General features: G+C 40.9%; 3 protein-coding genes across 4 annotated transcripts; 2 read left to right on the top strand and 1 right to left on the bottom strand.

The window, feature by feature from the left end:
- Nucleotides 1-6,252: 6,252 nt before the first annotated feature.
- TMCO3 (transmembrane and coiled-coil domains 3) lies at nucleotides 6,253-37,718 on the bottom strand. Its single transcript, XM_059817254.1, has 12 exons — nucleotides 37,204-37,718; nucleotides 32,632-32,811; nucleotides 28,709-28,900; nucleotides 27,731-27,859; nucleotides 25,725-25,817; nucleotides 24,389-24,575; nucleotides 23,314-23,431; nucleotides 22,552-22,747; nucleotides 16,146-16,296; nucleotides 9,826-9,905; nucleotides 9,148-9,297; nucleotides 6,253-7,546 (listed from the first exon to the last, which is right to left on the bottom strand). The coding sequence occupies exons 1-12, from the start codon at nucleotides 37,648-37,650 to the stop codon at nucleotides 7,433-7,435; spliced, it is 2,037 nt and encodes a 678-aa protein (XP_059673237.1). The 5' UTR covers nucleotides 37,651-37,718; the 3' UTR covers nucleotides 6,253-7,432.
- Nucleotides 37,719-41,026: 3,308 nt separating this feature from the next.
- DCUN1D2 (defective in cullin neddylation 1 domain containing 2) lies at nucleotides 41,027-66,440 on the top strand. Its single transcript, XM_059836174.1, has 7 exons — nucleotides 41,027-41,054; nucleotides 43,690-43,906; nucleotides 47,014-47,182; nucleotides 49,845-49,975; nucleotides 62,555-62,637; nucleotides 65,040-65,136; nucleotides 65,894-66,440. Exons 1-7 carry the CDS (start codon nucleotides 41,052-41,054, stop codon nucleotides 65,971-65,973), a joined length of 780 nt encoding a protein of 259 aa, XP_059692157.1. The 5' UTR covers nucleotides 41,027-41,051; the 3' UTR covers nucleotides 65,974-66,440.
- Nucleotides 66,441-73,778: 7,338 nt separating this feature from the next.
- On the top strand, nucleotides 73,779-108,796 carry ADPRHL1 (ADP-ribosylhydrolase like 1). 2 transcript variants are annotated; one of them, XM_059825330.1, is made up of 8 exons: nucleotides 73,779-74,056; nucleotides 77,866-78,030; nucleotides 83,366-83,491; nucleotides 86,119-86,259; nucleotides 89,361-89,488; nucleotides 92,990-93,122; nucleotides 94,179-94,332; nucleotides 100,571-108,796. In XM_059825330.1, exons 1-8 carry the CDS (start codon nucleotides 73,843-73,845, stop codon nucleotides 105,342-105,344), a joined length of 5,835 nt encoding a protein of 1,944 aa, XP_059681313.1. In that variant the 5' UTR covers nucleotides 73,779-73,842; the 3' UTR covers nucleotides 105,345-108,796. The 2 variants fall into 2 exon arrangements, with proteins under 2 accessions (XP_059681313.1, XP_059681323.1); XM_059825340.1 differs by lacking the exon at nucleotides 100,571-108,796 and having other exon boundaries at nucleotides 94,179-94,615.
- The last annotated feature ends 19,087 nt before the right edge of the window (nucleotides 108,797-127,883 follow it).

Raw genomic sequence — 127,883 nt, 5'->3', positions numbered from 1 at the left:
GGGGGGCGGGCGGGCGCGAGCGCAGCGGCCCCTCCCCGGGCCCCGCACGCGCGACCCCGCCGCTCTCGCCTCTGTCCCCCCCACCCCCCCCCGCTGGCAGGGGAAAAAAAAAATTGAAACTTACACTTTTGTGCGTCCCACCGGCGTGACGCTGCGCGCTGACGTCACGGGGGTGTAGCGTGCTTTGCACGGGCACACGCGGAGCGGCTAAGCCAACCGCCCGCCGCTCCATGGGCGGAGGGAGCATGCGCGGGGATTTTCGCGCCTTCCGACTCCCCGCCCTGCGGCGCTCGCAGCAGCGCGCGGGAAGCATCGGCGCGAGATTGCTCTTCGGTCCCGGCCGCCGCCGCCGCCGCCAAGCACGTGGTCGCCGGCGCGCGCGCGCGGGCGGCGGGCGGGCGCGAGTCGCCTCCCGCGCCGCGCCGTGAAGGGGCGGGAAGTGCGCCGGGCTCCGCCGTGTCCTTGCCGCCGCGGGAGACGGCCCGCGCCTTGGCCCCGCCGCCGCGGGGAGGGCCGGGCCGGGCCGGGCCGGGCCGCCTGGCTCAGCCTCCGTTGGCCAGCCCGCGTCAGGGCCCGGCAGCGGGCCCGGGCCGCCCTTGCCGCTGAGCGGGCTTCTGGGGGCGCGGGTGGTGGTAGTGAGAGGCGGGAGGCGGCGGGGCCGGCAGTGCGGTTAGCTGCCGCAACATCCTGCTGCTGCTTCCTCATCATGTTTTGTCCGGCCGCTACTTGAGCAAGTTCGCTTAGACTGATCGTTGCTAAAATTAGGATTTTACAGTAATTCAAGTGAAAGTTCTCCGTTAGACGGCTGCTGCTTTCCACCTTGAAGAATGAGGCCAGACCGATGCCAAAGATGTCAGTGCTCAGGCTTTCTGACACCTCCAGGCTGTGAAGCCTTGCGTACCCCACGTGCTAGCCGTGTGCAGGGACAGCCACAGGAACGGTGCATCTTAGCTGGGGTCGTGGGGTGTAATTACACGAGAATTATGTAATTCTTGGCAAAAAACTTCCAGCGTGTGTAGTGGGGGCTATAAAGGCAGAGCTGTAATGGTGGAAACTGCACCGAAGTCAGAAAGCTGAAAAGCTGTGTCGCTTATAGGAGCGGATACAAGACAATTTGATGGGGAGGGGAAGCTGCACACACTTCTGCACGCGATACCCAGCCTGTGCGTGCAAGGCTGTTCATAGCGGATCAAGAGGGGAGCAGCAAGTAAAAGGTCCTGTCTTTCTCTAAAACCACACCGCTTCCTGATCATGCCTGGGAAAGGCGACTAGTCGGGAACAGAAGACAGGACCAGCAGTGCCACTACACAGAAACAGCGGAACAAATCTAGCACACATGCGGGAGAAGATGCAGTTCATCAGTTGACTAGAATCACCTTTAATTACTTTTATACCTTACTCGATCTTTTTATTCTTTTTTTTAAGATGTTGGGGAGTTGTGTTTTACAATAATGAGGAAACACTAGCTACCTTCATTTTCTTGATAAATAGCAATCTTTGCAGTTTTTCATTCACAGTAACCCCCCCCGTGCTGCTCTGGGGTTGCATGGCTGCTCATGCAGTAGCCTCCTCTGATGACCATTATTACTCCATTTTTTCATTCTTCTTGACTAAGCTTGATGGCAGTGGACATCGAAGAAAGAAGATGATAATGAAAATATGTTTATAACTGTCTATAACTTTTCAGAAAGAGGCAAGAACTTTCACACACAAAACACGCGAAGCACCCCAAGCCAGCTGCAGAACTAAAAGACATCTCCTCCAGTTGATGGTGCTGCTCTCCACCCTCCAGGTGATATACACTGTGCCTGTGGATTTAAACTGTCTATATATCACAAGTCCCTGCCTACACCCCCCTTTTTACATTAAGTCTTGTAGAAAAAAATGTTGTACTAGCCCACCTACTACGAGTTCCTGCAGTCTCCAGGGATGCACCCTCAGCAGGGTATGTCTGTCCCAGGGTGTAGAAGGGACTACTAAAAAAGCAAACACACTTTTAAAGTAGAATTGAATGACTGCACTAAGATACAACGCATTTCCTCTGCTGTTTTAAGTTTTACCTAAGAGACTAGTGCCATTTTGAAAAAGTCTCGCGTTGAAGAGAAACCACCTACCTTCTCTAGTACAAAGCAAAATTGACAGAAACTTGCGGATAAAAAAGTAGAAAATAATTCATTAGCAACTGTGATTCGTATGGACAAAGATAACTATATTAGCTTTCAGAACGGAGGAGCAGTGGCAACCAAGGGACAGAATATGGACCTCACGCCATGACCTGCTTTTGCAAACCACACGGCTTCTCTGCAAACATCAGAATTGACGCTTTCTTGACCCTAGTCAGTAAAGAAGCAGTGACTAAAGACCACCTTTTTTAGTTACATAAATTCTTCTCTTTACACTTGTCACGTAATCTTGCTCTGCTGCTCACGCTTCCCGGTAAGCCTCCCTTTGCCCCAAGCTTCTTGCGAGAGAGCTGAACAAGCAGGAACAAGAGGGGGTGCCCTGCTTTCCTAGCATGTGTTTTGACACTACTAACTGCCCAAGCATACTCACTCCCAGGTGTTTTCTTCTCTGCAGCAGAGGGTTGTTCACAGCTAATTTGAAGTATTTGTACCAGTGGAAAAGCCTTCAGCATTTCTCTAATCTCTGAGCACGCCTTCCTCGGGCGTTTTGGAGCTTTAGGACTTTGTAGTGGTGAAGGTTATTCCAGTTCCCAACTGTTTTCTGTGGCCTGCATCTCCCTTTTAAGCGTGCTTGGAAAGGAAAACGGATCGCAACTTTAAACGGCATCAGCGTGGCAGAACTGCGTGACAGACAAAAGGAAACTGTTTCAAGAGGTCATCTAGTCTATAGACAGAAACGTACGACAGATGCCAGAGGACATGCACGTGGACATATTTTGACCTACATGCTTCAGAACTGGAAGCCATGCCATCTTAAGAGAGCGACTCCTGGCTTAAATAAAGAGCTAATACCAGCTGACAAGCTTGTCAGCATCTGGCCTCATGGGGAGGTAGAATCTCACAATTCTCAAATTTCTGCTCTATTTTAGGAAATAAAAAATACTTTGAAAGTGTTACCATTCCCTGATCTAGATTTTGTGCCCCAAGGCAGGATCAGTTGTCCCTAAGCCACTCTGGTCACGCCCTTATCCAGTTCTTTGTCTCCAGCAATCAGGAGATCTTCCTAGTCTCCACTGTCCTTACTGGCAATAAGCTTTTCCCACCCGGCAGTGATAATTACTGAAGAGAGGCAGTGGGAGAACCAAAGAAGCACACCTCCAGGGCTACCTGGTGAAGCTGGTAGAGGCATGCCTGTCCCTTCTGCCTTTTGTTTCCTTTAGGGTGGGGCAGGCCACGCATCTCCCAGCCCTTGGGACATCTTGCTGCTCTTCCTTCTCATTTCACTACTTTTCTTGGCTCCCTCATCAGGTCATCTTTATAGTGGATGTCTGGTACTTGCTGCTCCTTATAAGCTATTGCTGTTTCCCACAAAGATGTTAATGCTGTTAGCCTGGCTTGCCTCCTGTCACTCAGGGGTCCAGTTTCCTCCACCTTTGACACTGCCCACACGCTGGAGTACTGCCAGGATTGTTTACAGAGCAGAACTACAGATTTCTTCCCTAGACAAACCCCAGGAGTGCTTTTGTGGTTAGATTGTTCCTGGGTTCACTCCAACAGGCAGCAAGGTTTCTCACACCCTCCATCAAGCATCATCATACATACATACACACAGCACTACTCTACCATACTAGGCACCCCCCCACACCTCTCTGCCTGCAAAGCAGAGGATGTCCAAGTATAAAACAAGTAAAATACCAGGTATCATGAGGTTGCTTTCTCCTCATCTTTGAGGATTACAGGAAATACGAATTGTTAAAGCTTTTAAAAAGCTATGAAGCCCCATGGACTAGGCCACAATGACAGCATTCCCTGAGCTGTCCTAGACCCACGTCAGTCACAGTTGCAAGAACCTACCTCACAGCTCCCACGAGATACCTTCCTACTGAGGAACTGAAGCACAGCCTGCTCTATATGGGAAAAGCCCTAAGTCAAGTGGTTGTGGGTCCGTATCTACCAGTCTGACCCTGGGAACAGGGAAATGACTCGCAAAGTGTAAGCGTAGCCTACACTACCAGCTTTTAAACTGTTTTGGTTCCTTCGCCCTCATAGGGAACAATGACCAAAGGTAGCAATTAAGGGGTAACATGCAAGAACTCCAATTTTCAGAAAGCCACACAAAACACCCACCTCTGAAACAAACCAACCAAAAAAAAAAAACCCAATACAGGTTATGCTGAATGAGTTGCTACTCAAGCACAGAGAGACCCTTCCTTTCCACTCCCTTAAGCTCAGCTTCACCACGGAAATATCCTCTCATCACTTAAGAAGCTTCTGCCCTGTATCAGCTTTTCTGTACTCAAATGATGCTGATCATTAGATAAATGAATGGGATAGAACCACTATCCAACAACCTGAAACAAAAATTTCCAGAAAAGCCCACCTGTTCTTCCACAAATCAGTAGATTTCCCTTTCAGGGCTTCCGGATCTCTGCTTTAATTTTATCTACTTGACACAGAAAGAGAATATTCTGGACTACAAGCATAAGGTTCTTGAAAAGCTGCAATAATGTCTAAGTGGGCCAATTGTGAAATATTCTCCCCATTTTCCATACAGGCATGACTGATCGTTCAGGAATAAGATCTGTTGTTTCTATCCTAAGATTGTATCATGAGACTACCCCATTTTAACATGGAATTATGCAGGCAGCCATTATTTGCATTTCAGGGAACATTTACAATATCTCAGTATACCTCCAGATTTCTATGAGACAATCTCAAACATGTAATTGTGAACAAACTTATCATATGTCCAATAAGATTAGTAATTTGAACTTGCATCTAATATTCCATCAGGCAATCCAAGTCTATGTCAACAAAGAGGCACAGAACATTGGTAGTCAGATGAGGCTCCTGTTTCTCTTTCCCCAGTTCTCCAAAAGCCTAGCCAAATCATGACTGAATCAAAAATTATTTGGGAAAGAAGTGACAGAGATGAGGCAACCAGTAAGGTATCTAGATACTTGCTTTGCATTTTGGACATGGTACCAAAAGGACTCTTCACCCAACTCCTTTAAAAGGTCATCAGAAAAATATTTTCTTTCTTTTAAGAGATACAAACCATCAATATTTCCTACTCTCCTCACTGGAATTTTCCAGAGAAATACAACTAGCCACAGCAATTTATTTACACAAAAGGTTTACTCATCGCAGCTGTAATACTTCGTCTAGTAGTTTCAAGGGCTAACCAAGAGACATAATGGAAGCCACACAGAAGTCTCTACCATGGTCTTTCATAGATGCTTTTTTTTTTCTCCCCTGAAACATAGGTGGTATACTACATGTGAAATAAGCCTCTTTCAAAACCAAAAATGAGGTATTCAGCAGAGAAGCTTGTATTTCAAGCAAAAACTATGAGCTAGGTCAGTGAATAGAGTAAGATTTCTCTCCCTAATACAGTTAAGAAACAAATTATTTTAGTGAGGCACCTGAAAAAGAATAGAAGGTTTGAGCCAGTAGATTGTTAAACAGTACCATAAAACTTTGGAATTACTTCTGTATTTTGAATACAAAATACTGAAGTACACCAACAAATCAGTTACAAATTTCTTTTATGTTACAGACTCATTTTACAATCGAACTATTTTATTTATAGGGCAACTTTTTCCTCTGTATTTGTCACTGTTCCTTGATAAGTTTTGAAACCATTCAAGGAGAAGTGGAATTGCCATGCATTCCTGCAACTTTTATGAAGCATCAGTGCCTGGAGAGAAAGCCCTGAATCCAGTGAGCAAGAACTCAAATATGACAAACCCTACCCTGTCCTAACAGTATATACACACTCCAGACTAGTCCAAGTTGCCTTTTGACAAGCCCAGCAGATGTCAGAGAAAACACAGGAAAAAACTGAGGCTACTATGGTAGAAGAGGGAGGTATAAAGCACACAAATCCATCCAAAGCTTTGTTTTGCTACTTGGAGGACAGCTTTCATTTTAATTGGCAATTTAAACCTACGTAACATGCATTTTTCTAACCATTTTGTGGGTATCAAAGTTATTTCAGATGACAGTATTATACTAACCTGAAGCGTTAATATATCTTTAATAGTATTGTTTTTAGCAAATAAACCTCAAGATTATTTTTAAATTTTTTGTCAGAGTAGACAACAGTATGAGTGAGTAAGCTTTCTCTATGACGCTTAAAGAATGGGCTTTTACAAGGCTTTCCTGCTACATACAACATTTTCAAGAACAAAACAGTTACATTTAAGATCACATTCAAATCACTGTTTTTTTGAAATGTCATGATATTTTAAAGAGCTAACAATTTATTCAATGTAAATGCAAAGTATAACATCATGGAATTCCAAATATACATCCAGTCTGCCACTTCTAGTTTTGTCCAAATTAATTTACTTAAAATAACTTCAAATCTAGCATAGCGTCAATAACATCCAACCTCCAAAGTTACAGAACTCTTGTTTTTCACATCTGCTTGAAATTAGACTTTTCAGTTTTACTAAATTTATTTTTGATTTAAAACAAAGAAAAAAAACTGTAAACAATTACTGTAACAGCAGTTAGCAACAAGAATGGGTGACAACTGTCAGTCTTCAAATATAACTTAAGTTACACCCTTTCTTACCATCAACTTTCAGTCAAATATGTAAATAAATACAAGAACTAACAAATAAAAGTTACCACTATAAGAAAATACATTATATGCTGTAATTTGGAATAAAATATCATACAGTATTGGCTGCATCATTTGGAATATGTATTTGACTGCTTAAAACAGTTTGATGCTAAACAGTTAAACCTTTCTGTAGAGGACTACACTTTTACTCACCATTAGAAATTTGTTTTGTGATTAATTTTATACTAGTATATTAAACTCCTAAATGCGAAAATGACTCAAGTCATTTAGTGAAAGAAGATACCATAGGCACCATAATATATTTTTTTTTTTTTCTTTTTAAACAAAATCTGGTGATGAACCAGCAGTAACAAAATAGGATGAAAATTAAAAGGCACATTCAGGCAAAAAGTAATCAACACAGTTTGCATGACGCTGTATTTTAAAAAAAAACAATTTATGCAGAGAATAATTGATTGGATCAGGAACAAATATTCTGGCAGATTCCAATCTGTCTGAAAGTAAATTTTGTAAAAGGCGTGCAATTCAAATTACGTAATTATTTTATAATGTTGAATTTTGTTTTGTTTTAAGGTCAGTATAAGGCTTATAACCAAGTGCATGTTAAGAGGACTGACTACTCAAAACCTCTTGTTTTCTGAGTGCATAGAAATACAACGAGCAATGAAGATATTCCTTGCAAGAAGATGCATTCTTGTACATGTGCAAGTCTTAATCAAGTACTTGAGCGTCTTTCAGGTCTCGGAACACATTTCATAATCGCAGCTCTCCACAGGGCAGGGGCAAGTAAGAGGCTTAGAGTAGTCACACTCAGAATAAGTAGATAGACCTGAAAATTGGAAATAAAAGCCATTACTTCTCTTAGTTATATGGTAAACTAAGAAGTGACTGGAAGTTTGAGGAGATAAGACTTTTCTGGACAATATTTTCAGGAGAATGCACCTGTCTTCCTAACCAAATATGCATATTGTTACAAAAGCAAACAAGTGCATGCACAAACCATCTAATTATCTGCTTACCTGGTTTGAAGATACAAGTACAAAAACAACATTATGAGCTTATAAAAAACCAATTATTTACATGTATAGTTAAGAGGTCAATTTTAAAACCTTAAGGTTTGCTAAAAGGTCAAAGGCCAAATACCATCGTAAAAAAACCCGGAAATATTCTGGCTTAGTGATATAGTGGCAAAGTGCACTACTATTTTATACGCTAAAAAAGGAAACTAAAATCCTTTTAAGTTGTACTGCACATCTTCTGAAATAAGATCTTAACCTCATATTCTGAAAAAAGATCTTAACTACATATTCTGAAAGAGTCTTATAAAACAGCAGCAGGAAGTAGTTTTGAGGTCTCAAACAGAAGACTGACTTTCGGAAATTTCAGAGCTGTATAAACCTACACAGTAGATAATAATGTGAGAGCTGCCGCAGAGAAAAATGAAAGTCTAAAGGCCTCCAAGCGCAGTGGGTGGGCCCCAAAACTGGTTCTGTGATCCCGTATGGGTATCTTGAAACTCTACACAAACATACAATATTTATAACTCCTAATTATATGCAGGAGTGAACATGAAAATGAATCACCTTAACCTATACAAGTGAACAGCATTGTGTAAGTTTTTCACACGTGCTTTATTTGGAATTGGTTCCAGCATTATACACCCCACTCGCTCACACAATGAAAAGCTCGGAGCGCCAGCAGAGTATTTTTGTGAGCAGAGATACAGAGGAGAAAGCAGCTAGCACCAGAAAGTGAGGTCAGTTGTTGTATCTCTGTAGCCATAATTTACTTAATTTCACAAAGCAGACTTCATTGTGAAAAAATAGCATTCTCACAGCTTCAATATAAAACTAAGTTTAAGGTTTCTTTCCTAGGGGATTTTTTCTATGACTACTGAAAAAGCTGGTTGTTTCTTCTGCAGAAGATTTAAAATTAACAAGCTTTGCAGGTAAAGATTACAAGTTTGTTGGCTTGTTTAAATATTAAGGCAATTTCCACTTCACCATATCTGCTCTCTGGTTCTTATTTACTGGTATTTCCTTAGTCAAATCCTATATTCTCAATTACCTCTTTTCAAAAGCAAAGGCTTCTCAGCCTTAGTAACTTGGGTGCTATCTACAACTCACTGCGCAGTTAATAAAGCAGTTGTAAGTGAGAGCAGTTAAGGCAAAGTATTTATAATTAAGCTATTTAAAAGTAAAACCTGCTATTTAAAATATTAAAAGTACAGTACGAAATAAGTAAAAAACGGAATTAAGAGCCCTGTCAGGGACATACATGTCTGCATTTGCATGGGTTGATTCTAGTTGTTAACAGTTGAGAGATGCCACAAAATTGGAATGTATTGGTATTTCAAATACACTGTAATACAAAACCCTGGTAAGTTATTCAGGTGTAAAAAATGAAGTTAATAACTATAGAGCAGCTTACCTCCCGAGATATGATCCCTGCTCTGCGTGCTCTACTTCCCAGAACAAAAGAGAATTCACTGACTTGTGCCAGTCCTGCTGAGACAATCCACTTGATATACTGGCTGGTCTTTGGAAGAATCAGAGAAAGCACAAGCACTGCCAAGACAAACTTTAAAAACATTTTGGGTTTTTTGTGGGGTTGTCGTGCATTTGTTTTGGTTTTTTTGTTTGTTTGTTTCTTTAAGTAAAAAAAGTGCAATAGATGAAATAGTACAATATTTCTAAGATACATAGCATCGAATGCAATAATTCTGGACATAAAATAAACTAGTGGACTTCCAAATGTGTATTCTGTAGTAATGTCAAAAGAGACAAATGTACACTGCACAGTAAAAAGTAGTATCTTGGTTACTAATAAAAACACTTGATAACTTCGTCACAAATCTCAAGCTAGACAAATAGACATTTCTCCATGTGTAACTTACTTTTAACATTAAATCTTTTCTTTTAATATTCTAAGAATGTTGTATCAAACTGTATTCGAGTTAGTAAGATTCCTCCAAATACAGATTTAGAGTAAAGACGTAATATTCTCTGTTATATCCGATGTTCAGTTCTTGCACAGAATTTTCATTAGGGCATGCAGCACAAAGATTATTTAGACTATTAAAAGATAAACAAGAGAAAAAGAAAATACCTTCATTATGACCACGGACAATGTAAGGAATAGTAAGACTGTGAGTTCATATATTACAAATGTGGGGAAAACATGAAGTCCTAGGAGGAAAGAAAACAATATTTCAAAGTTTAAGGCCAGTATCTCACTATGATAATTTTCTGACTTAATAATAGATTTAATTGCAAGACTGTATCCTCAAAAGCAAACAAACAAAAAGCCCTGACATACCTACCAATACTACCTACTTAATCACTAAAGCACTTCCTGCATTATCCATCCATTTTTCCTTTGGAGGGGTTTAGCATAAACAATATTCCCAATTGAGTTAAATTGTGTATGACTGAGGCATGAGCACTTTCATTTATAAAGTTTTCTTTCTTCCATACCAGTCAACAATCCAGAATCTGAACTGAAACACACCTCTGATGAAAGCTATAAAAATACTGCAGGAAGACAATTCCATTGTTCTGCACAATGATTGTAACATACACTTTGCTAGACGTTTAATTTTTGTATGACATGGTAATGGACTATCACTGTGGGAGGAATGTAGTATTCAGTATTTGCACAGACTATAGCTACAACAGAAAATGTAACTGTTTTCATCCCATGACCCTCACATGCAAACACTGAAAGTCACCTGAACTGGAAAAATCACTTAGACTGGAATCAGGTAAAGTCATAAACCCCTGAGCATGGTCTAACAACTAAGGAATGCTATAAAATGCCATTGCTATGATGTTTTTTTGAGATTTTGGGGTGGGTGGTTGTTTTCTTTTCTGGTTGTTGGTGGTGGTGTCTGTCTTTTTTTTTTTTTTTTTTTTTGCAATTTTTTTTGTCATTTTTATTCAATAATTATATGAAGCAAGATAACAAGAAGCATAAAAAGCACAGAAATTTGAAACTAAATCCTGCTAATATTAAACATAAGGAAAAGAAGTATTTGTTGGAGAAGTCCTGGAGTCACTGAGGAAGAATCTTACAGCTGACTAAGTCTCGTTTTTCCTCCTAGTGTATGAGGAACTTACTCAGGCAAATGTAACTGTGTATCTTTGGAAGCTCATTCCTTTTTCATAAAAGCTCGTAAAAAGAGGAACCAAAATAGTAGTGGTGTTCCTGAGAAATCCATAATAGTTGGCCATCTTCTAGCCCAATTATTTCTGGTGAAGGACAAGAGTTTAGCTTTCTAAAGCATGAGGCATGTAAATCGATGCTGTAACTTCTATTTTAATGCCAGATAAGTTTTTACTAATTTTCCCTGCCCCATAGCGCTGCAGAGCCAAAAGAACTGAAGAGAACTACGAGTCATCTTCTCTTCCTGAGTGCGCAAAGGAAGTTACAGTAACTTCATGATGTTTTGTCCATATGCATATTCCATTGTGGATGGAAATGTACTTCAAGTACATCAGATTTTTATACAAGTACTACCCAGTCAGCATGCACACACCCTGTTTTGTTTCTTAATTTCCTTCCAACTACTGAAGCTCAAATGCAAAAGACTATCAGAATGCAGGGAGAGATGGCAAAACAAGAGAGATGAACACCACACCAAAAAAAGAAATCCAAATGTCTGCACATGTGCACATGGAGGGGCAAGTAGCTTCGGTTTTTCTACTTCGTATCTTGTGCACATTGCTGTTTCACCTTCAGGCTGGTCTCAAACGTACATGAAAAGCAACTAGAGAAATACAGTCTGTAACAATGTCATGTTTGACAAGAGCGACAACTCTGCCACATCTGGAATTGAAGATTTCAGAGGGAGGCTATAAATACAGCCTAGTGCTCTCGTCACTACTGGTGAAGCTACCTTTCAGTTCTGGAGCAGACAGGCGGTCTGAAGTTCATCTGAACTGCTGCCTGACGTGGAGATTATTACTATATTCCAAAGAGCAGAGGCACAAACTACCGCAGATTTCTATACTAATCCCGTGGAGGTTAAGTGTCTGCAAGGTGAAGCAAGCCTAAACCTGTTACATACACTATTCTGAGCAAACAAATAAACATTCCAGCACACAAAACACGTTTTGGGAGAAATAAATCCCACCATAGTGGATTTCATGGTCATTACAGACCTTTGTCCCTGCCCTAGATGAAAACTTAGGATAAGGCCACAAGTCATATCAGGCTGCTATATAAGCACATGAAGCCTTCCTGACAACATGAATGCCATCAGAAAGATTAACTTCATAGACAGAAGGTGCATGAATACGGGCATTTTTTTCAATGGTTTTAATCCGACTTTGTGACTAAACTCAGGAGTCACTACGGACTTGTCTAAAATGGAAGAAACACTTCAGTCAAATAATTCAAGAACTTCAGCACCATCATCAGGTAGCGTGTGGCATGTTGGCCTGTCACCAACAGCTAGGATATCACTTGGGTACATTTTCACAGAGCTGAGCATAAGCTGGCAGACTTCAATTCTAAGCAGTGTTCTGGAATAGCTGGAGTGGAGGCCTTGGGGTGAAGGTGACCTTGCATCAATGTCAAGCCAAAAAGCACAGTTCACTTGTAGAAGTTGGTATGTGTTCTTCTGTGGACAATTACAGGCAAGATTTTGCACATTCTTTTTAGAGGTACTTTTTTCCTAACAGGTAAACTTCCTCTCCCCTGCCCCGATTAGACAGATTCCACCAATCTGCTGGATGGCCACTAAAGAGCACGTGAAGATCCAAACGTCATGACCACATCGTAGAAGATCCAGCATCAAGAAGAAGAATCTCTGAGATCCTTGATAGCAAACAAGACTAGAGAAAACAGAACTCTGTTGGTCAAATTGGAGTCAGTAGAATTAATTCTGAGACATCACCAAGACAGGACATCATTCAGAAAAAAATCACGTTAGCGATGCTGTATCTACTAACAGTCTTAATGAACCTAAGATCATAGCTAGCAAATGCAATAAATGTTACAGCCCTAGCTAGATTAAGTAGCAGAGGACAAAACCAACATTCATCTCCATTTTTCTGCAAAGCGGAAAGTCCTCTTGATTTTAATGTCAGTTCTGAGAGCTTGAAACCTCCAAGTTTCATTTTGTTCCATGCAGGACAACAAAGCAGTAGAGCTGGATGGATAAGGAGAAGGCAATGTATGTCACCTAGTGAATTCCAGTTGGGATCTTTGATTTCTCTCAAATTCAACAGAAGTGTTAAGAGGCTCATCAGAGAAACACTGTGTGTGTGTTCTGGACAATAGTAGTGCTGACAATGTCAGCATCACCCATCTTCTGAAGAAACAACGCACACTGTTAAAGGGTTTTCAGCATCTTGCACTCAGTGTCCAATGCTGACCACAAGATTTACCCAGAAAGGAAACATGGAGCCTGGCAAGTGAGTACATCTGTACAGCACATTGAGGACATACAATTTTGTCAGTCAGTGGAAGTAATCTGCCTCCTCACCAGTGGCAGATAGGGTCCTGATGCCCAATTTCAAACTCCATACACCCTGTAGACTGACAAAAAATGGGATATTGGAGCCTTTAAAAAAAAAAAAGCCAGTCTATGCAAAGATGCTTTCCACCTTTCTAAAAAGCAATCAAAACAAAAATCAAAGGATGCAGAGCTGGAAAGGGAAGGATCTGAGTACTAGGTACCAAAACAGAAATGAGCCCAAAATGTGGCTCTATGGGATTGGTCCAGATGTGGTCTCAAAAATATTAGCGAGGACAGAGACTAAGAGGAATTTTCTAACCTCAGCACATACCATAGAGAGCCAGAACACGTGAAGAACACACACAGGCCTACATGAATGTGCAGATGGAGAGTAATTCAAAGTGCAGCTGTTAATGCCTAACTGCAAAGGTGTATTATTCCCACAAATGCACCCATGCGCAAATTTGAAAGCAGTAGCATTACACAGGTCAAGCTAAGGGCAGGACCACTGTTACACATATTACATGAACAAGTACTATTCAGCTCAGCTTTTAGGCACCAGAAGGATTTCTGTAGTGAGAACAGAAAAGCAGGCATTTAAGACAAGCAAAATAGGAACTAACTTTTCCAAATAACATATTTACAGTTACTTTTCAATTAAGTCAAATTTTTCTATTTATTCCTTTATCCTAAAAGGAACAGAAATTATATCACTGTAGTGGCGTACCACCCCACCGGAGGATCTCAAGTGTTTCTGCACTCTATAATAGGGTCCTTGCTGCATATAGCAACAAGCCTTCTCTTTAAGCAGAGGAGGAGAGTCCTTCCCTGTGGCCTTTACATAATTTCACATAGTATATCTATATATATTTATAGATATATATGTACACATGCGGATTATATGTAAATAGAGAGCAAGCAAGAGGTCTTTTCTTATTAGATTTCTTTTTTAAAAGTTTAAGGAATATTTTTTATCCTACTCAGGTTCTCTTTGCAAGATCAGATCTCTCCTTTTTAAAACCTATCTCCTTGCCACCCCACACAACTTCTGTTAACCACAAAATTTGAAAGTAATTGAAAGTAAAGGGGGAAGAGTGGGATAATATTTATTTGGGAGAGGGTGTTTTGTAGGTTTTTTTTGTTTTGTTGTGGTTTTTTGCTTGTGTGTGGGGTTTTTGGGGGTTTTTTGGGGGTTTTTTTTGTTTGTTTTTTACAAGCAAGCATTGTCACATTTTGTCAGAGGCCTATAACGTAGCTCATTTTTCTGATTTTCAGCTAACAATCTTCTGAGGCAGGAATAACACCATTTTCTGTAAAACCATACAAACTTGTTAGGCAATTTTCTTTCCCTTCTTGCAATTATAATGGTAACAACAGTTAAAAAGATTTTTCTTTAATTCTGTAACAGAACTACCAAAATAATTTCCTTATAGTATAACATAGGCTATATGGAGTGCTGCCAGCACGCCAACTGAGGTCTTGCTGATTTCTTGTACTGTACCAAAGTCTTATCTGTAGTCTTAATTTATGCAGTCACAAGGATGTAGGACACTATATTGTTCAGTCCCTTGTAAAATTAACTTTGGGCTTACAATTACTTGTCATGCTTTGTAACCCTGATAACACTATCCATTCCATCACTGTCTTTACTAAAACACATAAACAACTTATCTGAGAGCATTTAGCAATTACTCATCCAACCTTGTCAGTTATATGGGCCCAAGAGTTTTACCATAGCTCACCACTTTCCTCCCTTTATTAAAAAATAAGTTATTTGAATAAACATACTTATTACTAAGCAATCTGACTGATCAGCACAGATTATCAACATAACCTGGGTAAAACAAAAAATCAAGACTGGCAAGCATAACTATTTCCTTTTTATTTTGACAACCACCAGAAACAGTTTTAGTGTCTGTTATGAAACAATGGGTATCAAACAGGTATGTAAGGAAAGGGATTAAAATTATGCTGGTGATGGGACTTGACTATTACCTGACTAAATATATGGAGATAAAAAGAACAATAGAAAACTTAAACCGGAAGAAAAAAGAAGGGTGGTCTTGAGGAAAAAGAAAAACCAAAAACCAACAAACAACCAACCCAAACCCCAAGAATTTCTGAGTAAGCATGGGTTGAAGGAGGTTGGATTTGTGCAACGGGCCACACTGAAACCCCCTATTTTAGACCTTGCAATGCCTCCAAAATAGGACATGAGTCTCCTATACAATCCACAGGGAGAGGCAAGCGCTTTCACAGGGCCTGTCTCCTCATTCACTGTACCTAAGCACTTCAGTAACGTGTTTCCATTTCCTTTAGAGAAAGCGTATTGGGGCATGCATCGACAGCTAGAGAATGCAGAAGTTCAAAATGAAACTACCGATTGACTGAGAGTTCTCAGAGTTAACTTGTACTGGGTAACAAGCATGATGAGTTACCCTCCTGGTCTTAGGCATCAATGCTGCATTTCAGTTGACATTCAGGTAGTCTCTGAGATACATCTTGTTCAATTATTTTCTCCCTGTGTTAAGAACGCACAGATCATATTTTCCTAACTACAGAAACAAGATGCTATTAAAAAAAAAAAAAAAATCTGTTTCCATTATCATATTCTGTTTCTAGAGAAAACCAAGCCATAAAGACCTTAACTCTACTCTACCAACTGACTCAAAATAGTAATACAATTTTAGTATAAAATACAAATATATCCACTGTGAAGGCAGAAGAATATTTAAAAAAAAAAAAGGCAAAAAACCCAGACCAAAAACATCTTTTTACCTTAAAAATTTTAGCTACATGTTTTAAATACCCAGACAAATTCAGAATTAACAATGAAAAACTGACATTAAAAAAAGAATTGAGAGTACGACATGGAAATTGCTTATGAAAGACCATTTTTTTTTTTTCTCCTCCCCCACATTTGTAGGTTAACACTATTTTTTAAGCAAGTTTTCTTAGAAGTTACCTATGGATGCAAAGAAAATGATGGCAAGAAAGTCACGTATTGGTTCAATACAGGACATAATCTCCTCAGTAACCATGTGACCCTGAGAAGAGATCAGAGCTCCAGCTAAGAAGCATCCCAGCTCCATTGAAACATCCAGCAGCTCTGTGATCTGTCAAGGAATAACAGAAAAATCTATTGCTGTTCTCCAGCCCTGAGTGACTTTATATACCATTTCACAGTGAAATTATAAAACTATACATTATACTGAATGCAGTAAATTACCAAGTCTTTATGCAAGTTCAACAACAAATAGAATTCAGTGTATTTATTTCAGTGTTAGGCAGTATTGTATTTACACAAAAGATTCACAAAACCAGTTTCCCCTCCATATTACCTCCCTCCCCACAAAAACAAAAATAAATTTCTTAATCTACGTTGTAATGCTTTGTGTCACTTTTGAGGATAGCATCTGATTTCACAAAAACGAGAAAGACTGTAACAGCTTCGGAGTCAGGACTGCGTAATACATTGAGGCTGTGAAACAAAGCAGTAAGAACAGCATATTTTCCAGCTGTCAAACAAGGGGGAAAAATAAAAATCAAAGCTTATAATTTGGGAGAATAGTCTCAATTTAGCAGAAGTCCCAGGCATAAATTACGTTTTATTATTGTAAATTGGACTTAAATGTGCCTGTGTGCTTTACTGAATAGGGATGCATTTAAGCATGTGAAGTAAACTGCTGAAATGAAGCACTATATCTGTTTGAAAGAATTCAGACTGCTCTTCATTTTTTTTTATTATTTGAATACAGTACTAGAAGGAAGAGATGAAACACATGTAAAGAGATTGAACTAAAACCAAAGAAACTGCTTAAGGCAATGCTTGGAACATTAAAAAAAGCAAGAAGCACTTATAGTCAGTATAAAGTATATTTTAAAATAATTACTTTAAAACCATGTTGCTGCAGACAATCATCTCACTGAGAAGGGCAATGCTTTTAATATTAATAGAACATTTAAAACTGAAGACTTATTTCCATACTAATTTAGATTAAGCAACAATACACCATAGTACATTTATGGAAAACATTCATCATACCTTGCATGGTGTTACACTGTAAGGTATGAAGCTAAAACTCAAGTGACTTGAAATTAATGCAGAAGAGCGAAAGACACAATAAACAAGTCTCCAAGCTATGCATAAAATGCCACCTAAAAATAAGCCCCAGACTTTTCTGTATTGAAGTATTAATGTCTGAATGCTTGTCACATAACTCCATTGGTGCTAACAGTCCATAATTTATTGCAAGACATTTAAGAAAACTAATTGGTTCTGTCAACTAATGCAAATAGTTGCTGATCAGGCAACACCAACAAAATAACATTATAATGTTACTCTCATCTTAAAACAAAAGGAATTTCAGTGCTTTTCACCACAATTTGAAATTATAAGAGGGAAGAAGGAAATATACATAGAAGGCTTTAAAATCACCAAAAGATGAAGACGATGAGGGAAACAGTTATGAATAGGAAACAGTTAAGTTGTTCTCAGTCATACATTAGTTGTTTTAAAAGTCACAACCTCTTGAGTACATAGCCTCTTCAAATAAAGTTGGAATTATTTTTACTATTCAGCTGTAATCCCCTCACACTTAAGTGTTATCAGCTGTAACAGAGCTCCAGATCAAAACTTTTACAGCTGACATTTTAAGTATTCCCATGTACGTGGTTAGGTTACCATGTAAGAAGGTATTTAGTATATCTTGTATTGGAATTGCACGATACTGTGCTGTTAGGAGAATCACTGTTCAAGCAAGGAGCAATTTAAACATGAAAGAAACATGCTTGTTCAGAAACCATCAGACATAACTGGAGGAAACTGGATGTCCGTCTGGGTTTGCTCCCACTGCATAAAAACTGAATTCCGTTCCTTCGCTCTATGGCAAGCTAAGTATGAGCTCAAGGGCCTGGTAGAGAAAAAGGCAAACTTTGCTATTTCTTGTCTACTTTCTAGGTACTACACAACTTGAGGTCTACAAAATCTATAGGTCACTTTACACGCAGAAAAGTATGAAGTGGATGAGAGGGCAAGAAAAGAACCAAAAATTACATTATTTTCTTAACCCCTTCCCCCCTCCTCCAGTTCTTCAGATTTATACCTAGATTTTACAGAGACTCCTTTTACTATTCCCATCCTGGTCTCTGGTTGTCCAATAATATTACCAGTAAATGGATACATTTCCTCAACTAAATCTGTAGCATCATGATTTATTATATATAACACGTGGGTGCGCGCGCACACACACACTCACACACACACATTAGAGAGGGTTTGTTGTGCTGGCAGGAAGGCATTCTCAGCAAAATTTCTTATATAAGCAAAACTTGGAAAGTATTTTGCATTTAGTATTCCCTCTCTGCTTGCATCATTTTCAATGTTTTGCCTTTACCAAACAGGGCTCTAACAATTACTAATCCCTGGGCTCTGCACTGTCCTTTTCTCAGTTTCTATATTACAGAAAGCTTTTTCAGTCAAAATTAAATGAAAAAAGTTTTGTCAATTTACATGTTTTTCCCAGTATAATTTCATTTTCAGTTGTTTTCAAAGGCCCCATTTTACTCTAATTCAGAAAGGATTGCTTTGTTTTCGCTAGAATATTGGATTTTTATGTTCAAATGTTCTACCATAGCAATACATAAAGAAATAAACAATACTGCTGTAACATGTTCCAGTTGAATTTCAACCATTTGTTCAGCAGTTGTTTTGCCTATATTCTCTAATAACATGTATCTTATTGCTACTCTTTAATCATCATAGAAGCTTAATAAATATGGTAAGCCAGTAAAATTAAAGAAATCCCTGACGGAAATAGATGTATTAGAATTTCAGGCTTTAATAACTTAAATCTGCCCAAAAGTAAAGAGGTGAATTCTAAGCTTGCATTTTAAGTAAAGCAAAGCCTTAATGGAAATGGAAACAATTTTTAGTGAGCCTTGTAAAAACTCCATCTCAACTGTGTTTTGTTAAATAATGAACTAGAATGTTTGAGCTTACAGTTCTTCCTTAATCTTCTCCTTTTAATTGATAGAAAAGAGTTCATATGCAGGTTATGAGCCATTGAGAAGTACTCCAGGCAAACACTGGAGACACTCCTAATACACTGCAGGAAAAAGTATTTATATTTTCCATATATAAAGTACTGCAATAACATAGCTATATTTTCTTTTCATCTTCGTGATATATAAAGCAAGCTAGCAATTTCCCTCCATTTGCTGCCATCATCCCAGGTCAACCATAATGCAGTCAAACTGGAAGCCACTTCCTCCTCTTCCCCCCTCCATGCATATGCACAGTCCTATAAACATGTAAATGTAACTGCTATCCGTCTTGTCAGGTCAGGTTTTATTTTTTTCCGATTCCTTAATAACATTCAGCAACTTAGTTTTAAAACATAACAAAACTGACCACTGTTGTCCTGCAGATATCTAATACAGCAATTCGTTATCAGGGTAGTGTTTAAAACTATTTTCCTTGTAATGTTTCCATACACACAGAACATGAAAAAGCAACACTACACCAGTGAATGCTCTGGCTGACTTATAACATGTTCAACTCATTGTGGTATATCTCTCAACCTAAAACTACCAGTTTGGCCATTGATCCTAAGTGGTCATATTTAAAACCATAAGCTAGATTTGCTCTTTATGTTGCAATTCAGGAGAACAGTTTCCCAATTAAAAAAAAAAAAAAAGCAGTATCTGCATAACTCAACGCTTGAAAAAGAGTTGCTGAAAGTGTAATAATGCTCTACCAAACCTTTGTTACTGATGACAAGGTACATGAGTGAAAGATGCACAACTGTGTCTCTAAGTCAGCTAGACTTTTATAGGACTGGCACTCGACACGCCCCCCGATCTGCCTACCTAGTTGAGGGGAAAAAGTGAGGGGAAATTTCAGTTACTTCTGAGAATATCTGGGGACAGAAAGATGTATCTTAAGCTCCAAATCTTGGTAAAATATCTCATACTCAAGATTTGTTGCATCTCTTTTACTCTAAATTAGTTTATCAAGAAGAGATGTCTTTAAGATCCTGCTTCAGATTTAATGAGTTGCAATGTCATCCAAGTGAGCCAAGCAATTCAGAAATGCTCAAAAGTCACTTCCATACAGGCAGTTCCTCAACTGACAGGATAATCCCTTACATCAAAATTGCTTACTCACTTCTGTCCTCTCCTCTCTCTTCTTTTCCCATATAGAATATGTCCTTATTGGTAAAGAAATGGCAATTCTTGTTTAATAGTCATCTGAGATTTTCAAACACAGGAAACAAGTAAAATAAATTAAGTTTGTATATAATGTGCATTACATATGCTAGTGTTACAGATGAACCCCAATACAAGATAAACTTAGGTGGACCCCAGAAATCCAGTCAACACTGAAGCATGTAACAAGTAACTGTATGCATGAAGCAGGAATACAGTATCATTCCTACCTCCTTTGTTATTGGAAAGGATGTGGCCTGCAGAATAACTCACATGCTAGACAGAGAGTTAAAATACTTTATTTTAAAAGGTGTCTCAAGTTTTCTAAATGGAGCCACAGAGTCATCTTTGGTTAAGGCTACTAAAATATGCACTCTCTTATTCCTCTCTCTACAAATTCAAAAGCTTTTCCAGAATTACACCAGTATGGAAAATACTGTGTTTGCAGATAATTATACAAGCTCCATCAATATTTAGGCTTGGTTTTCAAAGGAGAAAGATCTTTGCAGGAACCATGACAGTTAAATTCCTACCTGACACCCAAAAACCGTAATTTATGCTTTCCAAACCCATGCAACATTTTTTCAAATTAGATTGCTATCCCCCATCCTATGTTTTTATTCCTGGTATAGATGCCCTACTATGTCAATTAAGACTTGTTTTCCAGAAGATTTGTTTGTTGAACTGTTTAACTGGACAACTTTCTGGTTTGGTTTGGTTTTTTCATTATTAGGTTTTTTTTAAGTCTTTGTGATCAAACCACAACTTTTAGTGTTACTATAATGAATGTATCAGTGTCAGTGAATATCAAGCATCTCAGATGATTTACTGAGGTTACATGCAGTATCCTTTGTACTGTTCCCTTTAATATATTATTTATCAACTTAAAAGGAAAATTGCTTTCACTTAAACTACACAAAATACTTGCTCCTTCACAAATGCTTCCCATGCTAAAGAAGGATTCATACTGCAAAACAGAATGCAACACACAAACATATTCTCCCTCAGGTTTGTATACACACATCTATTATGTAAATTCATGTAGACAAACTCCTTGTACATTTGATCTATGACATGGGCACAATACGCCAAATTCAGTCAGATCGGTCTATGTAGGCCACGTTTTTAATGGAAGTAAGACTGCTTCTAGATACCATAATATTTTATGCAACTTTTGTGGATTGTTTGTTGTTTTTTATTCAAGTTGTTCTACAAATGTTATGCCTGCTTGTTAGAAAGTAAAAAGAAGAAACTAGTTTTGTTCCTTCTCTTATTAGATGACACTCCTGTTTGGAATATGAATAGCTGTTTAGAGGGATGGCATCTTTAACCTATACAATAGAAATCAACAAATTGTAAAGCTGTGCTCCCACTAACTTCCTTCTTGACCTTCTTCCTGAAGGAGGTCAGCTTTCTCTGTTGGACCTGTAATAATTAAGCAAATACCCCTAGAAAAAAAGGCTCATGCACAGGAACTTTTTGGGATAACTTTTCTCAGAAATTCTGAGAGGACATAACAATCTGCTCATCCAGGATAATGGAGTTTCAAACCCACAAGATTATCAGCGACTGTCACATTCTGTTCTCCAGCAGAATAATTTTTCAGAGGGCTGAAACATGAGATAGAAACAAATAGAAGGAAGATTCAGAGGAAAAATGAACCAAACCCAAAAGGGATATCAAAACCTGTGAACCTTAAGGCATTTCTCTACTTTCTGAACTTCATCCCAAACTGTTTATCTCCCACAGAAAAAGAAAAGTATTTTAAAATAAAAACCGTGTTGAGAATTTGCTGTTGCAAAGAAGCTTGTGAGCAAATGTCACAATCAGCCATTATCAGTATCTCAAAACCCATCCTAAATTATTTTCAAACGCATGAAGTAGCCCAAAATTAAAACTGGAATCATGATTCTTTAACTGGCTGTATTAAAAGCTACCAGCAGAAGTTCAGCTGATTAACATTGAAATTTTATGTCTTCTTACTCATCTATGCTGTAATGCATGAATTGTCTGTGCATTTGGGGTTTAAAACATTTTAAAACCAAATAATTAACTACAAAGGTACATGGATATGCAATAACAGTAAGTGTGATGGCTTTTGTGATACTGATGCAGTAAACTACCACATGTATCAATTTTTTTTTATTAATTTAAAAGATTACCGTTAACATAAGGAAGATGAATGCAGTTATTCCTAGAATGAGGATTTCTTTATTCCCTTTGCTTTCTGCATGCAACTTGCGATAATATGGTCCTATGAGATAAGTCTTTATAACAAGACACACAAGAAAAACAGCAGCCAGAGAAAAGAGAATTTGGCCAATCAGTATCAGTATTCTCAGTATTTCCTTGAAAATGCTGGAAAAGAAGAACAAACAAAACATTTCTTTCAAGTGCTCTCATGCCTCCCAACCAGTTCCCCTTAACTGAAAAGATCTAGTTCCACAGATGTTCAAAACTGAGTAGCTACAGTAAGATATCTAGATACATTAGTAAACAAGATGAATACTAAATCTGCTGAGTGCACAGCAATCTCTTTTACAGCCTAGAATTTACTTCCATGTTGATTCAGAAAGATTTTTGTTGATTGATCTTCAAGGTAAGCCATCAGGCTCAATAATACTATCACATAGTCTTTGACAAAAATATGTCTTGAAAGAATAATGTAACTGAAGAAATTCACTTATTTTTTACAGTAACAAACTTTTCACTACAAATTTTAAGTACGGGACAGAACTAAGGCAGCTAGAGCAAACAGAATATTCTCATACAACATGACAAGTAGAAATAGTCAAGGGAACTCACAAAACACAGTGCGTATTTTTCTGACATTAATGGTAGCGCTCTCATATTCATATTTGCAATCTACATGCTATTTGGAAGGGGGTGGGGGGAAGATACATACAATTATTTTTTTTTTTTACCTGGAATACGTGCTTACTCCTGCTTGAATAAGTGTAGGCATGACAGCTATAAATAAACCAAGCTGCACATCCTGCATCACCAGCATGCCAAGTAGTACACTACTGTAGTCAATATCCCCTGTACACCAACAAAGCAGTCATGGAAACATTCATCAGAATCTACAAATGCTTGCATTGCTCAGAAATCTAAAAATGTCTTAATCAAATGGTGCCTAAGTATAGTTCTCAATGGGTGAGGTCATTCAAAGCATTCTGGGTTTTTTTTCCCCCACCAGTAAGTAAATTAAAATATATATAAATAAAGATATATTGAAAATATAAATAAAATATTCATATGAAGCTTCTGTTACACAATAAAAATACAGACTTTGCTTAGCAGTTAAGCACTAGTTATGCATTTACTGGAACTCCTTTACTGAAAACATACAGTCTTTAGAATAACAGACACATGTAAGAGAGAGCATGTGTAAACATACACTTTGAATTTAAGCATTAGAATATGAATATTCTAGGGGGGAGGGAGAACTTTAATGCAGCATGTGTGAGGGAGGTTTAAGTGGAAGAAAGCAGAATGGCAAAACTTTTGAAAGGAAACATTTAGAAGTCTTTGAGAAGCTAGCAATATGGCACTTGAAGGTACTTATTTGAAGAGCTATTAGCTATGAAAGACTACCTGAGCTGGTCTTAGTTTGCTGAAGAAGGATGTGAATTATTTAAGTTAGCCTTTCTGCCCTGATGACAGACTGGTAGGAATGGTCTAACCTGGTAACCTCTTAAAAAGCACAAGGATTCCAGACCCTCAGTGAAGTCAGTTCTTAACATGGAGAGCACTGATTGGGCTACACTGTCTTTCTCCAAAGAGAGATACTATATAAATAGCAGGTACACCTCAAAAAGATTACACACAACACTGGCCAGCGTTAAAGGAGGATGATCACTTGTAAACCAAACTTAACAGTGGTGGGTTTTGTTTTGTTTCATTTTTTAACTAGTTTATCTTATAATATTATAAAGTCAAATTCTTTCTAATTTGATTGTAGATGCTACAGTAGTCCATATTTAAAATCACACTTACCTTCTTTATCGCCTCGAACACTACCTGCAAGAAATCTTGACACCAATGGCGTGCTTGATAGAGATAAACAAGTGGAAATGAAGACACTTTGTGTTGGTCTAATTTGGAGCAAGTGTCCCCATAGCAAACCAAAGGCAATCATCAGAACCGTCATGTAGCAGGGTCCTTGCAAAGAAATTTTCCATACCTTGGGAAGAAAACAAGTTCTTATGATAAAGTCTGATGACACTTTTCTCACTGATAAGTGACAAAGATTTTCAGTGCAAATAAGCAGTTAAAGATAATGGGCCACAGAAATAATGGGCTGTCATCCTATACGTCCTAAAACTCTGAAGTTATTATGCCTAGTAAATAATATTCTATGACAGAAGGCTCATTACCAGGAATTAGGTAAATTCCCCAGAGCTTGCAGACAAATTAAGGGCCAAAATTCAAGTATGTGTTGAAATATATTAAAATAATCAAATGAAAGACCAGTTATTTGATGTGATTCCAGGGTGGGAAAAAAATGGGAGTGGCAAAGACCATCATCAATACCAGCAGCCTGCTCCACACTAGTGAAGTAACAATTTACATACTACAGTTTAGGAACCATTGAATTACTGATTTTTATCTTTCACTTTAGATGGACTAGAAATAGCACATTAAGCTGAATGCTCATAAATTTTGACACATTTCAATTAAAGCTTTTATAGTCTCATGAACTCACAACCATCAGTTTAGGAACAAATCACACAGTGCAACTCTTTACATACATACAATCTTTACATATTTTGCAGCAGTATATTCCACTATTAAAATTCTAGCTGGTTTATGAGATGTCTTTTGGTTGTAATTAAAAAAAAAAAAGTTACTTGTACCTTTTTGATGAATCCTGATAGCCACATCATGTAATATTCCAGATTGTGCTAACATACTTTGTATCAGTTTATTAGCCAGTACAGCATGTATCATCAATTCAGTATGCAGTACTTAACTGTTTTTTTTTTTTTTTATAACAGGACTGGCAAACATCACTGGACACTCCATAACAGCAAATGTTAAAATAAAGCAAAGATGAATTGCTATAAATTGTGTGAGATTTTTCTAGTAATCAAACTGTTTTACTAAAATGAAGAGGAATAGCAAAGGAGTTTTTTTGAGGCACCGAATAAAAAATACGTTGTGTTCTTTCCAAAGAGTTAAAGAGAAGAAGCAAATGTCATATTTGTCTTTTCAAAAATGTACAGAGTTACGCCAGTATATTATACGGAGAATGTAAAAAATCTGAACTATAACTGATAACTTGAACATTAGCAATTAAATCCTATAATATAGAGATATTATACAAAAATACCTTTCTTAATCTTTCAGGAGAAAATTCCAGACCAACTAGAAAGAGAGTGAAGAATACACCAAACTCTCCTAATGTCTCCACCTGAACAATAGACTTAAAAAAAAAAAAAAAAAAAAAAGAATCAGTGCACAGCAGTCTACTTATTATACAAATTGTAAGTCCACTTATGAAACGAATTGTTTCTCATTATGTTTCCATAAGTAGTTCACTTGCTGGTCATACAACAACAGAAGTTCCCTCAGCATCTTTATGGTTCAAACATTTTTCCCCCCATCACCTGGCTGCTACTAGGTAATTTGGTTGGGTAGTGCTGGTCACCCAAAATGCACATGTGTGTTGATCTAGTTAAGCTTGCTTGCTTGTTGAAAATAAATAGGTTAAGCTTGCTTGCTTGTTGAAAATAAATAGGTTACGTTTTATGCACATGCTATTAAACCCCCAAGGTTTGCATTCCAGAAGTTACTTCTGGCTAGTTATTTTATTGGTCTATTGGTATAATCATTCTGCTGGACTGTAGTTGCTGTTCTGCTCTCCATCCTATAGACTCCCTGCATCCATCTCTCAGACCAGTACATCTACCAGCCTTTCCACTTCAGAGAGAGGGGTGCAACAGCAAGAAAAGTGGTTGTCTTCCTTGCCGCAAGAAAAAACCCTAACATTTCTTTTCTATGTATTTACAGTCCACAGCAGAACAGGACAGGGTCTATCATCAATCATAGATAAATGGAGATGGAAACTACCTTCCCTGCCAGATTAGAATCTGCCTGCCTCCTCAGTTCCTCCAACATTCAACTTTTTTATGAAATACAGAAGAGACAAAAGAAGACAACACACCCAAGACCCAGTGAACATGAACATTATCCAGATGAATAACATTTAATCACAGCTCCACAAGAAAAAGGCAGCTTACTGAGAAACTGTCCTAAAGAAACCTCTCTCATGTCTGTTTTGACCACATCACCTTTCTCAGTATAAGTCTGAAAATTCATTGTTGAATCTCTTTCTAATGCCAAGCTTACAAACTTGTTTCTCAGTCTAAGTGGTCAAGCTTTCCAGACCTTCTCAACCCAGAAGTTATGTACGACACAAAGGTTATTATTTAATCTCAATTTCAAAATATGAAAATTTGGAAGTATAGTATTTGTAGCCTTCTCTTCCAATATGAGATTGACAAAATCCTACAGTTTCTACTCATCCCTACTTACTTTTGAGCCCAACAGTCATTTTCAACAAAAGTCCACATAAGAGCAGAGGTTGCAAAGACAGTAAGTTCCAAACAGTTACATGGCTATCAATGTAATAGACATGTGTAACTTAACTGGACATTACCATGCAACCTTAACATACATTCTGTTTTCCCTACTGGCTAAACAATCTGTTAATGCACACCAGACCACTAATCAAAACATGTGCAATGTCTAGCCAACCACAGCCCACCATTTCACATGAGCTAGTAATGAGGGTACACATGATAGAGCTAAAAAGGTTCAAGAGACTTCAGGAATGTGGGCAGGGGACTGGAAAAAAACTAGGGTGACTAGGATGGATGAAAGAGGAACAGAGATGCAAAATAACTCTCTAGGAAGCCAAGCTATGCTACTCAGGGAACTGCTTGTTTTAAACACTTCCTCCACTGCCAATACTGACTTTTTGCAAAGTTTCTGAATATTTGATGTAATTTAAATAATTTGGCTCTCAAATGTGATGTTTTATGATTAAAGACAAAAAAAATTAAAAAAAAACAAACAAAAACCCCACAACACACAACCTTCAGCTTTCACTTTGAACAATTGCTTATGTCATGATTATATAGGAGAAAAAAATTGAAAACAAAGTGATTCAAAGACATAAAATTTTAAGCCCTCATTTTGCAAAGGCCCAGGTTTGGGGATTTTTTTTAATTTTTTTTTTAAATACATTTGAGGTTGGCAATACAATATTCTAGTAAAATTACTTTTAAAGATTTCAGCAAAAGAAATCAGTCAAGAAGCAACTTGCACACCTACCTTGATACTATTCAGTCCTGATGGTCCTAAGAGTACTCCACAGATGATATACCCAAACATGGTTGGCAATCCTATTGTTGTGCACAGCCAGCCACATGGCAAAGACAACATTCCTATTGTCACAATATCCTAAGATTTACAAATATGTTAATATAAAGGACACATACATTTGTGATGAAATTAAAGACTATTATCTTTCAAAAGATAAATAGCATTGTAACATTAAATGTAGAATACTGCCTGTGAAAAGGAAACACAACTTCAGTAAACTAACCTGAACACTTTGTTGAAGGTGTAAGCACTGCAGTTTTGCAGATGAAGCAGATGAGGTACCAACCTTAAGTAACTGGTAGCTTTGGGGACTTTTCATCAATTTATTAAGTATTTTAAATACATTACAAGAATTAGGTGGTTTCCTGGGGAATTGTGGGGGGGAAACGACACTTTGCGTTAAAACAAAATGGTGAAACAGATCCATTTTGGTTTTTGTTGGTGGTGGTTTTTTGGTGTTTTGTTTTTTTTTTTAAGAAAATCCCAATCCAGTTATTCTTCATGAAGCACAAATACAATAAAAAACATGTCTCTGTATTTTCCAGCATCCCTTTTTTCATCACAAGATACAAACAGATAAATTATCTCTAGTGACAACATGCAAGTGGCTTATCAGGCATAGCAGTAGCTTGCTTTAACACTGTGCAGTCCGAGAGAAGGGATGGTGACCCAAAGGTGCAACAAGTTAAATCAAATGAAAACAGAGATGATTCATGCAGCATCATGATCAGTCTTGTGAAGACTATACTGGGAGTAGGGAACACATTGGCCAGATCACCAGTATATGGGGGAATCATCAATGCTAGGGTAACTTTAAAGGGACAAATGCTGAAACTGTATTCAATCCAACCAAGCAGTACTGGCATGCAAATTAGTGGGACTAAATCTTACCAAAACAGATGACAAGAATGTCTCTAAAATTAGTACCTTTATGAAATGATGATCAGCACGAGGAATAGTTGAATCTCTGGGCTTGGTAAGGATATACTGATTGTTCTGGGAATCAATAAGCATACTAAGACCTAAGTCATCCTCTACTTCTCTTTTTGAAGCATTTCTTTTGGAGTTGGCTTCATCTTCTTCCACCCTTAAAACCGCTTCAAAGTTTACACCTCTTACCTGTAAGAAAAAGAAAGCAAATAACAAAAAAAATAAGGGGTCAATGAAGCACACAGTAAAAAGGGAAAGACTATTAGCTGTGCTTGAAGTTGCTCCAGAATTTGTTGACATTAACTAAGAATACTGCAGTTTCTTCTCAGAGAAGTCTTTCAGTCTCTATCAAAACTTGATGCCCATAACTGAAAAGTCTATAATTTGCTTTACATTTTAAAAATGAGGGGGTTTCCAGACCTCTTTAGCCAAGTTGTCCAACTGAAAAATATAGAGACAGGGTTTCAAAGCTGTAAAATACCAATTCAGCATTTTCAATTGCAGCTAATCAGAAATATGGTTTTTTTAAAAAAGCTTTATCATATTTAGAACACAAAAGGTTGGATTGAAATGCAACATTTATTCCCTTGAACAAAACCAATTAGAGATTACAAAGTGATATTCAGTTCACAAAAATCTGAAATAATGACTGTATTCCAAGTCAAGAAAAAGTCACTGTCCTGTAAATTTGAAGGAGAGAGGATAAGAACTGTTTCTACCTAGCTCTGTCTTCAGTGCCTGTAATTACGAAGTGGAAGACACAGTGAATAATGAAATCATCCTAGTATTTTAAGTAATGTAGATTTTACCAATATTCAGAAACAGTTAAGCTTGTTACTTCTTTTAGACTTCAGTAAAGAGAGTAGGCTGTTGTCATTCCAATGACTGACTACAAAACATTCATCTTTTCTGGATTGCCATATTTTGCCCAAGCAACTCCCCAATTTAATGAGTTACATGCATTCACATAAGCCATCTATAAAACAGCCTCCTATTTTTCTTTGCTGATTCTCCAGCACATTTCCCCAAACTGTTCAGATAAATATTGCATTTTCGATATTTAATATTTAACCTGAAATTTTTATCCTTTTCTTCCACTCCTTACATTTGTGTATGTATAATTAAATAAAAACTTTTATCATGGGAATGACCTCTTCCCTTGCTTTTGTACATTATGCAGTATGATGGGCCTCTAAAAAAAAAAAAATCAGAAGTCTGTAAGAATCAGACAGAGGAGGAAAAAAAGGAATTTGAAACAAATTACAAAGTTTGCAGAATTATTTAGAAGCACAAAATAGCTGCTTCAAACATCAGCATTTTTAGCTGTTCGACTGAGAGGCTGATGACCATTTTCTTTTTATGCATTATGAAAGTTGTCTTTTCACCCTTTTTTGTCCAAAAGCTGTCTTATTTTTAATATATATATATTGCCTTTACTTCCCTAAGCTCCCCACTTACCAGGCTATTTTGCATTCCAGAATGAGGTGTCCATTGCCAAGTCTAAGAGACCAAACCATGTTTTCACGTTTTCAGCTGATGGGAGAAAGCAGGAGCAGCGGCATGCCACATACATGCAAACTATTCTCATAGTACTGGAGCAAAGAAGAAAGGCTTCCCTACAGTCAGCAAACATGAAGAACTGTTTCTAATCAGAATACACAATAAGTGCCAAATCCTATTGTTTTTCTGTCATCTTTGCTCCAGACCCCCTCTCCCACATCATCGTTGCTACTCCAGGGATACTAAAACAGAGCTTAGAGCTTACTGTTAAATGTTGGCTCTGCAATATAAAACATACTTTACACTGACTTTCACATTGGAATTATTTCACTGTTCAGTGCAGTGTACCCATCTTGCAGATGGCTATTACTTTGCCTAAAAAACCAAAATGCTAGTAAGCCAACATCTGTTCTAGTATCTTCTTGGGAATTTAATGTTATGACATCAGCCATAGTGTTTACCAAGCAAAATTATCTTATAAAATACATCAGCAGTGAAGCATCTACTTTGAAGCTCTGGAACTCCAAATTCATATAGAGTTTGTTACATGTTCCTTTGTAGTTGGTAGCTTGTGTGTCTGGAATCTAACCAAACTTCTCTGCATCAAAATTAAAAATGTAATAAAGATCATGTAAAAGCAACACAATTGAATAAATACATTCCTCATCTAGTGGAGTTCACAGTCTAGGTCAGAAACAATATTAGGAAAAAAGGGAAGATGTTGATAAGATTAAGACATCTATGAAAAATAATCTGTTTTTTTTCTGTGTAATATATATAAAAATCATACATTGTGTGGATATTATGGTGCATTTTTACTTTTACAGAAGAACAGGGAACTGACAAAAGACAGACTAAGGTAGAAAAGCAAGAGTAGATGGCACAGGTTCAGATAAGCTTTTAAATACTAATAAATCTGAGGACATAATGAGAGAAAACAGTTATTTTCAGGATTTCATTTCCTAAAACAGCAATTCCTGAAAGCAGGTTGTACATAACATACGCATACAGTGCACAAATACTCGTCTTGTATTAAGTGGGTTAGCTCAGATTCTTATTTTTTTTCCCATTTTTACCTACTACATTTCTCCATATAATTATATTTTAATAGAAGCTTTTGTATCTTTATCAGAGCTTCTTTGTTCTAATGTTCCAGTGTTCTAGCTTAAGAGAAAACACACTAGACGTTTCTTGCAAAGATGATGATGTAAATAGTCTTCCAGGTTACATTTCATGATTCCTTTTCTTTCATGAATAGAAATACAAGCAGAAAACCAAAGAGATACTGGAGGAAAAGGATGCGTTGGCATTTTGCCAATTAACAGGTGTAGCTGGAGAAACCTCATTCCTGGTCTCTTTAAAATGTGACGTTCGTTATACCCCAGCAGAACAGAAGAGGGCACTCCAGCCAGCTCGTCCCTTCCCCGCTGTTGGTCCTGCTAGGTAGGATTCCCAATGGGTACAATTGCTGCGATCTGGTGTATACAAAACAAAAAGCTGCTTTCACTTTCTCTCAGTACAACTACAAAAAATGGCTTGGCTCTCTACTACAAAGCAAGTGTTTTTCCTCCGCAGCAGAACTGAAGAGCTATGCTCACCTCAGAAGTCAACCTGCAAATCAACAAAAACCTTTTGAGAGCAAAAGCCAAATAAAATTGCAACCCATGTTTATGCAAACAGGACCAATTGAGAGAGTCTGTCTCCGAGGATGGCACAGTGGGACACTAGAATAAACTGATATACTCCCAGCTCTAAATACACACAGCCTTACCTGAAGGATACTGTCGATCATCAACATAGCAACAATGAACAATGCAGATAGGCCAAGGTACAAAAATCAGAAGTCAGAAGTGGAAGAAAGCAACACCACAAACACATTTCAGGTCCTTACCTTGAGCAATATATCTTTCCCCAGACTGTGAAAACTAACTGCAAGGATTCTTGTTCTCCCATAACTTTCTCAACAAAATGAAAGAGAAAAAATTGGAGACTACGCTTAACATGGGAACTCCATATCCTGCAAAGTCTAAAAATCACAGTCCCTACCACCGCCACTGAGATGTCGTAACTCTCATGGGCTGTCAGTGAGATGGACTACACTTGTCACTGACAAAGTAGCAGCTGCAGGGAGGACTTTCAAATCAAAAACACAGAAATCACTAGCAAAAAGGAGTAATTATTCCTGTCTGCTCTCTCCTAACAAACAATCATTCTACCACTAAATACTTCCTTCTGTTGAAAAGGAAGCAAAACCAAATGTAGAGCCAAAAGTTTTTTAGTTTGGTTTTTTTGGTTTGTTTTTTAAAAGTCACTAAAATCCTAACAACTATTTAATACAAGAGAAACACCCCTGCAGTGCAAATATCAACTAAAAAATAAATGCACACCAATGAAAAGACTGGGTCTGAAACATCACTTACAGATTTGTTGTCATCAAAGGCATGCTCTTCTATTTCCTCTTCCAATCTATCAGCTGCTTTCCTGACATCTTCTAGAATTTCATCAAGCATTGACAAGCTTTTGTTTTGATGCTGCATGTTCTTAAGGGCTTCAACCTGATGTTTTTCTGCTGCTAAGAGTTCAACGTATTCCATTTCTTCCTGTTGAATTTTACAACACACAGATAAAGTGCAGGCCAGACCTTCGAGCAGAAAAACATTTGACATAAATGTACACTTCTTTTGACACAAAACATCTTACGAGTGGAACTGCAAAAGCAATATAGACTTTATAATGGTATTTGAAGATTGCTTTCTCTTGTGCCAATTTTCATTGGGGGAAGTGGGCAAGAAAAACAACCAAACAAAATATCCACCAATCACCTTTTCTAATCCATTAAACATTAGAGCTGCCCCAAGGTTATGATCCAGAAAATACAAGAAAGGAATTACTTTGAGGAACTCTAGGAAACATTGCAGAGCCAAATAAAGTTTAGAGCTCAGTGCTTTAGCAGGGAAGCATAACAACCTTGAAAGCATAGCTTTATTAGCTATAACAAACAAACTGGAAGGAAAACACAATGAATCTTAATTTTATAAGCCATTTTATAAACATGGGAAGAGGTCTGTGTATGGTTTTCAAAAGTTACAATAACTGTGGAAACAGCTACAAAAAAATAAAAGCAGTTCGGAGAGAGTACAGATGAGCAGTCAAACACTCTAGCTGAGGTTCCTGTTTATGCTTCCCAAGGAACATTTTTCCTATCAGAAGTAAAATACTTGACTTTGTCCATCTTTTCAGTTTGGGCCTCTTACGAACTTGCACTAATGACTTCTGAAATCCATTTCAGGCTTCAGAAGTAAAAAAGAAGAAATGTTGATGTGGTTTGATATAGTGTAAAAATATTTCAGTAGCGTCCCTGATAAAGTTATGATGTTTCAGGTTCAAAAAGAGAAATAAAGAAAGTTTTATTTACTAATCAAGACTGGACTTAACACTGCACCTTCTACACGGTTACCAAGACAATAAGCAAACATAATACTTTATGTATTGACAGAGTATAATTTGAGAGTTTTTTGGAAAAAAGATGCTTCGCTTTACATGCCCACTATCTTTTAAAGATGCACTAGTGGAGAGAGAGAGAGAGAACAACTATGAATGAAGAAACATACGCAACGGCAGGCTTCTTCCTTTCAGTCAGATCAGGATGCTGAGAATGTTTAGACAAGACAGACCCTACATCTGTTCTTTAAGAGAGCAAATATTATTATTACCAAGGGCAAAAAGAGACTGGGCGAAAAAATACAAGCAATCTCTAGGTCAGACTGAATTCCCAGAAAACACAAGTTTGTGTCTCCATTTTAGATGCCCTGCCATACCCAGTTAGAATCAGACAGAACATAGGTCCCCCTTAGGTTGTGCATTTTATCTGCCTACCCCACACAGGTATCTTAGATAACCTGGGCATCTAAAATGATCCTAAACTCCTATGTTTAAATAACTGGAGTGTCCCCTCCTCCACACGTGTTTGTAGATGGACATATTTCCCCTTGAAACCTGCAAGAACATGCACATAATTTAATCAATTCCTTGATGCCAAAACAAGAGTATGTTCAGTACAGCTTGTAACTGTAGCTTAACCCTTTTAAAATCCTGACAGTCAGATGAATACCTCCGGTTATGCTGAAACCACAGAACTGCTGCATGTTGGTGTTTAGAATTACTATAGTTACACTGGCATGATGAAAATTACCCAGTTCCCAAAATAACTGGTGTTGGGAAAAATATAACTATTAATGTGTTCGGCCCAATGTCAACTGCTTTAGTTCTTATGCAACATGTAAGCAAGAGATGCAGTCACCCTCATACAGCCTCAAGGAAAAACATTTCCTATCTGTTGTTCTCTGCTAGCAGACATTGCTTGAAAGATGTAAAAAACAGCCCCGATATGAGCTGCAGATTCTTTCCTCAGTCAGCAACAACTTAGAACACGAGATTGAATTGATAAGAGTTAGATTCTTTCCCCTCAAAAATGGAACAGGCTTTGGATGGAGGGAACTGATCAGTCCTTTCTGTCGGCTGAGACAAACAGGCCGAACAGAGCTAGAGGTAAACTGCAAAAAAATAAGTAACACTCTAATTTGCAAGAAGTTAACTTCCCCTGAATAGCAAGGTAGAAGAGCTTTAAAAAAATCAGAATTTAATTCTAAGTTCTTTTAATTAATGAAGGCAAAGGTTTTTGTAGTCTGTTAAAGTGGCATCTCCGTTTTCACCTACAGACCAGTGTCACGGCAGTAGAGTGGGGCAATTACAGAGAATGGCGTCCATGAAAAGGACAAGCTATCTCAAACAGCCTGCTACATGTTAAGCAGACAGAAGCATACCACAGTACAAACACTGTTGCACAACTCATGATGGGATTGGAGACATCTGATCACGAGGTACGTACCAAACAATCTTTTAAGCAAGGTTATATATATATATATATATATATATATATATATATATGGATTGTGCACTGAACAGGAGACTGGAAACAAGAATTTGTTGCTTTTCCCTGAATGTCCCCACAAGTTCCTGAAGCAAAAGAAGGCAGAAGCTATCTTCAGTGCTTCTTCCTTCCTTCCTCCCCCCCCACTATGAATGATTCCGCTATACCTTTTCCCAGCAGCTGAACCAGCAAGAAATGCATCAGACATGCATACATATCCCAACACTAAAGATTTCCAAATACTTTAACTCAACAGAAATAAAATGAAGGGAAGAGTCCAGCATCCTCTACAGTCATTTGTATTTTCCAATCACTGTTTAAAAAAAATGGAAAAGATGTCTTATGAGTACACCAACAAAGTAATTACAGTAAAATGAAACTGGAACAAAATCGGACCTAATGTGTGTCTTCTGAAGCAAGAAGAAGTCCAAAAAATGTATCCCATGTAATTTGCATCTTTTTGGCATGCATTCCCCCACTATCCTTTGGTTCACTTCATATAACAACTAGAACAACAAATATTCTGCTTAAATAATCATGCACATAACATAAGAAGGAAGGGTATAAAAGATTGTTCGTTCAAGTAAGTACCTTGATATGATAACAGAAAAAAAGCCTACACAATCCACCTCTGCAGAAGTAAAGTTTTGACAGGACACACATGTAAACACATCATTATACACACAGGCCTCCTTTTATGGGAAAAATGAAGAAGCACCATTCTCAAGCTCAAGGATAGATTACTTCAGTATTTTACAGTAACGTTGCCAAGAATTAGGTAAATGAGAAAGAAGATTCTGGACAGCTTCATGGCTACTATTTTAAGAGCTCTGAGAAAAAAAGGTGGAAAATCAAGTAATTTTCATGACAATGGCTACCATTTCTATGCAGCAGAGGGTGGCACTACCATTAAGCACCAATATCGAAGTCACATTGAGCACTTCATTGGAACACACCTAGATCCAAGCTACACCCTATCCAAATCTGTTGTAATTCAGTCTTTGTTTTCACTGCACAGACCACTCCTGTCTCCCAACTCTGCATCCTAACTTCTACTTCCACCAGCCTTTCTTGCCACAATTCACTGCACACCTTATTGCACGCAATCTCTTGCCAACCTCACCTGTTAAGATCTGCACATCTCGTACTCAAATGCCCTTTAGAGATTCTCCCAGCTCAAATGCTACATCCCAATCACATTTTTTTTCCTTCTCTTGCTCCCTTGAGCAAGGGCAGCCTCAGAAAACAAAGAGAGGGGTAGAGCAAGGAAAAGAGCAATTCAAATACCAAATCAATTAAACAATGTTTCTCTGAATGGGAGACTTTCAGTACACAGTCTGAGCCCTACCAAGTCTAGTAGACAGTGGCAGATTGTGCACACCCTAACAGGTCTGCATTGACATGGGAACTCAAACTTTCCATGAAGTACTTGTGCTCAACTGTTACTCAACTTTACCAAGAAAAGCACAGATACCTCAGCCGGTTCTTTCTTGCAAGTAGTTTTTCAAACATGCACTTCTTAGGCTAGGAGTACTATAATGAGATTAAAAATCCAGTAATCTCATATTTTGCGTGTCCACTTTACCCACATCTATGCAAATACGGAAGTAAAAGGCAAGAAGTCACTCTGTTTAAATTGTAGATTTTGGTTGAGCAATTCTCAGTTGAAGTGGAAAAAACAGTGTTTTGCCAATTTATGGCATTATTTCCACTCTGATAATCCCACCGGCTTATCTAGTGCAACTGTGTTACATGCACTGACTCACTTCTTGTATTCCCTTCCCTTTAACATAATATTTGCCGTAGGTCTTACGAATATGCTTAGCTTTGTTTTGAAGTAAGAACTACTGACTGCTAGTAAGTTTTAAGCTCCACACCAGAATTACTTCTAATTTTACTAATGAGAACAAATACTTCATTCAAAATCCATTTTAAACAGTAAAACATTGCAAGTTTCATGTAGATCCACTTTTTTATTAAAACAGATTGAAACCGTGCTATAATAAAATTAAAATCACAAGTAGAATATTAATACTCTAGTAATAAACATGGGGGAACTAACCTTAATTGCAGCTTCTCTCAAGGCTTCCAGTCTCTGTCTACTGCTTTCTTTCATATTTACAACATCTTTGTAATCACCCTGCAGGGCTCTCTGGAGGCCATGGATTGCTTGAAAGACTGAGTTTTCACTTTCATTTAGCTCCTTTTGGAAAATTTCAAAGGTATGCACCTGAAAAAGTTTCTCTTCGTCTGACAGCCCCGCATCCTTCTCAACTGCTCTTATAGCACTTTTTAGTTTATTGAGAACAACATTCTTTTGGCGAAGAAGACCAGATAGTTTTCTGCAGCTCTCCAACACCCACTGCTTTCTCTGAGTGATAACCGCTCCTTTCCCACGGTGCAACTTTATTGCATGCTTTACTACATCTTCGTGTTCTGCAGGATTTGCTAACTGTCCACAAGGCAGTGAAACCAACGTCCATAGGGAAATAAATCCAGTTGCCCTCATTCTTCACTTTTTATTGCTGTTGGGAGAAACTGATAATCCACAAATGCTCAAAGCTTTCTGCTACATGGTTTCTGCATCTCCAGTACACATACCATGCTGCAAGATAGTACCAATCAGTTATCAAACATGATAATGTTGAGCCATTAGATTAAATAAATGTAGAAAACAAACCTAAGACTGCGTCCTACGCTATGATCTTTAAGAGAATGTATATGGTCTCCTTCAGCCAACAGTTATCAAAACCAAGAAACAGCCCAAGGTTATTGATAGATTTTTGCTTTCCCCTTGACTATTTTCTAGAGATCATCTTGTTTCAAAAAACTGAATGGAAAGTTTAGTCGTATCACATTGCAGTCATCTGCGCTGCTTCTTAGATGAGAGAAAAGCCATTAAAAATATTAAGCCACGATGTCATAGGCTGTACTTCAACCGAGCACCAGAACTCATTCTTCTTATCTATCTGTAAACCTCTTGTATTTTTTCAAAACTATCCTAAAAAATTGTATCATAATCATTTGTTATTTATACAGCCTCAGAAGCATTAACACACTCAACTATACAAAACATAATGAAAAAAACTTAACTGGAACAGATTACATTGTAAACCATACTTGTGAAAGAAACATTTCTACAGTAAAAAAATAACAGCAAGACTTCCTGGACTTCTGAGCAGTACTAGTTTGGATCAAAGACCTTCACCTGAAAGGTTACATGGCCTTGAGGCATTTTACTTCAAAGCTAATTATTGATCCTCATGATTTTAAAATAGACTTATAAGAACACTAAAAGTAAAATCAATTCATTCATAAATTCATTTCCCAGAAGCTACTTGAAGATCTATATTTAAGCTGCTATATTTGCTTTTAACACCAAGCAGGATAAAATTTCAAAACTAAGAACCAATTTCCTTCCCCCAGATCCTACAGGAAAATACTGACATTATTGTAAAATAACAAAGTTACATTTTCTTAAAAAAAACCAAACAAACAAACACACACAAAAACCCACAAAATAACCCCCACATCACAAAGCTATACATAACAATGTATGAATCTATGTACAAAACATACATTCATCACAGAAGCATGGCATTCTGAAAATGCACAACACATGCTACATGATAGTAGATCATCAATAGAGCAGGTATTTGCCTAAAACTTTAGCTGCAATCTTGGGCCAACAGCCTTAATCAGGAACCACCATATGGAGACAGTCATGTGGAAGCAGTCTGCCTAAGAGAGAATCTTCTTTCCCCATAATGCATCAGCAGTCACAATCACAAGTATACAAGCCAGCCACCATCAATATAGAGAACGGGAAGGGAAGATGGCAAACACAGCCATGCACTACCTTGGTTTTTAAAATGCCCTCGCATCTCTGTTTCAGAGATAACTGAGAAAACCTGCCTGTGGGTTGGTTTCTTTCTTTTCAATGCATGAAATACAAGCCAAAGTATTTAGCTATCAATAGTTGACTATGGGCTAGGGTTTAACAACATGAAGAGCTAAAACATTGAAAGTGAAGAACTGAAAGTGTAATTAAAGTAGCAAAAGCTTGTCTACATCACTCTAATTTCAATAAAATAATAAAGTAGAAATATTTCAGAACTTTGATAAAGCTATAGGGTTTATTATTTTCAAGAGATCAGGAAAAAATAACAATCCCCACCACCTGGCAAAATTCTAGAGTGATATTTAAGGAGATATTTCTTCATGTATACAAATTAATACTCCTCCTGTTTAACATGTTTGGGGGAGAGATTTTGCTGAGTATATTACAACCTATTCCCGCAAGAAAGAGGAAGAAAACACCTAGTGTATATTCAGGCTTCTGTTTGGAGGGAAGTGAGTAAAACACTTTGCTGCACATCTTACGTGGTATGTCAAACCACATAACTAAATTCTGAGCAGAGATTTATACTAGTAAGTTTACCCATAGTTGCGTTGTGTGAACTTATCACCGTGGTTCAGACACAGTACAGTTTTCTTTCAGTAACTGTTTTTTACGTGGCTAACAAAACCTATTTAGAAAAGTGGCGCCTGGGGCAATGCTCAAAAGCTCTTAAGGCAATAATGACATTACATGTAAAAATTTATAATGTGCTTAAAGTGCAATAAAAAGAAAGAGGAAAAAACCCAACCCACTCCTCTCCGTGCACCAGTAATTACCAAAGTACAGGGAACTCCAGTCGTTTGGAGTCCTTTTTAAGCACAGTTTGTTTTCTGATGGAGTGCAGCTCATCTTCCCGATTTTTCACTCGGGAACACGATACCGTAGTACCGGATTTCATCACGCTGATACTAGACCGTGCCTCCAATGCAAACCCGGATCCTCTCTTCCAAAACGCTTGCGGGTCTTTCCACCCCCGCCAGTTTGCCGCCCCCCACCACTTTTCCCAACCCAAGCTCCTTCTCAGGAGCCGCCGCGGCGGGGGCGCCTCCGCCCCGGCGCGCACCCACCTGAGAGCGACGGCAGTCAGAGCGCAGCTCCCTGCGCCGCCGCCTCTCTGCGCGGCCGGCTTCCGCGCGGCGGCTGCCGGTACCTCTCCCTGCGGAAGGCCGGGGAAGGCCGGGGGTGGGGTGGGAAGAAGGGGCAGAACAGAGAAAGATCAGGAGAGCGCGGGTACCACCAGCCCCTTTCCCGCTCCCTCATGGCGGCGGAGGGAGGGAGGCGGCCGCCCCGCAGCCCACCCGGCCGGCGTTCCCGGCAGCGGCACTCAACTTTCCGGCCCCGCGGCAGTAGAGCCAAACCCGCCGCCGCCTCCTCGCAGCCCCCACCTCCCCACCGGCAACCGCGCAGCGCCCACCTTAGGGCGGCGGCTGGCCCCGCCGCCGAGGGGAAGGAGACGGAGACAGCGGGCGGCCCGGGCGCTACTTCCTCCCTCCGCCCCGCTCACCTGAGGGAGGGAGGGCGGCAGCGGCCAAGGGAGTGCGGGAAGGACGGGATCGCAGCGCCGCGAGCTCTGGGGTAAGGGGGCGGCAGCCGCTGACGGAAGGCGCCGAGGAGCTCCGTCCTTGCCCACGGCCTCTCCCGCCCCCCTCACCCTGCGCCGGTTACCGAGCGCCGGTGCGGCACCTTTAAGCGCAGAGTCAGACGGGATCTGTAGTCCGAGCGCCTCCTCGCGGCCTGTTAAGGGAAACGTAATGGTGGCGTCCCCCCATTCCGGCCGCTCCGCGCGGTGCACGCCGGGAGGCGTAGTCGCCGCTGTGGCGCGCCCCAGCCCCGCGGCCGGCGGCGCAGGGAGGGCCGCGGGCTCCGCCGGCGCGAACCTCGACCCCGCGCTCCGCCTTCGCGCCTGGTCCCTCGAGCGCGGCCGGCGATAGGTGGCGAGGGCGGGCCGGTGCGCGCCTGCGCGAGAGGCGGCGCCGGGCGGTGAAGTTGGTCAAAGCGCCGGTGATAAAATGGTAGGTTGTTGGAGCGGGGGGGAGGAGGCAGAGAAACTGGGGGGGCGGGAGGAACCCCGAACAGCCCCCAACCACCCGGGCCAGACAGCCGAGCGCCCCCCCACCCCACTCCCACCACCCCGCAGTTTCCCGCCGCTCCCCTCCCTCAGCGCCGGGTCCCGCTCCCCTGCCCGCGGGCGACGACGCTCGGCGCGGGGGCCCGCGCGGGCCGGGGCCGGGGGCGAGGGCGGAGGAGTGGCGCGGGGGGACACGCGCCGTGCGGAGTCGGCCTCCGCCGGGGCCGGGAGCGGGGAAGGTCACCCGGGGCGGGGGGGGAGGGGGCCGGGCGGGGCGGGCGGCGGCGCCGCGGGTATTTCGAGCGCCGGCAGCCGGCGCGGCGCGTACCTTTCCCTTTTTTGGGCTTCGGGCTGGCGGGGCAGGTTGCCGGAGCCCCGTGTCCCTCGCTCCCGCCGCCCCGCCTTCCGGCACCGGGCGGGTCCCTCTGGCCGGCTTCCCCCCCCTCCTCGCCGCCCCGGGACGCGGCAGGTGCAGCGGCGGCAGCCGGAGGCGGTGGGAAAGGTGCGGTGCAAATTCCCTTCCCGGGGCGGGGGGTGAGGGAGGGGCGCGCAGGGAGGCGGCCGAGGCCGGGACCGGGGCCGGCTCTGCTGGGGCGGGACCGGCGCGGGACGAGCGGTAGGGTGGCGCAAGGAGCGGTCGGAGCTCTCCGGGAACGGGTTCGCAGGGCGCCTCCGCCGCAGCCTGCGCCTTTGCAGCTTCAGCGCTTCCTTGGGATTTGCGATAGGATGCAATTACCGCCTTGAGAGGGCTCCTAAAACGTGACTTAATCACGTCTTGATGCAAAGTACAGCTCTTGGTTTGGCTTCCATCAGTGAGAAGGCACGCTGGAAACACGACTTCCAGACCTTCCCCCCTGCCCTGTAGGGATTGTATAGGTACCACTGTCTGCTGGGCAGGGCATTAAACGCGAATGAACAGTAGAAACTGTACTACGTGGCAGAGTAGTAGATTGGGTAGTCGAATGTGTTTCTTATCTCTGATTTCTTCAAATAACTCGATGTTTCATTTTGAACCTAGAAAATATCCCTAAATGCCTGGCGTTAAATAGACCCATAAGAGGATGTGGGTTTTATTTTGCAGTTGTTGTCAGAGACCTCTGTTTTGAAGTGATCATCACTAAGTTTGTTGCTGAAAAGAAGTTTATGTAACCGAGGAAGATCTTAGTGCAGAGGGACTCTCATAGTTAGATCTTAATGAAATGGAGGGGGGGGGGTGTTACACAGAGCTTGCTGCCAAAGGATTATTGATTATTTTATTACCAAAATATGTTGTAGTTATTTTTGCAGCTCTTTTCCCACTTTACATGTTTCTTCTTGTATAGAATTGAAAAATCTTGTAGGAAAGATCAAAGTCCTTATCTTGTTTACATGATGTGTTTCTTGACTGGGGACCATCTGTAGTCAAGATGTCACCATCCATATGTGTACAAGAGATAACAAATAAACTGGAAGATGGTCCTATGTTTATTGCTTACTGCTCACTGAGTCAGGATTCGGTTTTTCCTTGATATTTAAGAGACCAGTAAATTTTCTGTTATACCTCATGATTTAAGCAGTAGTGAGGAACTTGGACAAATTTCTTAGCTTAATTGTTGGCCCAGAACATGTGTTAAGTATGGTTTAAGAAAATTGGAGAATATCAGAATATAATAAAACCCAGAGATTTAAGCTATCTCCTCCTTCTTCCAATTTCATGTAAAGAATAATGTTGAACTATGTTAATAGCAAATTTGGTCCCTGTAAAATCCCTGTTCCCACCTCTTGGGTTTTCCAGAAGTTTAGGGATGTTGTGTCGACATGGCTGCTGCAATTAACTGCCATTAAGAGAAACGTCTTATTGGTTCCTGTATACCACTATAATAGGCAGTTTTGTTGTTTAACGTATTAATAGTATAAACATCTTTTTCAGAGTTAAAGTTTTAGATCACATTTACAGCAACTTTATAGTCTCGTTGTAACATTCAGCAAATCTGACGTGTCTGATTTATCTACTTTCTTTTTGTCTTATGTCTTCTGTTGGCAATAGTTCCTAACACAAAAATGTGACAAATGCTTCAACCTTTTCCAGATGATCACTTAAAATGATTAAACTTTGCATTGTTCATTGTTGCTAGGAAAATATTAGGAAAACTGTTGAGTAGTTTTTCTCCATGTATGAAGGACTTACACAGAATCTGAGAATCTGTAAGTTGTGCCTTTGTAATTTCTTGTTTGTATAACCACTAGGTGTATTTTCAGAAGATAACCGTGTTGTCATATGAGGAAACTTGTGTTTACTGCTGTTACAGAATAGAAAAACTTCTGTATATGTGAGCAATAAAGCAGAAATACAAATTTATTACTGCCAGAATATGTGCTGCTAAAAATGTATATATAGATGCTGTCATTTCAATTTTCAGAAGAAAATGCTGTCTTTTTAACTGCAGAAGAGCAAGGCTTTGTCTTCCTGTAATTCTGAAGTGAAAGTTGTCATCAACAAGAGAACTAAAACCTTTTAAAGATAGGCGTTAGTAGTAGAATGCTGAAACAAACTTCTGGATTAGCTTCATTGGCTTTCCTGCTTCTTTTGCATCCCAAAGCATAAGCTTAAATCGTCTCAGAAGGACAAGGTCCGCCAGTTTATGGCATTTACCCAGGCTGGTGAAAGGACTGCTATATACTGCTTAATGCAGAATGAATGGAAACTAGAAGTGGCAACAGACAACTACTTCCAGAATCCAGACTTGTACTACAAAGAATCCATGAAAAATTCAGTAGACAGGAAGAAATTAGAACAATTGTATAATCGATACAAAGGTAAGGCTTGTTTTTTTTGTTGTGGGTTTTGTTTTTTTCCCTAATTATTTTGCTTGGGTCGTATTTCTGCTTTTTCCCTCTGCCGCTCTTAAGGACTTCTAAGGAAAGATTGCTAGCTTTTGCTTCCCACTTTGTGTTCGTGGTAGTGAGATAGGAATGAAAAAGGTTTTAAATGCTCTTAATATTCAGAACACAACTTCTGTAGAGGTTCCTGTAGAGTTTAAAGTAAATTCACAGTAGGAAATTAAACCTATCATGAGGAAATAGTGTCAGCTGCATATGGTGGAAAGGAGAGTAAAGCTTATTATGCAGCTTACTTGATTTATTGCCAGTGGCTGCTATTAAATATATGTACAATGCACTTTGTGTGGCAAAATAATACATATGATTCTTATAGTAATATTTGGGGGAGTTAATTTTGTTCAAAGATAGTAGTATTTCTATACGTTAAAATCAAAAACGTTTCAGATAACATTACAGCTAGGAGTCTGGCAAAACAGTCAAGTAAGAAAACTCAAAAACTAGGCATGGAAACTCCGTCCTTAATTTATTCTTTGTGCTGGCATATTACAGCAAAAATGATATGCCTGTTCAGAGAGGCTTGGAGGGAAAACCACAGGGAAGTGGATAAAAGGCAGTGTTGTTTCTTTTCCATTTGTTTTTATTTTACAGCATTGTTAAAAAGAACAGAAAAAAATAAAAGGAAAAGATACTCATGTAAATATAAGAGTGTACGTGATCCAGGTAACAGTGCTTTCTGAAATGTGACCTTCTGATCTGAATGTGTGCATTGTTCGTTACATGTTAGAGTAGAGTGGGCTGGAACATTACCAGCCCCTGCTGAGATCCCTGCATCTCGTGTTTTAAAAAATGAGTTCTTAACAATTATTCAACTATGGTCTTATGCACTTTTCTAATTGTAGTATATGGCATGCTTTGTATACACTTTATCCTGTTCTTATGATATTGTTTCCACCTTTTCTTGTTACGCTTTACATAATGTGTTCTATTTTAAGTGTAGACATTCTTCATTATTTCATTATTTGGTAATTAATTGTGTAGGGGTAAAGAATCAGCAATGTAGCATTTCCTTTGTGAAAAAACATCTAATTAGAGAACCACTTTTTAATTTGCTTTATATATATATGTAAATATATATAACGTATGCATACAAGTCTAAATCCTTTGCTTGATCCTTGCATGACGATCTCGGAGATTGCTGGGTCAAAAATATATACAAATTTGTGAATGCTACTAAAAATATCTAAAATGAAAAAAAAATCACAAATGTTAGTTATTATTCATCATTTTCTAGCAGTGGCAAACTGTACCACTTGGCTTTTGTGAAAGAAAGTCTTGTCAGTTTTATGTCCATGTTTTAGTTAGCAGCACACCTTTGCAGTTCTAGCACTTTAACACTTAAGTAAAGTTGTAAACCTTCACAAGATTTGAGAGGAAGCGATGAAGTTCTGGTTAAGCACCTTTCCTTTTTTTCATATGTAGCTTAAACCTGGCCTTGCAACAGCAAGGAATTCTTTTGTCCCACAGGGCCTATAGGATACTACATACATTGTGCTATATTTGAAATCTGAGATGAGAGGTCTTTCATCTTTTGTCCTGTCTTTGTGTTAGTTCCCTTATCTGTTTATCCAGCAACTCTAGCAAAACAATTTCATATTTGTTCCTAGTTACCTGGATGCCGTGAAACATAAGGATGAAACAGTCCTTGTTGAAATCCATCAGAATTTTTCCACGGATTTCAACACTAGTGCACTTCTCCCCAAATATACAAGAAATGCATTTTACATGTCTTCGAACTAGATCTGGCATACAGTAACATAGCTATGTTTACTTGTTATTCTTGCTCAAAGGTCCCTGAATTATACCATGGGTGTAATTCTTTGTTTAATGGGTATAAATCTTTGTTTGCTAAATTAACTTCCTCTCCGCATTTTAGCATTTTTTCCACTGTAGTATTGGCTGGAAAAGTGGAAGAGATCTTAGCTTAACATCCAAAAAAAATCTTAAAAAGAAAGTTTTCTTTAGACTTGATTTTATATTTTTTTTATCAACTCATTGGATAAGGACTTAAAAAATAGCACGGTTGAAAATCTTACCACTTTAAGGAATTAGTCTTAAATTTACTCGAGGGATACTTTTCTACATAGCCCAACTTACAATACTGAAATGTCTTCCTATCAAAAGCTGGGAAAGACAGTTTTGTAGTTTGTAAACTGTCAAGTTGTTTTTTGGGGTTTTTTTGGGGTTTTTTTTGGTTGTTGTTTGAGTGTTTTCCCCTCCAATTATTTAAGTTTGCATGCAAGGGGGTTTGTTTGGGTTTTGGGGTGTTTTTTTGAGAGAGAATTTTGTTACAGTTACAGAATTGGTACAATGACATCTGCCCTGATGTAGGTAGTTACAAAGTGTGGTTCTGACATTCAAAAAGGTAGTAAACTTAGTACTACTGAAACATAGTATTTCCTAAGTTGTATTGTTTAGCTTAAGATCCTGTTATGCTAAGGCATTGTTTGAGCAATGTTTTGGTGATTTCCCTGATTTATAATTAAAAACCAAAAATGTGTGAGTTAACTGTGGTCTTTAAACAGTTATAGTGGATTCTCCTATATCTCTATCACGAAAAAATCTGTGGTCTCACTCGGTAGGTATGTTTTTGCTGGGTTTGGTTTTGGGGGTTTGTTTTCATTTGCTTTTAAAGTTCAATACATGCTAACCAGTAAATATATTGTAGATTTTGAAGTGTTTATCAGCCTTACTATTTTTAGATGTAGTCAGGCATCTCCTCAGTTAATTCAGGTCTTTCATAGAGCATTGTGGAGAGAAGATGAAACTATTTCGTTAACGTTAGCTGATGAATTTAGGAAAAAGTTGCAAACTAATTCCTAGGGAAGTCTGCAGAATACTTAATCTATTTACAGTTACTCTTCAAGGTGCTTCTAAAAGTAACTACATTTCAAGCAAAGATGTTTGTGAAGCTTGTGGAAAAACTAAGACCTGTGTTATGCAGCATATCAAAGCTGTGCAGATGATTATTTTTAAATATTTTTTGTAAATAATTACAATTCTTCTTTTTGTATTTTGAACTGCAGACCCACAAGATGAAAATAAAATTGGCATTGACGGGATTCAACAGTTCTGTGATGATTTAAGCCTGGACCCTGCCAGTATCAGTGTTCTGGTTGTAGCATGGAAGTTCAGGGCAGCTACTCAATGTGAATTCAGTAAAAAGGAATTTGTTGATGGCATGACAGACTTGGGGTAAGTATCCATTTCTGCAGAGTTCAAAATGTAAAGCCTGAGCTCAGTTTATGTTTAAAACATTTTTAATTTAATTAAGTATGACAATTCAAAAAGCTGGTAAGGCTGGTGCCAAGGTTAATAGGTCTTAAATGCCTGTAGTGTCCCGTCTTCCTTAAATTGGTGCTTTACTGCAAAGCCTTAACAATGACCACAGTAACGGTGAAGCAAAATAATTCCTGCCTGTGCAGCAAGGAAGACAGACAGGTATGCCGATCTTTTCATGTAATTCATATAAACATATGCATGGTTGTGTTAAGGTTTTGAGTTGGACTGTGTGCTGTTAGAAGCTGAAAGACACTGAAGATGTATGAAGGGGAAAAAAAGTTCAGTCAGTGTTGAAGCGGAAAAATAGGAAAGCAGAAAAGAACGTTCAATTCTTTCTCTTTACCTTGTCACCACCAAATGCAACTTTTTTTTCTTTTTACCAGTTTTGCAAATCAGTTTTCTCTTATTACCTTGTATACTAGATACTTCATTTGTACAGAGTATCTGTAAGAAATTGAAATAAAAATGAGGGCATTGGATAGAAAAGGTTGTTTAGTTGGACTGTGGTGTAACTGATAAAAATTTTTTTTCTTCCTGGATTATGGAGCTGTTCTGGATAACAGACTTTGAGGTTAAACCCCGTTGCCTCTGTTTAGCAATAAAGTCAAGCATTTATTGCTATAAAATAATACTTTGTGTATAACTTTTCCTTGGAAGAGATGCAGCGTTTCTACTATAGAGAGGTGTCAAAATGTTTTGGTTTTTTTTAAACAGATTGCATTAGATAAACTGTAATTCTTCACCTATTACTTGTGCATGTTTTTGTAGCTAAATAATTTCATTTGATCTTAGAATGGTGCCTTATCAATACCTTTCTACAATAGGCCAACTTCCAGCAAATGTGGTGGTTGTTTCTTGAGCAGGGGTCCTAGCAGTCTGTGGTTACTGACCTCATCGATTATTGACTTCCTTCTAAGCTTTCCTTTTTAGGCAAGGGTATTCAGAAATTGTGATGAGATAACTTTTGATATTATCTGAAGTCCACTGCTTTATTTTGTCCCTTTGGGTAGAGACTGTAAGAATAATTATGATTTTCTAGCCATGGACAGCAATCAAGTGCTCATGCTGTTACATTAAAGGCTGCCAGCATTCTTTGATATAGCTGATTTAAAAAGTTTTGCTAAGCTACTTGTGGCTTCTGGCTTGGATTTTGTTTTGTAACTTTATTGTCACATTGCTCCTATTTCCTTATGACTGTCTCTGATACAGTTCCACAGAGGTCTGAGATTTTTATCTCTCTCTGCTCAACACACATTATAGTGTTCTTGGGAGCATAATCTCATCATACCTGCTTGCACTGGTATGCTGCTTATTGAGAATTGGGAATGATTTTGTTACATACTGGAGGTGCAGTGTCTGTGTTTTTTAGCATTGAACATAGATGAAGATTGGAATGAAAAGAAATTCCCTGAGGCTTAGTTCATGTAGCACCTTTAGGACACATATGGGAACATATGATATTTGTCCCTGTTGTTAACTAGATCAAGTCCCCATGAAACTGAAGTTCTCAGTTGAAGACTGTTGGCAGAATTCTTTATCTTTCCTCCACCACATACTGCTGCAGGCTAGAAAGGTACTTATTTTGATCTGTACTGTGCAAGACAGTTAAAACTGCATCTGCATTTTATGGATTTTGCTGTAGTTATCCAACCTTTAATAACGTTATTCTTGAATCTTTAGAATAAATACAAACATTTAGCTACTGAGAACTTTCAAAGGCAAGATGGTAGTTATGATAGCTGCTTCCCTGAAACCTATTTCCTTCTCTTTGAGTTTCTAGGTACAATTCAAAATACTGGTAATATCTTACAGACCTTGAATATTCATTTGATTCCTTGTCATGGGGGAACCCCTTTTTCTTTTAAAATTGTGTCTTGTCAGCTCAGCTGCTTCCACTGAAAATGCTCCAGTCTTGTGTTACTAAGGGATGTGTTTCTGTCAGAATCTCAGTAACTTTGTTCTGTCTTAGCTTACCTGTGCCAGGCTGTTAAACGGTTTCTCAACCTTCAAGCTATTTTCAAAGGCTCATCTTTTTCCTAGGTTTTATCTGCAAGTGTTCTGTGGTGGGGAGAGGATGACTGCAAATAACAGTTCATTTTGTTGGAAAGTCCTCTAATGTTAAGGCTAACTGTAAAAGTAGTATGCAGCTCTTCATTTAGGTAGAGCAGGGAATAAGTAATGTCAATCCAGACCAAAGCAAAAACCAACACCTTTGTGTTACACCTTTGCTATAAAAGGGGAAAGGGTAGCAGGTTTCAGTGAGGTTTATACTAACATCTGTTGTTTGAGCTCATAAACTCATGAAGAGACTGGGAAAAGAAGTTAAACCACTGAATCCTGTTTGGGTTGTGTACTTAATGGATGCCTATATATGATGTTCCACTTAAAATTGTTGAGTAAAGGCATATGAGTGTTTGTATTTTTAAAAATGCTATCCAGAAAGATACTCTGTTTTTATCTTAACTACTGTTTTATTTTGCTCAGAAACTAAACCTTAAAAAATAAAAAAGAGAAAGAAAAAAAAGTAAAGAGAAACTCTTAAATATTTACAAATAATGTAACCTCTTTTGAACAGGTGCGACACCACAGAAAAACTAAAAGCTCTATTGCCAAGACTGGAACAAGAGCTAAAGGATCCAACAAAGTTCAAAGATTTTTATCAGTTTACTTTTAACTTTGCTAAAAACCCTGGACAGAAAGGTCTAGGTAAGTAGAAAAAAAGTCTAGAAATATCCGCAGACAGTGAAGTCAATTCCAAATACTTCCAATAATACAGTTTTCTCATTGATGAGTGTATAGTAAATTCATTATTGATTTCTTTTACTGACTTCTCTTTCCCATCTTTTTTCAGTTAATCTCTTCTTTAATGTCCCCTTGGTACACATAATTTAATGGGGGTTTTCTGCTAGTGTTGATACTCTCTCTCCTCTTGTCAAAGGAAGTTCCTGCAGTTCTAAGAGACCTGTCATAATTTTTTTTAAAAGGCTGAGCTAGTGAGCTCCTTGTGTTTTCTGTTTTGTTCAGGACAACTGAAACAAGATGTCCATATTGGCTTTAAAAGAGGGAGAATGCTGGGCAAAAGTTACTGTTCTTCTAAGAATTTTTAATTTTAGCTCACAGTTTCTATGTAAACTTTAGAAAAAGAATATTATGGTCTCGGTTCAAAGCTAGTGAATAGAAATAGGCATACAGTTTATAAAGTATTAAATTATTGTTCTCTGTGAAGTTTCAGATTTTTCCCAATCCATGCCTTGTATTGCTGGAGAAAAATGGATACATTATTTAAATTCCAATGTTTTATTCTCTTCAAATCAAAAATATTTATAGTTTCTGAATAGACGAAAAAAATTGTAAGATGAAATCTGATATCCTTTCAAATGTATGTCCACTTTCAAAAGACACTGCGTAGGAAGGAATTAAGCTGTTTTGTGTGTAGAATAGCACCATACCATCAACATTGTTCTCTTTGTGCTGTGGGTAAGAGGAAGTGGGGTTTTTTTAGCATAGCCACTTTAACTCTGTGTCTACATTACTTGGCAAGCATGTTAACAAATACTTTCTTAAAAATTGTTGGAAGAGGAGTGAGATGGAGAAGCAGGGTATTGATTTAGACCACCTCAACTAGAGGGGTCTGTTGCACATTCTTTCTTGGGAATTACTTTGAGTAATATCTCTTGTCTTTCCCAGTGTCGTCTTTTTTTTCTTTTTAAAACTGTGGGCAACTTTTAGCCAGTTTCCATTTTTCTTTATTTTTTTGCAGCAATTTTAGTTTTCATTATGTATGTCACTCTTTCATGGGTCACATGCACCTTTTCAGATACAAAAATGAAATAGTCTTGTAGTGGTTCTGTGAGGCTGGTTGGAATTCAGTTCCCTTAGCTAGCTGTTCATTTTCTTGCCTCTCTTCTTTAAAAAGCCTAGTACTTTCAGACTGCGGAAAAGGTAAGTCAGTTACAGCTGAGGCTGGAATTTATGGGATACCTAAAGAAATATTATAAATGGCTTCCTGTTTTAACTGGATCAGTTCCAACATGAAACTCATGTACTTGGGAAATATGTCTCAAAAGCTTTTCACCTAAGCCTGTACAAAGAGAGGGAAGGCAGCCCAAGCCATATTATGGAACTGAATGTACTGTTTATTTGACATGAGGAGGAAAAAGGAAACTTGTTTTCCATTACTTCTGTTTGTTTGATATGGAGGCCCTTTCATTTGTAAGTCTGTCTTCTCTGTTGTGTGAGAATGGTACTTTCTGGCAATTAAACACATAAGTGCCTTCTCACACTAAGAGTTGAAGTGTTAGCAGGAGAGAGTAAGAAGTGCAAAAATTGAAGTTAAGCTTAAAATAAACTGTAGAAAGAGTTGATACAAACTGTTGCTGATTTCAGTTTTCAGGAATTTTAATAATTCTGGTAATACTGTTTCTTAATTTCAAGTAGTGCTTAATTCTTACATGGCAGTGTTTTGATGAGATTTTTCATCAGACTATTTCTGGTTTTGCTAAGATGGTTCCAGATATTAAATAAATACAAGCAGGTGCCACTGCTCTTATTTCAGTGGAGGTACACCATAGTTCTGTCTAGTGTGAACTTGGATCACTATAGGTCGAGTAGAAAAAGAGTGCTGAGCAAACATATTCACTAATACGACATTTTTGGGTGATTGAGGCCAGTGAGAGCTTATTATCCAAATAAAAATTAACACCGTATAGGTTTGGAGTTGGAATCTTTTCAGGGAATGCCATTGTATTCAGTGGAGCAGAGACATGGACGAAAAAAATGTTTACAGGTTGGCGTTTACGAACGTACTGCTTCCTGCTCCCATTATTCTAAAAGTTTTTTGTTTTTTTTCTTTCAGCAAAGAAGTGTTCAGCAAGGAAAAAAAATTTAGTCAGTTATCTTACAGGAGTGTCTGTATGAGCTAAGAATTCCAGTTGCTTCAGTTACATTTAGTATAGGCTTAGGTGCTTTTTTATTTTACATGTTGTTCTCTGTATTTTTCTATGTATTTTCTCCTAGAATGGGAAACTGTCCCTCTTCCCTCCCTCTCTCCGCAACTAACGTAGAGGTGTTTGTGTCCCAATGACTGTGTGCCCTATTGTCAAGGAGATGTGGGAATTTCTCATCCATGTACAAAGTCTGTTTCTCTCTTACTAAGTTTGGAGCCTTGGCTCAGGATGTTTTTATGAATTCAGTCCAGAGAGTTAAACAGAATGTACAATTAGATTTGTTACCAAATGAGCTGGTATAAATCTCGGCCTACCTCTGTCTAGGTCATCTTAAGGTGTTGACCTCCTCTTCTTCCCCACACGCATGTTAGATGACATGCAGTGCTACCAAAGTATAGGATGCTGCTCAGCTACTGCCCTAGCTGCTTGCTTTAAAATGTTTCTGGTGGCATGCTCCCATAATAGTGCTTGCCTACTCATTCCCATACATTCACATTTGAATTATGACTTGAAGACTAAGAGGTCAGTAAGTTTATGGAAAGTAGGGATAAAAGTGAATGGTTTTAATTAATGAAGTGGAAATAATCAAAGGAATTATTTACTGACTTTCAATTACAAAATATTTTAATGCAATTTTTCTGGGGCGTGAAGTATCTAATGCTTCCTCTTATTACACTCAGAGATTAAATCACCAAGTCTGGTAGCTGTTGCACTCATTGTTTAGGGGAGCGATCTGTAGGCTAAAAGAATATTGCTTGATTCTCAGGTATACACATGACCCATGAATACACCTATTTGAAAACTAAACAAATTTGACATAGTGCAAGTGACAAATGGGAAATTCTTAGCAGATAAATTAGTTAAAAAAAACTTTTTGTAAAAGAAGACATAATTAAAATGGTCTTTCTGTTGGATCCTTCAGGCTAAGTGCTAGCGTATCTTTTTTTTAACAGAAGTAACTCTTGAGACTAGAGCTCACTAGAAAAATGTCTGTGCTAGGCAAAGAAGACTCATTTATGCAATTATTTTTCACATTTATTATCTTAGTAATTTCTTATAGTTTCAACATGTTGAAATGCCTCTAAAATGTCCAAACAGCGATGCTTTGGTTATGAGTCATGTTCATTGCTCTATCAGTATTTTAATACGTTTCAGACTACTTTTTTTTTTTAAATCTATTTCTGCTGTTTTATGAAGTGATAAGCAGCAGTTATTACTTTATTTTTTGCCCCATCTCTCCTGAAGGACATCAGGAAATACAGTGATTTATCGGTTCCTTTTTAATATGCCAGGTGGTCTTTCAGTTTAAAGGATAGAGAAATGCTTATATAGTGTATTCCCTTGTGCCAGACAGGATCAATGTTTACCAAAACCATTCCTCGCAGATGTTTTTCTAACCAAGTGTTCAGTGGTATGCTAGCAATATACACTAAATTGCCTTTTCAGTTTCAGTAGTTATGAGCAAGATCTGAGATCTGATTGGCAGTGGTCCTCTGGCTGAAAATGTTTGGGAGCCACTGCCTTCACATAATATAACCCTAAATTTCTGATGGCAGGTCTTATACATCTATGTCTGTGCTTGCTCAAAGCTATTGTTAGATTAGTTTTTTCTTTTTTAGTATATAACTTAAATCTCTGTTCCTGAATTCTTCAGATCAATACTTACCCATCCAGAGTAAATACGCAGAATACATGTTTCCTTAGATTAGTAACAAATTTTTACATATTTGGCAACTATGTATGCATCTTTCCTTTAGTCTCTAGACTGAGTAAAACCAACTACCCTGATAAATTGTATCTTCCAACTCTCTTTCCTTTGCAATCCAATTGATCTTTCTTTTGTCTTGTAGTACCCAAACATACTTTACTCTTTGCTTTACATCCCATTATTAAGTTTACTTATATTTATAACACTGATACTGTCTGCAGTTTGTGATCTGTTATATTACTGGGTTTCTGCAGAAATGCAGTGCACACAGCTGATTCTGATCTTGTACTTCTGCAGTTGATTATTCCCACTAGCTATATGACTTTGCACTTCTCTTTAATGAAATCTTTATTATTTACTTCGAAGTGGTCTTCCAATTTGTCCAAATAATTTTGAATTCTAATCTTGTCCTCTACCATGCTACACTTTTTTCGGGCTTTGTATAAGTTGCAGGTTTAATAAGTTTTCTTTGTTTTATCATCTGAGTTACTTAAGTATTGGACAGTGTTAGATACAGGACTGACCCCCATGGACAAGTTACTTTCTCTCAGTTTGGCAGAGAACCACTGAGGTTCTTCTAGAACCTCCTTTGACCTCTGTGAAGTCTCAAAGATGGTAGGTAGCAGTTTGAGGTTTCTTCAGCATACTGAGATCAATTTCACCACGTCTAGCTTCACTTTGGGCGCCAGTGCTTTCAGACTGAATTTCTAAAAGTTGTTTGAGATTACTGTCAGATGCCTGGAGCATGTCTTGAAAAAAATCTTTCTGTATCCCAAACATTTCTTTTTCGGGAGATATCAGCAGGACATATAGTATCTTTTATTATACCAGCTGCCATTTGTAAGGGCTTCTGAGCCTTCCCACTCCCTCCCTTAGAAGTTTTTTTGGTGATAGAAGAATTTTGGTGATACCCAACACAGTAATCTTCATGATGCAGTGGATTTTGCTCCAGGAAAGTGGTTCAGGGGGAGGGGTGTGCGTGTGTGCAGTTTTGTTTTATTTGTTTTTTAGAACAGCCTGTCTTCCACTGCTTTTTAATTTCTTCTTATGCTACAGTTCCCCTCAAAACCAATGCAAGAAATTCGGCCTTTATGTAATTAGATGGAAAGAATCCTCTCCAATAAATTCAGTTACATCTCTTCTGTCATTCCCCAAAATAGGCACATAGTTCAGTACACCGATACTCATTCCTGGAAATAGGACTGCCTTTTCCACAGTTCGTGTGGTGATACTAGGAAACTTTTATTTCTCTTTATATCTGCAGGACTTCTGTCTCTATAGTCTCATCCAACTTGAATGTTTCCATTTACTTTTATTAGCTTAATATTGTCAAGTAGTATGCTTCATTCTGGATATATGCTACTTAAAGAAGTAAAAGTAGTACCAGTCCCCCTAGGTGGTAGCTTGTGCAAGTAGTGAGATGGAGGTTGCAAAAGCATATTGTGTAAGATCTACTATGATTTTCTTCAAGCAGAAAATGATGTTCTGATTACTGTTACTCAGGATCCAACTGTCAAGTGTCTTTTAAACACATCTGAATAGATTTGATTATTATCTAAGAAAAAGGTGGATGTTTGTAACTGTTAAGACTATTGTTTTTAAGTGATGGACAGAATTCAGGAAAAAAGATAACAAGGTTTCAACACAGCAGTGCCATCTCAATGGCTGCATATTGAACCTGGCAGGCATAATACTTAGTTATATTAAACTTCACCTGAGTATTTTGTATATATTTTGAGATAATGTAAAAGGTGCGGTTTATTAAGGTCTGGTTTGCCAGGAGACTTTTACAAAGGATTGTTATGGATAACTGCAATTCTGTCTGTTTAATCTGCTCTCTCATGTTCTTGTTACTGTATTTAGTACAGTAAATCTTTTAAGTTTTCTGTGGTGCAGATTTGGAGAGGTTTATCTCACCTTCTACTCCCAAGTTGTAGCTTTTTCTACTGCAGTCTGAGTGAAATTTTGCATCCTAGCTCTTGGTTGATAAGTGTACTAAAGAATAGGATTATAAATCTTTTGTCATGTTGTATACAGAGCAGTTCAGATTTCTAAGCACAGTGTTCAAGCTCAAAACAAGGCCTTAGTTCCATCTTTCTTTTTTTTTCTTTTTTTTTAACCTGATACTTGCTGTGAGTCTCTTAATGAATCTCCCTTTGAGCCCCAACAAGACGTGTTCAGGAGATTCCTCATGCTCAGGAGTTTACTACAGTTTATTTCAGCACAGTGGAGGAACTTAATGCATTCTTTCATGGTCTTCAACTTTCAACATGAAAACAAAAAGCAGATTTGGTCCTTCATCACTCCTTTGTGGTCCCTTCACCTGCTTGCTGGCTCAAAAGGTTGTGCTTCCTTTTCTCTGCCAGTTTCCTGGGATCAAGCAAGAGATGATACATGAGGAGGGCATTCAGACTTGAATCAAATATTACCTCAAGACCAGAAGAATGACTATCTTTGCATCCGGTATGTGGACTTCAAGGAGGTTGCATCTTCTATGAGCAGATGAGTATAATGTGCTCTTTTTAATTGAAGCAACATCAACTTTGGCTTTCATCATAGCAGTATCTCAACATTCTTTGAAGAAACACTTAGACATTAGGGAAGGATATATCTTTTTCTTCCCTGCCGCCCCCACCCCCCCCCCCACCCCCCCCCAACTAGCTCTCAAGATTTCCTCCACTTTCAATGAAGAATTAGATTGATCCATCTGTAGGGTGTTTGTTGGAGTGAATGAATGGAAGAAGTTGAGGGAGTTCAATAAATGAATTTCATGTTTACTTTGGAAGGGGTTTGTGAATGCTGTATTTTAGGCATTTCAATGGCCTTGGTCTGTGCATATGGTCCTTGCTTTATTTTTGTTTACATTTTTCTTTCTGAAAATGCTAGCAAATTAAGAGATGCATAGTATAGAACAGGGTACTCTGATCAAAAAAGCCCAATAGTAGCAGCAAAGATGTGACATAATGGCCAGTTCTAGTAATGCCTCATTGATTCTTTCACTCATGTTTGGCTCTTATTTGGGAAATGTATATTTAGTCAACTTTAAGTCATCTGTTGTAGTTTATCTGAATTGTACATAGAGAGATTTGCAGAGATGGAAGGATTTTGAAACTGGCTACGATCAGATTCATTAGGCTGTACTCAAACTGACATTTAGATAGCTGTCTTCTAACCCTAGCTCACATTCAGAAGCAGTTTATCTACTTGTGTACAGCTGATGCTCAAGATAATAAACATGAAAGGTTCTGTGTGGAGTCAGCCTGCTTCAGCATGGCAGATGCTGAGATAGAGTTAATAAGCACAGTCAGATCCTGCCCAATTCCCACAGAGCTTTTCTGAAATCCACATGCTGTGCTTCACCACTCTTCCCTGTCCACCACAGGGACTTAACTGTGACACTGTGCATTATACGTCCCCTAACGTAAAGCACTGGGAAGCTCTTTGCATACGGCTTTGCCGGGATGAATGGATCCAACTCAGCTGGATCCTGAGTTAGCCACTTCCAGTATTTGTATCATACCCCTTCTCTGTTTTTCCCCTTCTCTCTTCCTTCTGTGGGGGAGCTCCTAATTGCAGATAAGGGCTATTTTGCTCTAAACTTTTGGCAATTTGGTGAAGGGGTTTTAGGTTGAATCTTGATGGTATTTTCATGTTATTTTGCTATGTGGATTTTATTTCTTTGTAGAAGAAAAAAATGTTCTGATTAGGAAAGAAACTAATTCTTGTGTCCATGTTCTTAGTAGTTTGGAGGCCAAAGAAGACTGTTAAAATCAGATGAGGAAACAAGGAATCAAGTAACTCACTGAATCTTGCAAGTATTCATATGATGTTTGTTGGTCAGGTAGCGTGATAGTCCAATTGCTGATAGAATGACACTGATTTCCACTGTTCCCACATCTGCACCAGTTTTGGCATGGTGTCCAGGAATTTTACTGAGACAAAATAATTTTGTGCAAAGTAGTTTTTGTTTTAGCCTGACAGAAGTGTGATGTTTGCCTGTGATCACAGTGAGAAAACAAGAGGAAAGACATCAAAGAATATCAACCAAATGATACTTTAGGGCAAATTGTATGACTATAAAGAAAACATCTGAAGTTCAGTCTGTTACAGAGGCTAAATATATTTTTACAAGGCAATTGAATGATAAAATCGATTTCTGTGTCTTGCACCTGTCCAAACTAATTTTTATGCAGTGTTGGGAGCAGGAGAGTTTGCTGTCTACTCTTTTGTTTTCAAAGCTGTAGAGTAAGTTTTAGTTAAAGCATTGGGGAGAGGAAGCCTCAAAGGGGCTCTGGGCTCTGAAATTTTCATTTCCGAAATCTTTAATCCTTATTAACTGGTCTAATAAAAGTAACTTTTTCCTCCTACAAGCTTTGTTACATTCTTTACTAATTTGTTGGTTTGTGTCTGTATATAGACTGCTGCCCATGTAGTTTGAGAGAGTACTCTTTGAATAAAATTCATTGGTGAGCACTGATGCTTACAACAAGCTGCCCAAAGTTTCTCACAGAGATGGCATATAAAGTAGCAAAGCTTTACAATATTGATAAGAAGATTAAACATTAATAAAGGAAGAAAAAGGCAATACTGGGACAATCAGTTAATCTCAAAAGATGAAATTAAAATAAATAATGTGTTTCCAAGCTCTAAAACATGATAGAGTCTAACATCATAATGTACAGAAACTAGTTAATACGCTAACTAGGGATTATGAGGGCAACAGTGGCCAATATTGAAGTATTCTTATAAATAACTTAAAGATTTTTAAAATAATGTCATTAGGAGGCCAATGTAATGCCTTTAGCCTCTTTGTCTTTTAAGTTATATCAGTAATCTAGGTGAATTAGTTTTAATATTCTGACAGCTTCAAACATGACTGCATGAACAGCTCTGTTGGTAGGGCAGTCTGAGAGAGCTGGAAAGCTGTATTTGGCAGAGGATGACAAGTGAGTGCTGCAGTCCCAGAGTGCTGTTTTGGCACAGCAAGTCTAAATGAACTTCACTTCATATTCCTCATAAATCCTACTCTCCAGCTAATTCCTTGCTATCTCTTGATTTATCTTTCTGTTTTCTCACTTCCTTGATTACTTGTGTACAATGACTTCATTGCCTTGTCCAAAATCATAGCAAAGGGATAAGGAACTTAATTAGATTTTTTTTTTATTCATGCAAGAATCTAATAATGATTTTTTTTTCTGTTAACAAGATAAGCATTTGATCAAATCTTGAAAGTAGACACAGGCTGTCTAACTGATAATGCATTTCTCCTTCTGCATTAATTGTGCTAATTTGTTATCACTTCAAGTTTTCTGTTCAATCAGGGTAGAAGAGGCTGAGGGTTTTTAAAAACAATTTTAGAATGAGGCTTTAATGTTTCAGAATAGATCATTCTGCATGCAAAATGCTTTTCTTCTGATTGTGAAAAGCTGATTGTTTAAATAATTCAGAAGTGTAAAAACTCCTTTTAAAACATACTAAAACATGTTTACTATAATAAACCTTATTTAGCAAAATAATGTTTTAAATCATTAAAACATTTTACTAACCTTTTCCACCTTCTTGAACTTGTTTTATTAGATATTGTATATATTTCTTAAATTTTTTTTTTAGTAATTTTATTTTTAATAATTTTGTAATGGTAATTGGTATCACTTTTAGGTGACTCAGTTCTAGGGTTTTACTACAGAAAGCTTTATAGATGCTGTATGGAGCCACAACTAGACCAGATATCCAGAAAGCTGGATATCTAGATATTGAAGCTTTGTGTCAGTGTATACAAAAACTGGAGGGGCTGCATGGCATACAGCACTTGCTAGATATTGACACTGAAAATATTTTGGGGTGAAGGGAAAGCTCAAACTGTTGTATAATGTACAGAATATGATGTGGTTTTTTTATGATGTTCTTTAAACATAAACCATTTAGCAATTTTATGGTTTGGATATGAACATGGATGTTTACAACAAAGTCTCTTCTAACCTGGTCCTTGCTTAGGTGTTAGTTTCCAGAGATTCATGCATCTGTCTTTTCCTTTCTATTTATAAAACTTGCATTGTTAGTCTATAATGTGGGAAACATATTTTTTGGTACAAAACCGGCATATTTTTATAATTGTAGTTTGATTTTATTTTATTTGTATTGATGCCTTCATATCTATGCAGCATTGAAATAGGTATTCCTAAGACTGCCTAAGAAATCCATGCCTTGCAAAAGCATCTTCCTGTGGGGATGTGGAACTCCCATGGCATAAGGCTTTTTTTTTTCCTTTTTAGTGCTGCACTAATTGTAGCAGGTACACAAACTCTACAGCATTACTGTTTATTGATACTATTATCAGCATCCTAATGTAGAACTGGAACTCTGTGACTAAGTCTTCCCTTTAATGCAGAAAAATCCTCTTTTCTGTCCTCCAGTGTTAAGTATTTCAACCTAGGTAGGGAATTGTCTTCCAACAAAAGCGTAGCCATATCCCCTGAGAATGTAGCATACCTGAAGGCCTAGTTTTCTCAAATACTTTAAGATTGCATAAACTGGCACCACTACCAAGAGTGATAGTCCCATCTAGTCCTTTTGTTCAAATACCTCTTGTGCTAGTTCATGAGTTTGTGTGATTGCAGTGAACCAGATGAGGAAGATTTACTTTTTTTATTTTTTCCCTTGAGCTAATTTTAACCAAGATCAGGACTTCCCTCCACGTGCTTAATGGGGAGAGCAGCTCCAGTGTGGACTGGTTTCAGCCACTACAAAGCTGCATCCTCAGCAGGATATGCTTTTGTTGTCCATTATAGCAAATAATTCCTGTATGTTTGTGCAGGAGAATAGATTTGCACACACATGTAATGAATCCCTCAAGTATCAACTTAATTAACACATGCATTGTGTTAAATACACTTATGCAATAATCAAGTTCACCTTAACATAATACTAAATGACACGTACCCAAATAAACCAAGGAAGTGTGGCCTCTTCTTTCCCTTTAACTTTTTGTGGCACCTTTAACCATCTTTGTTTCCTTGTCTGTACCTTCTTTCTTTTTCCAAGGAATACTTCATCAGAAGTATTCTTCTCTTCTGTTAAAGTGTTTTTTCTTCAAAGTGCATTTTCCTTATTGTTGTCACATGATAGATTTGCAAGATTGGCTTGGAAAGGTTGAGTCTTCATAATGAAGCCTGAGTGAATGGGATCAAAGCCAGTCACTTCACCATGAAGTTTAGAAACCCTTAAGATTATTCAGGTTTCTCCCTTCCCATGTCTTTTGCTTTTCATTTGGGATAACAGCTATGAATAATGAATCTGCATATCTAAACAGCAAGTAAATGCTCTTAACTATTCTCTTCTACTTATTTTCGGTGAAAAGTGAGCATGGTGGCAAAGACAGGAAGGACTGAAAGAAGTTTATTAGGGCATAAAGCAAGTTCTGTACTGAAAAGCACTCTGATCATAGTAGAACAAACACCAGCAGTCCTGTCTCTGTAGAGCTAGGTACAGGCGTACTGCACTTCTCTACATCTTAACTACTGCACTTTGTCTGGGCCCCAACCATCTGTGTACAGACTCTAAGGAACTGGCTATGTTAAAATCTGGAACATCTCTTTCAGACTTAACTTGATTTCAGGTGACAGTGTCCTTTTGTTTGTAATGTGATATGTACAATTTCAAATACTTCTTTCCTGTAGGTGGAGGTCAAGCTTCCATCTTATCTGCTATGACAGTACTTTCTATTAAGTTTCGTATTCTGTTTATACTTACTTTAGACTGAAAGCACAAACTGAAATCTTTTTGTAGTTTAAGAAAGGCTGTGCTTTATTTTGTGTTTGCCCAGCAGTATGCATGCATTTAGTGCTGTTACCGGTGGACCAAGCACAGAAGCTGTTAGGTATTGTGAGTTGCTGAGGATGAAAACAGGCCTTCAAGAAAACATCCTCTCTACCCTTATGCTGCATCTAATATTGCCTCTAATTTTCTGCTTGAATGTGTGGCAGTGCTGCATCCTCCTGCTGGTGTGCATTAGCTGAGCTCTGCTCTCAGATCAATAGTCATGGTGCAGAATAAGGGCTACTTCCTTGGACTTACATTTTCAGTATTGGGTGTAGATGTTTAAGTGATTCCAGAAGAAGAGAATTATTGCTGTAAGGGGTGCTGTAGAATTATCATGGCCCAGACAAATCTTTTTTTATCCCCTTGTGTCCTTAAATTCCCTTTAAAGTCAAATGTGTCTGAAATGTGATAAAGTAACAGGAATTGGCACCTGCAGACTTAAATGTTTGGGTTTCTATCAATATTTGCTGTGTTTGTGCAGGTATCTTTTTTTTGTAGAGAGTTATTGATAACTATTTTGTTCTGTTTCTGTAGATTGAAAGTAGCTTTACTCCGGCACTGCTGGATGGTGACAAAAAGATTTTAGTCTTTATGACTGTGGTGTTCAATATGCAATTTATACCATTACTGCTTGCCTTCAACCTTTTGGGTCAGTGAGAGTAGAAAACAGTTCCTTTATCATTTCTGTAGTGATTTAAAAGAATGTTAGTCATGTCTCTCATAATATACTGGATGTAGCATAATTGATTAACCTTAAGAGTTTTATTGCATATAATGTGCTGTGATATTTACGTATTGCTTTGTCTCTTGCAGATCTAGAAATGGCAATTGCATATTGGAATTTAGTCTTGTCAGGAAGGTTTAAATTTCTAGATCTTTGGAATAAATTTTTGTTGGTAAGTACGTACCATATTCCTTCCTGACTTTCTTAGTCCGTGGTAGTCTGGCTTGTAGGCTGTGTGCTTAAAATAAAGAAAAAGACAGAATGTCTGAATACTTCCTTTGAAATTTTTCCTTTTTGAAAACTGATATAAAGTAGTCTTAAATCAAGCCAAATTAAATCTTCTCTATGTAATTTTCTAATTGAGAAGAATCCAAAAAGATGTAGCAAAGCAATAGAGCATTCTGCTTCCTTGATCCTGTATCCTCCTACTTAGGAAAGTTTCTGCGTGAAATGAAGCCCTGATTGTAGATTGAACCTATGTTGTCTTTGTTCTCAAGACAGCTGTGATGATTGTCAACCATGTATTTTGCCTTTTGTGGTATTAATGCATAAACTCAGTCTTTTTTAAATGTCAATTCTGTTATGACTGACTTAACCTGAGAGACTTTTCTTTTTAAGTGAAAGTTCTTGTCTGAGTAATTATTTTGACTCATTTTTTAGATAATAGTTGTGAACTGATCTTGACAGTTTTCTATTACCAGTGCAATTCTGTGGGCATTGGAGTAAAGATGCATAAATTAAACTTTAGAAGTCGCAAAATATTCTTATTAAAGACCTGATTCATTCATCCATGTTTCTACATTTGCATTTCTATATACTTGTAAAAAAAAAAAATCTTATATAATGTTACATAATGTATAATTTATCTTGATTTTTTTTTTCCCAATTTGTCTTTTTATCTGTAGCTCAGGAGAAGTAAGAAGTCCTGCATTTTTGTCTCATAATCACTAATGCTTAATAGGGAAAGTGTATAATTTTTGCAATATTTTCTGAAGTTTCTTCTAAATTTTTGGACAGTATATCTATTTTATTCACTGAATAATGTACCAGTTTCATCAAGAGAACTTGTGAAAACATTTTGCATTTTAACTGCCTTAATACACTTAACACATCCAAATTCAGATCTATAGAGGTAACTGAAGAAAAGTCCTAACATTTTTTTCCCACTTGGTTATGCGATCAAGTTTGTTACAACAGACAGTTGTGCAGATCTCTACTTCAAGCAACAGTCTAGATGATCTGGTATAAAGTGTCTCACTTTGCTACAAGTATTTAACCTGAATGTTTACTTTAGAAGAAATGTTTAGATTAAAAAAAAATTCAACCTAAGAAAGAAGCAACTTGGGACTGTTTAGGATGGGGGGGTTTGTTTGTGTTTTGTTTTAAGGAGCCTTTTCCAGAAGGTATGTTCGCTTGTCATATTTTTTGCAGTCAAGATATGACATTTTGCTTGAGTGAGAGGACGTGCTTGCTGTTGTGTTGGACATCAACCTCATTTTAATCAAGTTCCAGATTTTTGAAATGCAGTTTGTTCTTAATACTTTAGAGTATTACTGCTTAAAAAAACCCCAACCAAACAAAAAAACCCCACCCCACAACACAAAACCAAAACCACAAAAAAACCAACCCTTCACCGATCAAGTCTTTTCATGCAGTTGCAACTTTCTGCTGCAAACCAGAACTAGGTGTTGAAATTTAATTCCCTAATAATCACCCCTGCTATCCTCAGGTAACATAGCAATTATCAACAGATGAGATGTGAATGGTCTGACTTGATCCTACAGCTCACAACTGCTTAGTAGTTGTGTTTCCCCACACACTCTCTGTCTTTGGGAGTGCTGACTTTAAAAGCTGAGAGAGCGCTGACTGGGACTGAAGTTTTTTGGAGTGCTGCTCAAACTGAGCAGGGTGGCAGCTGGTACTTGTGAATGGGGTGATGCAGAAAGAGTTTACTTGAAATCAGACAAGGAGGTGGTAGTGGAGAATAGGACAGACTGGGGAAAAAAGAGACTAGACGGAAGTGGAGCAAATGCAGGTAGTGCATTATGGTGAAGGGGAGAATAGCTGAAAAGAGGCTGAGATGACGGGTGCAGAAGGCAGTCTTGGGAGTGAGTGAGAAGAGTGTAAGTGCAACTATAACAACAGGTTGAAAGAGAGACTGGGTAAGCATAAGTAAAAAGGGATAAGGGAAAAAGGGCTCAAGTTAAAGTGGCAGAATGCTAACACATGGCTGCATAGTTTCAGAACCTGGAATGGATGCCATTAAGTAGAAGTACAAAGTGCATTTGGTTTATTCCTTTCTATAACAGGTTAGGAAGACATACCCTAAAAGCAGAACAGAAGAAATAAAAAACTGTCAAAGACTTCTTACACTTTTTTGCCTTCCTTAGTTGCAATTTATTTTGTAGCTTTCTTTGGAAGCTCTGAGCTTTGTTTAAAAAAAAAAAAAAGGAAAAAGAGAAGAAGAAATAAAGACGTGTAAAACATGTATTTCTGTATATGTCAATATAAAACATCACTTTGTAATTTGAAAATAGTTTTGGATTTAACAGTACCATTTTTCCTCCTTTATAGGAACATCACAAAAGATCAATTCCAAAAGATACTTGGAATCTTCTGTTAGACTTTGGAAATATGATTGCAGATGATATGTCCAACTATGATGAAGAAGGTAAGCAGTACTCTAATAGCTTCAAAAATTAGTACAGCAGAATTAAAATACTGCTATAAACGAACAACAGAACATTCTGCTACCTTCTGTCTTAATTTGTTTACCGTTAGAGGTTTAGCTGCAAATATAGCGTCATACGTGTTGCCGAAACAGTAGTGATAAGAAGGTTAACTAGTTTGCTGTAATATGTAAATAGAAGTAAAGATACTGTCACACCATGATATAGCGCATGCTATTTGAACCTCTTATGCTCAGAGAGTCTGAGTGAAACTGTAGGTTTTGTACAAAAGTGCTGCTCACTGCAAGGAAATACATAATTTTTCTACTTGCAAAAGTGTCTATTTTTCTACTTGCAAAAGTGTCTACATGAGCATTTTTTTACTAACCTAAAAGCAATTTACACTCTGTTACTAATCCTGCAAATCCTATTTTCGAATGACTGTGTACAAAATGTTTCCTAAGTTATGAATGTCTCTAATAGGAATGCCATAGTTTTGCTATCAGCTAATGTTTATGAACTTTGAAGTGTGGATTATGCTTTAAATACATTTTGTTTGTACTAAGAACTATTGCTGCAAGAAGAGATTCAAATGCTTAATTTATTAGTTAAGTGCTTTTTTCCAAGTGTTTATTGTGTCATGCATGTTAAAGCCAGACTAGGCCAGAAATGTCAAAGTGAGCTTCTGGTCCTTTATATTTAGAGACTACACCAATTTGTTGCTAATAATGATATGTTAATTGCTTGACCTCTCTTCAGGAGCGTGGCCTGTTCTTATAGATGATTTCGTGGAATATGCACGACCAGTAGTCACAGGAGGAAAACGTAAAGCTTCCTAACCCCAGACTTGTCAATATGGACTAAACGTGCACTCTGAACTGCATTAGGTAATGAAGATTTGTTGACTGATAACTGTGCATTTTGTTGCTGGTTTCGGTGGTCATGATGACATTCTGCAGACAAAACTGAAATTCTTCCTTTCTGCCTAAAGAAAATGATGGCTGACTTGGCAACACTTCAAGAATAAACTCAGAAGATAGTCCGGGCTGTTTGTAGGCTATTGGCTTCAACTATTGTACTGGTTGTATCATATAGGATGTAGATTTTGCATGATTTTATACTTTGGAGAAGTTTAACTAGAGCCATTTATTACAGTTTTGACAGCACAGCATGCAATTCAGTTCGTGATCCAAAGTGAACACCAGCAGTTACATAAATAAAACTGTATTATATTGTACTTATATTAAAAGCAGTATTTGTGGTATATAAATTAAATCCCTAAATAAAACGTATGCATTATGTTGTATTTTTATAAAATTTAGTTCCATGGATCCATCCTAATACAGAATTGTAACAAAACAAAAAAAACCACTTAGGCTTTTTTTTTTACTTGTTGCCAAAATTTTAAATTTGTATTTTTAAGTCCTAGATGTATCGATTGATTACATCCAGCCTTTTGTTTTCTCACAGTGAGATTAACTTCCTCATTATTCTTCTTGAAGTGCTTGGACATGTAACAGTAGCATGGCTGAGGAAGGGCTGCTGCTTTATGCTATGTTGCAACTCCAGCTTTTTTTTTATTAACCACTTTAAAGTAGACATTAAACAACCAAAGATGCTTTTATAATTCATGTTTGATTATCATAATTCAGTTAGTCTTCAATTATGTGTTTTATTTACTTTATTTTAAATAATGAACTGGTGGAATATAACTTCTAATTTTATTCATAGCCTGAAACATATTGTAAATTCTAGCTAAATGCAACATAGTTATAAATGCAATTCCTGGCACTTCTCACAGAAAATAAATGTGAATAAGCCCAAAGACTTAACTACTTGGCTTCCATGTTGGAGAAATAGTTAGGGTTAATGAGACTTTACATGATGATAAGCATTCATGCCTCTGGATGTATTGTGCATTCAGTAATGTTTATTTAAGGGAAAAAAGAGTGCATTAATGCAGTATCACTGATCTCAAGGCTAGTGGAATTGGAGTAGCTTTCATCAAATCTGAATTTGTTTAGTCATTGGTTTCTCCCCTTTCACCAGCTATCGATTATAAGGTGTACAGAGGTCAGTCTCCTCTTTCTCAACAGTGTCTTCCAATGCCTAAGCACAAAAAAGCTTTACTAGAAACTATTCAACATGTCTTCACGCAGGGCTCTTCTAAATGCTACCTCATCAAAATGAGTTTGTCATAGCCACTGTATAAGTTTCTTAAAACAAAGAGTTGCTAAAGAGTATGTACAGCTATGATGAATGTATTTTCTCTAATCAGAGCTGAACAGATGCAAGAATTTTGGAGAAAATAGTGCATTAAATTATATAATTTATATCTGTTTGGATCACATCATATCATTTAAGTATTGCATTACAGCCTTCTACTTTATTTTGTAGTTGTGAGGGTATAAAAGCTTAAAGTATTCACAAACTCTAATATTTAGAGTTTCATATAAGCAGTCAGTTTTCATTTATGTCAGTGCAGCCTACAAGAACAAATGTACATGCTGCGCACAAAAAGATTACCTTTGTTCTTCTGCTTGAGAGAATTTTGTTTGTGCATGATGTTTAAAAAGCAGGGTTACGACAAATTTGAAAAAAAGAGTACATTTTCTGTTAATAAGAATATAGCAGGCAAGTTACAAATGCCCCATGAGTGATTTATATTAGTAGTCTTTTTACCCTAAGTAGTATTTGTAAATGTTGTATCTTGCATGGCAGCCACTAGATGTCAGAGTCTCAGTCTTCAGCTGCCTCTCTCTTCTGTGTAGAGCTGGGGAGTAATATTTAGGGAAATTACTACTTTCTGACTACATCTTTTTAGAAGAGCATTTGTGTACATAAGTCCAGGTATTCTACAGAAGTCAACAGAGATTTAAAAACAGTATTATGCTCTTTTTAATGCATTTGATTTACCTACTCTTCCTTCCCAAAACAAGCCATTTCTATATCTGTCCTGTAGGCTTTGGAGAATGTGTAACATCTCATAACAGCAAGTGCATCTATCCAACCAAAAGCAGTGGAATGCTTATTATTCACACAATCGCCACTTAAAATATATAGCTATAATGTAACTGATCAGAAGTAGTTTCATCTATTGGTATGTGATGTAACTGAATAGTTTCATAGCACTAGAGCTTGTGAAACAATTGTTCATGCTGAGAACTCCCTCAAATCAACCTGATGATCCTTTTAAAATAAATAGAGCATAAAAATGCATGTGGCTTGAGGTTTTTTGCCTTGTTAATCTGAGGAAGAAGGAAGGTGCTTAGCACAGTATTCAGTTTCTATGTATACACACTTACTTACTCACTTACTCTTAAGCTTCATTCCTGTGAGGATCCTTCATGGAAGACACCTTCCAACAGAGAAAGACTGGGCAACATGCTCTCAAGATAGGCGTTGCTCCTTATTAGCCAGCTTTCTAGGTGTGGTATACTTTTTCTTTTGTTCTTTGTAGTCTTTTATCCATTTGAAACCATGTATGCATTTTACATTCCCATAAATAATAGTATGGAGTAACACCTTCACACTTGAACAATCATAAAAATAAATGCAGATAAACTGCTTTCAAATTATGACTTCCTTATGTATATTAATAATTTGCTGATGTCCACTGTTCCACTTTACAGGGCACTCTGACTTGCTTTTGAGGTAAGCTGGTACAGTGGTAGCTGATCAGTTTATAATCATGAATGGTACAGATGTCTTCAAGTTGTTCAGTGCATACAGTATTGGTTCCTAGATATGCTGTATGTATTTTCAAACTTGCTGCCAAGTTGTTTGGTTTTACATCCTAGAGCGTTTGAAACTGAGCCATAGGATTTGTACTTGCCGATTCTAAATTTAAATGTAATTTATCATGTATGTCATGCCAAGGAGAGCAAACCTGCAGGCATCTGCTCGTTCAATGCACCTGAGAGATTTGCTGCTGAGTAACCTGTACTTGTGTAAATTTTGTGGCAATGGAAAAAGGAATAAATGGACTGTTAACATAAAGGATTGAAGTCAGTCATGTAAGACGTCTGTATGATTTTTGTCAGCTTTCTGCTTTGGAAGCCTTGCAAAGCCTGGTGGGTTGTTTTGGTTTCTGGTAGATTCTTGTGGTTTTATTCCATCAGTCAGAAGAGGGCAAGGATGTAACTCATGAAATTTTTAGCAGTTATAATAAATGTCTGTTTTGCTCATCTGTGCCACCTTTAGGCTTTTAAGAAGCTCGCTGTGTTTAGCTACAGTGCTGCATCCACTACACATACCTGGTAGTGACCAAACGCTCTGCAATTTGTGTCATTAGTTTGTACTGGCAATGAGAGGTGTAATTGCATGGAAAGTCTTGTTCAGTCCTAGGCTCTAAATGCTGTAGGAGAAGCATCACGCTCAGAAGTCTGTGCAAAGGCCTTCAGAGGTATGTATTTAACTGTCCTTAATTATCTTCTGAAAGTTTAAATCAAAATAAATGGTTGTCCTCTGTACTCTCCCGGCTGGCATCCCTCTCCAGCCTCTGTGATACTGTGCTCACCCAGACTGGTGGTTCAAGTGGTTCCCATCCCAAGAGCTCCTGAGTATCCCGGTGGGTGAGCAGGCACAGCAGAACTCCTTGTCCCACTCCTGTAAGCAGATCGTTTCACCAACCACTGGCTGCTTTGGTATCACACGAGTCTGTCTTCCTTCTCCTGTAACAGCGAAACTGCGGATGCTGCTACTTGAACCATGGCAAGCTCTTTTCCTTTCAAGTGTCAGCACCAGTAGCTTCCCTCAGCTGATGCCAAGCAGCATCTGGCACACCAAAAGGCACAGCCCTTCTGAAAGGGGAAAAAGTGTGATGTTTCCAACCATGAGGCCTTTTTTTAAAAAATACTCAACAAAACATGTTTTCTGACCCTTACATTACATACAGTGTGCTGAGTAGAATTAGGTAAGAATGACACACGTCTAAAATAGGCTTTTTTTGTTAAAACTGTTGACAGAGGGGTCTGCAACTGCAGCTACCACTACTACAACTACAGGCAGAAAATTCTTTATTTCAGACAAGTGGGTACAATGTTCACCTCTTCATGAGAAAGGCTTGAGGAAGCTTAAGGGCATTAAAAATTTGATTAATAAGTGAGTATAATTATTGGTATGCTTCCTCTTGTTGGTTTGTGTGTACACTTGACAAATTCCCATGTGTTTTTTCTTGTGCCTGTTCTACAAGCGGTGAAATACTGTATTTGTTGTTAGGCAAACATAGGCTTTCTGTCAAGAGGGTAAAGAAGAAAGAAGTCCGTGCTGTGGTGTTAAAGGAGTTGTTTGTGGTTTTTTTTAAGGCAGTGGTGTAAGGCAATATGAAAATTATTCATCCCTATGATTAAAGAATTGAGTAAAAACAGTCTATTTTTTTTCCTGGATCTCAGTGAATGTGTTCTGTAATTAGTATCGTTCCTAAAGAAATGATCCTGTTGCCCAAGTGAAATCCTTTACTTCAGTAGTGGCAAATGTGCAGCTCTGACAGAAGTCTGACAAGGTTTAGTGAACAGGCTCAAGTCTAACCAGGAGCTGGAGAGGAAAATTGAATCATTGAGGAGACCCATCAGATATCAGCCTTGCTTTTCCAGGGTATGGCTCTGCATCCTTGGGGTGGGTGAACTTGGAATCAAGAGCATTTCTCTACTGAGTGTCTTGGAATGGCAGAAGCATCACTCACAGGTGAAGTACTGGGGGTGTATTCGTCCTCTTTTACTTAAAATGCTGAAGGGCTTGCGGTGACAGAGCAGTCTCAGCCTATGCTCCATTTGCCAGTTCATTTATTCATGAAAGAGAACAGTGCCTGCATAGGCCAAGAGACCTCTCCTGGGCAGTGGAGATCATTGATTGGAATCCCCTCAGGTGGAGGAGGCAGGTGGAGCCACGTTTGCTGAAGGCATGCTTTCGTGTTCTCGCAGGGTTTCAGTTGAGCTGAAACAACAGCATGTTGCCACCAACACAAAGAAGTCTTTTCTCTGTCGTGGCTTCCCATTCCTTTTTTTCTGGATTCTCCCCATCTGAAAGCAGTCATATGTACACTAACGAGAGGACACCAAAGCTGCGTTTTTATCTGATTTAACATTTACCGAACATTTTTTGCCAGCTCTACTTGTGGGGGTTTTTTTCCTATTGTGAATATGTATGATAAGTGAATACTTATCCATCTTGATGGAGTTACTGTATTTTGGCTGTGTTTAAGACATGCAAGTAGGATATTTGACAAATAATTGTCTCTCTTGGGGTGAGTAGGAGTAGATATCAGTGTGCCTAACCTACCTCTGCCCAGAAAGCTCATCGTGGCTGGAAGTACCACATGAAAAGGAGATCATGTGCAATTAACAAATTACAAACTAAATTCTTTGTTGTATGTTCTGTTTTGCATACTTGAAAAATAGAACTTGCCTGAAATTTTCTCTGGGTTTTCATTATAGCCTTATTTCTAAAGCCAAAGATTTTATTCCTAATTTGGGCTCTGTTACAAGCAGCCAAGTGTGCATGCAACAGGGTAAAGTCCACAGGAGGCGAAAGGGCAGTGCAACTGCCAGCCACATTCAGAAGGAAGAGATAAATGGAAAACTAAGAATAGCTTTGCCCATTTTCAGGAAGGAACCTTCCATCTGATGAGGCCCTTACTAGCTCTCTGCAGTGCCTCAGCAGGTGATTTCTCCTGTCCTTCCTTTGCAAGCTCAAATTCCCACGTGCTTCCAAATAGTAATGCTCTGTGGGAATAGAGAAGGGTTGGGTGCCGCAGAAGGGTGCATGGACCTGTAATGGAGACATCAACATCAGTGCTTCTGCCTGGTGTGGTTTTTGTAAGCTGCGTTGGCCTTAGTTTTCTGTTTTGATTGTTCACTTTCAGACACACAGACCTGAAGTAACTCTGACAGTGCAGGGGTGACTCTAAGATTGCCTCTACGTTGCTTAAATGCCCTGGTTGTGGGATGTGATGCCTGTTCCCATCGCCATGCAGGGCAGAGGGGCTGGCATCCTCGCTGCTCTTGGCGAGCCATCTCTAGAGCAGGCTGGCAACAGCCCCGCTGTAGAACACTTGGCCCTGCATCTCCTCTGGTCCCTACATAGTGCCCCTGGTATCCTAAGGCATAATTGTCCTTTTTTGTGCTTTTTCTGTTCAGAGTTTTTCCTTCCTAGCAATAAAGACATGCTCTCAGTGTCCTCTTCTTAATACTCAGCACTTCTGTTGCCCTAACCATAATCTTTAAAATAAGAGTGTACTAACAGAGGCTACTTTCATCATTATTTCTTATAATGTAGAACGGGGATGGTGATGCTTACCTGTGTTCTGAAACTGCATTAAGGATTCTTGTGAAGTACAGTGATATTTCTACACATGTCAATAACTCAGTCTGATTAACTGCTTATCCCTCTGGGTGCTAGGAGGATGCATCCTTTACACTGATGGCTTTTTCCATCCAAATAGCAATCAGTATTGCTTTGTGAAAAAGATCAAAGAGAAACAAAGACCTTTCCCCAGGTATCCTTTATCAAAATTACAGTCGAGTCAATCAAAGCTTTCTGTTTATCTACCTAAGTTTATATTTACATTTGTGTTTCCATCTGTAAAGTAGTAGTAATTTGTGAGTCTTTAGGACAACATGGATGGTGACTCGGAACCACGATCTTAGTCACTCTCAGCAGATCCCTTGAAAGAAGATACTGAGCCTACGAGAGAGATGTGTTAGTGGGCAAAATACCTTAAAAAAGCTGCAGAGCCCCTTCTTGCACTGCATGGCAGAAGCACAGAAAAACCTGCAGTAACAGAATGAAGCACATAATTGTGCAAGTATCAAGTTTGAAAGGATATTAATTAAAGGTATTAATAAAGCTCGGTTCTTATTAAGTGAGATTTCCTCATAAGTGAACTTTCTTAGACTCACAGGATGCCATTTAAATGCATCTTTCAAAATAGTTTCCTTCCAGAGTCCACATGTGGGCTGCACCTGAGCTCATCCTTAGGAAAAAGTCAGTCTTTGCCACAGAGTAAGAGGCGTGGGATTGAAGTTGGTGTTTTGCTTAGTGTTTATCCAGGGGTGCAGTGAATTAGCAAAACATTCTTGTAATAGGTGGAACAGAGCAAGAAAGCTGTTGACAAAATATCGCAGTAGGGCGTAATTAGAAATGGGAGAGGTCATCTGCATTCGACTAGATTTCTTACTGCCTAACCTCTCATTCTAGTGTGGACAGAGTTTGGAAACTCCTTTTGTCACAGGCTTTCCTTTTGACTGGTCCCTGAAAGGGGGGCTGAATCCAGCATATCAGAAAAGGGCAGGAAAATGTATTAATTTACAAGTTATTAAATAAATAAACACCCCTGTGGAGGCATCTGGTTTTCTGGGTGTAGAGTTACTTATGCTGGGTAGGGCTAAGGATTTCCTGGCTTGCTTTATGCTGGGTTGCAGAAACGAGGCTTTTGCGCTTCGCTTTGCGGGTTCGCTCTTGCGGTTTCATTGAACAAAGCCCCTGCAAAATCCCTGGGTTATGAAATATTTCCTCTCCGCCGGGTCCGGGACAAGAAATGGCATCTGCAGAGCCAGAAAAGGAAGTCCTTGCCTTATAGAGAGTGCTCTCAGTGTGACACAATGGCTGATATAAAGTGTCGGGGGAGCTGAGCTGAAGGCAAAGGAACAAAGGAAGATCAAGATTCAGCGGCTGTCTCAGAGAAAAGGGAAGTGGAAAGTGTCTTGGGGATGGATAAATTTAAGGCTGCGCTTGTGCTAGCTGGGGTAGGGGATGCTCTCGGTTATCGCAATTTCTCCCGAGAAAACAATGCCTTAGGTGCAAAAATCCAGCAGGAGCTGAAGGAAATTGGAGGGCTTGAGAACCTGGTGCTCTCCCCCGACAAGTGGCCTGTAAGTGACAACACGCTCATGCACATGGCTACAGCAGAGGCTGTCATCACAGGTAGGTACGACGGGACTAGCAAACGCAATCTGGAAAGGAACAAAACTGCCAAGCTGCTGCATTTCTTAGAATAAGCCTGAGTGCTGGGGAAGTCATGAGAAAGCGTGTCAGAAATGCTGCTTATGTGAGTAGTAGTGTGCGTTAGCTTGTCTCCTCCGTGAGCATAATCTTGCGCCCATCACATGAACTGGGGAGTTTTGATTTCTTGAGTGTGGAAGGGCTCTCCTTATATTTTCCCTAGATTTATACAGTTGGTTAAAGCTCAAAGACTAAAATACCAGATGTCCAGCATAACAAAAATAATTGCTAAGTAGATTATCTCTATGCTGGAATACATCAGGGAATAATAGAGCCACTAGAAATTCTCTGTAAAAGATAAGAGCTCTTCTAAGTGCATTTTTAACATGCTTATGTTCAGAACTCCAGGCTGGAGTGGAGTCACCTCAAAACCTCTTTCAGGCTAAAATCACTAGCCCTGTCTCCTCTTTACTGCCCCTTGGGCAAAGGGTTGCATCTGCAAAGCCAGAAACGGAGTAATTTGCTTTTTAAGGAGAGCTCTGTGTCTTTAGTCCAAAAGATATTCTAACATGCTATGTTTATATAAAGTCTATCAGAACAGTGAAAGTTATTAATACGTCTTCTAAAATGACAACAGTTTGAGAGAGAACATTTGTTTTTTCTTAAGTCTTTTGTAAGATGGGATGATATTTATATCAATGCCCTACCCATTGAACTAGACCTGTCTGAGATGGTCAAGATCGTCATCAAAAGTACACCAGAAGACAGTGACTATTCAGCAATATTTTGCTTCTTCAGAATGAATCAGATTTTTTAATCTTTGTAAAAAGATTCCTGATTTTTCTCAACACACATAACACTGGATAACTAACAGTAGCAGAAGCTCACAATGTAGTTAAGTACACTTCACATCAATGAAACTTCCCTTGTGCTTCTGTTTCACTACTTTATCTGCTTGCTTCCAATCTGCTCTAAATTTAGTATGTAGAGATCAGTTGAAGAGTGTGTTGGACACTTCATGCTTGGCTATTAGCTAACCAATGGTTTAAGGGGTAGCTAATACACTAAAGATAAGGGCAAGATGTCAGCCTATCAAGAAAAAAGATGACTAACATATTTCTGAATATAGGCTATGATTAAATACGTATCATATGTTTCTTGCTTATTGAACTCTCTAAAACCATAACTTCTGGGTAATCCAGCCAGTTAGATGAACAGTAAAATAATAGATCTTATTTCTTAAATATAGCAGGAGCACTGTGGCTCTAAAGAAAAAGAAGTCTCAGCTGTAATTCCCATTGGCCTGACCAGACAAGCTTTTTAAAAAGGTGCTTTTATGGGCTGGTGAGAAAACAACAAGCTGGTGTGGGGAATTTTAGTAAGAAATCTTCAGTTCATAGTAACTTTGGTGAATGGGGGAAAGCGAGTCCTTCTCTCTGCTTCCCACAAGGGAAACAGAACCACTCCTGCCCACAGCAGTGTCTCCTCCTGGCAAGGGGAACACAAAAAAGCCACTGGGCTTGGTCATGGCCTGGCCCATATGCACAATCACCCAAGTCAACAGAGTGAAGCTAAAGGAGATGAACTTGGGTCCATGAGGCTAAAGGCAGCTGCCACTGGTCCTCAGGACCTGCCTTCCTCGTGTAGCGGGGAGCCCTTGCTGCTGTGTAGACTGAGATTTTAAAGAATATATTGGCTGCCTGGAACATTACCAGCCAAACCCCCCCCCCCAAAAAAAAAAAGGTGGGCTAAGTAATAAAAATATTCCTGTCCCCCACTGCCCTGCTCCCCACACATCCCATTCACCTGGCTGGCTGCCCACTGGCTGCAGGCAGCATCCCCTGGGTGCATACCTCCAGCTACATGGAGGATGCTTGCAGGCTGGGATGGACATGCCCAAGGCTTAGGCTCACCGTGAAGTCCTATCACCAGGGCACTGACCCTGGGGGAGCTCCCAGCCTGAGGCTGCGGCAGCAGCCAAGCATGAGGTGGAGGTTTGCACTGAGGACGAAGGCAATTCTCACCCAGGGAGGTGATTTTGGCCAGCGCTTCACCAGCTCTGTGGAGGACATCCCAGGAGAGCCACGGCCAGAAGCAGTGGGGGCTGCGGGCACTGCTGCAGATGAAGCTGGCACTCCCCAAACCCACCACATGCACAGACAGAAAGGTTGATCCCACAATGAAGGATAAACGAAACATCTACTTCCAGTAGGAATCTGTCCCATAAGGGAGGAACAAGGACAGCATCATCAGAAGCAAGGGAACTACCCCTGCAACGAGGAAAGCCTTTTCCTCTCTGACTAAAACATGGGTTTAAAAAAAATAAGGGTTCATTTCTAAAGAAGCAACCTGTCCTATTGACTTGATGGCTGAGACGGCAGCCTGGCTCCAGTGGTGGCAACTGTGGTGGGCTCGGACAGCCCGGAGGTGCTGGACCACAGGGACTCTGGCTCTGGGGACAAGGCTTCTGCAGAAGCTGCCGGGTGGTAAATCCTGCTCCTGGCTCCCATCTGGATAAACTGACACCTGATTCCTAAATCTGGAAAGAGTCGGCAGCTTGAAAGTATCTTGTTCCTTTAGGATTGTATGTGGGATGGCCAGCATAATGGATAGGGTATATTTTATGTGAAAGGACGAGAATCTTGGTTTTACCCTACATCTTTATTCGCCTGCCTGCATAAATGGTACTTTTGGGTGGCTCTGGCTCATGGGGCTCCAAAGTGTCTCTTAAATTAAACCTCTTTTGTGGCTTTCAAGAAATCACTGATCTTTGACAAAATGAAGATATTTTTAGAAGAACTTCCCCTGCTGTGTCATTCGATCTGTGAGTCAAACCAAGTATTAAACGGGGTTTCTCTAAGTATATAGAAAAGATATAAATGGACAAATCCCAATAGCCTCATGAGTTCCCACTGATTACACAACTGTAATAGATGCCAGTGGAAGCTTTTCCTTGGCAAGAGCCGAGGGCAGGACTCTTCAAGCCTGACAACATGCAACAGCAGCTGAGAGAAGCAGCTATACTGAAGAAACAGTGTGTGTTTAACAGGGGGAAGGTTCCTCCTTAGGCAACAGTTATTGTTAGTGAACTTATTCCAGAAAGAAATTTCTCTGCTGGAAATACTACAGACTGTAGGGATTTACTACTCTTACTGATCTTTATAATTATTTTTATAAAAGCTCACTGTTCTGGTTACTGTACTGACATAAGATATTGGGATCCCTGCTTGAAAGACATACAAATTTTAGACAAAATAAATATAAAACACAGACTAAAAGACAAGGTCCCTAACTTGCTTTTGCATTTAATCATGCATATCTCATTTTAATGATTCAGTGGTAATTTAAAAAAATGGTCTTTCATTTTTAAATTGGGTTCATGTCTGCAAATGATGGCAAGGGCAGGGGCTGAGCCAGGCATAGCTGGCTTCACACACACACACCTTACAGTTAGACACCTCTGTAAATACTTCAAACCACGGAGCCTACATAAAGCCCCTGAGCAGCTACTGTTGATGAACAGAATGCCTTCATCTTTCTGATTAAAGGAGTTAAAAGTGGAAAGGAAAGCAGGAAAAGATGAGAACAGAGAGACGAGGCTGTTTCTCCCTCCAGCACGCTCTCATGATGTCTAAAAATGTGTTGACAGTGGCACCAGAAACACGGCTCAGTGTATTGGAAGTGGAAGTAGGAACATTTCTTAATAGCATAGTCAGCTTGCTTGTTAGTTTTCAGCGCTCTCTTGCTCTTCTGCCTTCACATAGCAACCTTCTCTTCCCTCCTCTGAGCAGATTACTGGTGTTTAGAAGACCTGTACAGGGAGCTGGTAAAACGCTACGTGGATGCTGTCGACAAGCTCTCAGGGAGGCGGCCAGACCCCGCTACCATTGAAGGCTGCAGGGAATTAAAACCAGACAACTACCTTCTTGCGTGGCACACACCATTCAATGAAAAGGGTACGGTACCGCTTTCCATTTATAGATCCTGGCTTGAATAATGCATGCTTTCAGCGTTTGTGGCTATATGGAAATTGTTTCCCTTTTCCCCCTGACATCAAAGGCTACTACCCCTGAAAGACTTCCATGTTTGCCTGAGGTTGGCAAGAGATCTGCCAGGAATTCTTTCTGTAGGGCACTATGTCCTCTCGTAAATGAACCCTTCCCTCTTTAACATCTATTTAAAGAGACTTTGTTCTTGGCCCTGTGCCTCTGGGTCCAGATCTTTGTCCTTGAGTTTAATGGTTATTTTAAGAAATATTTTCTGCCATTTTTCATTTAAAGGTTTGTAGTCTTGGATCTTTTCAGCAATGGCAGATGTGAAACAAAAAGCCTGGGAAATGTTCTATGCACCAATGTGTTCACTAGGGGGAAAGCAGAGACTTTTCTCCAGGTGGATGCCCTGCTAACAGCTATGACTGCTTTGCTGATAATCCCTAATTTCCCTAGCGCTTTTTCACTACCCATGACCCTCTCTTTCTTTCTCTTTATGATAATTTCATTTTAAGATTAACTGAATTTCTTCTTCAAGTTGAATAGCACGCATGCAGCTATGTGCACACACATATGCATATACCCATACCCATACAGTGCAATTAATCTTGAAAGACTGTAGAGGCACCACATTGTCAGAGAAGGTAGATCTGGACAGCCACAAGACGATGGCAGCTCACCCAGACGTTGCGCTGTGTCGGTGCGGTGCTCCATCACTGCAGCATGTATCAGCACCACTCAACAGTATTGCATATTGATGCAATACCATGGCAAAGACCCAGTGGCACAATGCCATGGCTATTTCTGGGTCTCTGCAGACAGTTTTCTCTGACACAAAAAGCATCCCTCACTCGGCCCACGCTCCTCACAACAGCTGCTGGGAGGGAAGAGGATCCCTTCCTTCTTTATTCTGCCCACCCTGCTATTAGCCAGGCAGATCTGAGAAAGTGCCCCTTTAGCAGTTGTCATATGTTTTCTGATTGACAGTGAGTAAAATCTGGTCAAAATAATCATGGGAGCTGCTGCTGGCCCTGAGCAGCTCTCAACACCTCCAGTAGTGGAGCATGGCTGTTCCCTGGCCCATTACTGCGTTGGAGCTACATCTCTTCTTTTAGCCTTCCTCCCTCCCATCTTTCCATGACGAACTATTTGGTTTTGGGATACTCCGGGCTAGAAAGATCTAAAATTAATACCTGCCTCGAGACCTGGCAGCTAAAGCCCACCTTCTCCACCTGGTCTGACAAATATCATCCTGAACATCTCAAGAAGCTTTTTTTTTACCCTGAGAGCAAAAGAACCAGTAACCTGAGGTGCAGATGTTCAGCCTACCGTGGGACCTGACGCTGCTATGGTCATAATTAACTTTTTAATTGAATTCCTTCTCAGGGCAAAAACATTCCATGGGCATTGAATGCCCAGCAGTCAGGTGATATCTTGGATGGGCTGGAACCAAAATGCTGTTTTCCTGTGATCATTCTATTTTATCCCCCTTCTAGCAAGAATTCATGTGCCAGCATTCATGGACCAATGAAATCTTAGCTTAGGTAGTTTTGCATTGCTTATATGATGTTCCTCTGCTCAAATTCTTGTGGGTGTGGTCAGAACACTGAGTTCTTAAGTCAAACTGCCCCATGTGTCTCTCTGCCACCTCATGTCATGCCCATTGCCACACTCATTGCAGAGTTACCCGGATTATGCTAAAGGCTGGTAAGATTCCTGTGACCACCAGAAGAACTGCCCATGGCTGTCTAACACCTTCCATTTTAAGAGCTTGTTTCCAATTTATGACGTTGATAAGCTCAGTGCTAAAATTTTCGCCATTGAGTGTTTGCCTCTGTTTGTCTGTCAGCATTTGTTTAAAGTTTTGATGCAGATGAGTCTGCTGTTTCTGAAACACAGTAAAAATGGTTTGTTCCATTGCCAAAAACCCAAATTGTTCAGAAGACAATCGTTGATGTTTGAGAGCTGGAACCAAAATCTGAGTAAGGCAGTACCCCTTGGGCCAGAGATGTGCCTTCGGAGCCACGTGAAAGGCCAGTCTTGGCTCTACCTGTGTCGTGTGTATTTCAGGCTGAGGCTGCAGCATCCAAGCAGGTCTTTATTTGCAGCTACTGGAGCAGCTGCTGGGCTTCCTAGTAGCACTTGAGAACAATGCCTTTTTGCTGGTGGCATTGCTAGAGGAGCATGAGGAAAAAGTGTGAGTTAAATGCAGAAAGTTGGGGAGCAAAAATGAAGAGAAGGGTAAGTTGCAGACGGACAGGACATAAAGGGGCCAGGCTCTAAGTTCTCATGCGGAACGGTCTGTAGTCAAAAAAGACATATCCTCTTCAGGGCTTAGCAGCCATTAAGCTCTTATTATTCTACAGAGGTAGAGTGAAGAAAAGCACACTGAGGTATTACGTACTAAAAGAGGATAATGCAGTGCATGAATGAAAACAATGTAATAAGAAAGTGTCAACACAGCTTTTGTGTCAAGAAGTCACACCTCAGAATTCTATTAGAAAGCTCATGAAGTAGCCAAGAAACAGGAGGAAAAAGGAAACACTGTGAAGATGGTCTGTTAGGATTTCCAAAAGACTCTCAACAAGGTCCCTCACCAAAGCCACTAAGTGATGAGGCACTAAGTTGCTACAGGATGAGAGAAAGGTTCTCCTGCAGATAAACAACTTGTTTAAAGAGTAAACAAAGAGCAGAAGATTGCAGTCTGTCTTCTCCATAGAGAAGGAGGTACCTGTGTTGGACTTCTGTTGTTCAAGATGTCCACAAACAATCTGGAAATGCAAGTCCATAGTGGGTCAGCAAAATCAAAGGTAGTATGGTGCAGAGTTGTGGAAGATGCTCACAATGATGAATAACTGTGTGGCACAGTAGCAGAACAAAATGCAATGCAGATAAATGAAAAGTCATATGCGGAGGGTGGGGGGAGAAGGGGGAAAATCCTAATTTTATATACATAGTTGCAGTTGCTGATTCAGTTACCATTCAAGGAAGGGATCGTGGAGCTACAGTAGTTCTACAAGAATGTCACTTCAGTGCTCAGTAAGAACCAGAAAGCAAATAGACTATTAGAAATGACTGGGAAAGGGACAGAGAACAAAACAAAACACAAAACATGTTTGCACCAGTGCATAACTCCATAGCTGCTTTTTATCGATTACTGTATATAGTCTGGTCCCTCCCTCCCCTGAAAAGGATGTAAGAGAACTAGAAAAGGTATGAGGAGGGATGGTTGAATTCATAAAAAACTGCTTCCATAGGCTGTGATGTCTGAGACAGTATAATAGAGAGCTGTAAAGTTATAGATATGACTAGCATCATATGGTAGCATCACTGTATTTGTCTTTTACTCTTTCTTAAGTATCATCTCCATTGGCCACTGTCAGATGTGATAAGTTAGGACAACCTTTGATCTATATTCTTACACGTGTCTCACCCCTTGCTTGGACTAGTCTCACTGTCCCTTACTTAATTGATTCAGATGGTAGATACTGAGACATGAGAGCTTGCAGGGAATAAAATGGTATTTTGCAAAGCCTTTCATGTCACATTTATCAGTTGTGGCCTTTTTTAGACAGCCCTTGGTGGTTACACACACTAGAAGAGTTATTGCATGCAAAATTTGCACATTGGACTCTGAGGAGGAAGGGAAGAAATGTCTTCAGCTAACTAATTAGATCACCTAACCAGGGTGCTCATTCAGGATAGCTGCTTTCCAGGGAGAAGAAGAGCTCTTCTCAAGAGAGAGAAATTCAGTTTGGTCGGTACGGCACCTGCAGATGCCAATGGGTGGCTTATGTTAGTGTTACACTTTGACTCAGGCAAATACTTTTGAAGCAAATCTTCCTGCCACCCCCACTACCACACTTTGATCACACTCTTGATCTTAGGACACCTGAGCCGAAGTCGCTTGGGATGACACTAAACAGCAAGGAGCGCTCCAGGAGAGCCCCTGGTGCTCTGCAGCCACAGCGAGCACAGCCCAGGGGAGCAGCCGAGGGCTCCTCTGAGGGTAGGTGACTAAAAGCCCTGACCCTGGCTGCTTGGCATCTGCTGCTTCAATTCACTCTGGCTCATGAATTCCTCCATTGTACCGACTAATGGAGATAACAGCCTTTCTCCATGCTGCCTGTCTGGGAAAGACAGGGAGACCGTGCTTCTGTTGCAGGTTCCACAGCTCCTAAAATTAGGTGGCATAAATATGCCCCGTAGTAGAGAAATGCTGATTGCTCTCAACTATACCCAAGGTCACTGGGAAGTGTGATTGAGCAAAGACCGTGCTGAAAAATGCCAAGTGCTTTGAAAAATCAAACTCTATCCACCTCAGGGTGGGTGCCTGCAATGAGTTAATGCTTTTTTGGGCATTGGCTCACCAACTGCAAAGAGGAGATAATCACCTCACTGGTGCCTTGTGAAGATAAGCTCATTAAAACTTCTGTGGGATCCTGATATTACTGTGATAAGTACTGCAGAGAAATTCATTAGTAAATTTAACTCTACATTCAATGAAGTGCTTAGAGGTTGAACACCTGGGATCATACACTCAGTGCTGAGGATTAAAAGAAATACTGAATTATCTATTCAATAAATAAATTCCATGCTGCACGAGGCAGAAATTCCCAAGACCAAGCTCAGTAAGTGCAGGCTGTACCATAATGAGTGTGCACACAAGCACTGACTTCAGGTCGTGCAGGAAACCTCAGTTCTGACATTGCCTGACTTTGGAGGACCATAGCCTTTAGTTTCTTTTTGGACACTTTATTTTTGTATGTAGCAGAAACTATTTTTCAGAAACTACCTGTCGGGCTCTCTAGGATGAAACATGCATTGCAATTGTAATTGTGATACTCATTTAAAGTGTTTTAATTGCGTGCTTTCAGCATGAAGACTACTAAAATAAGGGCATAGTAAAAGTGTATCTGTTTCTCAAACTTCTGTTTCTAGTGCTGACATCTGGAGCAAGCAAAACAGCAGTGTCAGCCGAGAATGAGTAAAGATGGCATGAGAGTTTGAATAAAACAAGTGCTGTGAACAAGAGAGCACCCTGCTTTCTGCACCCGCTATGGTCTTCATAGCACTTGAGAATATTGGAATATACCTGTAAAACTAGAATGACTGTGTAGAAGCAAAATTCCTCCCTAGAAACTTTCAGAATTTGTGACTGGCTTTGCATGCCAGTTTCCTGTTCCCTGAGGAGTCCCCACATATGCGCAGAATTAATAAAATGCGCTTGTTTCACATTTAATCAACATATTTGTGTATTGTTAGTCTCCTTTTAAATGCTTGGCATTATCTTTTACTTTAGGTTCTGGCTTTGGAGCATCCACAAAAGCCATGTGTTTAGGGATGCGATACTGGAAGCCGGAAAGACTGGAGTCACTTATTGAAGTGAGCATTGAGTGCGGACGAATGACTCATAACCACCCTACAGGTAATGTCCGCTGACGTATCGGCGCGCTGAAGTCCCTAAGGCTGCTTTTCACTTCTGCGGGGACTAACACAGCTCCTGTGAATTCACTTGGTTAAAGTGCGTCTGCTTTGCAGACTCCAAAGCCTTGGTTTGAATTTTGCTTGGGTAGTATATCCATGTGTATATTACTTATATTACTTATATGAGGTTGCAAACAGCAACCTCAGGCATAGGAGTTTTCCTCCTAAAATCCCAATAACTAAACACAACCTGTCTTGTCCAAAGCATTTCCATGTCACTTGCCCTGATCAAATTTTAGATTCACGTCTAGATGACTCACTGTTATCATACAGGTTTATGGTTCAGGGGATAATAACATCTTTCTCTTGACATGTTTTGTCGTATCCAATCACTGTAGGTAAGGGTAGAAAGCCCAAAATCTAACTCCACGTATTTTAGGACACACTCTGAAACATTCTCTAAACAAAACTTAAAGTAGATTTAATGTTTTGAATATTCACGTCTGTCATTCTGATAATTTTATACTATGTAAGCATGTATTCATTCTGTCTGCTTTAAACAGCATTAAATAAAACTGTAATGGATGGTGACATGTTCAACACGCTCAGTGCTTTGAAGCAGTCAGAAAAGCCATGAGGATGGCATAAAATTAGAGGAAAAGTATTCAAAGCAAACCAGAAAATATCATTAAGCCAATATATAAAGGCCACTAACAGCAGTAAGACTGCTTGCAGTTCTGGGTCTCCCACTTCAGAAAGGACTTACTAGAGCCAGAAAATGGCAGCGAGGAGCATCTAAGTCATCAAATGCCTTGCATACAAGGAGAAATTACATCCAGAAGGAGTTTTCAGCTGGGAAGAGAAACAAGTGACATGGTGGGGAGGCAGGGAGGAGAGGGGTGGAAGGGCCACCGTGGACCTCACCTACCACCCTGAAAGGTGCCAGGGAAACATCAGTTGTGATTGTCATAACTCAAAGACAGGGAAAACCCAATTAACATGTCAGTCAGGACTGAAACAAACAAAGGAGATACTTCCCTGTGTCATGCATACTTAAGCCACAGACCTCGCTGCTACAGGCAGCTGCAAAGTCCACAGATACGCCTGGGTTCAAAAGGGATCAGGCAAGCGGACGAGAAGGGCTGTCGCTGTTAAAAGCAATCGAGCTGTGTAATTAAAATTGCCCCTAAGCTAGTCCAGAAGCTCCGGGGAGCGGAGAAGCCAAACCAATTAGGCTCACTCCGTACTGGCATTATTTACAGAGCCAGAAACTGTGGCTGGGGCTTGCTTTCTTCCCCGGTGAGGGGTAAGAGGCTACGTGACGGCTGCCGGGAGCAGGGCAGGGCAATAGCAGCAGGGGAGGGGGCAACCTGGGGAGCAGGCAAGAGGAGACCACCAGCCCCTCGAAAACCTTCCGGGCACGTCCCAGCCTCTATCACCCTCTTCACCACCTGCTCTCCCCTGCTAGCCCTTTGCCCTGCTAGTCCTCGAAACCCTCTGCTGCCACCCTCATGCTGAACGTGGCACTCAAGGATCTTTATGGCAGTTGGGTTAGATGCTGTCTATCGGAGTGAGACCCTCTGAGCTGGCTCTACCTGGTTTTTTATTCTTTCTGAAAGCATCTATTGGACCCTGCCTTAGACATGCCTTTGGCCTGACCCAGTATTGCAAGTCTTATGGCAGAGAGAGTGAGTAATCATGAATGAGTAACCAAGAATGAGTAATCGTCTCATCTGGACTTGTAACCTCCTAAAATAATTTGGTTTTACTTTCAGCAAAACACACAAAGTTCATGCTTACCTCTATGCATGAGTGAACATTTTTGGACCCATACACCAGGAGAAGCACAGGCATTAATACTTTTCTCACCTGGGGCTTATTTAAATGACTGAGTTGTTTTCCTAACCTTCTGTTGCATGTTGCACTGGGTTGGTTTTGTTGCATTTGACAGAATACCAAGAGCACAAGCAACTATGAGAAATGAGCCCTTCTGTTTCTGACATCATGTGCCCATTAACAAAAGCCCATCTTAAGTATACTCATATCCAAAGTGGAAGACCTAGCTAGGTAAGCAGACAGCATGTCCTACTTGGGCAATTGCTTTTTTCCCCTAAGGGGGCATGGACTTGTCCCCTTAGAGGAAAGAAGCAATTGTCCAAGTAAGACATGGACTTGACTCCTTAGAGTAAAACGAGCCTAAAATAGTGTTAGATCTAACAACCACAGCCCTTGAGCTGGATGACTCTGTAAGCAAGGTGATATAGCTTGTAATCGAATCACTTTGCGCAAGTCAGTTATTTCATGTGACTTCAATTAGAAGATTTTCAGTACTGCATTAGTGGATGATGTTTACTCTTGACCCCTACCTCAATTTCTGTCATGTTACACCACTGAGAACAGAAGCTCCCTTCTATGTAAAATAAGTTGTAAACCAACGGGCACCACACATTAGCCAAGAATCTCAACATGCCACAAGCCAGCCTGCAAACAGGCAGAGATAGGTTATGTGCATTCATTAATCTACCCGACAGCCATGAGGCATTCCACTAATGATTTTACAAAGGACATGACAAGGATGGTAAGAGCATAGACCGTGCATTGGTGATCATTGTTATCTATGAATTCCAGGCTTTCTAGGGTCCCTATGCACAGCTCTCTTTGTGGCATACGCAATACAAGGGAAACCCCTTGTGCAGTGGGGAAGAGAGATGATGAAGGTTGTGCCAATGGCTGAAGAATACTGCAAGAAGACCATTCGCCACATGGCAGGTAACATGTCTGAATCAAAAGAGTTGTTTTCTTAAAACTATGCTCAGCTAGAAAGACACTGAAGAAACATTACTCCCCAGACTCTCCATTTTGCTGCTTCCCCCCTCTCCCTTCTCCGCAGGCTGTCCTCCTGCTTTCTCTGCTCAGACTGTAAGCTCTTTGCAGGTGATGCCACCTTCTTCTACCATCTGTTAGTTGCGTGGTGTATTGGTGGCAAAAATACAAAGAGAAATAGCAATAATAATGCCCTACTGCACAGTTTTATTTTTAGAAAGTCTTCAAAGATTGCTGGGCAGGGAGGAGAGAGGAAATTATATTTAGCAGGTTATTAGGCAAACTGACTGCTGAGATATGAATTATTCAGCTCCCTTCCACCAATTAACACAGTCCAATATTTTCCACAAGAAAACCCTCATTTTGCCAGGAAAGGTTCACCTGCAGATGCCTCCTGACCAAGAGTTAGCTTTTGACCACAAATTCAGACATGACTTGTTGCTATTCTGAACAAATATTTAGGATACAACATGTTGTATCCTTGTTTTAAAGCAACTGAGTGTAACACAACTACTGAACTTGATATCGCTACTTTAGTAATGTATGGGATCTTCAGGGCAAAGGTATTTTAGTCCCCTCTTGCCAGGGAGCAATGCATTTGTAACAGTGAGACCTGCCGTGGACAGATGAGTATCATTACATTAAAACATGGAGGAAAGAGGTTTTTCTGTTGGTCTCAAGGGATGGCTGTTGAGAAAGATTGAATTCAATATAACTCTTTACTCAAGAGCACTCAGAAACGAAGATGTACCCAGGAAGGAAAGCTGCTGCTTTAAAATCTGAAAGGAACACCCGGGAGGCTTTCTGAAAGCCCCGCATTTTCGTCTGCGCCTCATTGCACACCAGGATTTTTTTAGCCGAGACCTATGAGGAGCAGGTGCAGGATTAGTGTGATTGAGCTCCTTTCTGAGTGGCTTTGCAGCAGGTCCCTGTCACTCCACCCAGCAGGACCCCTCGGTGTGGAGGTATGCGTGTTGGACTCCTGAGGCACGCTCTCCGGCTAGTGCCCGTATTGTTGAGCTTCGTCCTATTTTGGTAGCGGGAAAAGTCTCCTGCATTAAAGTTAAGCTCCTTGGCTGGTGAGATGCACTGCAAAGAAATCCTGCCAGACAGAGTCCTCCAGTTTTAGAAAACTCTTTTTTAGCTGCATTATCCCCCATAGATAACAAACACAGTGTTCAGCCACACAGGGCTCGACTCAGCACCCCTCTCTGATACTCAGTTGTGATTGCTTGCCAGATAGTCCCATGGACCTGGATGTGACTGTCATCTCAGGCTGGGATCAAGGGATGGGCTAGAACCTTGCCAGGGCTGGCGGCGTGGGATTTCTGACCTACAGGTCATCTGTGCAACCAAAATCTCCTGCAACTGCTCGATCCCTTTGTTTTGGGGCCTCTGCATCAGAATAATCACACTTCCTTGCTTGTTGAGGTGCTGCATAGAAAATATTCATTTTTGAGGCATTCATGTTTTATGGTCATGGGGGAAATAGGAAAAAAACCCACAAAGACAGACACCTGTCAGGTCACCTGCATTTCTAAAAGCAGTCTTGTAACCAGCTGATGGAGTGGGTGTCAGGTAGTTTATTTCAATCAACAACATTTTCTTCGTGTGACTTTTTTTTCCCCTCAAGATGCTCTCCATGGCCTGATAGCTGTGAGTGCACTTTCACTCTGTTTTTCTAAACACCCCCTTTTTTTAGGGTTCTAATGAATGGCTTCCTTGTAATCAGGCAAAACTGAGGCACGGACTCGGGAAAAGGGCAGCTGGGCATTCCCAGGCTTATAGGGCCACGGGGTTGAAGGCTCATCCCTGTCTGGGGCTGGGGAACCAGCAACCTCGTGAAAGTATCCGGTCCTGCAAGGCAGCTTGGATTTTTTTACATGGGGTTGAACAGCTTTAAGGTTTTTAATTGCCAAAGAGGGTCACCTGTATGGCATTTTAGGCAAAGAAGCAAAATCAGATTACGTCCTTCAGAGAAACAGTTTGGGTATGTGCCTGTTCCTCAGCTACTTGCAGCATACAGCGAGCGACAAAGCAGGACAGGGAAAAAGCAGCAACGCTTAATTTTATTTTAAACTGTACGCCGGTAGTCCCATACTGCATTGCTTGTTCCCTTGGCATACTTAGCGGTCTTTCCCATCTCACTGGTTTCTAATTCTTTACCCCACTGGCTTCCCAGGCAGGGTTTCTCTCAGGCCTCAATTCTGCAGACAGGTGCATACGTGTGCGCTTAACAGGTCAGTGTGACTTATGCGCCTTTTTAAGCCTTTATAAAAAGGTTGAACCAGAGCAGTGGCTTGAAAATAAACTGAATTTAATAAGATCATTTACACACACAAAGTTAAACATCATTAGAGATGCTCTTCCTAAAGTAACACAAAAAGGAGAAAGAACACTTATTTGTATGAGCACAGATAGCAGATGTGTGTTATTTATCCCTTTTACTACATTTGGTATGTGTGTGTATATATATATGTGTGTGTATATATATATATATGCAAATGGAAATTTTGGCCTTTCCTATCTGCCTTTTCCTGAAAGATCAGACAGAAATTCTGTGAAAGCAGAACAGAAATACTGGAGAAATTATGTGATTAAAAACTGATAACTGAGGTAAGAGGCAATTTGTATTTAGGACATGTAAGCTTTTTTAGATATTCTTTAATCATAGTAAAGGAATACAGAAATTGACATAGAATTGATTTTTTTTCTCTCTTTTTGTTGACTCTTCTTTTTTCCTTGGAGTGTTCCTTAGTAAGTTCTCTAAAAATCTCATCTTGATGTATCTTAATGTAGTTTGAATATATCATCAAACTAGCACGAGATTCTGAAAATATTTTCTTTCACATTTTCTGTTTCCAGTTAGATGTCCCACTTCATATTAAAATGCATACTTAGTACATATGCTTGTGTAATGTACATTACTGTAAAATACCCATTTTTTCAGGTCAGTCAATAGTGCCATTTTCTTTAAAATTTGTTTAAGTAGAACTGAAAATGCTGCCGAGATTAAATACCGCATCATTAATTTCTTTTGCATTCAGAATATCAGGAGCACTGGTTTTACTTCGAAGCCAAGTGGCAGTTTTATTTGGAGGAGAGAGAAATCGGCGAGGAAAATCAGAATAAACCTGTCTTTCCAGACAACTATGATGCAGAGGAGAGAGAAAAGGTAACTGCAACTTCAGAAAGCGCTCAGAAAGGCTCTGAGCTGAGAGGGGTATTTTCAAAGAGACACACCAGTATTTTTCAACTGCCTCCAGTGCCAGAGCAGTCAGGAAGTCTTTATTTTTTTCTAAAATTTCAAGAAAGAAAAAACAACTCCCATCCTTGGCTCGGGTATGTGTTACTGTGAAAAAGCAGTTGCCACCGATCCTGGGGTTGCTGGAATGGGAGGAAACAGGTGGACTTCATGGTCAGATGTGTGGACACTCAGAGCAGGGACAAAACATAAGCCACAGCTATTTAAGGGTGAAAAAGGCAAAGGTCTCGTTGGGAGCTCTCATTAAAGCCTAACAGAGCTGTGGCCCGAGTCCACCCGGGTACTAGGAGCTGGACTTGGTTATGGCCCTTCGAACAGCAACAGCCGTCCTAAGAAATTCTCTGCCAACGCAGGCTGTGCCCAGGCTAGTTTTAAGTGTCTCAAGAGATGGTGTTTCACCATGTCCCATGGGATACTATTTTATAGTGGACACGATTTTCTTTTGCCTCATGACTTCTGGTTATATCTTCTTAACTCAAGAGAAGTAACGTGTCTTTCTCCCTGGTGTTTACAGCTTTCTGATATGTGCTGGCACCTCTCAAAGCTCTCCACTTAGCTGCTAAGCAATAAGTATGTGGTTCTTGTCACCTTTTCCCATAAATCAATCCTTTTTTCCAGCCTATTAAAGCACAGTTCTATTCTGAGAAGTCACTTTGTATATTTTTAGGTGCTCATCTACACAGTCAGAAGTGCCAGTGGAAGGTAGATTGACTGTGGATAACCAGAAATTTCTCCCTTTAAACATAAATAATAGATCTCCTTCCATGTTTATTTTATTAATTCAGTGCCATTAACTTGTTACTAGTTGTTTGTTACTTCCAGTTCTACCACAGTCTTAGCAGAGCTTTAGGAGAGATTAAACCCAACAGTATTTCCCCATGTTCATTTCAAGAGAGTACTGTGTGAATTCCTCGTGCAGAAACAAAATTTACCTTCATTACCCTAGGTCAACTAGTTTGGCCTATTGGGCTATTTATTTTGGTGCACAAGAAAGGAAAATGTTGCTTGACCCTCAAACTCCACCACCAGCCAGAGATCGCAGCCTGACAGAAGTCGAGAGACTTTATTTGCTTATAAGCCGAGCGTGTTGATAGCTGAGGAAAGAATAAATGAGGAGCAGGTAACCATCCCGCCTGCCTTTTTCCCAGGAGTGCTTTCCCTCGCACTCCCTCCAAACTAACCGGCCACTCGTGTCTGGAGGTACAGCCTCTCTGCAGGCAGTTAATAAGGCACCAATATCTGACACCGCTCTTGCCCACAGGTGTGTGCATGTTCCTGCTCGACCAGGCACACCTTTCTGCAGGCACATGCCAGCTACAGCAGATGTGAAAGTGAAGCCCTCAAATGTGGCTTGGATTGATCTGAGCACATTGCAAAGGCAACTTCCCTCTCTAAAAGAAATTACACTGAAATGCTGAGCAGCAAAGGCCACATACTGTATAAGCAGGCATACAGCTTAGATTTGGAGATAGCTAGAAATGTGGGGATAAAAGACAAATTACTCCTTCTTGAATGTATAAATACAAGATGGGCCAATGAAGGATAAATAATTTTTCAGTGATACGCATTTGGAACATGTTAGATACACAGCGAATAGGCAGAAACTGCACTGCACTCGGGATCAGCCTCGCTTCTGCAAACAAATCACTCACCCTGTTCGCTTTCCCGGGCTGGACATGATGTGCAACAAAACAAGAGAGGAACCAAACCAAAGTCACCTAGGCCTATCAGACTCTGAGGATCTCGTCCCCTTAAGATGCAGTTGCTTAAACCAGCCCTGTGAAAGGACCCAGAAAGGGAAACAAAATGGATGGAAAGGGAATGCTAGCCAGCAGTGGGTCAACTCCTGGAGGGTGAGGAAGTCAGAGGCAGCTGTAATTACTGACTGCAGGAGTTTACAGCAAGGAGGGGACGTGTGAATTACCTCCAGGGCTTGGCAGCAGCTCAGTGCCTTCAGCAGGAGGGAGTGCGAGTGGAGACCCCCCTCCATGCACTCAGTGCCGCCGCTCCTCGCCCGCCCGCCCTAGGAAGCTGAGCTGGTGCCACATCGCAGGGCTGCACGGAGGCGCAGGAGTCTAAAGCAGGTTGTGCTTTTGAAATGTTTGAGAAACGCTGCCTTGGTGCAGTTAAGTCCCCAAAGGCTCAGTCCCGAGGACAGCTATCCCTAGTGTAAAGTTGTTTCAGCAAGGCGAGATGACATCAGATGTGTGCAGAGCATCAGTGTTCTTACGGGCTAAATGGAGCGACACTTGAGCCGCCTGCCTGCGCGCCCAGAATAGCAGCTCCACACTAAGTCCTCTTGCCTTTGGTAGTATGACACGTGTGTCAGTACTGCTCCACCAGCATCCAAACTGCAGCAATAAGGCTGGGAAGTTTGCATGTGGCTGAGGACAGCATAAAGACATAAATACGCTCTCTAGATTGCAAAAAAAAAGAGCAGCAGAGTGAAGCTGTAGTCCAACTCTGCCTTGTTTGGTAAACCACAACCAAGTAAGTAATGGCTGAGGTGAAAGCGTATAGATAGAAATGCAAACCCTTCATACGTTGCAGAAGCCAAGAGCCAGCCAAGCAGCAACAGTTCAACTTACCATAATGTAACTTAAAAATCGGGAAATAAAGCTGCCCATTTCCTTTAAAGGAAGGTATTTTTTTTACTCTAAATTTATCAGTGTTGACTTCATTTGCAGATTTTGGGCAGGAAAAGTGAGTTCTGGATATTCCTGCTTTAGAGAAAATCCAGCTTTCCCTTGCAAACCTAGCTGTGGGCTTTGGGGTTTTTTTCTTCTTTCTTCTCCTGGGGAAGAAACGTTTCTTACATTTGCAAATTATTGTCCCTCTTGTTCAATAAATGCTTGTGGAAGAGGAGAGAAAGGGTTTGGCAAGAAAAAGTCAGAGAAGGGGGCTTGAATTAACATAGCCTGAAATTGACCCCCTAAAGAAATTACTGAACCAGAACTTTTTCACCCCCCTTGTAAAACTTGGCTAATTGAAACATTTGCAAATGTGTGGCAATGGGAATTGAGAATATTTCCAAGAGGCAGGAAGAGGACTGACAAAGTAAGTCTTTACCAACCCTAATTTTTTAAATAATAAGGATTTTCTGGGGGTGAACTTGGAATCTATCTTGGTCTACTTTTTGGCATTCTTGGCTTGCTTAAATCAAGCAAGGTGCGTTAAGCTGGGGTGCAGGCTTATGCCTGCACCTCAGGCATCACCCAGGCTGCAGCAGCTCACGCTGTGCTGGTTCATCCCACACCGCAGGCAGTGGTGCAGGCAACGCAGCTGCCTACCGCCCTTTCCCTGCGAGATGATCTATTCCTGCCTAGCAGGGGAGAAGCCATCCCGGCGCAGCCGCGGGCCCCGCATCCCCATTTCCAGTGCCCTACCCTGACGCCACCGTCTCTCCCGCAGACGTACAGGAGGTGGAGCTCCGAAGGCCGGGGCGGGAGACGAGGCCACGACGCCCCCATGATCGCTTACGACGCCCTGCTGGGCTGCGGCGGAGACTGGACGGAGCTCTGCAACCGCTCCATGTTCCACGGAGGTGAGGGTCCCCCACACCTCCCAACCCGCGCTCCCGCACCAGGGGAGGGAGAGAGCCCCCCTGGCTGTCAGCTGCCACTGTTGGCCAATCTGCCATGCCGTCTACTACAGCTGCGCCCCTGGTTTTACACCCTGAACCCCCTTCTCGCGGCAGCAGCTGCCACACAAGCCGCTTACGGTGCTTTTCAAATGTTGCACTGTTTAAGTCTCATGGTTGAGACTCGTGCCAGAGGTGCACGAGGACTAAATCCAGTATGGCTTTGTAAAAGGGCTGGCATCTTCCCCTGCCAAAAAGCTAGCGCCTTTGGCAAAGAAACCTTTTAGCTGCACATAGTGAAACGAAGTAGGGGAAAAAAATAAGACAGCGCCCAATCAAGTGCTAGGCAGGTAAAATCTAGCACTTAGAAGCACGCAATTAATTACTTTTACAGCTCTGCAACAGATAACACTCTCACTCTCACCCTGCTGGGCTTTCGAGAGGGCCAGCATAGCTGTGGGGGGAAGGACCCCAGCCCCCAAATCACCTGCTCCCTCCCTGCCTGGCGTGGGCCCTTCGCAGAGCCTCTTGGTCACTCACTTGCCCTGACACAGCGGTGACAGCCCATGGCCCCTTACGGCAGAGTCCGGCAGGCACGTTCGTGGGCACCGCGTGGAGCATCGGTTCTACTCACCGTGGCTAGATGTTTTAAAGCATGTGCAGTGCCATGCTGTACTGTTAGGAAGGAAGGTACACTCTCCAACCCAGCATGTTGGCCGTGTAGCAGGGACCCCTGCAACTACTTTTCCCTCCTTTTTTCCTAGCGATGGCTAGCTGCTTACAAGAGCTGTTGTGGGCATTGCTGCATCCTTGCCTCGGCACCGCTCTCTTCCCTAGGCATCCTCACCCGGCACTGCCAGAGGCAGGACACGGAGCGGTGCAAGCTTTTGGGACTGCCCCAACACGCCCCCAACACGCTCTGTCGGCAGCGTAATATTTCCTCCTCTGTGCAGCGTGGTTTTCGGTTGCGCGTATGAAGGTGACACTGAGAAACCATTGCAACTGTGCTTAAACCTGCAGGAGAAAGCGCGGCTACTGGGTCTATCGCCGGCTGCCTGTACGGCTTGGTTTACGGCCTGAGCAAGGTCCCCAAAGGCTTGTACCAGGACCTGGAACAAAGGGAGAGGCTGGAGTACTTGGGCGAAAATCTTTACCGACTATCCACGGAGGAAAAGTAAAGCAGTTTCTGCCATTTTCTCTTTCTATAAAGACTATATGAAACCCTGTAGATAACTGACTGATGTTCATAGCAAAGGAATTAGCCGAGAGTTAGTCTGAAAGGCTGTGTGTAGATCGTGTGTAAGTGAAGATAGCGGAATTATTCAAGACTGATATAGATATTTACAGTCTTTGTGGGTTTTTTTACAGATGTAGGGATTTCTGAGTAAAAAGAGTGCTGCTTAAACCAGTGAGATAATCTCAAATGGAAAAAAATAAATAAAACCTATTTTGATTGATTTCAGTCTAACTTGCTATAATACCACTTCCTAAACAGCTGTGACCAGTAATTACACATACAAAATTAATTTTCAGAACTAATGCTTTCCTGCAAAACTAATGGTAGTACCCACTTATGGGGATATTCTCTGTATATTTGACAATCCTTTCACCACTGCTGTTCCTCCTTGTTCTCAAATCTAATGTGTCTGTGACACTTGTAAACCTAATGTCTCACGGATTAGCTTTTAATGAAACGCTGATCCCCACATCAGCACTGTGCTGCAAGGTATTGTTACATTAGAAGCTTCCAGAAAAGGAAAAGCCAAAACTAAAAATACCCCCAAGGAACAGCAAAGCATCGGTGTGTCTAAAATTTCTGAATTACGCTTTTATCATTCCTCAGTCTTCATGACAAAAGTTTTTTTAAAATATAACTGGCTGAAATATTTGTAAATAAATTAATCTTACACTATTTTCTAAGCATCATTCTTTATTTTTAGACTGAGCAGATTATATGGTGCTGTATCAGTATCAGAATTTTTGGCTGAGGTCTTCAAGCAGTTGTAATAGGTCAGCAGTCAGGCTGTGATACATTTCACAAGTCTGAGCATCTCAAAAGCCCCAGGAGGAAAACAGTTACAACTGCTTTACTTTTTTCCTTTTTCTTCTTTCCTCTTTCCTTTTTTTCCTTTTCCCTTTTTTCCTTTTTCCCCTTTCCTTGCCTTGCCTTGCATCACCTCGCCTCACCTCTCCTTGCCTCTCCAACTTCTTCAACTTCTTCCTTGAAGAAGTTGAATTCTTCTTCTTTTCCTTTTCCTTTTTCTTCTTTTTCTTTTTCTTTTTCTTTTTCTTTTTCTTTTTCTTTTTCTTTTTATTTTTATTTTTATTTTTATTTTTATTTTTTTCTCTTTTTCTCTTTTTCTTTCCCTTTTTCTTTCCCTTTTTTTCTTTTTCTTTCTCTTTTCCTTTTCCTTTTTCTTCTTTTTCTTTTCCTTTTTCTTTTTCTTTTTATTTTTATTTTTATTTTTATTTTTATTTTTATTTTTTCTCTTTTTCTCTTTTTCTTTCCCTTTTTCTTTCCCTTTTTTCTTTTTCTTTCTCTTTTTCTTTTTCTTTTTCTTCTTTCCCTTTTTCTTTTTCTTTCCCTTTTTCTTTTTCTTTCTCTTTCTCTTTTTCTTTCTCTTCTCTTTTTCTTCTTCTTTTTCTTCTTTTTATTTTTTCTTCTTATTTTTCTTCTTTTTCTTTGTCTTCTTCTTCTTCTTTTTCTTCTTTTTCTTTTTTTAAATTTTTTAAATTTTATTTATTTATTTATTTTCCAAGAAGGCCAACAAACTATGATTCAGTTAAAAGTTGCATATAGCATACAAAGTAAACAGTGGACCCCAATGAAGCAGATTCTGATGCGCCCACAGCAGCATGGGCATAAATCCGGAATCCTCAATGAAATGACACAGAAGAAGTGAGCGCAGAATTTGTGCCCAATGTTTAACCTAATATTTTACCTCAGAAGTTCAGAAACTGAGGTCTACGTAGCACTTTCTAATCTCCACCATGAGTGATTGCCTATATGGTGTTGGTTTCTCCTATCTTTCTCCAGCTGCTGAACTGTGTTTTAAAAAGATAGCTAAAAATACCTAAGTACTTTCCTACCCCTTTTTCCATGTAAGCGATTGCTGGAATCGTCACTGGGATGTTATGTGGCAGAAAGAGGAGCAGGTGATCCCTGTCATTATGAATAGCAGTCTGCATGACAATATCCATATGAAAAGGTTTTCTGTACTATGAGCTACTTCACACATTGTTTTTTTAGCATGTTTTCTCTTGGCAGCTTTTGCAGGGTGCTTTCTTGTTTGCTTTAGTTAATCCAAAAGGAGCATTTGTGTCGGTAACTTTTCATTTAAGAGAATACCAAGAGTTTCTAAAAATATTCCTTCTAGTTTAGGATGCCTCTAGCATACCTGTAATAAATTCAGCAATAGAGAAGAGAGAAGAACATATCCTGCGTAAGGTAGGATTTTCTCTAGTACTTTGGCTTTCCCTCTTCCTTTAGAAAAAAAATCACAGAAAAAATGAAGAGCATTCATAACTGTTCCTACTTTACCTTCTATCCAGACTGGAGAGGACCAAGTTTGTTTCAGAGACAAATAAGATAATCTAACTTCAAAGGTGGTTCCCAAAGACTGAACTTGTAAAGCACCATTTCTGCAGTTGTTGAGGCGAGCGGCATGTTGACAAACATTTCACTGACAACACTAAAAAGGCCTGTGCATTGGTTCGGGCAGGCAGAGCTGCTGCTGGTTGCTTTCCTTATTTACGGGCAGCTCTTTGAAACCAAACACCGCTCAGAGCCGGGTAGCAACAAGGATGTCCGGGGACAAGGGGGCCTACGGGATGCAGCATCTTGCGTGCTCCAGCTCGTGGCCATTCCCCCAGAGCCAACTAACAGCGAGTCAGAGCAGTCCATCAATCATCTCTGGCAGCTTCTGCAAGTCAGATAGCATTTTCCAATTTTTTTCCTGTCTTTTGATGAAGTCTCCGTAGTGCTGCCTCCTCCTGCCCACGCCCTGTCCTGAGCGCTGCCCCCAGAGCAGCTAGTTCTTTGGGTTACCAGGCTGTGCAAAATGGTGGTCGGATATTTAACATACAATTCAGGGTCAGGAGACAGGGTCTTCTCTTCTCCACAGCAGAGACAGTAAACCAGAAACTCCTTCAGCCGAATGTCGCAGGATGCCACCACCCCCTGCTACTCAGCAGCCTCCGGACCCCTAACAGAGTGGAAAGGCAGGAGTGTGTTGGTGCAGGGGGGTGCAGGGCACCGGCTCCTCTCCCTCTGCCACAGCACGTTGGCTCTCCTCCTTTCCACAAAACAGCGGTGTCTGATGCAGAGGTTCCCCCGGGACGGGCCAGCCAGAGGGATAGGATTGCACTGCCACCCGTTAGCATATCAGGCTGTTGCCACTCTGATGCTGCCATGATAAGCGTCACCAAAGACCCTATAAATAAATAACTAAGCTGCCTGCCTTACGCATCTTAATTATTCCCGGGCCAAGAACACAGGAAAATTTTGAAGGTGGCCTTGCCTCCTCTGGAGGTCCAAGCGGTCTGTCTTCCAGAGACTGAAAATGATGCAGCAGCGCTTCCAGAACCAGCAGCACGCCAAGGCAGCACCAGGCACATTAACAACAGTGAAAACCAGCGTCTCCAGGAGAGGAGAGGGGCAAGGAGGCTGAAGTCCACGTTAGGCCATTTCACAGCATCAGGGTGGAGCTCAAGTATCCGCCTTGTCATCCGGTGTAACACACCACTGGGAAGTGAATTCTGCTGGCGTGGGGTTCCCCCTGTGCACGGGGGGTACCTGCCCAGTTCATCCCGGCCATAGGTGGGACTAGAGTTGACCACCTGTAGTTGATATGGAGGTGACAGTATTTCATTGATAGGTCACATAGTTTAAGAACAGCAGGATGCAGCTTGGGAAAAAGTGGTGAAGAAATATTAGGGATGATGTCTTGGCCTGTTGAAAATGGTGGTCATGCTCACAAACCTCAGAAACCCTCCAGCTTTGTCTTCCTTCACCAAGGAGGAAGCATGGTGTTTTCCAAACATTGGGACAATGCAGTCTCATCACTACCCGCATTTTCTGTGGTGGTCTCAGAATTTAGTGTCATTGTACCACAGCCCTTGCACAGATTGCATTTCAGATTTACACAGTCATGATGCTGGTTTGCAGGTGCATCTTGGAAGAACTGCAGATGCCCTAAAAAGCTGCTGCTTGCTGGTGAATACACGGATCAAACGCTCAACCCATGCAACATGTCTTAGCACTTAAGACAATGCATTATTCCCACGAATGTTACATTTCAGAAGGCATCCTATAAGAATGTTCTAACATATATTTTACCAAAACCATAAAAGGAAAACTCTGACCAGAGCTCACTAGTAATATATTTTAATGAAGCTGTTAGAATTTTACAGCTCGTAAGTGATTAATTACCTTGAATACTCATAGTAAAGAGGGTCTGATCTTCTTCCCTTCACAATCAATAGTAGTTTGTCTATGCCTAGCAGGGCTAGTCCATATTTTACTGTGGCTACTTATTGTATCCAAAGTAGTCAAGAAGGGAGAGGTAAACAGGGCATCTGATTCCACTGCTGTTCTGAGAGATCACAGACAACCCTGAATGATGCTGGTTGATGGCCCTACATGTGTTTCTGAATAGACCAGGCACTTCTTAGGGAGGAGAGGAGCATTCTTCTGCCATGGCAAGGTTTCAGTCAAAATATCAGCAGACTGGCTATAGAAGGGAGAGTGAACCAGGATATTTTTAGCCTCAATTATACCCTGAATTCTGGTTTTTTTCTTTATTCTGAAAATTTGCATAGTTGTGACAGGGATCTTCGTGTAACACAGGAGCCTTTCTTCCTTGGCTGTGGTCAATTCAGTATGGGAAAGGGTAGATGTTACTACATTGTGCACGTGGGAGAGTGCACCTGTGCTATGCTGAAATGTGGTTATTCCCGATCAAAACCTATGAAGCATTGTTTGTCACATTAGACATGGGCCAGTTGTCATGCTTTTTTCTTTTATTGGCCTTTAAAAATATCTACAAAGCCATTATAAATAGACCTTCTTCCATTCAAGATGGCAACTTCATCCCACTGCTGAGGGATGTAATTTTCAATATGTGCACTTGAAATGCAGCCAAGTGGAATCCAAATGTCACTACCCGACTGGACGAGGACCAGCCCCCCACTTTGCAAACAGCCCCCATAATATCGCAGTGGGGGGCCAGGTCCAATTTCTTTCAGAGTCCGTGGGGTACCAGCTGCTGGGGCACAGCTGGGCTTTCCCGAAACTTTCGAGGCTGACACTCCCTGAAGGATGAGCCTCTTTGCAGTCATTCTTCATTTTCTACATGTGGGCTTAATTTAAAGAATTTTTTATTCCACTTTGCTCATAAAAAGTAATCCCCTTCTGGTATGCGGGCTCCATTCTGCACATGAAGCTATTTCACTGCATGGTGAAGTAACCTTCCAGCTTTTCGTGGTGTCAGAAAGCCGACACCTCTTGGGTTTTTTTCCCTCCTAGTCCCATCTATTGTTATTGACTTCATGTCCCAGCTTTTCTGCTGAGTTCAGTATTTTATTTAGTAACTGATCCACACCAATTAAAGCATTGCCTAAATCCCCAGCTGTCCAAGGGCCTGATTCTTCAAACTGTGTAGGTCCAACGTACCAGCCTTCTTGCTCCAGATTAAAGGGGGTTGTAGTCGAAAGACATTGGCCAGGGTGGTTGTGGTGGTGCTACACTTCACAAAGCAGATTTAGGAGCATAGTCATGATGTGGGATCGGAATGCTATCAAAAAGCAAATCATGCAAATCCTGTGGGGTTTTTTAATTCTGGAGAAGTACCTACTGACTTCTAACCTGTACCAATAGCAAAAACTATCAGTGGCATATTTGTGCTCCTCAGCCTTGATATTTTGTTTTAATGGTTTGAGGCTGTTTTTATAACCCAGAGGCAGAACCATGTTCTCCTGCTGTGTTCTCATAATATTTATCTTTGCCTACACTTTACCTAGCAGGAGAGGAAAACACCGTCAATGTTGCCCTCACATTAGGACACGGTAATACTAAATGAGTGAGGAGTGGCACAGAGGAGATGTGGTCACCCCGACTAGCGTTGCTTGCTCCCCTAAGTGCTTCCACTGGCCGCAAAACACAGAAGAAAGAGCCGACTGGTGCTGTGTGGGACCATCTGAAGTCCTGCACGCTCCCACTACACTGTGCCACACGAAGCTTGTAAAGCACTTTGCATGTTTTTAACAGGCCACTAACGACAACTCTCTTCAGAAGTTCTAAATTAAAGTATTTTTTTCCATTTAATGCGCGGCAGCATGCCACTAAAGGAAAATAAGGAAGTAGCGGCAATGTTGATGACTTGAAAAGAACATTCGTGTTTTCTCTTGCACAGCACCACAAGCATACACTTTTGCGGAGATGATAAGATGCTGGTAGACCCTTTGGTGCTGAGGAAGAAGCTCGATAGGATGGCAACGGAGCAAGGGGCCTTTGCTGTTCTCAGCAGCCTGCTGCTGTACGTCACTGAGCTCGCAGCCGGCGATCCGCAGCTCAGCAGCAAGAGGACAAAATGGGCAGAAGGTAAAGAAAACAAGGTGAGTTATAACCAGCCATGTCCAGATCCAAACAGGGGCCAGCATCCAACCAGATTTCAGCTCTTGCGGTCCAGGTTTCTAAACAACAATCGCGAGCCGTACACCAAGAAAAGAAGAGAAGTCGGCAAACTGGTCATTAAAGAGAAGCTGTGGGTGAGCAAGGCTGGCAGCAAAATGGACAGAAGCAGAGACAGGAAAGGAGATGGAAAAGCAGCGGAGGAGGATGCAGACACAGCGCCCAGCGAGAGGGCCAGGTGGAGCAGCGCAAGTGGGAAAAACACAGTGAAGAACATCTTGAAGAAATTTTTAGCTGCCGAAGAAAAAGAAGCCAAGGAGAAGTCTCCCAGCTGGAAAAAGAAGGGGCCAAACAGTGGTTTGCCAAAAATAGTCAACAAGAGTTCGGTCCTGTCCAAACTGAAGGAGCAGTTTGAACAAAGCACTGTCTGCTCAGCTGCAGAGGTGAAAGCATCACACTTGCGCAAAGGTGAGAAAAAGACTAAAAACTTCCCAAGCAGAAAAACTATTCGTAAGCCAGAGGTCAGAGTACTGCGCACAGCAGCAATGACAGCCACTGGTATAAACAGTCCCGAGTCCCAATATTTAGTGTGCTCCACGGTCCCAGTGCCCAGACTCAGCATCGCTACCGAAATTAACCATCCTTGGAGCTGGTCGAAAAATAATGCTGCAAAGCAGTCTTTTGGTCACGACACATCACTGAAGGAAAAGGGGGGGTCCGACAGAGAGCCTGGTGAGAACAAAACACTGGAAAATGCAGCACAGGACAGGGAGGACAAAGAAGAGCTGCCAGTGGCACCTGAGGCCATGTCTGATGCAAAGGACCATGCTAAGGGTAGAAGAGATTCCACAAAGCAAGGACCCAACTTTAATCTTAATCAAGACAGCTCTTCTATTACCTGTAAAAACAAAACTCTTGCAGACTGCATTCCTCCCTTGTCTGAACGTAGTCTAGACTGTGACGGGAATAGCATGCCAGCTGGGCCTGATACATCTTCACTATTGGGGATTACCAATGCTGTGCGACATGTTAAGGAAGACAGCCCACCTTCTAACTCACCTTACCGTAGCACAGCTGAAGGATCCCATGAACAAAGTCCTCAGAATACTAAAACAGGAGAGATTCCTGAAATAACTATGTACGTATACAGTTCAGAGGAAGTTGACACAGACCTCACAGAGCCAGAAAAGGATCCTTTATTTCCAGGCCAAAAATGTTTTTCAGAGCAGAAAGCACTGGAAAACATTCTGCCATTTCATTCTCCAGGAGTTCAAGCATCTTGTGAAGTTGAGCCTCCAATGCAGGATCGACAGCTAACTGTCCTAACACCAGCTTCTGGCAAAAGGACACCAATAGTCCAAAAAGAGGCACCAGGTTTAAGAGGCAGATGTTCTGAGGAAGCCAAAGAAGGAGCGAAATATCACAGTGAAGACAAAACATCCTCTACTTCTAGCAAAAATGTTAGTGATGTCCTGACTAAAAAGGAGGAGGAGAATAAAACACCCAACAGCCAAATGCAAAATGAATCCATAGCCAAGCAGCCACAGCCTCCTCAAATGCCCAGCCCACAAAATAACTTCAGTAATTCCAATGTGGACATATCAAATCCAGATGCAAATCAGACCAAACCGACACTCTCCTCAAATGAGAGCCAGGAGCGGAAGCCTGGTGCTGCAGAAGAAGAGCACATCTCTTCTCATTTGGAAATGACACAAAGCCCTTTGCCAGGTGACCTTGTGAAGCACAGTTCCTATATTGCAGAAGATGATTTTGGGAAGGACAAATTATCTTCATCAAATGAAATGACGAATCATGCAAACAATCGAGCCCTGCACAGGAGTACCTTGACTGACCTGGAGACCTGTCACAAGCCATCCAAATCTTTCATTGAGCATGAAGAGGCCATTGCAGATGAGATGCCCTGGCCTGACTCTGAGGTATGGCAGTCACCCTTGTCAACTCTACCAACACCAATGAGTGGGATTGCAGAGCAAAGAATCCATCACACTCTTGGAAATCCCCCAGCCCTTCCACCTATTGATCTGGTGAGACAGGGAGCTGGTGGTGTGGGGGGCAAGCATGCCGACCATGGCTGTGAGAAGCATCCACCACCCTCTTCAGAAGAGATGACAAACCATGGGAACGATACGATCGTGGAGAAGAAAATTGCATGTGATTTTAAGAACCAAGTGCTGTCCCCAAATCACGCAACAGAAAATGAAAATTCTATAGCTGAAGAGACAAATACACATCAGAGATTTGAGAACTATCTTTCACTTTCAACCAAGAAGCCAGTAAAACATGAAAATAAAACCACGCTAGCAAGAAAGCCCCTATTACCCTTGGAGAAGAACCAAACACTAACTTCAGATGATGCCACAAAGCAAGGAAGTGATATGCTGGAAGAGAACCTGTTTCCTTCATCAACTGAATTGATCTCAGAACAAATGAAGCATGCAAAATGTAGAAATAAGGTCTCCAAACATACAAAGGATAAGCTCTTGTCATCAGATGATGACGTGAAGCATGAGAGTGATAGGATGGAGGCAGAGGAGAGAGAAGAGAGCAATGTCTTGCATAAATCTGAGGAGGAACAAGTATTCACTCCAAGTGATACAGTGGATCATGATAATAACTTTTCAAACGAGAAGAATGCTCATAGACCTCAAACATCCCAATTACCTTCATCAGAGCATGATACCAACATTCAAGGAGTGAAAAGTACTGGGCAGAGTTTGAAGCATCTAACACCTTCAAGAGATTTTGTGAAACATGAACATGATATGACAGTAGATGAAAACATCTCCTGTGATAATAGGAAACACCACCTGAACTCATCAAATGAACCAATGAAACACGCAGATGACAGTGCAGGGGAAAATAACATCAGGTCAAACTTCAAGAATTATTCAATGCCACCAAGAAATACATCAAGGCAAGGCAATAAGACCACTGACGAGGAGAATACCCATCATAATTTGAAAAATGAACCAGTGCAGCATAAAAAGAGTTGTGAAGGAGAGAGGAATACTTCATGTGATCCTAAAAATGGAATACCATTATCAAATCCATTGATGGACCAAGAAAAGAAATCGTCCCCTCTAGAGACGCAGAAACAGATGTCATCAGGTGACTTTGTAAAGCCTGAAACTAAGTTGGCCAAAAAAAAGACTAAATATACCTCTGAGAAGCTCCAGTCACATTCTTCAAACAAAGTGCTGAAGCCTCAAGAAAGAAGCTCTTCAGGAGAGAGGAAGCAAAACACACCAGCAGCGGAGGACACTGGGTCACCTGAAACAAAGGCTGTAAAAGAGGATAATGAGCATGGGCGTTCTGGGAAGTACCAGCTTCCTTCAAGAAAATCAGCAAAGCATGAGAAAAACACTCCAGGAAGAGACAAGCAGCAAACAAGGTGTGAAGATTTTACGACACCTGATACGAATGCTGCACAAGAGAAGAATAAATTTCCAAGTTCCAGGAAGTACCAATCAGTATCGTCAGAAACATTGGCTAAGCCTCAAGAAAAAAATACTCCAGAACAAAAGCAACAAACATCAGATTCTGCAGGTTTTAAGAAGCCTGGTGCTAACGCTGTAAAAGAAAAAGACAGAGATCCAAATTCTGAGAAGTCACCCTTTTCAAAGAAAATGGTGATGTCTCAAGAAAAAAATACTTCAGGAGATAGAAAGCAAAAGACACCAGCAGCTGAGGACATCAGGTCACCTGAAGCAAAGGCTGTAAAAGAGGATGATAAACACCAGTGTTCTGGGAAACACCAGTTACCTCCTGCAAGTAAATCATCAAAGCCTGAGAAAAATACTCCAGGAGGAGAAAAACAACGAACTGTATCTGAAAGTTTTGCAAAGCCTGATGCAAGTGCTGTAAAAGATAAAAGCAAAGATCCAGGTTCCGGGATGTGCCAGTCCCCATCTTCAAATTTACTGATGAAGCCTCAGGAAGAGAATGCCACAGCCAAAAAGACACAATCGCCACCACCACCTGATGAAAAAGCAACGTATAAAACTGGTAGTCCAGAAAAGAAGAGTGGACCTGAGAGAAGAGAGAAATACCAGCTACACTCTTCAGTTCAATCAGAGAAGCACAACAATGATGGCTCAGGAAAGGAAGGCCCTGTGGGCGACTTCAAGAGCTATCAAGCTCCATTGCCAGATGATGGCATAAATTGCAAAAGCAATACTGTCCCAAAAGAGACCGGTTTGTCTAATACAGAGAAGTCCCCCAAATCATCCTCATTTCATGTTGCATCAAAAGATGAGGAAAATCCTGCTGGAAATCGACAAAAACAGCCTGGGTTTAAGAAGTACCAAGCGCTCTCATCAAAGAATTTGGTGAGGCATGAGAAAGAAGTTGCTGAAAGGGAGGGGAGCTGGCAGGCAGCTGGGAAAACAAGTGAGAGAAAAGCAGAACTGGAGGACTGCTCTAAAGCAGCGTCATTCTCAAAATACACAGTGGAAAGCTACAGTGAAAGACCCATAGATTCATCTTTCAAACCATTGATCATTAGAGTAACTGACACATTTAAACATCACAGCTAAAAAATATGGCTACAGCCTAGGGAAGAACTTAAAACCAATCATGCCACTGATTCCCTTGATCTTTCTTTTTTCCTTTACTCTCCAGGGCATTATATTATCATTTTTTAATCACAAGGACATTGATGTGCATCTATCTGAGCTGGGCTTTTTTCCTTTCTTAAACATTAGCCTGAAGACATGAATTAAATTAATCACTGCAAGTGAATTAGCTAATCATTGAATTAATCATCAACTTATAAATTAAATATGAGAAGGGCTTTGAGATCAGTGTGAATTCAGCCCTGCTCCAGACTCTCCTTGCTAACTAATGGGGCTTGTTTGTAACAAAGACGACTGTTCAGGGTGAACTCTATTTGTATTTACTTATTCTAATGAAACTCCACTAGTACTTCTTCCAGGAATGGTGGTAGGCAGTGTCAGCTTTAATTATGTCAAAAAGCGCTTGTTCTAAGCTCTACCTTTTCACAGATTAATGGGAACTGTTGATCTATTGCTGCGTTGAGTGACGCCATTAGCAGTAGTAGTGAGGGAAGGAGGGGAATGCTTCATTTATCTGCAGAAAAATCCTCAGAGGACGTTGATGCTGCAAGAGGATTTACCACAAATGCACATGTTCAGCCTCATTAATATTAAGATTGGAAAAACAGTGATTTAACCTCCTCTGAAGCTATTTGCACTTTGGCCATACACCATATGCATTATTGTTGTAAAGATACACCATTTCAAGGAGTTCTTAATTACTGAAGATGAACATGCAACAAGTGTAAGAGCTCAGAAAAGCTCAACACTGAAAGGCCATGAGGACCTCTCTGGAGGACAATGTAAGCCAGAGGGACTCAACACCTTGCCAGGGCAATTCAGCTATTCCTGGGACATCTGTCCTACTCCAAATCCTGGGGTGCACAGACATGAGGCAGGCGCCGCAGCTCACATTAAAAGTCTTAGGAAGTGTTCATTTTACAACACGATGTGAAATGGAACGGTAAGAAGCAGCTAGTGTCACTGAATCCTACTAACGGGATATGATTGTTTGTGTTTACAGTAATAGCGGCTTCTGTGCAAAGTTTGCATGTGACAAACATTGTTTTGGAGAAGTGAGGGCAGGGTTGCTGCCTTGGGTAAAGCTGTGACAGACAGAGAAGTCGTGCAACACCACTTTCCCATACGCCAGTTTAGCTTAGCGTTGTAACCATGCATTCAGGTTAAAACTGGCTGTGGAGGAACCCTAAAGGCATATTCCAAGGACCAGCCTTCAGAAAGCTGCAGAGCTATCCAGAAAGAGAGGGGGTTTATGCAAGTGAGGTCCTTCTCCCCCATGGCAGTGACTTCCCTTCAATTTTTAAGACACTCTCCATGGCCGTACTCTGTGCAGCCAAGGGCTGGCCATTGTTCCAGCCCAGATTGGCAGAGCTCCCCAACCCACTGCCAGCAAGGGAACGAGGACAAGAGCAGGCTGGCAGCAAGCTGAGGTCAAACCTGTTTGCCAGTACAATGCACACGAGTCACGTATGTGACAACTGGGCTGGCCCAGCCGGGGATGCTGCCAGGAGGAAGAGGGGACATGAATATTGTGTCCCCTGATGGCTGAAGAGGGTTAAACTTTGATTTTTTTTCTTTCACAACATGCCAAGAATAAATCTTTCTGGCATCCGGAGGCTCACAAAATGAAAATCACATATGTATACCACGCCGGTCCTCAAAACAGAGACTAAACGGAATTTATTTGTGGTACAAGACTGCCCTTCTGTGCAGAGGTGTGTTTCACCCACCGCTTTTATGAGCTGGCAACCATAAAGGCCACTTTGTACTTAACCTAAACCATAATTTACTTTTTATTGCCCGTGATTTCATGTCCCATTTGAGAAAAGTCCTTACAACATGAAGCATTTGCACCAGACTTGAATAGTAAATTCTCTATTAGCTGGCTTCTCCTGCCAGCAGAGGAGAAGACATTTTAATTATTCTTTTTTGAATCTTTTAAAAGAAATCTACGGGGGGGGGGTTGCCCCTTTTTCACACCTGGAAAGATCACTACACTGTCACAAATTAAAAGACTTCTGCTGTCTGCCCCATATTAAGTAGGTACAACCCAAGAGAGGTAGTCAGTGAATACCAGGAGGCCCTCAACTCTTCCAATTTACACCTGCAACATCCTGTTTTTCTCAACAGAGATACAGCACTAGGAGACTAAGCATCCTTCCTTCAGGACAAGTCAGGCAGCATCATCTTGTGGGGGTTAACTTTTAGGTTGCTACATGCCTTAAGCTCTGTCGGTAAAACATAAATCATCCATCCAAGTCAATTGACCATTCCTCCCTAAAGTGCACTTAAAACGTGGCAGAGATTTGCACTAAATGCATCCTTTAGGGTAATGCCTCACTTGAGCAAAACACCGAGTTTTGTTTCAGGAACTGACACAATTAATTCTCCAGGAAAGGAGGGAGTGAGACCATTTGAATTCCAGTGGCAATGGCAGGAAGAGCAGTAGAAGACTGGTGTGTCTTGCAGTCAACAGCCAAAAACAAGCTGCTCCAGACCATGCTGGCAGGAAAATTAGCACTGCTGATAAGCAAAGAAATGCCAGAAATGGGAATTTCAGAAAGAACAGGAGATCAAGGAAGGGTACACAGATCTATGTCAGCTGTGTCAGAAGGTGTGCAAATGGCCAGGCTCAAACCCTTGCCCGAGGGAGACACACAATGGAAAATAAAGTTCCGTTCCCAGTCTCCAGGAGTCCTTCCTGGCCCCCTTAACCCCAGGAGGGGGTGCCTGTGCTTCTGCTCTACTTTAAGCACATTTCCCACCCTGTCACAGGAGAGGCAGTGACGGAAGCCCTCCCGAGCTGCTATTTCACTTGTCTGACCTAGTAACATATTTTTGATGCTTCTGCCAGTACATCTTTTGGCTTACATAGTTTTGCATGATGGGTGTAATTCTGTACAGTTCTGTTCCTCCAGCACACTATAGCCCTCTGCTTTACTAAAACACATCTTTCAAGACAAGCATCTCTCAAGGTCACTGAAGGCATTAGGTCCTTAGCCCGCACTAAATGTAGCAGGAATTTTTTTTTGCCGGTTTTAGTAATGCTTCCTTAAAGCCCTGGCTTAGCTGTAGATACAGACAATCAAAACCAGGCCAGGCACAGGGAAAATAAAGAAAAAAAAAAGCCCAGGTATAAAAAGGTTTTTCAAGATTACCCCTCTGTGGTGACATAGTTTGAAATTTCAGATTCTTACAGAATTAGCCTCTCATAGAGAGAGATGTTTTTAAGGGGACTGGGCAAAATGAATGATAATGTCATTTCCCCGGGTGTAGCCCATTGCTTTGGATTCTCCAAAGTATAGCTTTCCAGGGGTTTTTGAAAGCCTGAATAAAGGAGGTGTTTAAGGGGAGTCCCAACTCCAAGGTGTAACTGGGGCACCTGAAGGGTCCCAGCTGAAGACGCATGTCCGAGGGGGATTCGGTGGTTAGTGGTGGGGTAGAGGTCGGGGCAAGCGGAGAAGCCGGGCAGGTTCCCAGTAGCAGCCATCAGTACAGCCTTTCAGATTTTATATGTCCTCTCTAATTAGGCCATAGTAAAATCTCCCCTAGCACTTCACAGCAGCAGGACACCTCTCAGATGGGCTTGGTAATATGGGTTTCACAAAAGGATTGGTTTGGAGTGATTTGGATAGCCAAACATGGACCCAAACAAACTGCACGCCAGTGTGGTAGTACAGTCCCCTCCCCACAGTTGAACATATGGCCATCGTCTCCAGCAGCCCTATTCATCCTCCCACATTTCTGACTGAAGGACAAACCTCTGCCTTTGGTCCCCAAACTCAGCACTAGGTCAACCGCCCTCTGGATGTGCCTCGCTCTCCTTCCATCTCCTACAGCAACGCAGCCCTCAGCTGAGGCGCCTGAAGCTGAGTGGGACAAACCTGGGCCTCAGAGTCCCAGCTTTGTAAAGAGACCGCCACTTTCTCCAAAAGTTTCATGACGAAAACGTGATGCCTGTGCTTCTGGGGCTTCAGGTGTCAAGAGTGCTCAGAGGGACCAGGGGAAGGGCTGTGAGCTCCCTCTCCCACTCAGCTCAGAAAGGGCTGCTAAGGCGTGCTGGGTGAGTGCTGTCTCCGTGAAGCTGTAACGAAGAGCTCCCACTTGCTGATTTCTTTTCTTTTTGTACTTGAAAGAGGGCATAGCTACTCTCAGCAAAAAGAGCCCAAGCCCTGAGAATGTTTAGCCAGTGGAAAAACTCAGGCCAGTCCTGTACCACGAGACATGATCGGTCCACATCGAAGTTAGGAAGTGTGTCACTACTTTTCTCCAGACCTCAAAATCGTGAAGAAACAGTTGTCCCAGCAGTGTTGTTCGATTCCAAATTGTTCAAATGCAACAAAAAATTAATGAATGCACACTTCTGGCTCTGAACTGTGAAATAACTTAGTAATTTATCAGCATCTTCTAGAGTTATGTCTTGGACAACCTTTAACACATCACGCATGACAAAAAAGAGACCGAGACCTGAAGTTGTACAATTTGTCTCAGGTTTTCCCTGTCGTACTTTTTTGGATGTCAATGGAGCTGGTAATAGAAGAAAGCACCAAAGAGAATAGAAAAGACCTCATATTAAAATGCAACTTTTCCCCCATTTCAGCTTTTTTCATTTCCACCTGCAGCCAGCAGATCCCAGCACACAGGGATTATTCAGCACTTTGGTAAAGCATCCCTCCCAGCCCCGAGATGCCACAGGTGAAATCTCCGGGCTGCTGACAGTAGAAAAGCTCCATCTAATGGCTGAATTTGTAAATCAGGTTCCAAGCAAGCAGTGGTGAACGCAGAGTAGAAGTGGGAATAGTGGTGGGAATAGTAGGGAACCATTTAGGGTTTAGGGATTTAGGGAACCATTTCTTCTCTTATTCCTGTGCCGGTAAGGACTGGACAGCATCCAAAAGGAGCTTGTCTGTGTGACCTTAAGAGTAAGGATCCTTACAGATTGTGGGTGGGGGGGTGTTGCTCTGGAATGCTAAAGGAAATCTCTGTTACCCGTTACCTGAGAAATAAGCACAGGGTTATTATCAGCTATCAGCAGAAACAATCTTAACTACTCTACTCACTATGTGGTTTCCAAAATGCATCATGTCCTCTAAGCTTTATTTCTCTTTTGCATTTCCATGAGCACCTCTTGCTATAGAAGGAAGCATTTTTCACTCTGTGATCACAAAATCACAGAATCATTAAGGATGGAAAAGACCTGTGAGATCATCAAGTCCAACCATCAACCCAACACCACCGTGCCCATTAAACCATGTCCCCAAGTGCCACACCTACACATTTTTTGAACACCTCCAGTGATGGTGATTCCACCACCTCCCTGGGGGCAGCCTGTTCCAATGCTTGACCACTCTCTCAGTAAAGACATTTTTCCTAATATCCAGTCTAAACCTCCCCTGGTGCAACCTGAAGCCATTTCCTCTTGTCCTATCACATAGGAAAAAAAGTCTTACTAGGTGTCTTCTTTCCTGCCAGGACTTTTTGTATCCTGAATAGCTAAAGAATCAGCAGATCAGTATTTGACCTCCTATAGCCTGAAGGACCTGAAACAGTTTTAGGAGTTGCTACACACCTCCTGTTACTGTACTTGGTTTGTCCTTAACATGCCTTCAGTTGCTTGTAGTCTACTGAGCTGCAGGTGCAACAACTTTGCAAGATGGTGGGATTTTCACTTGGCAAGCAAGCACTACAGCAGACTTTCAATGATGCGTGTCATGCAACAGCAGAAACGTACTGCCAGAGGGAAAATTTCCTGAGAAAATAAAGCCGAAGAAATCTATAATGCTCTCAACTGCTTATCCTCAAAAAGGCACCAAATAGCTGTTAGGGCCTTTGTTTTAAAAAATGTCTCGTGACTCCAAATATCCATGGGACGCTTTGTCAAAGGATCTGATTTTCTGGGGAAGTGCTCAGCACTTGCTCTCTGAAAATCAAGCTTCTTTCATATGATGCCTCATGTTAGGCAACAGAAGCCCCTTCTGAAAAAATTGACCCAGATTTCTGAAATACAGGAGAGTGTCACAGGCACCTACTTGCCCCTGCATCTACAAAAAAAGGCTGTGAACAAAATAGTTGGCATGCAGGGACCGGCCAGCTCGCCACAGCCCTGTGAGTGAATGCAGTCAGCGCAGGTTGCTTTCACCGCAAGGAATGACAACCACTTTCTGCAGACTGCAGACCTTTTTGGCCTGCACCACAACAGTTGCTAAGCCAGTCACTCTGGCCCTTGCAGGGAGGTGAGAGAGTTTTTATGTAGTTGAGATGCAGCCTAAAAACAAGGTAAGTCCTTCCCACTGCTGTGGTCCCCAAGGCTTCTGGAAGGAATCAAAGAAAGCAAGCTCTTGGACACGGCAGAGCCAGTCCATCCTTACCAAGAAACAACCGTGTTTAATCGAGTTACACCATCAGAGTGAAATGCTTGTGTCCCTTGGGATTTGTACCAATACAATGGACTACCCAAGGCAGCTCTGGATTGCTAGCCCCGGTTACTGAGATCTTTCATTCTTCTGAAGAATGGGAACAGCGGTGATCCAAGCGTCCAAACAAGGTCCCACCAAATGTATCTCAGCTCTAACTATCTCCAGGCTCCGGGAAACTTATCGCAGAAGAACAGAAATCCTCGAAAGACGTATTCTTTATTAACTCATTTAAATTATACCTATCATGTAACAAGAAAGCCTGTACCATCATCATACACACAGATTTCTTAATAAAACAGTTTTCCTTCTTAGATGGGTTACTTATTTGTACCACTGAGTCTTACTTGTGTGTCGAGAAGATGAAAATAATAAAAGCATACAAAATAACGATCTTGTAATCATTCTGTCATTATCAAGGAAGGAGCATGAGAAACAAAGACAAACAGTGCCTGTAAGTACCTCATCAGTATGCAAACTCTTTTCCTTATGCCCAAGAGAGCTGACACATGCTGAGTTTCACAGGACAGCTGGGAATAGGTGGAAAACGCAGAGCATTAATTATGTAAATGTCATGGCTTTGAAAAGAGCACGACGAGCTGCATTTTCTGCAGCTCGCTCCTGGCTGCCTTGTCTCTCCCAGCTCCTCGGACCCAGGCAAAGAGCAGGCTGCGTGCCAGGGAGGTGACTCCAGCCACTGAAATAGGAGCAGTGACAGGCGGAGGAGCAGGTTGGGGGGACCAACCTCCCCCTCCCACGCTGCCCATAGAGTGGGGTGGCTGGCCACGGCTGCATGGCCTGACGCGACTTCCTATCTTGCTTTTGCTTGGTGATGGGAGTGATTAAATGCACACCTGAAATGAACCTGGTGCCGTGGCAGGGATGGATCAGGTTTGGCTATCCGTGATTCAAGGCTGGCAGGAGAAGCCAATATTCTGGTGACCACATGAGTGCTTTAGACCTCCAGAAAGACCTCAGGCAGCTACTCCTTCATATATAACCTTTACGCAAACCAGCATTACTGTTGAGATTGCTGGATGCTCTCCCCTCCAAAACATGAAACTCGGGTAAAACTGAACCTTTGAACGTGGAAATACAGTTACACACAGAGCGGCTCTGGGTGACCTGCAAGCGATCCATCTTTGCCTGCTGCTCGGCCGGAGCAGTTGGGCAAACCTGGGGCTAACCTGTGAGGAGCAAACCCTGGGGAGATCCCTGGCCCTTGCCTGAGCTGGGCCTTTCCTCTGCTCCTGAAAATGCCAGTGAAGGGAAGAGAGGGATCTTGCTGAGGATTCATTCCACCTAATCTGAAGATGTTTTGGAGGAGCCAAGTTCAGTTCTGTTCTTCCTCATCACAAACTGCCTGTGCAATCGTCGGTACTTACTCCATCCACGCGTCCCACCGGCAAACAGAGGACATATTTCACAGGCAGCAGGGAGCTTGGGTGCCAGCTGTGACCAGGGTCCAGCAAGACCCACCAGCCTGGACCCACCCCACTGCCCAGACACGAGCGGCACGGGGAAACCAGGACAGAGGCTGCCCACCTACACTTGCCGTTGTCCTGTGCATCTGACTCCTCTTCCAAAATCACCGCCGCTGATCCTCACCTCCCCTTCAGCTCTTTCAGCATGAATTCTCCAGGGGACATGTGTAGGTGAGGTGGCCACTGAGCAGGAGAAGTGCAGCAGAGAGTGGGTAGAGCTGGGGTAGGAGGCAACCCGTACAAGCATGTGGGTTATCAGGCAACGCTTTTTCAGCTGTGTATTTAGTCAAGTTGTGACTCCCCTGTCATTACCCAAACCAATGCCAGCTGTTGCTTGGGGTCTTCTGATGTTCCTCTGGCATGTCTCTTCAATGGCCCATAAAACCCATGTTTGAAAAAGTCACAAAGGGTGCGTGTAAAGTGCGTGGGAGTGTGATTCCTGGCAGGAGAGAGTATGAAGATGAATGTCACTGAGAATTAGAAAAAACAGACTTGTACAAATACCATATGGAAGCAAGCACTTAAGCACAAGCTGTTCCTAAGAAAATACAATGAAAATACAGGTAAGTCTTGATTTTCCCCCCTCTAATACAGTAAGTCTATCTGACGTCAAAAGAATCCACTTCTTTCTTGCTTCTCCACCTGCGAATGGAAATGAATGACTTTTCCCCTCACCATGGTGCCTGTCTTCATATACGTGATATATAAGTTCTTTGGGTCATGGCAGTCTGCAACAAGTGTATGTACACGGATGTACCACCTATCTGACTGCAACTAAGAGCTCACCTGAAGCTTCCAGGCAATGTGAAAACTCTGACTGAGGCTTACATTTATTATTTTCTATTAACTTCAGTCCCTCATTTTCAGAATTCACCTGGAAGCGGACATGCGGCACAGGCGCAACCTCTGGGTGCTCCCTTTCAGACAGGCTACCGCTGAGGCTTAGTTTTGTATTAAAAAATTGCTTCACTGACTTTTTTAAATATCTTTTTAAAATAAGTGGGCACTGCTCTCCAATGTACACCAGTACCACCCAACTCTAAGCAAACAGAAATGCAAAATCAGGTCTGTCTTTATGCTTTCTCCTTTAGAAACCCAGGTTTAAATGAAAAATCAGCCGTTCGCAAATCTCAGGGGCTAAACTACGATGAGATAAGCTTCCACTTCCTAGGGGCTGAAGAAAAGTTCATCTTCACTTCTGAAGGCCATGAGATCAGGACAGCCTCCGTGAAGATCGTTAAAATTCCTCTTTGAGTGCTGTGTGACTGATGAAGGATTGTAACGGCGTACTAAGTCAACCAGCAGTGACAAGACCCTGACAGGTTCCCTGGGCAGCCTCTCGCATGGTGGCTGCCCTCCTTGTAACCCTACGGCAGCAGAGCAGCTCCCTCCGCAGCAGAAGCTCCAGGTGGGGCAAGACCACCACCAAACCTCTGATAAGACCCAGAGGAGGCCATGACAGACCTGCTTGGGTCTCACTCACAGTTGCTAGGACCAGTGGGGACAAATGCATGGTGAATTATGGGCAGGAAGCACAGCAGTAACAAGGCACTGCTGTTTCTCATTAGCGTGCCACGTGGTGGTATTTGGGACACGGTTTACCCGGCTGGCCAAGGCAGGGCTGCAGATTCTCTGGTTCCTCTGGTGCTTACAAACCTTTCTGTTGCTGGGGGGGGGGTCTGACTATGTGTGTTTTCCTTTTGGTAACTTTGAGAGAGCTTTTATTCAAAATGGGATGAAACTGAGATTGCCTCAGTTTCCTCTTGATTTTTTTTAAAGGACTGAATGGAAACAATATTATACAAATGAAACAGTTTCTTTTGGTTTTGACTTTTTTCTGTTAACTGGATGTGACTGTGATTCCTGAGCACTACAAGACAACCACTGAAATAAGGTAACTTTTCTCCTTAAAATTTATTTCAAACAGAAAAATGCATTCCAATAACGTTCCTCCAGCCTGACAAAGAAAGCTCAAACTTCCTGAAACACCATGTTTTGGTATATTTCAAAAATAAAACATGTTCTCATGGGAAAAAATATGCTTAAGAAACAGTATGTTCCAATGAAAACCATGTCTCATGGGGAATCCATTGCTGATTTCTAGTAGTGGGGGGAGGGTGTTAAGGCCTGGGCTGGGAAGCCAAAGGGGGCAGGAGCCCTGCATCGTGCTCTCTCCTTGCAGCTGAGACACTGACCAGGCATGAGGACACCACTGGCAAGGGCAGAAGCAGCCTGCTGCAGAAGAAGAACACCAAGCCTATTTTTTTTTACATTTTTTGAACAATCCACTGGGATAGGATTAAGCTCCAGAGACAGACACTCTAAACCACTTTGGGGTAACACCCAAAGGGCAATTTCCTTTTGCTAACTAGTGCATAAAATAAGAGGAAGTCCTAAAACCACTGTAAGCAAGGTGTCCCTGAGCTTGTGGGGCTGTTTTATTCCCCGGTTCTTGTGAGTGGTCTTGCTGGCCTGCAGATGGCGAGTTTGCCATTTGGAGATGGGGAAAAGCCCTGTGTCCTTAAGGGAATCTGAAAAACAAATACTGTGTGAAGATGATAGCTAAGAGTTAATTCTTTACCTTCCCTAACACCTCTCCATGATGCTTAATTTTGTGTGCATGACCAGCTGTTTACTAGGCATGAGGATATTGCCCTGAAGACGGTAATATCAGTACTTTGAACTGAACATTAAACATTATTATTTGCAGCAGAAATAGGGAACTTCACCCCCCACTTCAGCAGCAGCCACAGTCCACAGCACAAAATCATTAAGATTGCTTTTCCAGGAGGCGAAGTAGAGGTATATGATGATGCTGCTATAATTTTCTCATCCCCACTATGGTCTTTAGTAAAACACCAACACGAATTAAGAGATACCTGTATTGACTAATTGACTCCGAACGTCCCACAGCAAGATCCAAGACTAAAACTCAAACAATGACTTCAAGCATTACTGATCTCTGTGCCACCATGAGCCAAATTCTCCAAGGAGGTAAAAAATTTTGAGCCTGGGCCCCACTGAATCATCACATACTTTTAGGAAAACATGTTTTCCATATCTGTTTTTCAAAATCCATATCTCTGTTTTAGATTCATCTGGACTCCTTCACCAATTCACAAATCAAAAATATGAATACTTCACAAAAGCAAAAATATGGTATTGAAAAGAGTACTTTTAATAGACACAAGAATACATGTTTTTCCCTGACTGCCCACATGGAAACTCTGCTAAGCTCATCCTGTGACACATGCATTTCCTATTGCTGGCTTCCCTCTCTTCCTTTCCGCTTTCCTACCTTTCCCCTTACATTTCTGTCCTGTCCAAGGAATAGAAAATGAGGCTGGAATGTGAATCATGTATTTCCAAGAAACGTAGAGAACTTGCTCTGTGGGTCAAATTTTCCATTTATTTTTCAATAAAGATTTCTGAGCCCTCCCAAGAGCCATATGAGTAGGAATGTCTTTTCAACATGCAGCTGCTCATTAATTCCTGGGAAAACCCCTAAAACAAACAGAGTTTTCAGTAATGTAGTAATCGTTCCATTCTGAAGCTTCACTGTTATTTTGTTAAAGAAAGCACTCAGAGCCATTCAAAAAAACCATTTTCAATGCGCTATTTTGATTAGCTACACAAATGCACACATATACTCCATTCTGGCTGCAAATGTCGAATTTGGTGACAATTTGGTGCCCAAATAACTAAAACATTGTGGGGGCGGATTTTTCCACCTCTCCTGTTCTCCAGTGCGGTACCCACTCCCCCCTGGATAGCCTGGGACTTCCTGTCTGCCACCACCCCAGCTGCAGAAGCCGCCTTGCGGGGAGGAAGGCAGGGTCCTCTGCATCTTGGAGCCCTGGGCAGCACAAAGGACAGGCAGCTTCTGCTGCTGCCAGTATTGCTACAAAGCAGGTAGCAGCATCCCCTCTGACGTTTCCAGCATTGCAGGAGGATGCTATCTCAACTATCACACCCTAAATGCACTGCAAATGAGCCAGGCCTGTTATTTTTGCACCAGGGCTGAGCTCTGCCATCGTGTTGATCCCTACAAGCCGCAAGACCAGATGAGCTGCATGCTCTAACTCAGCACCGATTCAAGACCTCATGTAAACACCAGCCTCCCCTTGCTCTGCCACCACCACCACTGTCCCCCACTCGGCCATAGAAAATGGATGGGTTTTGCAAGAGCCTGGACACATATGTGAGTGTATATGCCCATGGCTTTTCCTCTGTACACCCAACATCCAGCACTGCAGGGCTGCTGCTTGGGTGCTGCTGCAGGGATGCTCTCTGAGCTGGCAAGCGGCTGTGGAGCGCAGAAGAGGGTGGGGATCTCCTACAGTACCAGGAAGGGAGAAATACACAGCAAAGACTGAGTAGTAATAAAGAGGAAAACTTCTTGATTTATGCTCAGAAGATCATATTGCAGGCAAAGACCAGCACTTAGTACCTCATCCCTCCTGCTGCCCACAGACTCTACTTCATTTGTAGGTCTTAACAGCTTGTCTTTGACCCCACAGTGGTTTGTGGACCCTGTGAGCAGAGGAGGGGAAGAGGTAGGGGGGAGAAGAGGCAATACCTCTATAGCATATTTCACTGGCCCAGGGGCATTCCCTTTGCATGCACAGCACTTTTTGGCTGAAAAAACGAGCATTTTTGGCTGACTAAACCCTCATGCCTTGCTGCAAAATTCTCTATGCCATTACCTCTGCTTTTCCCAATGCACACAGGGCTTCCAGGCTCAGCTGAGAGTGAAGTTGCTATACGCTCTTAGGAGTACCGGAGCACTGGGATCTTTAAGCCCCATTACCACTTGGCACAGAGCATTCATTTATATCTTACAAGATGGAAATCATTTGACTGCTGCCCCAGATTACTGCTGACAAAAATAATCCCAGGGTTTGCTGTCACTTTTGTGACGTGGTTTTGCAGGCCTAAGAGGAAGACTGCACCCCTGGCAAACCCCTTCCAGCAACAGCACCCGCTCCCTCCACCCCACACAAGTCATTTTGGAGGGCCTCCACCCAGACCTCTGCAAAGTCCTGCCACTTCAGGTCAAAGGGTTTTGGTGTCGTGCCTGCAGTGGGCTCAGTAGCTGCGCTGAGCGCAAACCAACAGCGAAGTGGCTCTGCCTAGCCAGATTCCTTGCATTTTGTAGGATCTGGCTCGCTCTTTCAATTTTTTCAGACTTGAAAAGGTCTGGAGGGTGTTTTGCTAAGATCAGCAATCAAATCTTCCACGAATTGCTTCAAGGCCCTTTTGACATTCCCCGATAGAGTCTGCACAGTGATTTCTTTGGCTGTTTTTCTGCTGCAGGCGTAGATCAAAGTGCTCGCTCTGACCCCCCACCGCTTGCCATTCAACTTGCATTCCCCAGCCACCACTCCTAGTCAGAAGCTTTTTTAACAAGGCTGCTTTATCACTTATGAATATTATCATTCATCACTGCGGGTAGATCTGTGAGTGAAAGCTTGGTAACACTAAATGGTGGTAAGAAAGCTGCCCTTGGCAAAGGCAGAAGGAATATTGCCCTGCGACAGCTCCCTTATTCTGGGCCAGGTCAGGACACCCCTCTGACAGCCAAATGTGGGTTTATATGGCAAACATGTTTGCATGTCCCCTGCTAGGGATTACAGGAGTCTTGCTCTCTGCTGGTCTCAGGATTAAGTAATGAGTGAGACAAGTTTCTCAATAGGGATTGACTTGCTTCCCAAAATGTTAGAAGCACCACAGAACAGCAATAAAAAGAAGGCAATAGGAAAAAACAGTAACCATCCATAACACAAAAAAACCCAGAGTGTTGTAGAAAAACCGTTCACTCCATTAAATAGTGAGAACCAAAGGCTGTAAAATTACTGAGGTAAAAGGTAACTGATCAGAATTCAGGTAATTAAACTGCTTCCACTCCACACTTCAAAGCACAAACTCACCACCCAGGACTGCCTTTGAATATTCCAGTAGGGAATACTCACGGGGAAGTGGTGCTCTGACTGGTATCTTTGTGATACACCTTCCTACCCTCCTCTATCAGATTTAAACTTTAATAGTTGTAATTTCTCACCTGTTCTGGGCAGTCAGATCTTGTACTCAGTTGAACTGGCCCAGCCTTATGCCCCCTAAGCCACCCTTCCCCTTGCATTCCACATGCACTTGGTCATGGGTTGGCTCCACATCACTCATTTATCTCAGACTACTTTTGCTCGTGGATACCTTTCAGGCCATACTTTGTAAGTCCTTCGCCCCACACAGTTTTATTTTAAAAAATGGCAATGCAAAGGGAAAGAGAGGTAAAAAAGAAGCATAATTCAATCTGATGGAAATAAATGGAGTTAATTACTCAACGCCTACTTGGCAAAAACATGCTTTAGCTAAATCCTGAGAGCTGCACACGATGTCGCTGGCTCTAGGAACATGGTTGTCCTCACTGGCAGTCGTTAGTGTTGTTGGTATGTACAACAGGTCCTCTAAAAATACCCATGTTCAAATTAGAGCTGCAAAAAACCTGATGCAGTGATTCTCTGTGGTGTCCTGCCTCATCTCTTCTCACACTCAGCAAAGATGGATTTTGTCTCACCGTCTTCTAAAGTATTTTTACCCACCTTTAATAGTACAGGCCATCAACTCCATTACTGTATTGAGGTACGTACATTCAGGGAGGAGTTCCCAGATGCCTTTGGTCAGCATAGATTTTTAGTTTCATTAAAGGTAAGTGCTAAAACAAACGGGGCAAGGTATGCATCTCACATGTCCTTATTATCAACATTTCAGCATTCGCAGCTTTGCTCTTTGCAATCATCTGCTGCAAATTTCTCAAGTATTATTTGTTGTTACTCTACTGGTTTTCAAAAGTGTTTAGTGAGAAACGTTAAATGCAGTCCAGACCTGAACATCTGAAGATACCTCCGTGGGTCACGGAAGTGCAAGTTGCAAAAGTCAGTTAGGCCCAGGAGGATGCATTTACAAAAGATACTGAAGGGTGCTTCAGCGGAAAATCAGACCACTGAAAAGCTAAAACCAACCATTGATTCTTATATAAGTGTTACCGAATCGTTATTTCTTCCCAGAAAACAGACCATCGGAGCTATCTCGTGTTTCATTACAAGTATCCCCTTTGTGAGGACCCTTGACAGCAACTGTGAGGTTTTTAAGCACTGTTTATTATCACCACATAAGCTTGACTGCAAGGATCAGTGTTAGCTTTCGCCCCTGGGAATATGAAAGGTATTGCCAGGGACACACTATCTGCTGCTGTGGGAGATACAACAGCTTGCTAACCTGGCATTTGTTTCATACCAGAAACTACACTGTGAACACTAACCACCCCTTGTAGTAACCACACATTAGTACTCTAAAATGCAGCCACTGCCATGAAAAGAGCCACCAGCGTTTTTCCACACAGAGTAAGTCCCAGTCATGCTGACGAATACTGACAGTGCACTTTAAGAGGTTGAGTTGTCCCTAGAAGAGGACTTCTAAGAGTCCCCTTTGTGGAAACTCTCTTTTTTTTTTTTTTCTTTTCTGAAGTGCTGGGTGAGTCTAAGGAAGTTCTCAGGAAGTTGACCATCTTGCTGCTATCATTCAATTCTGAGCTTGCTTATAGGTGCTAGACTTGCAACTCTGCTGTGAGCTGTATTTGATCCTGTGATGTGGAGGGGGGAAACTCCACAGCGTTCTGCACAATATCCAACATGCCAGCATTTTCTCTATTGGATGGAAGGCTGAACTTGCTTTCTCCCTACTTGCAGCTCCTTCATGTTTGCTGTCCCTGACTACTCAAATGCGAAGTAAAACTATGGCTGTACCTTCACATTTAAGACCTGGCCTGCTTTAATGTATAGCCCCCAGCCTCTATTTTTTGTTAACACAAGCAAAGAAATGCCATGTGAGAGACAGAACAGCCACATGTAATATACTTTGTGAGAGCCAGCTGGTTCCTTCAGGCAGAGACCAGGTATTTCTGGCTAGAAGGAGTGCTAGAGCTTCCCAGCAGCATTTCTTCCGGCTCAGCAACCCCATGTTGAACCCTGGGGGGCTCCAAGCCTTGGGTGGGCTTCGGAGCTGGGCACTGGAGAGAGAAATCACCTTTTTTGCTTGGGTGAAGGCCTGAGTGAGTTTTTCGCACTGGAGGAGAATCATCTCCTCTCCTTGAGTGATTCGTATGCTCTCTGCAAACCTGCACTGCCATGGTTGTTTGAACCCTGGGGACTGGGACAGGCTGAAACAAAGAACTGAAAATGATTAAAAGAGAGGCATGATGAACACTCAGCCCCTTCCCACCCTATCCCGGTGACTTCTGTGGGACTGAATCTGAGCTTTCTTTGCTGAAAGTTGTTTCATTTACACAAACACCTATAAAGAACCATTAAATACTCAAAAGTCTGAAATATTCAGCAAATTTTATACAGGCCATTTATGCTGACATCAAAATGCAAAAAGCTATGTCTGAGACATATTTCCAAAACAGCATAGTTAAGATAATTGCAGCTGGAATTACTTATAGACTCATTCTTTGGAATGCAAAATGTAGGTATCATGGGCTAAATTGTAACTGAGTGGGGCAGAGCATCAGGGCCCCTCTAAATCATGTCCACAGCAGGCAAAACTGTACTGGTCTAACATCAATTCTAAGTATTATTTATGTATTTTGACAGATTGATTTGCATCTACATACGGATTATGACTGTGGTCAATTTTCTATCAACACCTAATAAGAAGACTCTTGCACTTTTGCAACCATGTGAAAAAACGACTTTGCATAGATCAGGAAAGATAATTATCATAAAACTTACTTGACTGTGTTCAGAAGTTTATCAATTGCTCATGGAGGACTGCTGGTGATGAGACGTCATGTAAAAGGAAATTATTATAAAAATAAGACTATCGGAGTTTCTGAGGAAAAAATTCTTGAAAAACATGCTGTTGAGGAATATGAAATACAGAAATAGAAGGTACCTGTTGCAGAAGCAATACAAATGTGCAGCACTGTCACACACAATGATTGCTGTGGCTCACTGGATAATAACAGCAAATTAAGTTGTATAATTTTCCTAAGTTCACACATAGCGAAAATAAAATTTCTCAGTTGAAAAAAAATCTGGTATGTTGTAGACATGTGAGCTACACTTTCAATGGAAAAAAGAATCAAACAGCTGGCTGAGAATGTACTATTTTTGTAACCACTCATGCAGCAAACCATGGAAATACCAAAATGTTGTTGATTATAGTTTTCAGCGCTACATATCCCTCCTCAATTTGATTACTTTAAGACAGGAAAGCACAGTGTCAGCAATACCTGAAATAAAAAAAAGGAAATTTAAATTAAATAATTTCAATTTTGACAATGTATCAGCTAGTGGTAACATTAGTGTTCAGGGACATTTATCTGCAAATTAACACAAAAAGAGAATTGAATTTTTCCTCCAGTATTAGTCATGTGACATAATCTGTAACCTGACAAAGTAAGCCAGAGAGAAGTCATAATTTGATCCTAGATGTTGCAATCAAAGTAATAACATGATACTTCAGCCAATACCTTGATTACCTGTAAATACTGAGGCATATCTGTACAGATGGTTGTTGCTATAAGCCTGCAGTTGAAAGAAACTTCAGCCGTCAAAACTTTGCTGTCAAACCCAAGCCTGGATTTTCATAAACCTTATTCTTCTTTCAGCCTGTGAGTTTGAAAAATGTGTAAGGAATAAACATGCAGAAAGCTACAGTGAAGAACAACCTTCTTGGGAGCACATTAACTTTGTGGAGTCCAAAGTTGGGAACTTAGAGAATTTGCTGATCAGACCTAAACTCAGTGCCCTTGTACCTATGCATTATGAAACAGTATTTAACTACAGAAACTTAAGATTATCTGTGCTCCTGGAAAACTCCTGCTTTATTCCACGTAACGAATGGATGTCTCTTCCTGAAGGGATAGTTATACCTTCTTCTTTTTACTCCAAACTGTGTCATTACTTTAAGGAATTTTTTCCTTAATGCATGATTTTTAGAGAAACTTTTAACTGCATAGAGACAACTAAGTGAAATAGATAATGTTATTCACAGCTAACACTATGTATTTACATGCAATGATTGTATTTAAATACCTGTAATGATAACTCTGCCTGCGCCTTATGGAATAGGACATGGGTTGAGACGATTGAAATAAGAGTCCCTGCAGGAGTCCTAACGCAGGGCCAACTGAAGGTCAGGAGAAGGCTTGCCTTTACATTTCCCAACTAGGACCAAATGTAAAATCATAGTAGACAGACAGAGAACATCCAAGTTAAACCCTGTCCCTAATCAGTAGACCTTGGAGCTGCCAGATTTGCTAGGCATGAGAGCTTCACAAATAGGGACAAGAAAGAAAAGGGGATGGGAGAAGTAAGAAGGAGTTAATAATCTCCAATCTTGTCTGTCAACTCTCCCCGCAAAATTTCAAAGTTCAGTGATAAGCCTTGTACTCATTCAGCCAGGAAAGAAAACATCATCAGCATGAATTTAAAGTGCTTTCAGCATACCCCTCATGATCATTCAAATAGACAAGGAAAAACAAAAGAAACAAAACAAAGCCATTTGGAAAATATTTCATTTTGTCAGTTGAAATAATAAACACATTTTACAAAGCTGCAGCCTGACCTAAGCTAGATTCATCGCGTAATTGGCCACTATGAACCTCTCTTCTAGTTTGAACCCACACTGTTGGGTTACTGGTCAGTAATAGCTACAGACCTTTTTCTAAGGACATCCTTGTCTCTGTCTTTGGAACCCTACTTGGAACCCAGTCACTAAGGCTGAAAAAGACCTGTGAGATCATCAAATCCAACCATCACCCCAACACCACCATGCCACGCTATTTCTGATACAGGCCAGGATGCCGTTGGCCTTCTTGGCCACCTGGTCACACTGCTGGCCCATCTTCAGCCGGCTGTCAATCAACACCCCCAGGTCCTTTTCTGCAGGGCAGCTTTCCAGCCACTCATCCCCAGGCCTGTAGCATTGCATGGAGTTGTTGTGACCCAAGTGCAGGACCCGGCACTTGGCCTTGTTGAACCTCATACAACTGGCCTCGGCCCATCGATCCAACCTGTCCAGATCCCTTAGTGTTAATAATGTTTGTGTATTTTTTCCATATCATTTATGATATATAATTTTGCCATCTTTTTCACACCGAGGGCACTACCACATCATTTCTCTTTCCCTGCTGTTTCTAGCATTGTTGTCATTTACAGCCTTGAGCTTTCTTTTCTGACGCAGCTGGAGGATGGCAGCTGAGTGCAAAAACCTTTCTGCAGAGACTTCCATGGGTAATGTTGATTGTCCAGGCACCTGCAGTGGTATGCAGCAAGCTTTAGAGCTCCTTTTTATAGTTGCTCTTATCAGTATGCTTTGACTCCTGGGGCCACAGTCACACTGAGAGAAATCAAAATACTGGCACTTCCCAGACTACACGTGGGTTTGTAACTTGTCCTACCAGCTAGTAACCTTCATAGACATGAAGCTGTGAAGCCTTCAAGGAATAGAGGAAATTAATTTTTTTAAATATATTTCTGTCCTTGCTATGCAGTCTGTTCTAAAGTTCAGTGACTGCTGTTGGAATCATTCATGTGAACAGGTTTAATCAGGCCCGCAGACGACAATTATGTAAGCATGACGCAATTTTCTGGGACAAAAATATGGAGCAAGTTCAGCATTTCATTACCCATCAGGAGCCTCAATCCATACGTAGGCTGAAGGTTGACTAAACTTGGGAGGTAGTCGGCTGTAACAGGAACCAAAGGCATCTGGATGTGATGCCTCATTAGCTGGATGAGTTGTCTAGTCCTGGAGCACATTGTGCCTAGGTTAGAATATGCATTTGCAGTGATTTCTATGTATATGCGTGTGTTTACTTCTTACTGGATATTTCTATACTGCCAAATCTGCTTAATCTAAACCGTTTCCCCCAAGTATGGAGTAGCAGATTTTTTTTCTGGTCATGGGAAAGTAGCTCAAGCCAAATGGATGTCGAGTAGAGCTCCAACAAAGCAGGGTACACTTGCGTGGAGTCGTTTACTAAATACAGACACAAAGATGAGTGGCTGTATGACAAACCACACAAGCTAGGGAAGCCACGTATGCTGTGGGTATTTCATCTCTTACTTGGGATACTGCAACACCCAGTCACTAGCAAGAATTATCTTTTTATCTCTTCTCCAATGCTGCTGCATGCATATTTTTTAAACAGGGGCTATTAACCATTTTGTGAGCAGTTAGGGGTTTTTTAAAACTTATTGTCTGGATCTGGAAAAGCAGAGCTGCTAGCTTTGCTGGGAATGGTGTTTCTCACAGGTATTTCTCAATAAACAGACTCACTCATGCTGTCTGAAAAATAGTAGGCACACCATATCCACACACACCTTCTATATCCACACACACCTTATCCCTTCCTTGGTCCTGTTGCGCTTTGCTTCCCCCTGACAATTTCTTTTCATTGACCTCGCTGCAGCCAGTGAAAAGAACCTCAGGCAAGAAAACTGGCACATTTATGATACACAAAATGATAAAGATATTTCTTCTATTCTCCTACGGATAAAGAACCCTTATGGCCCCTACAGGAAGCCAAGGAAATACTTTCAGGCACAAATATTATCAAAGGCTTTCTCCTGATGCTTCTTCCCCAGTTCTAGCCTAAAAGTAACAACAGGCTTGGGGATGGTATGTGAGGAGCTGGACCACGTTTCAGCACTGTTGATAACACCAAGCACATGTAACGTATCACAGAATCACAGAATCACGAAGGTTGGAAAAGACGCGTAAGATCATCAAGTCCAACCATCAACCGACACCACCATGCCCATTAAGCCATGTCCCACAATGCCACATCCACACGTTCCTTGAACACCTCCAGTGATGGTGACTCCACCACTTCCCTGGGCAGCTTATTCCAGTGTTTCATCACCCTCTCAGTAAAGAAATTTTTCCTAATATCCAGTCTAAACTTCCCCTGACGCAACTTGAGGCCATTTCCTCTTGTCCTGTCACTAGTCACTTGGGAGAAGAGGCCAACACCCACCTCTCTGCAACCTCCTTTCAGGTAATTGTAGAGAGTGATAAGGTCTCCCCTCAGCCTCCTCTTCTCCAGGCTAAACAACCCCAGTTCCCTCAGCCGCTCCTCACAAGACTTGTGCTCCAGACCCCTCACCAGCTTTGTCGCCCTTCTCTGGACACGCTCCAGCACTTCAATGTCTTTCTTGTAGTGAGGGGCCCAAAACTGAACACAGTATTCGAGGTGCGGCCTCACCAGCGCCGAGTACAGGGGCACGATCACCTCCCTGCTCCTGCTGGCCACGCTGTTTCTGATACAAGTAGTGCACATTTCACAGCTCTAGGAAGCATAAAGGCACCCCAGACTAATTCCTGATAAGGCTGAAAATTTTGCTGGTATTGTTATTTAACAACAGCTGCCCTGCAAACACAAGTAGGGAAGCCTTCCTCAGTAAAATACAGGGTATAAGACAAGCGGAGCTTTGAATGCCTCAGCCTGTGAAACACTTGTCTGCTGTCTTCATCTGCCTTTGCAGGGAACACATCTAAATGCCTACCCTTAAAGGGAAGTCACTATTTTAAGGACTTACTCTGGCAGCAGCGGGATGGAAATTTCTACCAAACATGTTCACCATAATGTAAAAACTCCAGGGATAAGGTTCAGATGCAAAAGGAGAAAAAAAACGTTACATAAGGTATATTTCCTTTGTGCCAGGTGGTAGGTAGGAAGGCTGTGAGCTTCACTGGTCTGAACGTCACCTAAGCCTGCCCTCCTGCGCTCTGCCACTGTCACCAACTCCTTCAGAAGTAAACGATGAAAAGTAAATAGTATCCTTTTCTGCTGATCACAACACCAAGCAGAGGCACTTTACAGATTCGAGGGTTTATGCTTTAGTTTCTTTGAATGCCTTTAAAAGTAGCATGATACAATTTGTCCAGAAGAGAGCAGCATTGATACCCTGTGAAGGACAACGAAGGTATTATCTATTGCCAGACAGTAAACTGGTTCATGTTATCAGCCACAATGTGGGCATCCAATTATTGCACTGAAATTTAGGAATTATTTCTATTAATCGATTAACATTCTAAGTAGCTTCCTTAACAGGAGTTACGTGAAGTTTCTTAATAGGAGCCTTTGTGTGAAACAGGCATAAATCTGAGTGCACCACAGAGTTATTATGCTTGTATTAGAGCAACAGAAACTGTATATAACATTTAAGGCTTGCTGACAGTAAAAATGCACTGCGGTATACACAAGGCTGCCCCTGATGCACTGCAGATGTACCCTTAATTAATCACAGAAACAATCTGCTGTTTGCAGGGAACTATTGACGGATCCATTTTAAAAGGAACATGCACCAAAGAGCCTGACCTTGTCAGGTGAAGTATAACCCTGTTAACAAACAAGCCCATGGCTTCAGGATCTGGGGGAGAAGAGGGTATTCTGCCTAGCTGAGGTTTCCTTCTTCTCTTCCGTGGGACAGCATCACTGCCTCCTATTCACAGCTTTGCCAAGGATTTTCTATGCGACTTTGACCAAGTCACTGGGGCAGAGCTGTTTGCAGAGCGTGCCTCTGCCTACGCTC

The sequence above is a fragment of the Gavia stellata genome, chromosome 1 (assembly GCF_030936135.1).
Source record: "Gavia stellata isolate bGavSte3 chromosome 1, bGavSte3.hap2, whole genome shotgun sequence".
NCBI lineage: Eukaryota > Metazoa > Chordata > Aves > Gaviiformes > Gaviidae > Gavia > Gavia stellata.
Note: the sequence above shows the minus strand (reverse complement) of the source record. Positions and strands in the feature narration are given on the sequence as shown.

Bases quoted from the DNA above. Each gene is read 5' to 3' on its own strand.
- TMCO3 (XM_059817254.1), bottom strand. From the start codon at position 37,650: ATGAGGGCAACTGGATTTATTTCCCTATGGACGTTGGTTTCACTGCCT. The intron at 25,818-27,730 runs GTAGGTGTGCAA...TTTTTTTTTAAG, and splicing joins CAGGACTGAATAGTATCAAG to TCTATTGTTCAGGTGGAGAC. The intron at 9,298-9,825 runs GTATTTTCTTTT...ATGTTTTTAAAG, and splicing joins TGTCCGTGGTCATAATGAAG to TTTGTCTTGGCAGTGCTTGT.
- DCUN1D2 (XM_059836174.1), top strand. The intron at 47,183-49,844 runs GTAAGTATCCAT...TCTTTTGAACAG, and splicing joins GATGGCATGACAGACTTGGG to GTGCGACACCACAGAAAAAC. The intron at 49,976-62,554 runs GTAAGTAGAAAA...TGTCTCTTGCAG, and splicing joins CCCTGGACAGAAAGGTCTAG to ATCTAGAAATGGCAATTGCA.
- ADPRHL1 (XM_059825330.1), top strand. From the start codon at position 73,843: ATGGATAAATTTAAGGCTGCGCTTGTGCTAGCTGGGGTAGGGGATGCT. The intron at 78,031-83,365 runs GTACGGTACCGC...CTTTTACTTTAG, and splicing joins CACACCATTCAATGAAAAGG to GTTCTGGCTTTGGAGCATCC. The intron at 89,489-92,989 runs GTAACTGCAACT...TCTCTCCCGCAG, and splicing joins ATGCAGAGGAGAGAGAAAAG to ACGTACAGGAGGTGGAGCTC.